Source organism: Tauraco erythrolophus, chromosome 1, assembly GCF_009769465.1.
Source record: "Tauraco erythrolophus isolate bTauEry1 chromosome 1, bTauEry1.pri, whole genome shotgun sequence".
In the NCBI taxonomy this organism is placed as follows: Eukaryota; Metazoa; Chordata; class Aves; order Musophagiformes; family Musophagidae; genus Tauraco; species Tauraco erythrolophus.
Genome location: NC_141465.1, coordinates 13,480,264 through 13,624,442, shown reverse-complemented (window position 1 = coordinate 13,624,442; position 144,179 = coordinate 13,480,264). Strand labels below are relative to the sequence as shown.

The following is a 144,179-nucleotide window of genomic DNA, read 5'->3' as shown; positions in this document are numbered from 1 at the left end:
ACAAGTAATCTTCTTTTGGCATTCAGTACTCAGACATTCGTTTCCAAATTTTTTTTTAAAATTCATCTTCCTACAGCATTGAAGCAAAACATAAGCAGTTCAGAAATACGCTTTCTTCTAATGATATCTATTCAGATAAAGATGAACAATTAAGCTCCAAATATCCAAGCTGCAGCGTCCACGTATCTCCTGAAGCACAGAAGGCACGTAAAGCCTCAGTTCATTTGAATACACTAATTGCCTATGAGATGCACCATTTCCTGAGCTTATGCTCGTATGGCTGCTTTGTACAAAGGTCTCATTGCACGTCATTACAGCCGGTCAGTAAGCATTACTGGATGACATTTGTCCAAGCACAGTGCCCACTGCCAGCATCTTGTGGTTCAGGCCCAGCCAGCAACTAGGCACCACGCAGTCACTCGCTCCTTCCCCCGCAGTGCGATGGGGAGGAGAAAATAAAACAAAAAGCTCATGAGTCAAAACAAGGACAGGGAAGGATCACTCACCAATTATGGTCACAGGCAAACCAGACTTGACTTGGTGAAAAAATCCTCCATTTAATTTGTTAGCAATCACGTCAGAGAGGATAATAAGAAACAGAACCAGATCTTAAAAACACTTTCATCTCACTCCTCTCTTCTTCCCAGGCTCAACTTTGCTCCCGATTCCTCTACTTCCTCACCCTGCAGGGGTATGGGTGACAGGGAACAGGGGTTGTGATCAGTTCGTCACACGCTGTTTCTGCTGCTCCTTCCTCCTCAGGGGGAGGACTCCTCACACTCTCTTCCCCTCCTCCAACGTGGGTCTCTTCTCACGGGAGACAGTTCTCCATGAACTTCTTCAACATGAGTCCTTCCTACAGGCTGCAGCTCTTCACAAACAGCTCCAGCACTGGTCCCTCCCACTGTTCCACAGCACAAGCCTCCCATGGAGTCATGGCCTTCTACAGGCACAGCCACCTGCTCTGATGTGGGGTCCTCCATAGCCATAGGTCTTCACATACTGTTCCACCATTAAACTCCACGGGTGGCAGGGGGACCGCCTGCCATCTCACCACAGGCTGCAGGGGATCCTCAGCTCCAGCACACCTCCCCCTCCTTCTACACTGACCTTGGTGTCTGCGTAGCCATTTCTCTCAGGTCTCAGTCCTCTCTCTGCCACAGCCAAGCCAGGTCCGACAAGCTCTGGCAGCACCAGCGGGACAAGCTCTGCCCCCCAGACACCCCAGGAGCAGGGAGCTTCAGAGTGCTCCAAGCCATCGGCCACCGCCTCCCGCCCCAGGCAAGGGGCAGGGGGACAGCCCAGTCCAGACAGACACCCGCGCCTTTTCCTCTCTCAGCTGCAGGTCCTGCGTGGCACTGGTTTCTTTGTCCCGTCTTAAAATATGTTATTCACAGAGGTGCTGATGGGCTCAGCCCTGGCCAGAGGCAGCTCCAACTTGGAGCCAGAGAAGCTTTTAGCAGCTTCTTACAGGGGCTATCTGTGTAGCCCCTCCTCTGCTACCAAAACCCGCCACATAGCTCAACACACAATGCTGTGGAAATGGAGACACAGCAGCAAAATGTGGGACAGCTGGACTAGACGATCATTGTAGGTCACTTCTAACTGAAAATATTGTCTTCTACTCTAAAAGAGTGACCGTGTCCTCTGACAAGCAGGCAGCCAGCCTGCCCCTAGAAGACAGCCAGGCTGGGCTCCAGGGGGTGCTGCCCACAGCCACCACCACCTCCAGAAACCCCAGCTCTCTGCAAATCCTGGCAGGAGTTCCCCATTTACCACAGCTAGAAAACTAGGGACATGGAGAACAGCGTTTCCTTAGACACATATTCCTCTCATCCAGCATTTAAGCATTAAATTGTCTCATAGATTGCCATTTCTCACCACAGTGACACCAGTCAACAGTGCCAAGCTTACCAAAGAGGTGAGGTGGTTCCCTTCTTCCTTCTGCAGAAATCAGAAACCAACCCTTGACCTCTCACATCAACTCCTTAACAGGCTGTCCCTCTCCACGCTGACATGTCAAGGACAGAAATGTCTGCTTCCCCCTACACGAATACAATCACACTATAAAGCAGTTGGAAAGGATGGCTCCTATGAAGGAGAGCTCCCAAGTCAGGCTAAACCCCCAAGCTTTGGTTGCCAGAAGCCACCTCCAGACGTACTTTACATCCCTCAGCTCGCACAACTGACGCCTGTCCCCTGGATCTGCACATCGTGCCTGGGCAGGAGTCTTCAAACTTGGGATTTATCTCCCTGTCATGGTTGCTTCACTGACAGCCCTCAAAAACCTGGATATCTGGAAGCACTTAGCGACCCTTGAAACATCATAAGCACCTTTGGTTCCTACTCATTACAAATATTTAAAATTTCAAGAATGCTTAATGTCCTAGGGCATGCCCACACCTTTGGAATGGTCAGCTCAGGAAGTTGCAACAGTACACACCACAGCCTAGGTCCATTTACCGACAAGCTCTCTTGGGCATTTCCACCCTAGGCAGAAGCATGTTTATGAGGTATAACTCAGCTCTTGAAAATTATCTTCCTTTCAAACCTGATCTCTGCCCATTGAGAGATGTCGTTATTCAAAACAACAAGCTTCAAGAGGTGGAAGGGGGGGAAATAACACTGAATTGGGAGTATGAAGTTACTGCCACAAATAAAAGGTCATTTCACCAATTATCTCCTGCACATATTTTGCATTAAATGCTGCATTATTCATAGCTTTTCTGGGCTTTCTTCTGATTGCTGTATGGAGAACTGAATATTTATGTAGAGCATAAGGTTAAATTACAAGTCATTGAAAAATTATGATGATGGATTTTGGTTTAATAAGCAGTGACATAAGGGAAAAAATATATGTATGTATACATATAAAATAAATACACTGTGCTTAATTGATTGAAAAAGCCTGCTTTCTTATTCTAAGTGTTCTCCCTGCTATGCAAGAAAAGCAGTGTTAAGGAGGGTTTCGGGTCAGAATAAGCACTATCCTCTTCAGTGATTAGGAATTCCACATTAAAGCAGTTTAAGAGCCTAATTTCCGACTTAATGTTCTGATTGATAAAGTTTTTCTAATTACATCGTGCTGATATTAAACTACCTCCATTTACAAATTTTAATACTGAACAGAAGTCTCTGAAGCCATACATACAGCAGGTTTGGGCTTTTTTGGTCTTTCACTCCCCACTTCTTTTTCAAACAGCAGAGGAGCTGGAGGCAACCAGTCACCCGCTCCCCTACGACTGCTGGTGGCTGAGTGGAGGCCAGGCACGAAGCCCACGGGTTGCTAGCGACAGAGACAGATGCCTCTCGGAAACAAGCGCGTAGCTGTACAGATGGCACCAGCAAGAGATTTTTGGCTTCTTTAACTAGGGGATGTTATCCCACGAAGAAGTGTCTCTGAACAGAGATAAGAAGAGCAGGGTAGGAAGTATCAGCTTGCCCATCAAGTGGGAAAGACTTTAAGCCAGATTGAATAGCGGTGGGTAATAAAATTCTCGTGTTCTAAAAGCAAAGATCTGGCCCAGAGGGCTGAAATCTGGGGAAGTGATAAGAAACTGTAATAGTCTATCAGAAAAAGCAGCAGCGAGACTCTTTGGGAAACTTACTTGTATATCTATATAGAAACCCTGTGAGCATGGAAAAGACAAAGGGAAGAATTAGAAGCTCTAATATTTGAACTAGTACTAGCAGAGACATTCCTGGGCATAGTCTGTATAGCCGGGCATAACTTACTTTGTAGGCAGAAAGCAGGACTTTATGACTTTAAATTTCAAGAGCATATATAAAAATTGAAATGAGGAAAAAAAGAAGGAATTAAAAAAAAACATGTGAGTGATGTCATTATAGAAGTCTTAATGTGGCTAGATCAAAAGCTAGATCAAAAACGTATCAAAAAGAAGCTACTGTTCCCTGATGTGTGGGGTATAGAACTTGAGCTAGGTATGTTGGTAAAGCAGCACTGCATCACATTAACAAATTGGAATTCAATGGGATAACCTTTCAGCCAGATAATCTTTCCCACACACACATCCCCTCCCCAAAAAAATAAAAATGCAGAGGAAGTACTAGAGGGAGCTATTTCAGCTCCAGACCCGACTAACAGGAGAGCACCAATTGAGAATTTGACATATGGGGGCAATAAATAGCACTTTGGATTAAAGCAATCAAAAAAGTATGTGTATATACATGCATAATTGTTTTAAGCAAAACAGCTTGTCTTCTGGTACAGAGGAACAGAATGCATAGCAAGACCATTGAGGCCATGCCAGAAGTTATTTAAGGCACTTGAAAACAGAAAGAAACATAAATCATATGTCAAAAACGAGTATACATGACTGAGGAATACAAAAGAACCAACATTAATCAAAGTGCATTAAAGACGAGACACAAAGCTAACTAGAAAGGGACAAAATGCATCAAGAACAACTTTGTTGGCATACAGTAAGATGAAACAAAGGAAAGCAGAACATTCTTCCTGAAGAGGAGATGATGAAGCATTTACTCCCTTGTGCCACAGATCTCACCAAAAGGGGAAGCATCCTCAGCCTCATGGGGTAACTAATGGGAGAGCAGCCCGAGGGCTGGAGAGGCAAGCTATCAGACATGGACAACATTCCCTTGGAAGATGTCAGAAGCTGCAGGAAGCGATCTCCAAAGCAGGCAGGAGCACCCTTGTAAGCCAACAGGGCACACAGAGAGACCAGAGGGCTGGAGACATGCAAACACAGCACCAGCTTGTGACGAGGAAAGAGCACCCACCACTCATATGGGGACAATCACCCAGCCTAATGCCACTGTGAGAAACACCCTAGCTCCGTCAAACCCTGAGACTCTCAGTACCTGGCCCCTGATGCGATCAAAGAGGGCAGGTTTCCACCGGCAGATCAACCTCTGGTCTGTTCGGGAGGCACGTCACTTTGATAAAACACAGTTGACTCATTTGGCAGGGTCCAACCACTGATAAGCTGGATAGCTTTGCAGAAATTACATTCCTAAATTAATTGCGACAATAGGATAAAAGCATCATTTCCAGTCTCTGCTCCCTCTCTCCTCCTTTTCCTCCTATACAAGACCTTTGAAAGAATAAATAGACAGGTACTCCTCTGCAGTTCTTTAGTGTCTACTTGATCTCCATGGGAAGTTCTCTATTGATACGGCATAATTAGGAAATTTCATGCTGCTTGGACCTGTAAAAGCACACATCTCTTTCTGCAGTGGTTAGGAAGTAGTAGGTCTGCTCGAATAAAACCTAAATTAGGACAGCATTCCCCTATCATTACCTTTGACTTCTCTGGGAAACCAAATCACAGAGAGGAAACATTTAACTGCCATCTCTAATCCAGCTGTGTTTGCACAACTGAAAAGGACCCGATGCAGTCTCCTGGCTGCGCTCGGGACCAGAGCCCAAACCCTACTTGCCTCATAAACACACAGTATACACACATCTGGAAAACGAGGAAGAAAGTTTTAAACAGTGTTGGGAGGTAAACTACAACCAGTAACAGATCTTTAAGAAAATTACATTCATATGGGACACATGAGAGAGCACATTTTGAGACAGTAGAAGCTGCTTTTAATCTTGAATCTCACTGATGCACCATTACGTGTTGTTATGCGCATCCAGTGAGCGTTACAGGAGGATTTCTGAAAACATTCCTTAAATTTTAAACATTAAACTCTTTGGCAAATGAAAATTATGGTGGATTTCCCTATATTTCTTGTTTGAAAACATTAGCTTAAATCAGTTTTCATAGGAAAAATATATTTTCATGATCATAGGCAGAAAACACTGGATTGAGTTTATGCTTTAAGCATGCTTCATAATATTCACCGCATGAGTGATGTCAGGAGTGCCTCAGAACTGCATTTTTAACCATTCACAATTTAACAAATTTTACATTTTAAACTGCTGTTATTGAAACGGTAACTTTAATCTCTTTATACTCATTGTAACTTTCCATTTCTTAGAAAAAATTGTTTCATTAAAGCTGTAGCTCACCAACAGCAGCTCCAAAAGTTTACAACTGCAAAATGGCTTTTTCCATTTTTAGAAAAAATCTAGTCAGTCGTAGTCACACAAGGAGAGGATCTCTCGTCATTATCACCTCAATAGCAGTAGAAGACAAGACCAAAAGATTTTGACACAATGCAAGAAACTGTAGACATGAGCCAGATGATTTCTATGCATTTCTACTATGCTCCAGGGCACGTGGTCTACATATTCAAGGGCAGAGAAGCTCTCTCTTGCATCAAAAGACAGACAAACAGGATGTTAGGAAAGGAACACCATAAAAAACAAGAAGCACCTAAGGATCAGATCAGTCAGACATCCATCAAGGATCATTTCAGTATACTTGATTGCACTCTGGTGGACTAGTTTTTTTATCAGGTTTCCTTCATCTTTGTACCTCTATTAATCTATCTCAAGATCTCTAGAAATCAAGCATGAGATTTCGCGGCTGCAAGCCACAGTTAGGCATGAGAGTGGTGACATATGGGAATTGCTTGTCATTATTTGATCTCAAATGATTTTCAATAATGCTTTGCTGTCGCAATAATTTGCATTCTTATTAAGATGAATTAAGATCATCATGTTGTATCATGACATACCTCATTAATACAAAGCAGCTTTGTACCTTTATCAGTAACACACATTTTCACGAAAAGCCCAACGTCCTTGCACTGAAAAGCTTATAATGTTAAATTACCTATTCTATATTTTCTCTGCATGAGCATGACAAATCCTTTCCATGGCTTCTTTGTGTATTATAAAGTATTGCGTGCACGCAGAGGCAGTATTTTGCTTAACATGGAAGTGGAAGCACAAGTATCACATTAATACCACCCTTGGACTGTTTCCGGCCTTCATACCCAGAGATAACACAGCGCATTAACACGCTTCAGCGGATTTAGGTTAACAGCTGAGTAATGAAAAGATAAGCACTTATACAACTTGATACGATACTGGATCCATTTGGACCAAGACCAGGTATAGATGCCCCATGTGAAAGTAAGCAATGGGGAACAGGAGATGTTCCCTCTACTCCCATCCATTATTTTATTTTGACTTAGGAACTTGATATAATTTGAAATACACTCTCCAAGCAGCATGATGGAGAAATTTCCTCTTTAAAAAGCAGGAAGCTATTTTTCAAATGCTACCTTTTAATTTTGAAAAAGACTTCATTCAAGCTAGAAGATCAGCTACCAATATTTTTTAAGTGATCTGACGCATGACAAGCTTAGCCAGCAATAGAAAACCCATATAATCTATCCTCTATTGTCTGAAGGTTAATATAGTTATACCAAGCCTATTACTTCTGAGTCTCCTAATGAAAAATGTTCTATTTAACAAAGTGAACATCAACATCCTGAAGAGGTTCCTCTGCTATCTGTCTTCTACCTTTAATTTTAATTAAGAAAACAAATGGACAGTAAATTCGAAGCAAAGAATCAACATTAATCTCTACATCAAAAGGATTTATATTGAGATTACAATTAATCACGTGCATGAAATATCTTATTTAATAGGGTGATGCCCTCAGTTACTTTGTTTAATCACTAAAACAATTCAATTTCCAAAATTAGAATTTGGAATCATTCCAAACATATCCCATTAAGATTATCAATCTAGCAAGAACAGTGACACTAAACCTCTGAAAAATAAACTCTCCAAAACTTTTTTATTCCTACACTGAAGAATGTAAAGCGTGCCCAGACAGAGCAACCCTCTATTAAAAATAGGGAGGGATAATGCAACATCTTATCAGGAAGGCAACCCCAGGACATTTGCTCAGAAAATCGTTGGTGACATCACTCAATCCCCGTTCCAATAAAGCCCATTAGGCCAGATTTTAGCCTCGAGTAAGCAGATAAACTCCCCCATATTCCTGGATTTCCCTTCGGTTACACTGGATGTGATTTTGGCTAATTAATGTAGAAAAGATTTTGCCATCCTCCTTAATAAAGAGCAGAGAGGACTTCACGTTAGATTTGCACTCAGAATTACCAACTGTCATGTGGGACATTGCACAGAGATCAGGTCTTGGCCCAGATGCACAGACAGGTGGTCATCACAACGTAGGCTCCTGGGTACACCAGTGACAGCTTCTACAGCTGGGTAAGCCTTTTATTCAGGTTAATTTTAAACTTGTTTCTTCAGCCACCTTATTCAAACAGAGTTAGCATAATCGTTTTCCATGCCCTTCTTTTGTCAAAAAGAGACAGTCAAATATCCCTGGAGAAGAAGCTCCCGTTGTCCTCAAAAAACACATGGAGGCAGGTGGTGGGATTTGAAAAGACAAATCAATGCAATAATCTAACACTTTTTAGCTAGCGCATCAAAACATGGCTAAAACAGCATACCGAAACATGAATTTACACGCACATGTCTTTTACCTCAAGCCAAATGCCATAAGTCTTCAGATATTGCCTCAGCAAGATTAGTGCAACACTGTTCATTACATGATCAATAAGCCTGTCCTCTTACAGGCTCTCTTTCTCTTGCCCCACTTAGCTTCCACTCTGTGGCAGGGTAGATTTATTTAAAAAGCATACACTAGCTGAAGACCATCCAATAATTTCTGTTCTCCTCTGGTACTATAGCACTGTGTCTCCCTCCTTTAAAAAAAAAATGGGGACAGGGTGGGCAGAAATCAAGAAGAAACTGGGTCGTGGTGCTCTGGACACCCCAAATTGTATTTGTAGGATACAAATGCCTGTGTCATATCCTAATACAGAAGAGCAGGCATACTGCTTTCTTACTTAAATGACACTTCTCATCTAAAAAGTAATTTTTCAAGTAGATTTTCTTGCTCCACGTGCTCAGGGCCGCACTGCCAGCAGAGGAGAACAAGCCCTTCTGGCTTCCTGCCTCCTTCCACATGCCAAATCTTCTCTGGTGGAACTCAAGCACCTTCTTTTCCTACTTCACATGGCTCCAGTCACTTACCACTCCACAAACCCACTGGAACATCCAGAAGAGCAAAAAGCACCCACAGTGAGAGGCTCCAAAACCAGACCTGCCACTGAGAGTCTCTCCAGAGGATCCTCACCTTCAAATCTGGCTGCCAAGACCCTCGCTAAGAGACATCAATCCACCTGGGCCAGGGGACTCCCCCAACTACAAAACTCAATAAAATTTAGCAGTACCCCTCAAACCATTGGCCTGTCTCACTACCCAGAACAGGTGAGCAACTTCACTCCTTCCTCTAACCCTCGGGAAAATACAAGTTTACCCATTAGAGCAAGGAGCCCAAAGGTGCTTTGGGACTAGCAGACGAAAGCAGACATCAGGATGCAGGAACACACTCTACGTGTTTTCCTCAAGCACGCACTTAAATGCACAATAAAAATCGACAGAGATGGCTGCTCATGGAGATGTAGTGACAGAATTTAAGTCCAGACCCACCACAAACCATGGCAAGTCAGGCCATCCTCTGCACGCCGGCAGAGGGGTAGGCTGGATTGCACAGGGGAGCTCCCCGCATCCCGCGCTCAGCCACCACAAGTGGAGGCAGGGATTAGAGTGAAAGTACTCCAAGCAGTTTAGCAGCCTCTTTAATACAAGTCCTACGGGGAAAGCTGTAAGTCCTGGTTACCCAGGGCAGGAGCTGAAGGGCTGTGCAAATTCCGAGGCTGAGTTCTCACTGAGTGTGTAGCAGCTGAATGTTCTGCAATTTGCATTTTGTTAACAAACTAGATAAGCTTGCAGGACAATAAGGGACGTAACTACAACCCAGTGAAAAAACCTCACAAAGACATGGGGGGTTGCCATCGTGCTCAATATTTTAGTGATGTATTGTATTATAGGATTTTTAGGAAGCTTCAGTTTGTGCTGCTTCTTCCTAAAAGCTTCTTTAGGTACAAAGTGACTTTTATATCACCTAATTCTCTTTGACAGTTCTTTTTGAAAAAGAAGACACATGCCATATATAAGGGATTAGACTGTTCCCTAAACAGACTTCCTATCTGCTGAGAAATGTTATTTTGTTACCTCTGGGGATACTATAGGCTTGAATTTGCCTGGGTTTCTGATGCATGTGGAGGAAGTACCAACAGTTAATGTAAAACGGAGACTATCTCCTGGAGGGGGCACCATTTAAAAAAAAAAAAAAAATCTTCTCAGCCAGCTCTGCAGCTTTTCTTCTTGACGTGTCAGCTACCATGTTGCCTTCAGGCAAGAAATAAAGAATATTAACCAACAAATCAAGTAAACACATCTTCTTGTGTGCTTGTGGAGTGCATCAAGATAACAGCTTCCTAAATAATTCTTGGTTTTGCTGGTGGAAAACCGAAAACCAGAAGCAGGATATATGCAGAAGCAGCCTATCTTACCTCTTCTGAGCACCCACAGCGATTTAAAGGGAGCCAAGAGCAAAAAGCATCAAGTTTCCTCATTCCATAAAACCTATTGCAATAAATTCGGCAAGAAGATGCAAACACCTGAAACCAAAGGGGGTAACAAGAAAGCAGTCCACTTCATGACCCTGGGCACCTACTCCAGCAGCACCACTCATCCTTGCCACCAAGTCAGCACCCCCCTCAAAGCCATGCCAGCTGTAGGCTCCTCCAGGCAAGGATGAGCTGCTGCTGCAGAGCCCACACCGCTTTACAGCAGCTGTACTCGTCTGGAGGAGACTCAGCCAGCCACTGCCACCCCACACAGCTTCTTCATGCCCATGGAGCTGGAGAGGGTTGATTGATAATATTAATGGAGGAAATGAGACACTTTACATGGGGCAAAATCAATCCTTTCCGGTGGCAGTACAGCCCCTGCCCAGAGTAGCACCAACGCTAAGGAAAGCGGAGTGATTAATGGAGAAGAACCGATCCACCCAGTCCTTGTCAGGCGGCCAACTACCTCCTCAAACAAAGAGGTCTATGTGTAACACTACCAGGCAGTCACTCAAATCATGCCACAGCTTATAATGCCTCCCCATACATTCCTCCACTTAAATCCACCCTTCCTTTTTAGCAGCTACTTATACACTAAACAACCTCCTTTTCTACACGCTTTGAAGACTGACAGTGGAAAAATATCCCCAAGGTACGGCAGCCTTATCCACTCAAATCCCCCCAGGTCACGTCTAGTTTCTCTCAGAAACAGAGCCATAAAATATTTTCAGAAAAATCAAGAGAGTCCAGACCAAAGAAACTCCTCCAAAGAATATAGCAAAATGGAGAGAGCTCTTGTGAAGCTTCCCTGTCTGAGATAAAGTTAGTCAACAGGTAACGAAGAAGCTAGGAGGGAAGAAACGCATAGCTTTCAAGACTGAAGTGTACTGTGCCAAAATCCAGCCTGGACTAGACATGACGAAGAATTATTGTTGTATTTTGGCAGTACACATCACATCTACAATTTTTTTTTTTTTTTAATTTTGATACATTTTCCTGAATTAACAAAAACTCTTCATTTAGCTCCCTGGTGCGGTTGGGCAAGAGAGTTGCATCGATCCCCTCCATGAAGGGCAGAAGCATACCTCTCCTTCAGATTTGACCCTCAAATCTCATTAATTGCAACAGCATCCTTAGGGCCCAATGTTTGCACATGCTGTCCCTGAAAGGGAAAGGGAGGGAGAAGAGAGGAGTGCACCCCTAATGAACAGACGGTTGACTGCTCGATCTGGCTCCCCTCCACCCCCACTGTAAAAGTCTCCAGGGCAGATCTCTGCTAACAAAAAGGGGCTTTGCAAATACCATGCTAGATAAGCACAGTTGCACACGCAGCTTTTGGCATCTGTTTATAGTTAAAGATAGCCTCACCTGAATAGCTGGGGAAACAGCCCACCTGTTTTTAAAAATAGGCTTCATCTCTTTCTCACAGCAATCTGCCTGTGCTGAGTGATGCTTTAAAAATATACCAAGACATAGTGCTAACATTGAAGCATTTCCTTACCAGCCGGGCAGGGATAAGATCTGCATCTCACAAAAGGCCAACATATGGTGCTGATAGCTCCCTGATTATGTCAACATTTATTAGTTAAGTAAAAATCACCAGTCTTCTTTAAAGGAAGGAGCCCAGATGCCTGCAATTAATATTTCTCCACCCCACCAAAGAAACTGTAACGTAATTCCTAATGTCTCTACTTGAAAAGGCTCAAAACTCACAAATTATGTCATTAGAAACAGCAACGGGTAACAAGAGGTTCAGTATAATGTATTTTCATTAGCCGAGGCTAATTGGAGCCAAATGAGTAAAACAATGCTGTAAGGGCGAGCAGCAGAAATCCTCGGGTCTTTAGGAGACGAAATAAATGAGGGTAATCAGCGGCGTATGCAGAATACAGCATGTTCAATTAATATAAATAGGATAGCAGTCAACTGCAGCGCTCCGCCGGGGCGCCGACGAATGCTGGTGGGCAGCAGATGTCTTATTACATTGTGCAAACACAAGCAGTGTGGCAGCCTCGACCAGCGAAAACACTCGGGTTTGAGGGACACCCAAGGAACGGAACCAGGGGGGTTAAGGAAACCCACAAATTGCCACGGGAGGAAATTCTGCCAAGCTGAGGTGTTCGGAGAAGCCAGCACAGACCTGCGGAGGAGATGGAGAAAGGGGAGGAGGCAGCTGCCTGTCACGTTAGAGGAGAGACAGTTGTGGCAGCTCTACCCTTGGCAGCTCTAACACTTGCCACCTGCACACACAGATATTTTGTGGGGGTGGATTATCTGATCCATCCTCCTCCTCCATCTTTTCATCACGTCAATTTAATTGTTACGGTAACGATAGCAAATTGATTTTGCAATTTCAGCTTTCAGACTCTTCTGAAGTGAGAACAACCAACCTTGTCTTTCACTTCAATCTTCTTCTCAATAAGATCAAGGCTGCTGTCCCTCAATTTTTTTCTTCTTTTAGAAGAGAGAATAATGATGAGATCCCTCTTCAGCATTTGCCTCTGATCTAATCTATGGCAGAGCATGATTTTTTTTTTTTGTCCCCATTAGGCAAACCTCCTTTTTTAATATTATGCTTTGGGACTAAAAGCCTTAGAGATTATGTTATTTCACAGCTCAAAAGTCACGAAACACATGTGCTTTTTCAAGTTACTGGCATTTTCATGCAATTCCTGGTATATCTTTTTTGCAATTACAGAATAGGAATTGCCAATAATTCTATTATTGTTCTTCAAGTACAAAGCTCAGAGGTTCACATGCCTGTGCAGCCAACGCTGAAGCCTACTGTACGAAAACTACCGAATATAAGCAAATGATGTGAAAGCTTAGCAAGCCATCACTCACTAAGGATCCAGAGACATCCTGCCTACTTTTCTTATTCTGCAAAACAGTAATAACATTCTGCAACCATTAATAAAATTACAATGTCATGATCAAGACCACACTGACTAATTTTGGCTTTCATCATTTAGCATCACTAGATGATGCTCTGGTGACTTAAGCAGTGTATGATACACATGTTTTTCGGTCAAAGACTGATTTTATCTTTTACCAATTCATTGATTTTTGTTTTATCATTTGATACACACAGCATTTGGCTAGAGGTTTTTTTTTATTTTAATTTTGAGATCTCCCTTCTCTCCTTATTCTCTCCCAGAAGAAAATAGCTTTCAAACTAAAGAAACCTGGGGAAAGAGACGGATGTTAAATACTAGGAAGGTCAAAAAGTCATTTCATTATGAAACAAGGTAAGTTAGCATTTTTCTTTTGTGCTGTATTGCATGGCGGTGTCTAAAGACAGCAAATTACACAGGAGTTATCTATACAGTATGGCCACAAGGAAAAAAAATAGTCAAACATACAAGATGGAGTACCAGGAATGGTTTAGGAAAGAGTCACACATAGGAGCAAAGAGTTGGAAATAAATACCTATAGTAAGTCACCAAAAATTCCTGATGAGCAGCTGAACATTCACATCCATGAGCTGTTAAAATACATTCAAGTTCCTGAAGTTTCCTAGACATTTGTCTCTTAGCTTTATTTGTTGGTCCCAGAAATCTATTTATTTGTATCAAATCTCCAAAAAAAAATTACTAGTACAAAAATCAAAAAGCCCTAATCCTGAAAAAAATTTTGGAAAAGGCTTGGGGCTGTGTCACTCAAACAATGCTTTAAAACCCTAGTAGAGGCCAACACATAGACCGTGCTACTGCTGAATCTAGAATAAGTACATGAAATCCACAGCAAAAAGTTAAGCTGCAGGAATGAATCCAAGTAATCCACCAAATGCTTCACATCAGCAATTGCTGGCATGCTCATTTTCTCTCTCCTGATAGTATTTTATTTATTCTGCACCAGTCAATTTTTGCTGTCCTGTGTGGAGGAAATAGAACGAGTTACAAGGCAGACTACGCAGATCACCTGAAATAAGTGAAAGTGTATGTCTGAGCTGACCAAGGTTGTTGGCAGCACAGACAGACAACACATCAGCTCCTTGGATCACTTACAGATACTACAAAGGAAGCCCAACTTCGGTTTATGTTATTTTTTCATTGAAAAATGCATTCCAGGGCTATTTTCCAGTGAAATATTAGAGGGGAAAAAAACAGCTGATTGATATCCATACACTTTTTTTGGTGCTGAAATTGTTGGATTGGCACTGAAACCAAAATAATTCTTCTCCCTTCTTCCCTCAGTGTCTCACGGCGAGGAGAAAGTTGAAGGAAGAATCCACGTATCCAAGAGGAAATTCAATAGCTTTTTTGAAAGCTAGAGAAGAATCTGTGCGGATAGGAGAAAAACCTCAATGCTTATTTGAGATTAAATCCTGGTCCCAATTAAGACAGTGGTGAAACTCTCAAGAAGTCTATAGATTTACCCCTTCAGCTTTCTTGTACTCCTTCCCCCATTTTTAATTAACTAAGTATAAAAATGGTTAAAAGGAAAAACCTGAAGTATTTCTGTAAAGCAAAACCAAAATGCCACAAAACCCAAAACCACAAATCCACACTCATTTTAATAACATTTTCTAAATAAGTAAATCGATGATTAAAAATGCACGTGTGCACAGGTGGACAAACTCTGGTGACATTTCCACTTTAGAAATTTATCAGGATAAGTATTTCTATTAACAAAAGTATGTTTTAAGATGGAGATGAGAACAATTTTCTGGAAGACAGCAGAAAGAACATAAGTCAAAAGGTGCTACTCCCAAGCACAGTATCCAAACCACCTTCAAAGCCAAATTTACAGATTTTGCTATTATCTCAGTATTTCGCTTTCATATGAAACAGCGGGAAAAGGGATAAGAGGACAGACAGTCAGAGGGAATAAGTTGCACATTTTTCAGCACATCTACCTTTGCAAATACATTATCTTAAAACATCTCAGTTAAGCCTAGGAGAGGCTTGAAGGAGCTGCTCAAGGTCAGAAGTCAGCCAGCCTTCAGCTCCAGGAACTGATACGAGCATCCTGCAAGACCTCAGCACATCCTGCCCTGGGACTCACAGCAATGCCCTGCTTGGCACCAGCCTCCCCGAGCAGAAAGCCCAGCCAGAGCTTTGCAGGGAAGACTGGAGAGAAGACACAGTAAGCAAAGAGAATAAAGCCTTATGGATGGGAACAGAGCACATCTTCCTTAAAAGGATCTTAAATCAATCTGTTTACGGTAACAGCAAACGCAATCTGAACTCTTGCTTTTTGGATTTTAAATTGCTCCTCTAAGACACGCGAGATCTCCTCCCTTCCCCAAAATAATCTTAACAGAACAGAGACACTTCAGGTTTTCCAGATAAACAGAACTTGTTGAAGAATCTGTATTTCCACATTATATATACAAACGTGTATAAACACCTTGTTTTAGCTTTTACTATATAGGTCATATTATGTAGGGCAAGTAACTTGCCAGCCAGATCATGGTGACATCACAGGTACTACCAGGCAGTCTACCTGCAGCAATTCATTTTTCCAACCGCAAGCCCATCCCAAAGGTTTATCTGATAGATTGCTTAGGTTAAATTCCTGTACTCCATCTCACGCTAATGTATGTTTGGGCAGTGCAGAAAGGCTCCCTATTTCCCACCAGCCCTGCCTCCTCCTTGCCCTATATTATCTTTGCTATGGAAGTAAAAAAAATAGTGTTTTTCAAATACAATAATAGTGATTTTCAATTAGTGTGCTCTCTTCTATCTTGGGCTTGGATATCAGTCATAGAAACTACAAGGGCCTATCTAGTGACCTTCATCTGCCTTCCCGTCAATACCAGCTAGGACAGGGATCTTGTAATTTTTTTTCTCCTGGAAAGAAAAAGCTCAAAATACTACTATTAAACTCACAGAGCTTGGTACCACTGTATAATAGAAGAATAGTACAGATACATGGTGTTTGTGTTTTACCATATCATCACTTCAATGGGAGAAAACCATCAGTGAGCGTTTCCACTGCACCACAGCAGAGAAACCCATTGGACACTTGCCAATTATATTTCACAGCTGAAGAAGATGAAGATACTTAGTTCAGCTGATGTTTATTTGACAAACTGACAGCTGAGGGTTCACCTCTGCAGTGCCTAGCTAGGCAAGATTAGCAAGAAACCAGTGAACGTTTCTCTGGAGATGCTCTTTATTTGCTGAGCAGGAACTGCAGCAGGGTGAGGCTTCCTGGCATGACAGGCTACCTCAGGCTCTCAGTTTGACTCCTCACATGCCCTTTTTTGCCAGTGAACACAGAGACTCAAGGATGCTGTGGGAAGAATGCTCTTCCTCAGTGAGGAGGCTTAGGAGGCTCCAAGCGTCCTTGTTTTGGTTGTCATTCAGGAGTCCTACGTCTGATATTTCCAAAGAGGAATATTTCATTCTCTGTCTCCCCTCCCTGGAAGTTCTGTCAATCATCCACCTTTCCCCTCGCAAAGGAAAAACAGCTCTGCCAGTTCCCTTCAGCACTGCAAGTCTGAAAACTGTTATCCACAGTTCATTGCTCTGCTTTGACACATTTAGGATTTTCCCCCAGAGAAGTAAATTTTCTTTAGAGGCAGGGGGAGAACTTTAGTCACCATGATATCCAAAACACGCAGCTTTCCTTTCACAGCTCCTTGGAAACACACAAGGAAGCAGTGCTGCTAGCATCACAGGCATTTACAAGCATGAAGAAAGCCTTAGTAGAAAGTTACGGATAGTAGCAAGGGCGTTTTTTACCTTGCCTTGTTACCACTGAAGTGTTGATGAAGTTGCACGTCATTACCACCTTCATCTATGCTGACTCAGCTACTCTAGTACATCTTCAAACTCGGGTGTCCCAGTTACACTTTTACAACAGAACCTGCATAAACGGCTTTGTTTAAATCTGCATGTGCTACAAACAGAAGACAATTTTCCTACTAGCACTTATACGCCACTCTTGTCCAGAGGAGGGCCACGAAGATGATCCGAGGGCTGGAGCACCTCTGCTATGAGGACAGCCTGAGAGAGTTGGGGCTGTTCAGCCTGGAGAAGAGAAGGCTCCGGGGAGACCTTCTAGCAGCCTTCCAGTACCTAAAGGGGGCCTACAGGAAAGCTGGAGAGGGACTTTTTACAAGGGCGTGTAGTGACAGGACAAGGGGCAATGGCTTTAAACTGAAAGAGGGGAGATTTAGATTAGATATAAGGAAGAAATTTTTTTATATTGAGGGTGGTGAGGCACTGGAACAGGCTGCCCAGAGAAGTTGTGGATGCCCCATCCCTGGCAGTGTTCAAGGCCAGGTTGGATGAGGCTTTGGGCAAACTGGTGTAGTGGAGGATTTCTCTACCCATGGCAGGGGGGTTGGAACTAGATGATCTTGAAGGTCCCTTCCAACCCTAACCATTCTATGATTCTATGATTTCTACCTTACACTAAAATTCACCTTTCCAGGCTACAAACATGATATTGTATCAATAAAAACACCCAGAACCTGGCTAAGATGATAGGCTCCAAAACTCTAACGAGCAACTTCTACTCTGATGAACGTTTTACAACTTTCAGGTGTGAATATGAAGAGCTATATTCCATCTATTGTAAAGACAAGTGCGTTTCAGCTGCCGTTTTCACAGTTTATGCTTTAAACAGAAAAGCAATAGATGAAGGACAGCATGGTTTTTCACTATCTTGTTAGCATGCCAGTTTCAACTCTTGATTTCTTTCACCTTTCTCTTACATCAAGAAGTGATTCTCTGTCCTTTTTCTCTTCAAAAAATAGATAATCTTGAGCAATACCACTTGTAATTAAAGTTGCAAAGAGAACAGACAAATTGAGTGACTGAAGCGGGAGAGAGAAAGAGAGCACTAAGACTTTACGTAGTGACTTAAATCATACATAAGAGGCATTCAGTTTTTTTCAGAAAGGTCAGCAGCTGTGTAAAAGCACTAACACAAACAGAGTCTATATTCATTTTCAAATAAAGCACATAACCAAAAATGCCTCATACTCAGCAATACCATGACAACAGCAGAAAACTCAGCAGCCACTAGGTGACAAACCCAGAACTTTATGGCATTCAAAAGCACCAGAGCAGCCTTTACTCCCAGGCAGGTCTCTCTCCTACAGCATGTGCTCAGATCTCTCAAATTCAGAGCACTCTAAAACACAGTATTTTGTGTTTAGAATGTATCAGAATTAAGACTTCAAGACCAAGTTCTATTTCTGTAATTTCTGAATCATTTCAGAATACCTCAGCTCAGTGCCGCCAGCCACTCTTCAGTACCCTTTTTTCTGCAGAGAGAGGGAGAACAAAAGCTACTGCAGCTACTGATTGCCAGGGCTCTTCTCTTCAAGAAGAGCTTTCACCATGACAATGAAGACCAGGTCAGCAAGGAGTAAGTTCATCTCTCCATCCAGTACAATCACCAGCTTTTTGAGCTACACTTCTAAGTTTTACTCCAATACCTCACCACAAACAAGGTTTAATTAGTCTTTCTTTCTACCTCTAAAAGTAACCAAACAGGCTCCATCTAGTAATAATCTCTTTCCCCAGCCATTATTGCTGCCACCATGTCAATTCTAGTAACCAGACCCACCGGGCACCTCAAAGAACAATGAGAAGGAAGAAGTGCAGGGTGGCCAGCTCACACAGGCTCTGTTGGTGGCTGTATAAGCCACCCAGAAATGTTCTTACCACACACTGCTTTTTGCCCAATCTATGTTCAATTCATAAAAATCATGCGGGATGAGATATTACACCACCTGAAGTGAGACTTGTGCCATGGGACAGGTTTGTTTGAAAGTTCAGACAACGGTTGAGCATTGCTCTCGTATTTTCATCTATGCCATCAGATATTGCTATAAAACGTTACAGAAATAACCCTCACACCCCTCTTCATGAGGGGGGGGGGTCTCACCAACTTTCACTAACCTTCTCTGCACCAGGGCGGGAGGGGCACACCGAGGGACAACCAGGCAGTCCTTCTGCTGAGGGAAGAGCTCGCTCCACTCAAACAGGCATCTTCTAAAAAATTCAGAATAAGCCTGAAGAAAATCCCCTTCTGCTCTGGAAGAGAGAAGGAGCTTGACCTTAATTGCTGCTTAATTTTTGTATTACACTCCCATCATTCATTGCTATTGACAAGTCAGCTGTGATTAATCATACATGATTGCAGAAACCAAGACACTCTGCAAAATAATAATTAGTAGATTAGCATATACGTATAACTTTGCATTCTCAGAAACACTTTACAAACATTAACTAATCAGCGTTTCTTAAACTCCTTTCACCTGTCTCTCACCTGGCTCCCTCCTTTACGATCTCCCCTCCTCTCTTGCTGAGCTCTTGCTTGCTAACAGAGAAGCTCCTTCCTATCCCAGCTGTAAAAAAAATCTGTATTCTGCCCTTTCAAACTACACCACTCACTCCCTTGTCTTCTCTTTTCACCCTCAGGCATCCTTGTTCCAATTAAAAAACCCAGCTGGAGCAGCTGGAAGAGGCCTAAATAACCTAATGAACAGTGAGATGCAGCAAAAGAGATATTTAAGGCTTTACAACAAGGTGAGCAACACAGAGGAAAGGAAATATGAATGACAGAAAATAGGTTAAGGCATGTTTGCCTAAAAGTGAGGCCAGCAGAGAGGTATGGAAAAGAAAGAATTAGAAGAAAAGAAGAAAAGGACTGTTCCCATTAACGTTTGTCTTTTCTTATCAAGAAGGTTTCAGGTGTGGTGAGCTCTCTTGTTGCAAGCTGCACCACATGAGCCTGTAGCAAAGACCAGAAGCTACATTTAAAATGTACACAAATTCAACAGCTCAGGTTTCATTCTCTAAAGTTTCCAGACATCCCCAGAATTGAAATGAGATGTGGATAAAATTCAATTTGCATTGAAGAAGGAAGAAAAAGAAATTGCAATATAAATACCAGAGATTCAAAATAAGTTTGGTGGTTGTTTTTTTAGTTCAGTATGACATTTTTTAAAAAAATACAAGAACAAAAATTTCAAGGAGATATAGAATCATTTAATTTGAAGGCAATACACACACAAAATCAGATTGTTATAGCTTATTTATTAATAAATTTTAAAGTAACCATTTGGAAGTTTATAAGAATTAGAAAAGTGAAGTTCTCAGAAAGCCTGTCAAGCAAGATGATAAGGAACCTCTGCTGCACCAAGTCAAGTTTGATAACTTGATGGAAACAATTGTACAACAAAATAAAGATCCATAGAGAAAGAAAGCTCAGCTGGTGACAACAGACCCCTAGTGTCTCCAATGAGGTTCAGAAGTGGATCATTCTTCACTTCACCCTTGTTCGTGCTTCAATGGTTCCACATATCAGATGCACTGTGGTCATGCACAGAGTCCAGCATGGACTTTATTTCTTCCCTTGATACATAACTTGGCTTTTTCAAGAAAATTTCAAGGTTGCTGTGAGGTGCTGAAGACTGACCGGACACCTACGGAAGGAATTTGCTCATGCTCATACTATGTGCTTTTGATACTCATGCCTGACTGCCAGGTTTGAGCCAAGGAGTCTCCCTGAAGGTGAGACTGAGTGGAGCCGTTTCATTTTTAACTTTCTTCCACAAGATACCATATGATTTGATTTACTAGGATTATGTGGGAATTTGACATAGGAAACCTCCCATTTTCCCAGGGACCTGCGATATTAGTTGATGACATTCCCCTCCCCTGCCCTCATCCTGTGGCAAAAGGCAGCTGTAGCTGTTGGTCCTTCCTATGAGGCTTTGCATGTGTTACAGCACTTTGGAAAACACCTTGAAGCTCGTGGAGAAGACGTTCTGCAGACACAGACAGAATAGGGATTTAAAAAAAAAAAGAGAGAGGCTAATATTTGTAAAGGCAAAAAGGAAACTTTGCAAATTCATTGCTATCCACTCTTCCCAGGCAGCGAGGCCATCTGCTTTGAGCCTCCAGTGTATTCAACTCTACTGACAATCCTACTCACTTCTTGCCTTTTTACACGGCACCCCTGCTGACACTGGGAGTCTCCAGCCCACTACGCTGTTCTTGTCCTCTGCCTTCCCAGGCGACTCCTGCAACAGCGCTTGCAGCAGCTGGCTGGCTCTGCAGGCATCACACATCTCCCATCCAGCTGCCTGGAGCTCCATAGATGAGGTTCAACAAGGAGGCAACCTGCTGCCTCCCAGCATCCAGGCAGCATGTCTGAGACCTTCCTGCTCTTTTGTATGGGTTTTCTGGCTGGAGAAAATCTCCAGAGACACCCACAGTGCAGGCGGGGACTGTACCACAGAGCAGCATCTGCTTTGTTTGCACAGTGTAATGCTGATTAAAAACCAATGCGTGGGATGGTCACGCTAGGAATGACTTCGGTTTTGCTGGTGATGGGAAACAAAAAAAGTATTGTGGTGAAACTGGCTCAATAAATTACACGCGGCGGAGTTAACGCAGGTGTGCTTTCTTGGCTGGGGCTTTACGTGGAACAGGCAAGGGACTCAAGTAGTGACTCTGAGGGAGGGAAATTTGAGATTAGTGGTTCTGCCTTCAGCAGAAAACTGATTATTTGGAATTAATGTTAATAAATCTAGCTTTCTTTTCCTATACTTACCCCTCCTTCTCCCACCCCTTCCACAAAGACTCCCTGCATGTCGCTGGCTGATTACAGTAGTCAGCACAAAACAAACCTCTCTCCTTTTCTTTCTGTCACGTATATCCAATGATACAAAACCTTTGTGTCTCTTGCCATGGCTGACATGCCAGCCAGAGCTAGCAATCTTCACTTGGCAGGAATTTCCATGTGAAAGGAATATTTTGAAGAAAGCTCGTGGGCTGGAGCCAAGGTAAAAGCTCCTCACTCCCTCTAGCAAATGCTGCTTTTCCAGTGTGAAAGCACGAGCCGCTGCCTTCCGAACCGCTGTTCCCATGGATCTGCCCCAGGTTGGAGCCTGTCATCTTCACAGCAGGAGCAGGACGAGGGTTTTACAGTGGGATGGGGATCGCCAACAGCACGAACATTGTTTCTTCATGAAGGAAAACAAACTTTGGTCCAAGGTTTCAGCCAGCAACTTCTCTTTAATGCAAACAGTCCTCAATCACTTTGCTCTACAGTATATAAGGAGCCTTCACGGGGAGGAAATGCCGGGTAGCAAAGGGTGACTCGGCCTAGCAGGGAGAGCTATAATCACAGGCAGCGGCTGGAAGCTAAATCCAGGTGATTTAAAATGAGAAGCAAGGTACACATTTTTAACAGTTACTCATTGAAATGAACTGCCAGGGGGTGAAGCTGGGTGTTTTCTGGTTTGTTTTGCTTCAATTTCTCAGATCAAGACTAGATGCCCTTCCCTGCATCAGAAGTTACTGCACTTGGAAGAAAAGCAGACCGGAGTGAGACTCGCTGAGTTGCAAATATCCTTGCATGGGGCGAGCACTGCAAAAGAATGAAGCTTTGTAGACCGAGGGTTTCAGCAGGAATATTAGAAATGACCGGTATTGGTACTGCTACTCTTTCAACTTGAGCCATTAGTCAGGTTTGGAGTCTTGCCAACAACCTCCCTCAGGAGGGGAAGCGGGTAACGGAGTCAGGAAAGTCTTCACACAGCTTGTCTCCGAGTGCAGGAGGAATTGCACAAGAGCAGGCGGTGACTTTACTGGCAAGCCAAAGCCCTTCCCTGTCACCTCAGCAGCAGAAATCCTCTCCTGGCTTTCATTATGAGTATGCCACAAGCATCACCATCAGCTTTTCTGCCACCTCTTCAGTGCATCATATACCTGTTGCTCAAATAATCACTCAGCTGTACCCCAGGCAACTCTCATCCCTACGTCTGCCTCCAGACTGACGTAAAACTGCCTGTTTTTTTGGTCAATAATTCTTACTGTTACAGCCATCCATTCCTTGAAGGATCGCAGCAGCTTCCTACTTTCACACGGAGTGAGGAAGGGGAAGAGGGAATCACGCTCATCGCATCCCGTAGGCTTCACCCACGGCAGCCGACCCGTGCCCACAGCGCCGACAGACATGCTCGGGCGATGGCGGCCGGCAGTAGATGGACCATGCTAAAGAAGCCCAGCGCATCTGCTGAACTTTATGGGCAGGTGCAAACGCTGCGAGGTGCCACCTCGTCAAACACCTCTCCGCTAACGTCCCCGAGGTGAGCTGTGGGCACGTCCGCATCGTCACACGCAAGATGCCCGTCCTGCAGAGGAGACCCTGTGGCAGGATCCATCCTGGGCAGGGGGACGTCAGCGCGTTACTCTGTGTACTGTTGCCGTCATACCGTGGCACGTGTCGTCTGGGAAACTTGTCCCCTCTCGCCGGCAGCTGCCCTGACACAGGCGGCAAGCTCGGGGGCTGCGGTGGGGGCAGGAGACGCCGCCGCTCCCGCCTTCCAACGCTTTGTGCCGTAACTGGGTCACGCACCGCTGCCAGAAGCGGCTTTAGGAGCAACTGCCCCTACACGGGGATTTAAAACACGCATTACCGTTCCCTGCCCTTCTTCTTTACGGCATAGGAGTCGGTTTAATCAATACGCGTAGGCGGCAGGATGCTGTAACTGCACCGCAGATGAGATTTATTGGTCCGTATGTTAATTGCAATAAAACCCTCTTTTTTGTCCCCCGTCGGACCAGGGGGAGGAAGGTCGCAGCCCCCCGCAAGCGTCGCTCCGCAGCTCCGCCCCCACCTGAAGGCTCGGCTCGGCTCGGCCGGGCCCAGCCTAGCGGGCCGCGGCTGCGGAGGCGCGGGGGGCCGGAGCCCCCGCCCCGCGGCGGGCGGGGAAGCGCCGGGGCCGCCGCTCCGCCCGCCCGGCCGCCGCCACCGCGGGGCAACAGCGCCGCGCCGCGCCCGCCGCCCGCACTGCGCCGGCCGGGGCGGGGAGGGGGGCGCTGGGAACGGCCCTCTCCTCCTCACGCCGCTCCCGGCCAGCCTTTGCGGGGATCGCCGCGGGCGCGGGGAAGGCCGGCTGACAGCGCTGGGCTCGGGGCGGCGAGGCCAGGCGGGAGGAAGGGGAGCGGTGCCCGGGCACGCTCGCTGCGCCTCCTTCGCGGCCGGCACCTGGCTCTGCCTGGAGCCTTCTCGCCGGGCTTTTCTTCCGCGCCTTCTCTGGTTCTCATTTCTGTGCTGGTTGCGGGAACGCCAAAGGTCCGGTTCGTCGAGGGCTCACAGCTCTGGCTGCAGCTTAACGGCCGCAGCCTCTGCTTTTACGGTTAAATTCAGCAAATTGTCAACAGTGATCAGCAAGTGAGGGGGAACTTTCCCTTTTCTAACTCCCTGTCTGCTGAAAATGGGTCTCAGAACTGCCCTTTACTGCAAAGGGGCATTTCTTTTCCCGACTTTAACATCTCCACTGTCATTTTGTAATCCCACTTGGTTTATTGCAAATTACAGCTGAAAGGCTCTTTCCTGGGAAGAGATTCCTTTCTGTAGAGGAAATTTGGTTATTGCAGGCTTTCTGTGGGCAATTACCTGGCCCATGCTCAAAGTGAACTTGTGCTGTGTAGCATGACGTTGTTCTGTGCTGGTGGTCATGAACCATGGATGTTAATTCACTGGCCCTGAAAGAGATTATAGATTACCTTTAATATGTATAATCGCTTGAATCAAGACTTTCATGCTGTCTCCTATCACCTGCACTAAATGACTTTTGCTTGTAGGGTTTTTTCTTACTGACAAACTAGCACAGGTGGAGTATCCCTAGTACATCACACACATTGTGGCTTCTGTCTTCACGAGGTTTGCCAGACAGAAGGGAGTCACAAATACACACACCCCACTCAGGTATAACCCATTACACATACAAAGGCAAATTTCCCCACGGTGACCCCCTAGAAGCCGGTGCCCTTAGCCTGTTTGTGTCAGCATACAGCCCAGCCCAGTACGGTGCCTACTTGCACCCTCCTCCCCCAGATAGCCCATAACCAGAAACTCCTCACCCTTCTAGTTCCTCCCTATTCCCTTCACCCTATCAGCCAAGGTAACCACCATAGGGCTCTTTATCTCTGCGACGATCTCTTGAACTGCCTTTGTCTCCACCGGCTAATCGCCCTGCCCCTCACCTGCTGAAATCACCTGCTTTCGTATTGGGGAAAAGGAATTTAAAAAAATGAACTCTGGGAATCATAAAGAGTTCAGAAAGCTTTCAAGTTCAAAAATAAATAAATAAAGGGAAGGAAGGAGGGTGGATTGCATGCTGCTTTTGATTAATTCCCTTCCTTCCCACCCCCAAAGACCGTGTGGTAAATAAAACGAAGCACAGTCCTGACAGACGCAAACCTTGACTGTCTGTTTATAGACAGCGTGAGTGCCAATATTCCAGCGGGACCGTGCAAAGCGAATCTGTCAGTGAATCAGAGCACATGTTACAGAGTGTGAAGGTACATACTTCACATTAAAAACAAATCCTTCAAATACTCTAAATCTACATCTGCCACACTAGTTATTTCTACTATGTTCTTAAAATTCATCTTCAATTTTATTTTCCACGTCTTGGAAGTGTTAGATCTGCAAAACAGTATTATAACTGCAGCTGTTGTGAAGTTCAGCTCTGAATAAGTATGTAGCTAAATGTTGGCCAGAATTCTGATTTTTACCTCTGAATATTTTTCCAACCATCTTTTGGAAGCTGCCCAGTTTGAGAAAACCATCACTTCTGCCTACCACTACTGTGATCACTGGTACCTACCACATTTCAGGGTGATCAGAAGATGCCATTGTTTCACGCCTGACTCTCCCCAGCTCCATCATCATCTTTTCATACTCCACTCCTTCCAGTCGCTCAGCACCAATCCCCCGTGCTGCTGCTGCTTCTACACCACCACTACTTTGGCCCAAAGAGCAACATTCAATGCCACTAACACCACAGCCATTAGAATGAATTTCAAGGAGCAGAAAGAAGCCTAACGTTGCCAGGCAAATGGCTAAATTATTTTGCTATATCCTTTGTCATCATTACCACCTACTGAAAAAGGAAGAAGACTTAAGGAGTGTTTATGCTGTACAGCAATTTACAATGCAAATTTTGAGTCAAGTCTTTGATTATACCAGAATGCAGTCATCTGCATTACTAGGCAAATACAAGGCAAGAGAAACATGTCCAGTTATGAGATATGGTTTGGTATCAGCTACTAACTCTATTGACTGATTTTTTTCATAATGAGTTACAGCTACGTTATATACAGTCACTTGCACCAGACTGCAGTTCAATTCTCAAAGTGTCATTTTTCAGACGTGAGATTTTTCTAAAAGCTTTCCTCACAACAAAAGCCACACACTTTCTATCATCCTAATAGGATAGTGACACAAGTTAGCATCTACAATCCAACACCAATTAAAGCATTTAAATTCTTTTTTTATCTGCACAAACATGAACGCAGGTCAGAGCACAGCAAAAGCCAAACCCCTTTGCTGTTAAGAGCTAGAGAACAAGCCAGTTTTGCTCTCTCTGATCCCATTTTTACTTGGAGGTGGAGGAGAAGACAACTGAGCAGTTCTTCTCTGCTCCTACACATCAACAGAGCTGGAAGTTATCACCTTCCTCTGGTTAGACCTTGCCAACTGAAATAGAACAAAACATTTCAGCTCAGCACTCCTAACTCACAGCTCTTCCTACAGGACTTTGAAAAAACAGTTCAGCTCTTTCCCACCCTCCAGCTGGAGCTAACAACCAGCCAAAGGCATCAGCACAACTTCACCAGGTTTGAGCTGGTTTTTCTCTGCAATGTTCAAAGTCCTGACATGAAAAAAAGTCTAAAAAAAAAGAAAAAAAGAAGAATTAAAAAAACCCTACCCCCCAACTTGTTGCTGTGGATTCCAAATCTTGGCTCACGTATCAATTAGAGAGTAAAAAAAGCGACATGGAAGGAAGTACTGGAAAATACTCTTTTCCCTGACTTGTCAAAATCAAGGTCTTTAGTGCTTACTGAAGTTTTTCATGTTACTGCATTTTCTCCTCAGGTGCATGTTGCAAGTGGACAGACCTCCCTGGCCCATATCGTTCTCCAGAGCTCAGAGCAGAGGGGACCATCCCCTTGCTGCTCTCAGGCCCTCAGTGGGTTGTGGTCCCCTCACAATTATGCTCCCACTTGGTTTCCTTCAAGACATTTAGAGTGATCAACACCTTGACCAAGCAGCCCACTTCCAGGCAAAGCCTTGGTTTCCTTTATACGCCAACATCACCAGGAAAGCACACACGGACCACTCATATGTGCTTTCTCCTGCTACAGCAGCCGGGCAAGACCAAGACAGACTCCCTGCAGCACCTATTGACAACATTAGCATACTGTTTGCATGTCAAAGCCTGCTTATACTTTTGGGACGGCCATTAGCAGTTCTGTTCTAGATGTGAACACACCATGGACGTGAAGGAAAGCCACCTAGTTCATGCTGAAGAGTTGCTTTCCTGACCTCACCTCCCTGCATTAGGGCATTATCTGCACACACAGTAATAGTGTGAGACGAATATTACAATTAGAGGCATATAAACTTCGCTGTACTGCCCAGGTCACAGAAAGTCAGGTTCACTCTAGCATTTAAACCGGTGTTTTTCAGATCAACAGACATCCTTCACAAAGCAGCTTGACCTGAGTGAGAAAGATCTTGCAGGACCACTGTCAATGCAATGAGAATGTTTCCGGCCCTGGGTGCATATGGAAGACATACCTAACTCACATGCTGCTGAAGGACAGGAACGGAGGGTTTTGTTTGCTCTCAGATCCACTCATCAAGGAAATACAGAGGTAACAGTGCTGTCAGAGGTGTATCACCAACCCCGAGAAAAAGGAGTTGTGTGAATAACTCTTCAGGGGTAGCACAAAATTAGAAAAAGTGACTTGATCAACACAAAATGTTATTTCGATTGAGAAGAAAAAGGGTCTCTTCTGCCTGTACCTTAAATATGAGAACAAATACATTCAGACGCAACATTTGACTTAACAATCAAGACAGCAATCACCAGCGCTACTACAAGAGACAACTTATTTCCCCTTCTACTCACCTCAGGTTTTGCAATACACCTCTGGATTTATAATAAAAAGATGGGAAAAAAAAAATCACAAACAAACTAATGAGCTTGCAATATTCAGTCAGTCACTGTTCCTTGAGGACAATGCCTGATGTGCACTTAGCAGCTGAGATGTTCCACAGAGCACCAAAGCTAGAGCATAGAAGAGTGGGCAATACATGAGAGCAGTCTGCATATGCATCCAAAGAAAAGAATGAATGCAAGAAAATGTGAATTTGAAGTTAAAACATACTAAATATCATACATTCGGGAGCACAAAGTTCATCTGATAACTCCTACCTGCAGAGACCAAACTATGCCACAAAAAAGTAGTTAAAAATAGAAAACCAATCTAGTAGCTCTTCACTTTTGGCCTGGGATCTGAAGCTGTACTTTTCTGACCCAATTTTACTTCTATTCAAAAACTGTAGTACTACAAAAACCATCTCTACAGACAGTAGTACATACAGTACTCACCTTTGTACCCAGCAAGTCTACCTAACCTAGATAGAATTTGCCAGATTAAAAATAGACAGTGAAGATTTGAGGAGTGACAGGTGACTCAAGCAACCACCATCTCCCACACAAAAGAACACTCCTTTTAGGTGATGGAATTTTTTTTCAAATGGATCCAGGACAGATATGCAAGCCATTTTCTTACCAGAGTGAACTAGGTCCATAGTACAACAGAGGATTCTCCATGTTAATGATGCTGCACTAAGCACCCTGTGCAGGGGGGGGGGAGGAACCACAGAACCATCTTCCTTCTTGAAGGAACAGAAAATTAGCTCAGAGAAGCAGGAACTTTCTTCAAACAACAAATGGGAGTGGGAAAAGGGGAATGACCTTCCAGGACTACCATTTCCCTTTTGCACACTGAAAACGTTAGGGATTTGTCAACACGGAGTGTATTACTAGCTTGTGGGGACACTGAGAGCAGAAGGAATCTGTAAGTAAAGCTAAGAGCTTAGGATTTCAAGGTGAAAGGGTTAATCTGTCCTCCTTTTGTAGCTAAATCTTTCTCTTGAGTTGAGAAGAAAAAAAAAAAAACAGTAAGGGAAACAACCTGGAAATGTATGCAGCATGCAAGTTAAAGAGGTGAGAACTAGAAGATAACGTAAGTAAAAATAACTTTCTTTTAAGCCTATTCTCTGCATTTTAATGCTTTAGTAATTGTAAGCAGATAGGAAAATACAAGGCCTCTAATTCTCTCCAGTCTTCCAGAGGGTGCATGAGGCCAAGGGCAGCACACGGTGGGATGTAATACGTACGGAATAACAGATACAAAGCCTGGGTTTAGGGCGCTCTGTGTACAAGTGAATTAGCCACACATAGCTGTCCCAAAACACTGCCTAGGTAACTGCACCACCTCCGAGCAATTGCAACATGGCATAGGTACTAATTAAACTTCCAAATGTATAGATTGCTTCTGCCTTCCAGGACACTAGAAATCACAGCTTATTTCTTTGTGCAGAAGGAACCAGTACGTTACAAGCGAGCTGCAGGACGCTTTTGCTTAGCAACTTTCTACATGTGGGGTCACACATCTCAGAAACACATTTCAGGACAATCAGACGCTCTGACCTCTGCCCAGGGCTGTTGGAGGACAGGGTTGGTGGTCTTTTCAAAGGAGCTGCAGAGCTGTCTCGTGTCATGGGACCACTGAAAGGAGTACAGACCAGTTTTTCCTGGTGGAGCCTTCGATTACTTGGAGCCCGCAGCCAGATATTTTCCATGACAGGGTTTAAAAAAATTATATACATTATGTAGCAGTGTCAGCTGGCTGCCAAAGTTTGTCAGCTATAGCTTGTGAGCATCCAACTTTCTTTCGGCTTGAATCAAAGCCCTCTGTTACGTATGTAAAAGCATTAGAGCAAACATGGTGTTCATGCTCCCAGCACAAAATTCCTTGTGGTTGGTTTTCCCTGATGCAAACACCTCTAACAGTGTTCTAATTAGAATGCTATAACAGAATATTTTTATGATCTAATTGTTTTATTGTCACCTATAAATGAGTGGCACACTGGGCTGAAGCAATCGCTGTCTTGTCAGTCACTTGCTTCTCACTCGTGCTGCAGCGCTCAGCAAGCTCATGAGCTGTGCATCCTGAGCCCCAACTATAAAACCTGACAGATTCATAAGAAAAGCCCAGTTTGGTCAGTTTGGTCCAATAATACAGAAGACCAACTAGGACTGAAATTCAGCTCACCTGGGGAAGAATTTGCCCTTCTGTTCCTCTGGAAGCCCTTGTCCTCGCTATTAGCCCTTCACTGGCATCTCAGTAAATTCCATATTATTCTCCTGTCCCAGCAGAGTCCTTTCCCTTTATGTCTGAGGAAAGTAGTCATTGAAGACAGCTGGAAAAACAGTTTTATTTTATTGATTATTATAGTAGCTGCAAAGTCATATGCCCCATGGTAGCACTCAGATATCTATTGGTTTCTGATGCAGGCTCAGCAGCACCAACACTGGTTTTAATGTAGAAATAGGTCCGCAGGCAGCCCCAGGGGAAGCCATGGCACCCCAGCTCAGATGCATTTCAGAGACAGGCAGCTGCAAGGGGCTGGCAACACCCTGGGAGCCATAGGATACCTGTGGAAGGAGATGTTGTTGGGGACACAGCTGGAGACGTGCTCAGAAGGAGGTGCTCCATGCCAAAGGGGGGCACAGCTAAGGGAACCCCGCTGGGGCAGAGACAACCCTGAGGGACCGCAGTGAGCCCACACTGGGGTAGAGACATCCTCGAGGGACTGTGGCTCGCTGGCCACCCACACCAGGGCAGAGGCACCCCTGAGGGACTGAAGGTAACACACGGCAAAAGCAAAGGAAGCAGAGACCATGAAAGTGTTTGATTGAAGTTCACCCTAAGGAAGGGAGAGGAAAGGAGTTTCCCTAAGTGGGTTTTTCATTTGTTTTCTTTCTTCTCAATCCCCAAATCAGCAATTACAGCTTCATGTTAAGTGGCAGTAAATTCAGTCACATAAAAATTCCTCAAGAGAAGACAATTTTTTTGCTCATGACACACAACCCCAAATTAAATTTAGAATCATAGAATGGTTTGGGTTTGAAGGCACCTTAGAGATCATCTAGTTCCAAATCCCCTGCCATGGGCAGGGACACCTTCCACTTACCTTAGGCGGCTTCCAGCTTATTTTATCTTATTGCTTACGAATCTTTTACAGACGTGCAAATCTAGCACACACAACCAATGACGTCAGGCATCAACAAGGCAGGTGTGTAAAATATTTTGACTTCACATTCCTTTACATTACCTTAGTAGTCAGTGGCTAAGGTGCAACAGGTAAATCCAGTCCTTACAACCCTTATAGCTGAGGCATAAAGGGTGCATACATTTTGTGGTCTTGGCCGAAACTGTAGCTGATGAGGATGCATATACCACTATCTCCCTTTGCAACAGGCCAGTACAGAGAGTTCATAGTTTGGTCACTGTCAGTCTGTCCCAGATGTGATAATGCGTGATGAAATTGAAAATTGAATTGTAAATTGAAAATTTGAGATCCTTTTAGTGCCATAACAAGTATTTTTAATAGCAGAGTTTAAATCATTTGCATCTCATAAACTGAAGTTTCTAATTTCAGAAAAAAAAAAAAAAAGGCTATTCATCCGAGCATTTCAGCTGCACATCAGCTAGCAAGTAATTGAAGACAAAGTGTTTTTCTGTAATAAACCTCTATAATGAAAACACCAGAGTAAAATCCTAAAGTTCAACTCAATACATCACTCTAATCTTCAGAATGGGATTTTCTCACCACTAATCTTGTTAGAGCTAGGGTACTGTGCAAATATATCTAAACCCATAATTACTGAAGAGATATTAAAAGGATCAATTTATTTCAATAAAAAATGCAAACTTTGTGAAGAATTCATTAATACTCGAAATCCAGCCATGCAATAAATAATACTAATGAAGTGAGAAAAAGGAATAGATGAACAAGTACTGACATGATGTCTTACACTTATTGCTGTTAAAGAGGAACTGACAATTTCTCCATTTGAAATGTAATTCTAGTAAGGAAAATGCTAAAAAGCGAGAGAAAGACTTGTTAAAAATATGTATGTATGTATATATACACATTTTAAGAATGTATTATGATGAAAACTAATTTAATTTAGTCCTAAGGAGGCTATAATACCATTTTCAACACCCTTAAGCTGTGTTTACATTAGCAAACAGTGCTGTGCAACAGGAGCATGAAACAGCTGTTGCTGAGATGCTGCCAGCACACAAACTGTATGTATGTTGGGAGGGTTATTGCCAGCTAGCTCCAGGCTGGTCCTGTGGACTGACTGCCTCACAGTGAGCAGGGTACCTTAGGTGTAGGGCTGAAGGATCTCTCTAGTTCGGTTTTGTCTGAAGGGAACTCAGAGTGCATGCTCCAACGGTGCTCTGTGATGTGAATCAAAACACATTGATTGTGTGTGTGGCAGCAAACACGAGTTTTTCTTCAAAAACAGCCTCCTGACTTGCACTAAAATGCTTCCTACAGTGGAAGCACTCAGAATGATGTAGATGTTCACTCTAGGACAAAATCAGCGCTACACAGCAGAAATTTAGTGCAACACTCACCTACATTACCTAGAAGATCCAATGACAATGAAGGATATCTAAAATAGCCTTTTCTGTACCAATGGGCTGCCATAGTCATCGAGACAGAATGTAAAAACGTGTTTTTCTGTATGCTTGTGAGCTTCTGCAATTTGCTAAGAGGAAAAATCAAACACTTGGCTTGGTATTTTTGGAATTATAATATGGCTATTCAAATAGCACAGTTGCTTCAATGGAAACTTGCAGTAATTTTCTATAGGCTTCCAATGCAAACCGAGACAAATTCCACCAATATCTGTATGTTTACGGCTCCTTAATTTCACTGAAGAGAATTCCTGGTGCCTCAGTTGTGATACAAAGAGTAGATTCATGTCATGATGGGATCTGCACTGGCCACATGATGTGCTTCTTCCCAGGAGATTAAAGCTTTGTATATTACAAGACAAGACCTGGTCACATCCTATTATATTTGAAGAGTAACTTGAGAGAGAGAGAAAGGGGCTGGAAATACAAAATGAAAAGCTAGTTGTCATAAACAGGCCAATTATCTATTATTATTTTTACCACAGGAGCTGCTTCCCCCCTGACACCCATTTGTTTGTGTAGTTGAAAGGATGTAGAGCACCTAGGTCTCCTCAAACAAGTCACAATACGTCTGAAGATGGAAAATGCCTGTCCACAGAGCTGAGATCCTGCGACCTGGCTAGATATGAGAGGCAAAGAACACAAGTGGCAAAAGCATAGAAGATGCATTAAAAGAAAAGAAAAAACACAAAGATTGAAAAACTCTTCCCTGATGCTTAACTAAGTGGAAGGAAGCATCTCATTGTTTTCTACCTGCCACCTACAAGTTTTACTCAATTCCCCAATTCTTACAGCGGAGGAGGTGGGGAGTTACTATTCCCTGCTGTCACCTCTCCCAGTGGAGGAGTCCGAGTCTATTCACTCATTCCTTGCCTGAAAGCTGCTCCTGCCCATTATTAGGGACAATAATGACTCTTTTGCTTTCCAGGTTCTCAGACATAAGCCATCAGGCTTGTGGTGGACTTCAGCAGCTCAGGAGGGAGAAAGCTCTGAGATAAAAGATGAGCCTGCCCTTTGTTTTGTTAAATCATGGTCAAGTTATAAAAATTGCCATTTCCTTTCTCTCAATAGTCTCATGTGAGAAAACGCTGGCAAGGCACCAAAACCTCATCTAGATGAGAGGCTTTGTTTTTTACTGGTTTTAAAATGAGTGATTTATGATGGCACATACACCATGATGTTATTCCCCTTGCAAGTATGCTCTCAGAGCGCGGAGAAGAGGCAGGTGTGCACGAATGACATGTCCCTTGCTCCTTCCAGCAGACATTTCGCCTCTTCCAGAGTGGGGGCCAACCAGACCAAAGACGGAATGGAGGAACAGTCAGGCTGCATGGCATTCCCCCTCTTCTTTCTACCTGCATGAACCTGCCTGGCAAGCTGCACAACTACCTATATGAAAAACAACTACAGCTGCTTTAAAGCTAATGAATGTTCGTGGCTTTCCGGATGCTTTTTACTGCAATTTTACAACTGAAGCCAGTAGAGCTTGAACCATTGCCCCTCCACATAAATAAGATTATCACAAAAACCTCTGCTTTGTTCTGATCCATTTCTCTAAAGAGTCCCTGTAAGGACAATTACTACTGGCAAAAAGCCCAAGAAATTTTACTTTTTTGTTCCCTCTACAGGTTTATCAAAGCAAGATAGGAAGTTTCTTACTTCTCATTCTACTCTATGCAAAATGTGATGGGCTAGGCATGTCTAGCTTCTCTGCTCAAACATGATTTCTAACATATTTAATTTGGCTGTTTCAATAACTACTGGAGAACTCAGAGGAAAATAAAAAAAAAAAAGTACATTTTGAGCATAGCACGACACAGAGGGCTACAGACTACCTCTGAATGAGGGCGGTCCTTCTCTCTTTGGGCCTGAGAGGTGATTAAGATTTGCAGTTACACGCAATATTAAAAAACAGCAACTGTGCTGCTTTCAGGATCCCAGCCACTCGAGCTAGGCATTCTGGAAAAAAAAAAAAATAAAAATAAAGGAAGCTGATGCCAAAAGAAAAGCATTTGTTAACAAGCCAGCTGAAATGTTATTGCCAGGAAGCCGCCTTATCACCATAATGTTTCCTTCTACAGCCCTGGAACAACAGGTTTCCTGCATATCACAGCTTGACATCACCTGTGGGCTGGAATCTTTAAAACATCCTTCAGTCCCTTCCAAGGGCTGATGGATTGCCTTCAAGCCTTCCTTTTGCTCAAGGCAAGGCAGCCAGTGGCAGGGTCAGGCCAGCGAGGCTGCCAGGGAGGAAAGGGACAAAGCAGGGACTTCCACCTGGTCTGCAGAGCAAAGCTCCACGGCCGGTGCTGCGTCCGGGCGCGGTTTAATGAAGCGTGAGACTCCGGGCAAGCAATGCATCTGCCACCAGATGTCACCGAAAGGCCACTGTGCCTGCTGAGACTAAGCCAAGCCTCCGGACTCCTGTAGACAGGGCAGGGACGAATATAGCACTCTGATTACCCCTACAGTTACACGAGGTCGTTCCTTTCTACTACTAACAGCTGAAAATGATTTTTTTTTAAAAAAAAGATCCCTTGCAACCGACTGGCATCACTGCGCATTCCCGGTTTACTTACGTGGCGTCCAGGCTAATTAACCTTTCCAGAGAGAGGCTTAACTTCACAGTCACAAACTGAAACTCAGAATCTCAGAGTAAGGATTTTAACACCGCTGGAAATGTTGTCAGTATACATGAAATTCTGCTCTTCAGTGTCTTCCCCTCCTCGATTAACGAGGCACTCTGACAAGTGCTGCTGTGGTCACAGCAGCTTGTCCTCCAACCCTCCTGCGCATGGGCCCACATGAATCGCCTTCCTTACCCATCTTTTATCAGTTGACTAAATGAGTTTCTCTTTTCCCTGTCTCTGGCTACTGTATGTCCCTACTAGTACTAGTGTTTCAATTGCCAACTGCACAGTAAGCTTGTCATCAGTGTACAGAAGGTAGGAGAGCCCTGTGCCCTGCCTTGGTGAGCACATCGGACTGGAAACCAGAGCCTGATGGTTCAGAGTGAAATACATCTGGAAAAATAGTTGTTGATAGCAGCTTCTGTTAATTCCAAACTGTGGAAGAAACACTACATTTAACTTAAGATTTCTACTTTGTTTCCTGAAAACAAAGAAACTTTCAATCTGCAGTAAGTCTTCAAAAACAAAATCCTTTGAACACTAAAGTACATTGCATGAGCTAAAGGCCAAATCCTAAGATTTTTGCTCTCTTTACTGAAGGCCTGTATTTCTCCTTTTACAGAACTTGATCATCTTGCAGAATTTACCCTTCTGAAACACTTAGGGGGAAAAGAACAAGCTGTCAAGATGGATAAGGGATTGCAAGAAACAGCAAGCAATGCAAAAAAGAAGCAGAACTGTCTCATGACATGGGAACATGGAAGATGTCCTGCCATTATGAAGACATTTAGAACAGGAAAAAAAATAAAGCAAAACCATAAAGAAATGCTAAAGTTCATCACCCGGAATGCCTTATTAAGCTGGTTATGTCATTCAGGGTCTTCAAAATGCCTCAACACCGAAATTCAAGTATGAGCATGCATTAGAGGAAACTCCTAACGAGAATGAGGCACTACTTATCCATCTTTAGACACCACCCTAATAAATATCAGTGACTCTTTAAAACCAATTTGTCAAAAGTATGTGACACTTGTCCAAAATAAGTGGGAATTAGAGAAAACTCAGTATTTCAAGCAAACACTATTCTCCTCCAGTTCTTCATACACAACAGTTAAACCTGTCGAGTTCTCTCAGTTTAGTTTGAAGAGATCAAGAAATCAGTCATGAGATAAAAAAAATATTGCAGCAGGTGATGCTTGAAGACTGACACAAGAAAACACTGCAGTTCCCAGTAATGTCATGCTGGCAAAGTAGCTGCATTTGCACATCTTATGTGAAGATCTAATATTACATTTAATAAAATACAGAGAGGGTAAAGACAGTATTCTGCAATGATACAGTCTTGCTGCTGCAATCATCTTTCACATTTTCTAACACCAGGATTTCTTCTGCCACCAGTTACTGCATGGCATGACTCTGTAGGATGAACTTACTCTACACATTCCATCACCATCTTTAGATCTGTTGCTGTCTTTAAAGAATTATATAATTCATACTAAGTCAGTTTTCAGCTACAGGCCGCACGAAGCATTTGACTTCTGCAAATTATTTCAACTGCCAAAAAAAGTTAGTAAAGATTTTACAAATAAAGTCAAATCATACTATTTGAAAGCATGAAACCCATGCCTAAACAGTGTACTGCATTAGGACAGTTTCCTGCAGCCTCTTCTGAAAAAAAACCAAAGCACAATCATCTGTACAAACAATGGAGCAGAAGATGGGTTAGCACAGCTGAACCTCCTGCAGTCATCTGCCTGCCCCCACCTCCTACAGCAGGCTTTACTTCTGACCTGCAAAGCCAGTATGACCCGTAGCTCAAAGAAGCATCCTTACCAGCATTTAGTGTCCCACATACTGTTAGCTTCCCATTTCAAAATAACAGCTACCAATTAGGAGACCTATATGCTTCTGAAGGCATTCCAGACTCCCTACAGAATTAAGAGCATGCACTTTCATAGAGTGCTTCACAGAGAAACTTTGTCATTTCTATCCTGCCTGATTTCTATTAAGATACACGACGAGGATAAGATATATAAGATACACGAAGAGGACTGCAGGTACTCTGCAGCCAGTGCGAGACACACTACTGCTTGCAAACATTTCAGGTGAGAAAACTATCACAACTGCGAACAAATTGTTTTCCTCAATTCAATAGTTTCTTCTGCAGCCACCACCGGAGTATATTACAATAAATTTGTGAACTAATAAACGAGAGCTAATATCAGATGAGAAGTAGTCTTTCCAGCAGCAATGAAGAATCTACACCTTTTGAAACAGTACCTGAAATAAGCACTGAACTTTTTAAGTTCAGGGAACTGGATGCAGGAAATACAGTCAAACTGACAGCTTGCTTAATGATACATGCATTATGAAACATTAAGAGAGACACTGAAGTCTGCAAAGGCCATATTCATCTACCTTTGCAATTTGTGAGGGGAAAAAAAATACAATCTAGTAAGTATTTTGATAAAATAAAGTCATCAGCCTTAAGATTTCCTCCTCAGATTATTAAGCAAGCAGGACATACATAAAGAATATTAGACACCTTTTACAGATTCCTAAATACGCTTAAAAAATTAATTTCATAGAGGAAGTGAGCATCCAAAGAAAACACATTTCTTCTGTTGCTATTAGAAGCTTGATAAAATAACATGCCATTGAGCACTGCTGGATATTTAGACCACAGACATAGAATCATAGAATGGAGAGACATAGATCTGTTGGAGCGTGTTCAGAGGAGGGCCACAAAGATGATCCAGGGGCTGGAGCACCTCTGCTACAAGGACAGGTTGCGGGAGCTGGGATTGTTCAGCCTTGAAAACAGAAGACTTCAGGGGGACCTAATAGCTGCCTTCCAATACCTGAAGAGAACCTACAGGAAGGCTGGGGAGGGACTTTTTACACAAGCGTCCACTGATAGGACAAGGGGAAATGGGTTTAAGTTGAAGGAGAACAGATTTAGATTAGATCTTAGGAAGAAATTCTTTAGTACAAGGGTGGTAAGACTTTGGAATAAATTGCCCAGAGAGGTTGTGGATGCCCCCTCCCTGGAGGTGTTCAAGGCCAAGTTGGACAGAGCCTTGAGTAGCCTGATCTAGTTGAGAGGCGTCTCTGCCCATGACAGGGAGGGTGGATTAGATGATCTCTAGGGTCCCTTGCCAGAACTCGTTTAATGCTCTGTGTAAGGTCTCCTTGTGATTACTTTTCTTCTCTGCATAAGGAAAGCAAGACCAGCCAAAGCAACACAGCCTCACCTATAGTAAGGTAGCTGGCCTGGATGATCACAGAGGTTCTGCTCATATATTGCTTTAAGATATTCAAGCTTCCTACTTCAGAGACAAAAAAATCAATGTCTGGTTTGGCTGATTAGAACAGAGGGTCACGATTTCCACTGTTTAACATTTATACAATTCAGCAGGTTCCTCCAGCTTTGTTGCAAGTCAGCATTTTGCTTACTATCAAATTACTTTCCAGAGACAGATCTAGAAAACATAAATTTAGCATTTCAGCATAAGTAGTAGTGATATACATAAGAAATTATTAGTCAAAACTCAAGACAAACATTTTCAGTAAGTAGTGGTACAAAGTTTCAATTTTTCTGAATCTCCTAAATACAACTAAGATGGCCATTGTTTCCAAAAGGAAACCAACTAGAAATTACTCCAGCTCTGAACAGCAGCATCTAGAGGGAGTGATGAGATCACTTCCATACATATTTCAAGTAAAGGTTTTTGGCTGTATTCCGTTTAAACAAGTCCTAACTTCTTCCTTAAAGACAAGATTAAACTAAAAGTACCTTTTTAAATTTACCCTGCAGTTAGTGTTTCTCTACTTTCCAACAAAAATATTTCCGAATGCAACAATGATTCAAAAATTGAATTCTGAACTCCCAGTAAGGATACACATTATGAATAATAATCAGAACACCAGAAAAATACCTGTGACATCCTGTGGTGTAGTACTGCAAATACGACCTCACAACTCCAACGTGGCACAAAGCAAGCACACTTCTACCAACGTGAAATGTCAAAGAGCAGAAGCATCACCACCTCTCTGCCTCTCCTACAATCGACTGCAAACAGGCAGCAGCTTTCGAAGCACAGCTCTGCCTCCTTGCAGGATGAAGAGCCTGAAGAACCATCACAAAACTGGAATCCTTTTCTTTCCAAGTGGAAACAAAATGCATTTAGAAGGGATGAGTATGCTTTTGAAAGAGGGAATGCCTGCCCGGGAGAAAAAGAGGAAGGTGTATCACAGGATAAAAAGTCATACCAGTTAACTGCAAAACCACTGTAACTCAGCATCAGCTGACTGTCAGTGCCTACCAAATATTCAGGTGGTGAGATTGTATAAGAGCAGATACCACATTGTTTCCTGCATTTTGCAGGATGGTGACGGCTCATCAGCAGCCATTAGCTGCTCATCAACTGCTGATACCAGCTGCTCCTTGGTAACTACAATTTGAGGTAACCCATAAGCACACACCAAAATGAGCTGCTGCAAAAATCAGTTACCATTCAGCAGCTAAGGAGCACAGGCTAATGTATGCAGATTCTTAACAGCCCGATCGACAATGCAAGAGCAGCAACTGCACCAACAGGTCATCAGTAAATCATACAGCACCTACTCCACTCTGAAACGGAACAGGCATCTATGCAGAGATCACAAAGCTGTCACCATTTAACATTCTCTTGCACGCTTTGAGTAGGAGAGCTGAAGGAGTAAGAACAAGTTCATTAGGTACCTGCCTTAGTAAAAAGCTGATTTAGCACAACACTCCTTGCACTCCGTATTTTGAAGTTACCAAGCATAAACAGTTGGAATGTTAGCATTAACAAAGACTGCCACTTGATCACTTGCTTAATCCCACAGATATTCAGGCTGTGACCAAAAAAGCAAATCCTCACCTCTGTCCCTCAAGCTGACACTAGCACTTGTGTGGGCAGCCTCCTTACGGAGCTCATCGGCCTGAAAGCTCCCGACAACGAGCTAGTTTTACCTGGGATCGGTCCCCACTCTCTCCTGTTCAGAGTTAGCACAAGCATTAACTGCTGACCCAAGACGGAAACACGGACAGGTACCCGAGTGGAGGAAGGGGACCACCCGTGCCACATCACCCTAAAGCAGAAATGGAAACTACACCCTGAGCCATGTTCGGATGTAACACACTGACTTAAGTTAATAGCTACGCTGCCAGCTTCAAAGCACAGTTCTGCAAACGACAAAATACTTGGCTGAATTACAGACCATCATACTGAGAGTTGAAAAGGCACCCTTTTAGGCCTTGAGGTAGGCTTTTGTCCTCACCTGAAGACCAATGCCATTCTCAACATACACAAGGAAACTAAACGGCTTCTTCTGATTTTTAAATTTGGGTTTATTTTTCTTTTTATACATCAGTAGCTGAAGAACCCACAACTCAACTGTTTATTGGGAAAGAACATTCCAACACAGTATTTGAACTTTTGCTTAGAAAATAAATTATTTTAGAAACTTCTAAAGAGAACTCGAGATCCAGTCTGTCCATAAAAATCAGTTCTGTGCATACCTGAATATTCTTGTTTCCCCTCACCCATAATTTTACCATTTGTCATCTTTGACAAACATATCAAAACCAAAATAACCATTCCCATGTTAGGAGGAATGTTTCCGTTTTCACAGCTTGTATTGGTGAAGCTATAAAATAAAACCAAAACTCACACACAATCCAAGCAAGCTCTGGAAAAAGAAGTTTTCATCTTATTCCACCTCTAATCCCTTATAAGTTAAAAAAAAAGTAAAAAAATTCAACTTCTGCAATGACAATAACTTCAGTTATTAAGTAGTAATTGGATAATTTATTTAATATCAGCTGTCATTGTTACGGCCCAGTGTTAACAAATTGACTTCTAGTCAATGTAACAAAGCAGCTCAGAGTAGATAAAATTTTTGAGAAAATATACAAAAATCACATCTTATCTATTAAAAACTCCATTGTAGGTATATACAAAATAATTATCAAAGCATTTGGTTCATAAAGTGCTGCTGTAAGTCATGAAATCAACTACTTGATTCAAGACAGTGCTAGAAATGGATGCCTGGGCAACCATCTCAAATTCGTCTGGCTGGGGACACAGACAAAACAACAAAGAGTTTGTCTGTTTTCATTACAAAGTCGGAACCGTAAGGTAAAACGGAAGGAAGCAACTAACCCAAAGAGAAAAAGACTTGAACTATGTTAAGTACCCTGCATTGTCCCATTAAGCTACTGGTATTGTTCAGTGACAGAACCACATTTAGAACATAAATGGCAGCATCTCAAAGTGGCAGATGGTTTTCTTGGGTCTTAGATGCCAATTTGGATACTCCCCAATCCCAATTTCGAAAAGCCAGAAGCAATGACTTCCTGTTACAAACGAGATAAGAGTTTAAACTCACCTGAAGAGAAGCAACCTGCAGTTCAGGAACCCCTTGTCATCTAGTTCATCACATACTGCTGCCGACCCATATTTAAGTGTAATCACGTTTTGTAACCAAGAACAACTAAGCTAACTCCATTCCTAACTACAGTACAAAATCTAAAGTAATACTCTGAAATATTTGTTAGCTCTGGAAAGGTGCCCAACAGCATCACCCGTACTAACACTTTAGACTCTGTATCTCAGTTTGTCACCCAGCAAATTTGACTCAAAAAAGAGACATCGCATGGCTGCAACCATTTCAATATTTGACTATGCACTACAAGTGCTGTATACTTCCCCCTCACCCAGTCACTGAGTTGTGAAAGAATTGCTTAGAATTTCTGAGGTTCTACCATAATCAGTTCTTTCCCATCATACAACTCTTGCAGGTGGTTTGACTCATATCTTATGGAGGGTTTTTCAGTTTGCATCCCATGCTCCAGAGCATTCTGTCCAACTATTTTCAGATTCACAGCTTTTATTTTCCAGGTATTCTCCCTAACAGGACAGCTAATGAGTCCAAAAACTAGTTCAAAGATGCCCAAACAAGCGTTGTCTCTATGCACCGTGCCAGCCACTGCTACCAGTACTAACCCATGTGGAGACCTGGCACATTTCAGTCCATTGGCATGTAAATTAGGGTTGAATAGAAGATACTCTTCTTTAACCAAGGAGAGCAGACGAAGGCTCACCATTTCAGCACCAACATATTCTTCCATGCTTTTTTCTAATGTGTTGTAACAGAACTTCATTCTGGCATCCTCCCAAAAATGCTGTGGTCCCCATCTTTCTTCAGATTTTACTCCCAAGGGATGTTGAGAATTCAGGAGTTCAAAGAACCATTGACAGAATTCTGATCCTAGATCACGAATGTCATCTTGTGGTGGCTTTTGTCTCTCTCCATGACTCTGCAATCAAGCACATTTTTGTCTTAGAACTATTTAGCCTTAACATGCGATATTACCACTTAGGACAACACAAAATCATGTAAATACTTATTTTAAACATTCTAAGTCTCCTTCAAGGGTTCTGAGACAGAGTGCCTGAAGAAAAACAAAGTAAAATCTCATTTATTTTTAAGATCATTATTATCTTATCTTTGGAATCAGGGTAGGTTCTTTGAATTACAGTTAGAATAGTCCTTCAGCTTTGTCTTGGTCTACAATTTATAAACAAAGAAGAAAATCCTGGTTCTGCTGAAAAAGGACAGGGGAAGGACTTCTGAACTACTTCTATGAGACCAGGATTCTCACACTGAGAGACAAAATTTCTGCTGAGTAAAATAGTGCCTGGGTTAGTAACTTTTCACTGGCCTTTACATTTCCAAAAGCAGGTTACAGAAAAACAAGAAGACCCAATCTGAAAAGTTAATCTCATACTAAGGCGTATCAATATCAACTAAGGAGTGCTTCTAAATAAGCAATTACATTGACATGTTTTTCCTGTTTCACGTTGCCTCCAGTCTCTTCTTTTTGGTAACTTTTGGTTTGGTGAATGGTGTTGATCTGTGCATCCTCATATAGCTGATAAGTACAAATAGTACGTATCAGGAAGTCACCTTTTGAATATGCACATCCTAATACCTGAAGCTGACAGAATACTTCTGATTTATGGAGGTATTTTACCTATGTCAGTGGAATATACACTAACAAAATGCACAACTAATCCAGGAAGAATTGACACACGTTCCAGAACGTTTTCTCCACCAGATCACGTGCCTGAATTTAGCCCTGTTTGGCAGTAAGACTGCCAAAAATAATCCGAGAGATGCGTGGTCACTTCCATGAGTGATGTTTGTAGTCTTCATCCTATTTCTAATAGGAAAAGATCTCAAATAAAAGAAAACATAACTTATTTTACCTTTGCTCCTCCAAACAAACAAGAGTCTTGAGGAATCTCAGTTACTTTTCTAATCGTACAACTGATCGCTTAAAACAGACCGAGACAATATGACATTGGGATAGGAGGGCTGCAGGGATTTTTACAAAGCAGCATAAGCTTACTTGTGGAATAAAGGCAACTCCATTCATCCTGTCATAAAATCCTTTGTTCAACATTGAATCTGCTGAGAAAGTATTTTTAAGTAGTGAGACAAAGTAAACATTGCTAGCAGACAGCCAAACCTTCAAAGAATAATTTGAAAAGGCTCAGTCAAAGATTCTTCTCTTGTCTAGAAGCCTTAGAGAAGAATGGGTCAGAGAAAGAAAGCATGAAACTATGTAAAACACATCTTCCATTAGTTCCCCATAAGTTATGGACAAGCCACTTGTGCCCTTTTTTCTTTGTTCTACAGAACATGACAAACACATATGCCTAAAATACATCCAAGATGTTAGGGGGGTAAGAAATACTTCAAAATAATATTTACATTTAATGATGGGTTGCTGAGACTGACAGCAGAGTGGTGGGTATAAAGTTTTGAAGCCAAATTCAAGTAAGTAGCAAAAGCAAGTATCAGTGAGGAACCAACGGTCATATTATTAAAATTGAAACAGAAGAGGGTGACAAACCACTCCAAGCGTTGTATCACTAAACATGTGCTGCAACAAAGCAAGCACTAAGATTTTTTAGATATGACTATGGGTCAAACTAGGAAAAAAATCTATTCCTTGCTGTTGAATTCTTGGTATGTCTGCAACTATGTGTAGAAGAATAGCAAAATTGAAACACAAACATTTAGGAAACAAGCTGCTTAGCAACCAGATATTTAAGATAGGTTTTTGTGTTGATTATAAAACTACATTTGATTTAGAGGACACCTCTCTCTAAAGGAAGCATCACTGTAAAAGGCAACAATCAAATGTTCAAGTAACAGTCCTGTGAGCCTATTTAATTTGTATATACGTAGTTTATTTATCCTCTGCTTTCTCTTACAATAGGTAAGATTTTTTACTTTAAAAAAAATCATCCAAACTTTCCAATGTAAAGATACATGATCTCTGACTGTAAGGTGACACCTTTTTTGAACAAGAATTAAAAGTACAGTTATTTTGTAGGGCTTCTTAGTATTTGCAACTTGACAGCAAGACATTCAGAAGTACATCAAATGACAAGTTTGTTAACATTGAAGTCTAGTAAGTATTAAATTAAGTATGTTTTAAGTAAATATTAAGTGATTAAGTATGAAAAGTTTAGAGACTTCCATATAGAAATGCTGTGTTTGTTTCACACTAAACTGTAATTCATTTCTAATTGTTATGTAGGTTCATGTTACCTGTTTCTTCAAAGTGGCGAGGGCCACAAGAATTGAGAGAAAACAAAGGCAAAGAAAGATGTATGTGATAAACCAGTTGAACTTCTCATTCTTTGTGAAAGTGTTTCAAGTGCTGTGGAGAATTTAATTTACTTACCTTCGATCATACAACTTGGCAAAGGGTTCTTGCAAAAGGAACATTTTTTTTCCCAACGCAGGCACAAAAATATTTGTTTTGAAAACCATTTTCAGCTATATCATAACTCCTGTCAATTAATCCCTGAGAGAAAGCTCAGTGCAATAGATTATCGACAGCTACAGAGCTCTAACAGCCCAGCTGGTGGGGCTGTTGCCCATTAGGTCTCAGAAGTACAACACTTGAAAGAGCAAGGTGGCTACTTAGAACTACATGGTAAAGATCCAAGACTAACGAACAGTGAAAGTTCATTACATCACAAGGATTTGCTAAATGTCAAAATTTTGACCTTCAAAATAACCTGTAATTGCCAAAATACATGTAGTTACACTGTATTGGGTGTTACTTATACCAAGGGAAAAACCGGTACAGACTTGGCACTGCTACAACCTTTACATTTCAATTATATAAAAATTTGCTAAAATCCATTCTGCACTCTAACTGCAAGATGTAAAAAGGAAAACAGCTCACAGACAGTGTTACTTTGATTGCACTATCTCTAGAAGCAGACCAAGGCCACTTACAAAAAGGCAGTTTTCTCTCCGTTCGCTCCCTCTCGCCCCCGTAACGTTTTAGACCACAGTCCCACAGACGCTTTTGCCCTCTGATCTACAGGCAACAGCATCTTTTTGCTCTGCTCTGGGATGTGCCCTACCAAGTGGAATCACTAGTGCCTGGTGTGGCTGGAGGATGACTGGAAATCACAGATCTATACCAAAAGTTTAAGAAGATCCACCATATTAAAAAATGACAAGGGGCAATACAGGGTTTCTGTAACATTAACGCTGTTTTCAGTTATCCTTGAATCCACAGAATTATTTGTGAATACCCTCTAATTTAGCTTACAGTACAACTAAAAAATTAAAAGCATGGAGAACATCCCACATGTTATGGTTCAAATGCACAAATACACTTTGCAAGATAGAGCAGAAGACTGCGCTCTGCAAGTGACACATTGGCATAGACTTTAAATGATGTAATTTAAAAAAAAACCAAACAAACAAACAACAACAAACGTTAAAGAGATCCAGCACCTTCCTAAATACAGGTGAAGAGCCACACTTTGGATGTGCATTAGAACGTTTACACTGGTTATCCTGCAAAAGCAGTTCTAAGCACCCTCAGGTCTTCCAGAAAGCAGTGCTCACCTCTGCGTGTGGTTTTCTCTCCCCTGACTCTGAGGCAGGTGTTGTGAGCTGCCCACTCCAGTACTGCTTTACACGATCGATGAGTAGATGTTTCTCAGAGGAAGGAGGTACTGGAATTTCTTGTGCTGCCAAATACTTAAAAATTATTTCTCGATAGACTTTTCTGCGTTTCAAAAGTTCTTCTACACTTTGGCTGTAAACCAAAATGGCATGAATGGCTTCTGCAAAGAAAGAAATTTAAGTTAGCAGTTGTTTCTCTCACAATTACAACCCTAACCTACGCCATTTCTTTACAGTTCTTCTGAATATGAAATATGAGTCTTAATTTCTGCATCAAATGGGTAGTTCACATGATTTGGTCAGAGAATACATCGTTGCTTTGAAGAATATGCAAGTTTTCAAATGTTTCCCATGAACAGAAAATTGACAGAAATGCAGACAGAGAAGATAACTAAGGTAATCTCTGATTCCTCCTATGCTGAACAAGAATTCTAGTACTAGAAGTTTGCAGTTTTTCAGACAACACCCAGTAGCTTGTGAAAGTGAGGTTCCATCTAGGATCCTGAAGACTGACAAAATTAAATCTTTTATTTCCAAGCTAATACAGTTACTAATCCTAGGTTCGTAAGAAAGCACTATGCATTGTAGCACAATGACAGTGCATTGAAATGTAACATTAAAAAAAAAAAAAATCAGCTACAAGGCTCTGTGGCAAAATTAGGAACCATGACAAACTGAAATTCACTTTTAAAGTGGTTGTGGTAGCCAGTTCTCACCCGAACTGCAGCTGGGTACTTAACATGTTACCTATAAAAACTGTAAGTTTAAACAAGAAGAGATTAACAGCTGAAGTTAAAAAAAAAAAAGAATATATTTTAATTTAACCTACAACCACTGCAAAAAGTAGACTGAAAAAGCAAGAAGAAAAACTACAGGCATAAGAAACGCGTTTGGCAAATCTTACAGGTCTGAGTACCTGACCACACGAAGCACATTCAAGGTTTTTGGACGACTATATTTTCAGGGCAATATACTGAGTGGCCTCACGTAACTCTCATACAAAATTACATTATACGGAACAAATCTCATCATCTGCAAAGCGATGGGGGATGGACATACAGATCAGTATCTGACTTGTGGTTTACCTTTTCAAAACCTGAAAGCGAACGTCCTTGATGCTTAAGTAGCACCCTTCCCTTCCGTCCCTTTCCTTGATGCAAACAGCAAGAGACATTTGGGTTTTAAACACGTTTCTAAACCCTGGCAGGGCATAGCAGGGACACGGCAGTGCACGAAGCTCACCAGGAGAGTGGAATAAGAGAGAAGTGCTGGAGACCTGAAAATCTGCGACAAGCCCCCAGCAGCGGCTCGGCAAGTTCCCCGGCCGCAAGAAACCCCGCACTCCGAGCAGGCAAACCCCGGCGCTGCCCGCCGGAGGAGCAGGCTCCCGGCACTACACCCGCACGAAACGCCCCGCACCGGGCAGGGCGCGGCGAACCCCCAGCCCAAACCCCGCTCGGTGAGCCGAGCCGAGCCGGCCCGGCCCCGGGGGCACGGGGACGGGCTCCGGCACACCCGCCCCGCGGCCGGGAGGGCGGTCGGGCCGGGAAGGCGGCCGCAGGAGCCGGCGCTCCCGCCGCGGGCTGCGCGCACCTTGGCGGCTCTCGGGGTGCACCAAGCGGTTGGTGACGGTGTCCGTCAGCGCCATCAGCTCCTCCGTCTCCAGAAACTCCAGGAGCGCGCGGCATCCCGCCTGCTCCCGCTCGCTCAGCCCCAGCGATGCCATCGCCCGGCCCGATCCGATCCGGCCCGCCGGGGCCAGGGGCGCCGCCGCTTTCCGGACCGAACTCCTCAGCAGCGGCAGCTTCCTGCCCGGCGCTCCGAGCAGCACCGGCGCCGCGGCCGATAGGCGCCGGCGGGAAACAGCGGCGGGCTCTGAGGTTCCGCCCGGGAGCCGGCACCGCCGGCGGGAGGAGCGGCGAAGCCGGGCCGCCCCAGCCTCCTCCCGGCAGCGAGGGAAACCTCTCCCGGGTTGCGTGCCCCGGCCCTGGGAGCTGCCTGTGGAGCACAAGGGCCAGGCAGGGCAGGACTGGATGGCTGCAGCCCGGCCCGCGGCTGGAGGACAGCCACAGGGAAGTGAACTTAAATGTATACATCGTATACATGAAGAGTTCACGATTAAGTAGCACTCTTCCCTTCCATCACATCGGGAAGCTGTCATGCAGATTTTCTTCCCCTGCCCCTTAAGCCAGCACGGCGCTGCTACAAAGTGCCCTGCCCCCGCCTGCCCCGCACCGCTGGCCCCAGGGGTGCGGTGACTTCCCCTCCTGGGCATCCGCAAGCCCAGCGGACCACGCAAAGGAGAACGGAAAGTGAATCTCACACAACTGTTTGCTTTGATGATGGTTTTTCGTCGTTGACACAGAGCCAATGCATCCAGTCTCAGTATTTCCAAGCAGCTCTCCGCGGTCACAGCCTGCCCAGCAAGGGAGGCCTTACACAAACCAGGCTCCCAGCAGGATACGGCTGTGCACAGTGGCACCATCACATCCTTGGGAATGGCTCTGCACTCCTGCTGAGGTCAGGCAGATGTACTTGATGCTCATAGAATCATAGAATGGTTTGGGTTGGAAGCAACCTTAAAGATCATCTAGTGCCAACCCCCCTGCCATGGGCAGGGAAATCCTCCACTACACCAGGTTGCCCAAAGCCTCATCCAACCTGGCCTTGAACACTTCCAGGGATGGGGCATCTACAACTTCTCTGGGCAACCTGTTCCAGTGCCTCACCACTCTCAATATAAAAAATTTCTTCCTTATATCTAATCGAAATCTCCCCTCTTTCAGCTTAAATCCATTGCCCCTTGTCCTATCACTACACACCCTTGTAAAAAGTCCCTCTCCAGCTTTCCTGTAGGCCCCCTTTAAGTACTGGAAGGCTGCTATAAGATCACCCCGGAGCCTTCTCTTCTCCAGGCTGAACAGCCCCAACTTTCTCAGCCTGTCTTCATAGCAGAGGTGCTCCAGGCCTCGGATCATCTTCGTGGCCCTCCTCTAGACCCGCTCCAACAGGTTCATGTCCTTCTTGTGTTGGAGACCCTGTAGCTGAATGCAGTACTCCAGGTGGGGTCTCATGAGAGCAGAATAGAAGCTCCCTGGACCTGCTGGCCACGCTTCTTTGGATGCAGGCCAGAATATGGTCGGCTTTGTGGGCTGCAAGCGCACATTGCCGGCTCATGCTGAGCTTTTCATCCACCAGCACCCTCAAGTCCTTCTCCTCAGGGCTGCTCTCAATTCATTCTCCGCCCAGCCTGTACTTGTGCATGGGATTGCCCCGACTCATGTGCGGGACCTTGCACTTGACCTTGTTGAACTTCATGAGGTTCTCACAGGCCCATCTCTCCAGCCTGTCAAGGTCCCTCTGGATGGCATCCCTTCCCTCCAGCGTGTCCACAGCACCACACAGCTTGGTGTCATCAGCAAACTCGCTGAGGGTGCAGTCGATTCCACTGTCCATGTTGCCGACAAAGATGCTAAACAACACTGGCCCCAGTACTGACCCCTGAGGAACACCACTTGTCACTGGTCTCCACTTGGACATTGAGCCATTGATCGCAACGCTTTGAGTGCGACCATCCAGCCAACTCCTTATCCACTGAATAGTTCATCCATCACATCCACATCTCGCCAATTTAGAGACAAGGATGTCATGTTGGACAGTGTCAAACGCTTTGGATAAGTCCAGGTAGGTGATGTCAGTTGCTTTTCCCCTATCCACTAATGCTGTAACCCTATTGTAGAAGGCCACCAGATTAGTCAGGCAGGATTCGCCCTTAGTGAAGCCATGTTGGCTGTCACCAATCACCTCCTTATATTCCATGTGCCTTAGCATAGTTTCCAGGAGGATCTGCTCCACAATCTTGCCAGGCACAGAGGTGAGACTGATTGGCCTGTAGTTCCCAGGTCTTCTTTTTTTTCCCTTTTTAAAACAGGGGGCTGTGTTTCTCCTTTTCCAGTTGGTGGGAACTCCACTGGACTGCCATGAAGGAGGAAGAAGTAAGAGAGAAGGAATATTAAGAGCCTTTGGAAGTTTACTGATAGGCCTCAAGCTGTGGTAACATCTACAGTAGTCACTTCAGCTGGACTGACTGATCTTTGAGTATCTGAGATGCAAGCACTGTGGTGTTGAGTAAGCCTTTCACTTGTGACTGCAGGAGCTGTTGGGCACCTTCAGCAATAACACCAAGCAAGTTACACGTCTGCAAGAGTAGGAAATCTGACAGCACAGCACCTGCTGTCCTGGTTTTAGCTGGGACAGAGTTAGCTCTTCTTTTTAGCAGCTAGAAGAGCTCCGTGTTTCGGTTTTACTCAGAGGCTCGCTCTGAGAAGAATGTTGATAGCAAGGTGATGTTTATAGTTGGCACTGAGGTCTCAAGGACTTTTCAGCTTGCTGTGTTCTTGCCAGTGTGCAGGAGCACAACAGGATAAGGGGGGAGCATAGCCAGGACAAGGGGTCCATGACTCTCCTTACGATTTGTACTTGGACTTAAGATTGAGGGCCAAACTGGCCAATTAGTATTCCATATCATGCAGCGTCATGCCCAGCATAAAAGTGAGGGGCAGCCAGAAAGAAGGGCTTTTGCGCTTTGGCCCTTTCACTGCTCCGCTCTTCTGCGCTTTTGCTCTATTGCCTTTTTTTTCTCTCTCTCCCAGCACTCCCACTCTCGGAGTACTCTCTCTCTCTCTGCCCTTCTCTATTTCGGGGCCTCGCGTTCCTCCGGGATTGCAGCTTCGGGACGAGACGGGCTGCGGATAAGAGGGGGCGGTGAGCATCTACACTGTGTATTAAATCATCTGTATTAAATTGTTCTTATCTCAACCCATGGGTATCCCATTTATCCTTTAATTCTCTCCCTCATCCCTGGGGCTGGGGGAGGGTGAGTGAACGACTGTGGGGGGGGCAGTTTGGTTGCCGGAGCGGCCTAACCCACGACACCTGCCTAAGGAAAGAAAGTTCTATCAGCCAAAGCTGCTTTTCTGCTACATGCGAGGCTTGAACCTTGTGCTACTTCTCCACTTGGCAGCCTTTTCTCAGTCACAGGCAGAAAAAACAATGATGGTAACTTTATGGGTGTCCTGGTTTCAGCTGGGGTAGAATTAGTTTCTCTTTTTAGCAGCTAGAAGAGCTCTGTGATTTGATTTTAGACTGAGATGTGTTATGAGAAGAATGTTGACAGCGCACTGATGTCTGTAGTTGGAACTGAGTTTTCCAAGACTTTTCAGCTTCCCATGTTCTTGCCAGTGTGCTGGAGCACAACAGGCTGGGGGGGAGCATGGCCAGGACGGAGGGTCCACACCTGCCCTTATGATTTTAATTTAAACTTAGGATTGAGGGTCAAATTGGCCAATGAAGTATTTGACATCATGCAGCGTCATGCCCAGTATCTAGATGAGGGCTGACTGTTAACGAAGGGCTTTTGCTCTTCTGGGGCTCTCTCTCTGAGTGCTCTCTCTTTTCCGGCCTCTCACTTGTCTGGGATTGCACTGTCGAGATTTATCTGTTTTGAGATCATTAGTCCAGGATGGGACGGGCCTTGGTCACAAGGTGGTGAACAATTACACTGTGCATCACTTGTTTGTATATATTATCATTATACATATTTATAGTCATATATTATTATCAGTAGTAGTATGAAATTGTTCTTATTTCAACCCACAGGTCTCCTTCTCTTTTCCTTTTTAATTCTCTTATCCCCAGGGGATGGAGGATGGTGAACAAGTGGCTGTGTGGCCTTTCCAGCCTAAACTACAGCAATGGGTTAGGGAGAGAAAAGGAGGAAAGATGAACAAAAAAGGAAAAACCCAAGAGCAGAAGCATCAGTTGAGCTAAAGACCATACGCTACATGAGGGCTGGTGCTGAGAAAAATGCAGGTGCAATGTAAAGCAAGTAAAAGCAGGCACTCCAAACTCATGTTTTAATACAGGTAGCATAAGGAATCCACCTTCGGTGCTAAAGCTGCCTGTGGTTTCAGAAACAGAAAGACCTAGATTCTGCAAGGATACGCAGACAGTTGCTCAGGTGATGTTTTTGTGCCAAGAGGTGACAAAATAACTGAACAGTTCTTTATGGTAGGCTCTGCTCAGATCTGTAGTAATGAATGCCTGCCCTCAAGATCCTGTAAGCCTAAGACAAAACACTTACATGAACACAGAACACATCCCTACTCCCCATGTTACATAGATTTGTTTCAGATGATTTCTTCTTTGAGGTCTAAAAAAATTTCCATGCAGATCTCCCAGGTTCATCAGAAGGAAAACCAATACATATTCAGCTAGAGTAACAGCTGTTCTCTTGAGCTAGAGCAATGAATGCAAAATAAACAGCTGAACCAATTTTGCTCATGAATTTTAAGCCTTTCAGTCCTATAGCATCTGGAAGGATTCAACACAATAATGCTTACTGTCTGCCATGCCAAATACCCTCCTCATGTCTACACTGATTTAATGCTCTTTACGCAGCTAGAGCAGCATGTAACAGCTTCTGTTGACAAGATCAGCCTCACCTATAGCACACATGCCCCTGCCATACAGCTCTTACACATTCTGTAAGACCAGTCCTTCATGTAAAAGCACGATCTTCCACCACAATATGCCGTGCAGAATTCTGCATATACCTATTAGTTTACACAGCAAGATTGGTTCATGAAAAATGAGACCACCTACATGACACCCAGGTAATTTTGCTGCTGAAATCTTGAATTTCTTGAAATTAACCCTGCAAGCTTAAAATGAGAAAATGCAGCCAAGAAATATAAATGACCTTTCATTTTGTTTTATGTTTCAGTAAACCTGTTTAGATTAGCAGCCTTTGGGGGAATAACAGCTAACAATATTCTAGAACTCAGGAAGAAAAAAATAAAGATACCATTTAAAAAATTATATTATTTTGAGATGTTTGCTGTGTTTTCAATGATTTTTTTTTTCTCAAGATGCTGTGGAATGGTTATATACCCATTAATTCTGAAAGAAAAGTTCGTTGTCATCAGAGAGATTGGAGAGCCTCTTCAATGTTCATAACTGATTTCTTCCTCTCCCTCCCCTTTCTTATTTCAAACGAAAGCCAGGATTTTCTGTAGGTTTATTCCTATACCTTTTAAGTGCTTCCCCTTTGGAGCTGGTGGGGGGAAAAGAAGAAAATATTAGAAATAGGTTTTATTTTTTTTTTGTCTTTCCCATACCTCAGAATTCCCTAGAGTTTTTATTCAAATTTTCAAAATTGACTTTGATCATTGACAAGGAAGACAAACTGGAATTCCTAAAGGGGAAGAAAGAGGAAAATTATTACCCTATATAAACAAAAGATAAATAGAACTCTTGTAACATTAAACTGCAGTCGTAATTTAAGGAGTCACTACAAGTGATCCTCTCCCTTTGTCCTTTCCTCCCTGCCCTATTCATAATTTTATTTACTGCAAATTATATCCCTAAAAAGTCAACCATCCTTTTATTTCCAGGAGCACAGTGCAGAAGTCAGGCACTGAGACAGAAAGTACTGGATTTAATTATATTGATACATAGGAATATACCTTCAGGCAGTGTTAGGTACTGCTCTAAGTCCCATAGGCACTGCTCTGCCACCAGCAAGACAGCACAAAATATATCCAAGGTTATTTGGATTGGCAGGAACTGACCTTAACTGAAATATCAGTTACACTTTTTTTCCCTTCCTTCAAAAGCTAAGCAAAATAAATGAGAAATTACTGACAACAACAAAAGCAAACATGTAAATTTTACAGTCATCTGTAGAAGTAGCTGTTTTATAGGTGGGCACAGTCATAAGCTGTAACAACTTAAGGACATTTACATACTTAAATGACACTGGCCGTTGCATTAACTCATTTTACCACTGCTATCCTACACTAAATTTTCCAACAAGTTAGCTTATATAGGGTTGATTATGCTGGTAGACAAAGATGACATGTACAGCCTGAAAGAATGTATTACGAAAACTGACAACAGTAGCAAGCTACCATATGAAGTATATTCAGTTTAACTGTACCTCCCATTCAATTTGATTTCATAACCTTGAACTGGTATTTTATACCTCCTACCTGCCATCATTTTTTGTTAAATGTTTTTCCTTACATATTTTTTTCCCCTGGTTTTCCTGTTAAATTTTTTCCTTACCTAATTCTAAAAATCAGAAAAAAATTGTTCCCAGTATGATTTTTTTCAGCTTTCAGCATAAAAAATTCAAGTATTAAAAATCCTCTATATACCAAACAACCTCAAAGTTGGCATTTGTCTTAAAATTATGTGGACCCCTTTGGTCTATCAAGTCACTTCTGACTCTTGGGTGCTTCATTCATCCAGGCACCCCAGCCTCCCTTTGGCCTCAAAGCTAAGTAGCTGGTCTGCACAACCCAGCTATTTATCACTGGACACCAAACTTTTCCTGTGCCATTTACCAGCCACACTAACCTGTTGTGAAGGAGGCCACTGATGAGAAAACTTACAACGCTGCATTCGGCTACAGTTCTACTGAGAAATTGTTATTTCTGCCTGAAACGTTAACATGTCAAAGGAATTAAAACAATATCTAGGGCATAAAAGTTTACATTTGGTATGTTAATGTACTTTACAATGAATTTATGTATACATTGCCATTTTGATAAATATTTTGCCTGCAAAGTGCATATGCCATGGTACCAGAGATTTAAGAACCCTTAGCCTTGTGTCCAAACTTAGTAACTTTCTCATGCAAGGACCTTATCGAAATTATACAAAGTAGAAAATAAAGGCAAGTTTGAAGTCAAAAGTTAGACAAAAAAAAATCCACCATTCAAAATTTGGCAGAAGACAGTCAAAATCTGCGATCAAAGAACTATAAGAATTTACAGGGCTCTGAATAATAAATCTAAATAATCCAGCATTTTCAGATGATAGTATTGAACTTTTTGAAGCAAAAGAAAACGCAATGACACTGTCTTTATCTCTGGACTACAGCATTCAATCAAGGGGACTAAACAAAACAATGGAAGCAAGTGTATCACACTAGAGGTTACTATCTCCATTAGCAGCATGATCAGAAACAAACACGAAGCTCAAAGTGCAACAACTGAGGCTCAGCTCTATATACTCGTGCCAACCAATCTTCTTAAGAGGTTTAGGGCAGCGTTTAGTACTTGAAACGCAGGGTCGCTGGAGAACTCTCACAATTTTATGCTGGAGAAAGACAAACACAACTAGAAGCAGAACTTCCTTAAAACTGCTGCATCCAGACCTATTTGTGGCAACTAGTTCCACTTTCAAGCCCTACACAATAGCTTTAGATCGGTTAACATTCACCGTGTTTTGAAGTCATTGTCCCCCAGGGGTCAACAACATACAAACCATTAAAGAAATCTCCAGACCCATGTTCATTTTAAACACCATGTTCGGCCTTCCCTTGCAAGCTGTAATATATTCCTTCTGACCACCACTGCCTCCATCTCTGCCCTTCCAGCCTTACGCCCTTCTCTGTACGCGTGTTAAAAAACACTACACGAGCCCTCTGTTACCAGGTCAGAAACTTCACAGGCCTGTCCTGCCCCGAGATCTGGGCTGGCCACTGAGCAGATTCCTATTTCCCCTCGCGTTCCGACGGATTCCCTTTATCAAGGAGTGTATCATAATCTGAACAATACATGGTGCTTGTAAGTTACAGGTATATATGCACTAATTACAGAGTTCCCAGTGCACGTGGCTATTTGAACATATGATCTTCAATCTGCCAGCGTTTTGAAGATGTTTAGAGCCACTCAAACCTGGGGAGTGGACTGCTGGGTGTCTAAGGTCCCAACACTGATTGAAGCTTTTTCTGCAGTAGTTGTGTTCTTCACCCATCTCAGACTGACGACCAAAAAAGCTATTCCTCTCCCTCACACATAGGCATGCTTCTCTCTTCAGCAGTTATCTATTTGTACAGAATCTGTAATAACACTATGGCTTTTTGAAGACTTATTTAGCTAACAGATCCCAAATATACAAAAGCAGGTAGATAATTAGCTGGAAGGAAGAAAAAGGGGAAGGGGAAAAAAAAAAGACAGGATTTCTGTTTTAATCTCCTTGGTAATCCTGGGTATTCTTGGATACACTTAAATAGATTTCATCTATTCAAATCCAAATATCCACAGAACTGGAACATCAAGACCCGGCAGCTTTACACAGGTGCTGTGCCACAATCATATACCAAACACAACACAGTAACTATAAACATTACTACAGTGTTTTCAGAGTGATTCCCCAAAAGACAAGATCAATTTCTATCAACAACAAAGACAATGTTTTATTGAACAAATCTATGTACAGTACAAAAAAGTTTTTAAAATGAAACACTACTGTTGATTTATTGCAGTTTGATGGCTCAGTTTTAATTTGTACTCTTATATAAAATGCAAAGTAAAATAATTTAACATTCAACAAGGAAGCACAAATTTTCTTTCTTGCTGAACCTGTAACAACTTTTACAAATTAACAGAGTCCCAAAATGCATACACTGCATTTAATCAGAAAGGTGTTATACAGTACCAAATAAATTAAGAAAATAGTAACACTACCACCTCCTTTGAGCATTTTGTCCATACCACTGGTGTTAAACAATAAAAAGAAATGAGTACAGCTGAACCCTCAATGTGATATTAAAATCACAAAGTTTAATGTTATAAATTACCCAAACTATACAATTTATATAGTTTTAATGAATATGGCTAATTAACCAAAGTACCAGTGACCCTTCCCCACAGATATGACCACTTTCAACCTACTTTCAGTACTTCTGTTTTTGTTAAAGGTGCCCAGCAAGCGGCAACTCTTGGAAAATCAGAACTTACATGACCTTTACAGTGAACTGTGATTGGGTTAGAGCAGACAGTCTTCAAAGGAAAACCTAAACTCAAGATACAGCCACCTAGAGGAACGTTATTAGAATACAATTATCAGCCATGAAATGCACAAACTTTGATCCAACAAAGCTCGTAAGTTCATGTATAACTTCAGGCAGCTTTAAGACATTCCCATGCTTACATTACACATGGACTTCAGTATTTATTGAATCAAAGTGATACATCGTGAACAAGTATTTCCAATTATATCACACAATGCTTAATGACTGGGAAAAAAACCTTTCAGTTCTAGATTTGGAATCCTTTTCAGCCCTAGAAGTCGCAGGCTTAGTACAGGGTAATACTCAGCATACTAAAGAATCCTTAAAAAGCATGTAGAATTAACCCTCACACGTTACATGTATCTTTTTGCTCCTAATTAAAGTTGCTTAATACTGCAACTACCTGAGAATACCAACAGGTATCAGAGAGTAGTTTAAAGAAAATGCAATATCTTTTCAAATAAAAATCGTTAAACCAAAAATGTTACCACCCACTCGGAAATTTAAGTCAAATTGGTACATTTCTCATAGGTGCTGGGTGATGCTAATATTCACCTACGTAAGAATTCAGTTTTCCATTTCTCCAAAGTGTATATGCTGAACACATGGTATAAACAAATGGTCGTGTCCAAGAAAAGAATCTTTGAACAAAAATAAGTTTAATGCAGGTACAAAAAATTATGGTCACAGTTTATGCATGTACATAGATGCATTTATCTACACACTTAAACCAAAGAAAATAGAAGTCTCGATGTTTTTAAAGCATCTTCAAACACATGAAGCTTCAGGAAAAGGCAAAAAAGCACCAAAGATTAAAGGTACATTTAAAAGACTTCACATAAACATTTTTTGTCATATTTATTGATAGATTTTTCTGATTTTTAAAACTGTAATACTTTAAAATTAACTTTTTTTTTTTTTCCAAATATATTTAAGCAAATTTAACTAGATTAACAATGTTAAGCAAAGAAAGGGGAGCCTGGAACATTCAAGATAACTGGGTCCTTAAAAATTAGTCAGTAACTTGAAAGCAAAAAACGTGAAAGTGCATTTGGCTGACAAGGTCCCCATTAATTTTAGGTTTAAAAACTTTTAATGTATTTATATATGTGTGTATATACATAGTGTGTATATATAATGAATGATGCATTTAAAACAGCTCTTTTGCAACTGCAAAAAAAATTCTTTGGTGCCTCAAATATCATACAAAGCTCTGAAAGTGGGCTAGTCATCACTATTAATGTAATGCACACATACCTGTGATCATAATTTTATAACCTCTTACATTAATCCAACTCAAAGTTAAGGCAAAATTTTTCTAGCATTCAAAGGAGTATGACTTTGAAGTTGTGTTGGTTTTACCTCCCATCAGGGAAAAAGTAAGCAGAATTAATGCAAATATCTGTTTAATTTCACAGAGGATTATTAGCAGAGGCATTACTGAACTATTAAGTTCCAGAACTACTTAACAGCCTCTTTTACAAGGAAACCCTTTGGTCTAAAAGCGTGAGTCACTGCTACAACGAACAGATTTTTTTTATGTACCTCTTGATTTTTTTACTCCTTAGTTTTTACATATCTGTTGATTTAAGCAAGTTGATCATCTTATTATGCCATACATGCATTGTGATGAACTATTCAGTAAGCAAACTAGCTGAGCAGGAACAGTTGGTCTTTGCCGTCCTACATTTCCGTGATGACTCCATCTGTACGCACCAGTTTTCACCACTACACCTTCCGTGCCCACAATCCCAAAATTTTCAGCTACCCGCTCAGAACAGGATCTGAAATAAAACATTTTCAGGTGGCAAGACATTGTAAGATAAACCAGAGGATAAATGAGCACAGTAATTAGACAATGTGCATGTTTGCCACACCTCTGTTTGGGGTGGGAAGACCAAAAACCACAACAGCATTGTTTTGGTTTCCAAATGTCCTGTATTTCAATGTTACATATAGAGCTGAATTACTCAAATTTCCTGTCTTCACATTCTAATTGTGTCTGTCAACAGTGAATTTTGGATAAAGTGCTTAACATTTAAGTCCAACTCCTTCACTAACTTCTGGGGAAGGTTATCTTTTCAAGAGACGCTGCTAGATAGGGTCGTAATGTGTCTTCAGATTGAGTCGATACTAAACATGGAGTTACAGTACTGAGTTGTGACCTACCACCATTAAGCAATATCCCATACGTGAAACAGGCTCTTCCTCATCTTCTTTTTCCAATTTGACATGTGCTCTGCTTTTGTGTGCCTTTTCTTCTTTTTAAAAAACCCCAACTTTTTCTTTTTTAAACGGGAAGTCATCTCAAGTTCTTTTCAGTCATACCAACAGCTGAAGGACCTCTGTATTTCCGTAAAATTAGTTTAACTCTGTCCTGTAATGCAAGCTTAACCCCTTTCACATTGTGTTTGTTTCAGTCTGCCTCTTACCCACACAATCTGTGCATGCTCTGCTCGTGTTAGTCTTCCCACACCTACAACAGATGTTTCACAGGACACTCCTAACATACGTTTACCATAGCCTTGAAAAGGGCTTCCCTTGCACACATCTGATGTCTGCTGGGCATGACTTTCACACCTCATATCAAATCCACTCACTTTTTCCTGCACGCTTTGTACTTCAAGTTTCTGGCTATTCAAGTATTCCATCCATCTTAGATTTCTTTCTACATTCCTCTTTTTGGATTCTGAGTATAAGTTTATTAAATGAGCTACATGCTTTTGAGCAGATAATGGAATCGCATACTCAGACTGTGAAAAAAGAATGCATGGTTCCTCTATGCATTTCTTATCCATGTTATAATAATGTAACACTTTCTTGAATGATTCCTTCCCAGCTGTATGGATCAATAGCCTTTAACCACACATTTTCCAACTAAAGCAGCTTTCAGAATTGGCTGTTTTTATTTCTGTAAGGCAATTAACACCTCTGCTTTCTCTGCCTGCTCAACTGTACGCCTTGTTTTCCTTAAAACTTCATGCTAGAAAGACTGTGCCGCTAAGCTTCAATCACACATTCAGAATGAATGTGGCTTTTTGGATAACTGGTACTTTGGGCATTTTTTTTTTTTTTTAGCAACCTTCCTGGACTCAAGACCTGAAGAGCTCCTACTATTCCTCTGTGAGTTTTGTCTAGAAAATGTGCTTTGTCTTTATCAAGGTCATGTTTTTCTTTAGTAATTTGAGACTGCTTTATGATTAAGGCCAACTGGGAAACGAACTGATGCTTCTTCATGTAGTGTTTTCTTACACCACTCCTCGTTTGATACATTTTCCTACAACATTGAATCAGGCACCTGTAAAAAAAATAGAATCAGCATTAAGACTAACCAATGTAAATAAATCTTTAATCTAGAACACTACTTACGTTTTTCAACATGTTTAGTTTCACACGTGCAAGGAATGACAGATTGAATTACCCCCCCCCTCTGTTTTACAAGAAGTCTTTTCTGTTAGAGTTGCCTACCAATTCTCACCACCTCTTTCTTATTCTACACAGCATGTCCAATTTGAACTTCCAACTTCAGCACGGTATTGTGATTTATTGTCTAAGTTCTAGCATACTACAATTGCTCAGAAGTTGCGTCTGTCTTATCTATTCCATCAGGTTGCCTGTTTTCAAAGACCGTTTTCTGGTTGGTATTTACCTCCAAACAAACCAACACAGAGGGACTGTAAGACTTACTTTCATCATCTGAATCGAATCCAAAGAGCGTCTGACACTTCTTTTGTGCAAGGTGAGCCTCAAGTGCTTCTGAATTACAGTAGATGGTCAAGCATTTGCCACATCTAAATCTTTCTGTTGATTTGCTACAAAATTGATCTTGTTCAGAATTAGCATCTACTTCATCAGTCAAAATTTTTCTACGTTTTGGCATGCTAATGTATCGTTCATCAAGATAACTTGGAGGCAATGGTCTAACATACGGTTTTGTTAAGATGACACCATATGAAGTGTTCTCTGTTGTCTGATTTGGTTTAGAAGGTAATTGCAAGGCAGGAGCATTGTTTTGCGATACATCATGACAATTCTGTAAAACTGGTAACACTGACCCATTTTCTGTCCTTGTTTCATCTGCCACTCTGTCCAAAGGTATTTCTGATGACTTTGATGTCTGATCTAGGTCACTGTGCCCATTGACTAGTTGGTCACTAACAACATTACAGTTTTCAGAATTTGGCTGTAACACAGGTGTCTTTTGGTCTATCACACTTAAAACTGTTACACTACTCTCAGATGAACTTTCATTTCCATTATGAATTAAGTTATTTGCTTTCTTCTCAACACTTTGAATATATGTCTTTGGTTCTGTAGAATCCCTCCTTGACTTCCAAGTTGGAATTGGTAAATCTACAGTTTCTTTTTCAGTAATAGATTCATCATCATCTTGGTAACTACAAAGTTCTGAAGGATCATCTGAAGAATCCTTTTCACTTGCATCTTCTGAACATTCTGGTGTTTTATTTAAATAATGCTGAGCCTCATGTTCATACAGCAAAGGGAGCTCCTCAAATAGCTCACAGCACTCTGCAAAATTGCATTGAGCTTTAAAAGCGCTATGACTTTTTGTATGTTCTGCAAGCTCAGTTGACAGCTTAAATCTCTGATTACAATTAAAGTGTAAACAAAAGTAAACGTTTGGATACACATGTCTCTTCAGGTGGTCTATAAAATGTTGGGAATCAGCAAATTTTCTCTGGCAGAATCGACATTTTCCTTTATTCCATTTCATTATATGCTGCTGCACCTTCAAATCAGTTGGATGAGCTTTTCTTGCGTGTTTATTGAGGAATCTTATCTTTTTAAACACTCTAGCACAACCATTAGCAGGACACTTAAAGGTTCCTTCCTCGTCCATACCATCAATGTCTTTTTGAGGGCAAAAAGCTCCATTCACTTTATGCAGAATAGGTGACTCTTTATTGGAGCTGTCGTCATCTTCTGGCAAACTTTCTGTACTTAAAGCATCAGGAACATTATTAAAACAGCTGTCACTACTATTTTCAGTAGCATCATCCTGGTCACTTAGATGGTTCTCCACCGCATCAAATACCTGTTCTGCACTCTCCTTCTCCACTTGGACCACTTGGTCAGCACTTGGAGCTATTGCAGTCTCTGGTTCATTATCTTTGGAACCATCAGAATTCCCGTTTTCAAGAGATGCAGAAACATCAGAACATTCTAGTTCATTAAGAGCAGGAGCCTGCTGACCAGCCTCAAGAACTGCAGCAAGATGTTGCCTTTCTATCTTCCTGACATGATTCCTTAAGTGCTTCAGCATAAGTCCTTTTTGCCTGAACTTTCTGGTGCAAAGTACACAGGAAAAACTGCCCTTTTTTTGATGAGCTTGTGCATGTTTCACGATGTGACCACCAAGAAATTCCTTGTTGCATATCACGCAGCGGTGCCTTGGTACAGTTTGATCCAACATTTCTGATGCCTCAAGAGCTTCATGGTTCTGTTTGGCATTACCTTTGGACTGGGCTTCAGAGAGGTCTTCACGGTCAAGCTCCCCATTGCTTACATCTGTTAAACAGACACGTTCCTCACTCACAGCCCTATACTCGGTTATCTTCTCTGTATTTGCAGTAGAGTTTTCCAGTGTACTTTCGCTTGAGCCAATGAAGGCTTTATCCCCCAATAATGCTAAACAATTCTGCTTGATCATCAAGAAATTCCAAAACTCAGGATCAAAAAACAAACCTTTTTTCAAAATTGGAAGCAATTCAAAACGTACACGGTTTTGAACAGAACTAGTGCACTCATTGTATTCTTCATCTGCACATTTGTATAAATGTTCAACAGTGTAGTAAGATTCCAAGGTGCGCTCAAGAAAAAAGACTGAAAGAGCACAAATTCTGAGGATCTCTAAGTCATTTGGCAGAAAATGAGCAATTGCTTTATAAATAAGACTTTTCATATTGGGATCTTCATGGAGGTCCAACTGTAGGGCACATCCACATATCTCGACACATATCTGAAGACCATCTTCACCAACCTGCAAAAAGGAAATTAAAGTGTACATAATTATAGAGTATGCATAATGGTATGTTCCTTACGGGCTGACAGAAGTCTGCAGCTTGAAAGTAAAATAAAAAAAACCCCAGACCTAGAAAAAAAAAAACAAACCACAACTAGCATAAACAAGGCCCAAACATCAACATCTCAGGTATTTATATTCATCTACTTGCAAAATATTTAGGAGTTCAGAAAGCATCCTGTTAGTAAGCTTCACCTAAAGGTATGTACATTTTAAAATAATGCTCAAACAAGACTATGAAAGACAGGTAGAAAAAATGCTCAAAAATAACATTTGGTTTGCACTGAAAGCTACAAAGCTACTGTCAACAAAGCTTTCTGAAGCTATTTTTGCCGTGTGCGTTTCTATAGTTCAAGACAATTAATTATTTGGGGACATAAAACAACACTGCAGCAAACCATATCTGATCTAACAATCTAACAGTATCTTGTGTCTGCATCTTTCTTACTTAGGCTGTTTCATACTATAATTGGAAAGTTACTCTATTTTGTCCCTGTTCTAACTCATTTAACTTGCATTGCATACAACTACAAGTTATAAAATATTGCCCTCAATATTGGACAATGACCACAAGGGAAACAATAACAACCATAACAAGCATTCCAAAAGGCCTGACTTTTCAGAAATGACAAATTATCCTCCCAATGAGCAGAATTCCTATTTCACACTTTAGGATGGGGGCCCTGCCATGAACATGCAATTCAGAGGGATGATAAGAACATACAGCCCAACATGTAGCAGATTAACGTAAAAAGAGTTTTAGGAAGTTTAGAAGTAATTAATACCTACCTATACTTAAATGGGTGTTAATAAATACATACAGTGCTCCATATGTAGTGGGTTATTAAAAAATAAGATCATTCAGATGCAAAACCAAATAAAAGTTTTTCTTGTCATCACAAGTATTTTAGAGCACATACTGAGATTAAAATCTTGCACAGCAGCAAATCATTGCATTTAGAACTGTACAGCAGCACCCATGACAAAATAATTTATAATTTATTTAGGGCATAGAATATGAAGGAGCTCTGTTCAGTCAAGTTAATTATAAAAACCAAAATTTGTTTGGAAACAATTCACACGCCTGTGTGTGAAGCGCTGCATATCACATCTTTTGCAGATGTTTGTATGGGACAGTGTAAGACTAACATCTGAAACACAGCGCACTTTTCTGAAGCAGAATTATCTCTTCTAACCTAGTCTAGCTCTTCCTTTATGTTACATGAAGCACTTCAGATCTGATTAGAACCAGTGAAAGGTTTCAGAATTCAACCAGGGTTAAAGGGAGATACAATGGTATTACACAAGTCCCATTTCCTTAAGGAGACAGGCTAAAAAAAATCCCAACAATCCGATGCATCTTTCGATTACTCCATGCATTTATAATTAATTTCTCTATTTAATTATAGAGAATGACATTCCTCAAACTCACTGCAGACAGAAAAAAAAACCCTCAGAACTATGCCAAAAAAAAAAATCTTAAAAACACACAACAGATCAAGGGCAATCAAATATTTAAGCACATTCTGGCACTTGACAAAATTTAAAAGTTAATAGTGTGTCCTTCCCTACCCTGTCTTTCAACGAAAAGTAACCACTACACAATATAAACATAATTTCTTTTTTACTATAACTAGTTACAAAAAGAATGGGGGTGGGATAAAACAAACAAACAAAACTTACTTCATCCTTAATGACTTTCATGAAAGGGAAAATTACTCTGACATTTGTAGCAATTCTTAAAAGCTGGTAGCAATGGTCGACAAATACTTGTTTTGATGGGTTAGATTTAAGCTGCAGTTTACTCCAAATGAAGATCAGGTCCCTGTAAGAACAGAACAATATATTTCACTTAGATCAAGGTTCAGAACTCTATCATTAAGCATGATGCATTACTAAGAACAACTATTTTCATATCCTGTAACTAAAATGATATTTGAGAGCGTAACACCAATCTAATTAACACCACAACTGTACACAATATGCACAATGGAAAATGCAACTTAATTACTTTGTTAAAGCATTCAAGGTATCTCCTATGACTGACCTAATTAAATATTTAACTAAATATTAATGTATTCAGTTTAGTATCAGAGAACTGCCTAAGACAATCAGACACTGCATCATCCAGCCCTTAACACTACAGGCAATAAATGTCAGGCTGAACAGCAAGCTCTGTGTTCTCCTGGGATTGTTACTTTCAGAAGTCCTTCAAGAAAAGAAGTGTTTGCACGTAGAAAACGGAAGCGTTGTAGAAAGCTAGCTTCTGATATGGTCCATTGTCAGGAAATATTGATGTTTTCCAGTTATGCATACTACAACACAACTTTTTTTTTTTTTACTGCTGTCGTTACTGGTCTTTCTAGCCAATAGCAGTTAAATGAAAGTATCAGGCTCTACAGCTATTCATACATCTCTATCATCTTCCATCAAATAATGTCTGACTGATAGAAAAAACACAAGAATATATTGCCAGACTCTGCAGCAGAGCTTCTACTCAGGTAATGTGTTTCATCTATAAAATGTAGCTAATTGAAATCTACAGCCTGTAAATTCTATGCACTTTAATTCGGAGACTCTGAGAGGTAACTGGACTTTAATTTGTCAGAAAATTTGCCATCACAAAGATTTTACACAGGAGTAGATATAGTTACAACTAGGCAGAAATTGCATCACAACATTACAGTGAAATTAGGAGACCAATCCACTTTCAATTTCTAAAGGAAGACACTTTTTTAATCCACCAGCCTCCTCCCTCAGCAAACACAAACCTAGTTATTAACTAAACATTTAGTTGATCTTCCAGAGCCTCCAGTCTGTGCCAGATACAAATCGGACAAACCTTTTGAGATTAAGCTTGTCTAGTGGTCAGTGTGTGCATGAAGGGAAGTGACAGAACTGCCTATGACAAAACACCAATTTCACTTTTAAATTTAGGATAGCTCTACAATTCTGCTTGACATCTTAAGAGCTAGTCAAGAGAGCTTGATTGTTCTCTTTCATTCAGAACTCAAGAAAACTGGAGTCAGAAGAAACATCAAGCTTACATGGGGGAAACTGTGAAAAGGGAGTTCTATAAGCAGCTCTACCCACAAAAAAATTAGTCTTAAAGGTTTTGTAAAGATACAAGCTGTTCACCTCTGTCTTTACCAAACTGGAAATCTACATTCTTGAAGTCTCTGCAAACTTCAGGTACAAGCGTGAAACTAGTCTATGTGCACCAAACCATTCATAAAAATTCAGTAAAAGTCTCAACCTGAAGTACGAAAGAAAGAACTGAACATTTTTGCTGTTATATGTTACAGCAGTTAAATAATACAACTTATTCACTGCTTTCATAGAATCATAGAATGGTTCGGGTTGGAAGGGACCTCAAAGATCATCCAGTTCCAACCCGCCTGCCATGGGCAGGGAAACCTTCCACTACACCAGGTTGCCCAAAGCCTCATCCAACCTGGCCTTGAACACTTCCAGGGATGGGGCATCCACAACTTCTCCGGGCAACCTGTTCCAGTGCCTCACCACTCTCAATATAAAAAATTTCTTCCTTATATCTAATCTAAGTTTCCCCTCTTTCAGTTTAAAGCCATTGCCCCTTGTCCTATCGCTACATGCCCTTGGAAAAAGTCCCTCTCCAGCTTTCCTGTAGGCCCCCTTTAGGTACTGGAAGGCTACAATAAGATCACCCCGGAGCCTTCTCTTCTCCAGGCTGAACAGCCCCAACTCTCTCAGCCTGTCCTCATAGCAGAGGTGCTCCAGCCCTTGGATCATCTTCGTGGCCCTCCTCTAGACCCGCTCCAACAGTTCCATGTCCTTCTTGTGCTGGGGACTCCAGAGCTGAACACGGTATTCCAGATGGGGTCTCACGAGAGCAGAGTAGAGGGGCAGAATCACTTCCCTCGACCTGCTGGCCACGCTTCTTTTGATGCAGCCCAGGTTACAGTTGGCTTTCTGGGCTGCCAGCGCACATTGCCGGCTCATGTTGAGCTTCTCATCCACCAGCACTCCCAAGTCCTTTTCCTCAGGGCTGCTCTCAATCCATTCTCTGCCCAGCCTGTACTTGTGCTTGGGATTGCCCCGACCCATGTGCAAGACCTTACACTTGGCCTTGTCTCATAATATTTCAGAGCAAGGCATTTCAACACTAATCCCAGAGAACCTGAGCAAAATCAAATTATTTTTCTGAGATTAGTTGTTAAAGTGGCTTGCCATGTATTCAGACAAGTGTGATGGCTGGCACAAGGAAAGAGCTCAAAAGGAATGGAGAGGAACAGCTCCATGGGTGAAGAGCAAGCTGTTAAATCAGTTTGACCACCATTTGACTAGACCCTGATGTGAAATGTTATTTCAGCTTTATTCTTCCATGTAGACACGGAGGCTTCTCCTTCTCAAGCACATTTCTGACTGATGATCATTAAGGATTAAAGCATTCTTGAAGAGATGATTGAACTCTATTTCAACCACTTAAACGCTTCGGATACCAACTTTAAAGCTGAAGTCAGCAGCACTATTTCTGTGTCTCTGATCAAAACACAGATGATAAACTTGAGATATCATAGGCAGGGGTAGTTTTCTATTTGCTTGATTATCATGGTATAGTAGTATAGTACTTAATGACACTTACATCTTGGATAGTATAACTTACTTAGTTCGCACTTGAGGCCTGTGCTTAAACTATTATGGACATGTGTTGGGGCAATTTAAATTGTTATCATGAGTCAGAACTCAGTACCTCTTTACCAGAGGCAACCAGGTATTCCAGCTTGTTAACACCCTGCAAAATACCAAAACCATTGCGTGCCTCCATCAGCAACATAAGAGAATGGTTAAACCCGGCCAACCTTAGCTAGATCTAAAACGTTTGCTATTGCTGGTAAGTAGGAAGTCTAAGTCTGTCTTTCCTCAGGTACAGATAGCACACTTCACTAAAATGTTATCCAATTCACAAAAATTACCTAAAGGCCAAAGACTGATCTAACACGTGGGAAAAATTCCTCAACTTACTGAATTCACTACATAGGAATCACCTGGAAGCAGCCAAAATAGCATTCAAAAATTGCCTGGCAGAAAAAGCAAGCCATTCTGCTACGCCTGTTCCATCAAAATTCCGGCCGTCTTCCTTAAGAGACATCACTTTTTGATATTAGAAAGTCATTAATCACATTATTATGGACTGATCTCTTACCAACACCTTGTACACAAGTATTTTTAGTAAGACCAAGCACAGCTTGCTTTGTGATTAATTTTTAAGTGGGTTTTCACTTCAGAAAAATAATTCAGATCATTTGAATCTAGAATTTATTCTTAATGTCAAGGAAAGCAGTTAAGTTTTGTGACAGAGCTGCTTAAAGTTCATCTTCCACTGAGATAACGAGAGCTAATAGTTTCAGCTTCAAGATTTCATATAGGTTGCTTCGCATAAAGCAGTAGCAAACATCTGCTATTTACAGCTTTCTAATCTATTTTCGTATCTTTGCTAGTAGTGTTTGCTGCTAGATCCCTGCTAGATCTGCAAGGTCCTCGATTCCAAACAAGGCAAGATGATTTATGTTGCACTGAAGACGTGAAAATCTTCTCTAGGGAAAAAGAGTGGGTTAATCTAACCTGGCTCCTACTTCTTCAAAAACCTGACTTACAGTATAGTCATGCCTTCACAAGCTTTATTCTCGTTTACATTATCTATTAAGCATTATGCAGATTTCTCTTGTTGGGCACGCAATTGTTAAGGCTCAGCACCTGTAAAGAATGAAACAGCTATTCTGGATGCACACACATAACTGCTCTGAACTCTTTCAAAATCCTTAAGTTCTATATTCTGAACAGAAGATTACAATGCTAAGAGATGTCAAAATGGTTTCCTTGGTAAACAGGTATCAATAGTCCCTTCTGGAATTCCATTTTTGACGTCCACTTTGCCAGAACATTTGGACAGATATCTTATTGGGAATAGCAATTTTCAAAATGGATGATGCAAAACTTTGTAATAAACAGGCTAAAAGCAAGGTTAACATGTTACTACAGAAAAAGGTTTAATGTCAGTATTTAAAATGCATTTCTTAAAAGATTGAATCCCTGAAACAGAAAACACTAACCATGTAACTAATAGGTGTGGGTCACACCTGCAAACTTCCTGATATGTAAGACATCAGGATATAGAGCATTTGGGCAGGAATGAATACAATAAAGTTGGATTTCATTCCAAGGCTGGTCACTGGGCTCACGCAAACTATATATCTTTTTGCTTAACTTCATCTGTCCTGTGGGGACAGTCATGTCCAGCTTTTTGTGGACAGGCTGAATGAAAAATGCCACTAGGTATTGCCAATACATTGTATTACAAATATATATCATAATCATAATTCCAAAGGTTTTGATTCAACACAATCAATTACTCACCCAATAGTTCAGCAAAAATTTTACTAAAAAACTAAGCATTATAATGTCTGACCTTCACTACTTCCTCAAGAAAAAAAGACATCTCACATTTCAATTCCCTGAAACCTGCAAACAGGGAAATCCTATAAAGATACTAAACTCCATATTAAAATTAATTATACAGATTAATAATTTGATCTCTATTGATTGGACAAACAAAAAAAAATATTTGCTGACCAAGTCTTTTTGCTTCAACTACATAATCAAACAAATTAAGCATCTTTATCAAGGAATGCAGATGTTACTTTAGGTACAGAAATTATACAGACTAAACAGAAGGATTACCTTCCTTAGCCATCTTTCAGTCCTCAGAACAACGAAATTTGTTTTGACAACTCTTCAGAAAATGCTTCTTGGTCATAAAAAGGTCCAGCTATCAAGCTGATTCAGTCTGCACAAAGACATTCTTACTTAAGTGTTTTCTAGAGGACCATCATTTCTGTTATGGTTCTGTTTATGAAGCAAAAGTTTGCACAACTCGTAGCATGCTTTCAGAACCATATAGTGTCTTTTTAGACACGTTAGTGTCTACAGTTTGGTTATTATAAGCAGTGTCATTTTAACTAGCCGGACAGTAAAATATCTGCATTGCCAGAGAGTCTACAGATTGCATATTTTTACACACTGTTAATAATAAATGTCATATTTATAGATGTTTACAGCCTAACGTATGTAAAGGGTCATCCTTCTGTTACTTTGAAACCGTTAAGTGTTATGTACTATGTAGGCTACCACTGTACAATATGGTGCATAAAAAGGCAACAGGCATAAGAGATGCACTAGGAACGTTTAAAAGTCATGTTAGAATGTTTTTATCTGGTAATTTAAACTTGAGCTACATCTCAAAGTTAGATGAGTTTCATTTTGGCAATAAGCATTTATTATCTGCTAAGCTGCTTCACCAGAAATAAAGTATTTACCATATACAATACATGTCCCCATTTTGAAGCTGTGGGACTAGGAACGATTCACACAGCTGTAAGGCTAATGTAGTCTTCCCTTCTTTTTCAGTGTTGCAGATGATCTCAATTCCACTCTTGCAATCAGTCCTCAACAAGTGCTATACAATTAAAATAAAATCAATTTAGATAAATTTGCTAGCAAGAAATAAAAACCTATCAGAACTTGCTACATTAAAGAAGCTACTGCAAACTTCAGGAATTGCTGTTAACATAGGATTTCTTTGGAACAGCTTTTGTGTAGGTCTGTAAATAGAGATTTTGGGAGATATTTAGGATTTAGGGGTCTTTCATATTTCTTAGAGTAATGACAATAAGAACAATTGCCTAAGACATTAAAAAACTACACAAAAGCACTTTTTTGCATAACAGTAGCTTGCTCTTAAAACAAAGTTAAGAAAAGTATTGTTATTTAGTAACGCCTATCAGTGGTAAAAATAGGGCCACGTTCAGCTAGAGTGTCATTTTTACATATGGAGGCATCATTAAAATCTTTTAGGCTAACAAAACTATATAACATACAAAACACTGGACTGACATCAATTAGGATTAAGTGCTTTTGCTAAAATAATAGTCAATAGTAAAACAGTTGATACACTGAAGTTACAAAATATTAATGACTCAAGTTATTCAGGGAATACATCTACAAGTAAACTTGACCAAAAAAATTGCATTTAGGTCAAAAAGATTTGTAGGCACTTAACATTTAACTTTTCAAAGCTTAAGCCAGCACTAAGTTAAGCAACACTGGTGTAGTTGCCTGATTTTATGACATTTGGTTCTACAAAAACAGAGTTCCATATGCTCCTCTTGACAACTTGTATACAGCAAGTATAATGTATCACTTCATTAAAAGAATGTATACTGACAAACAATACCTCCTGGAATAGCTGATCCTCTAATGGTGACATATAAAGACAGGTGAAAAGAGCTTGATGGAAATACAGATCTTTACTGATATCTGGATGATTTATGCAAGATTTGATAAGAGCCATTGCCTCAGGGATGCGTTCACAGGCAATAAGGTATCTGGCACGTAGTTCAAAGAACAGTGGATTTTCAGAGCTTAAATATTTGTTAACTGTACAGAAAAGAAAGATTTAAAGGCAATTAGAATACGAAGTCCAAACAACAAATATATTTAAATGTAATGTTGTTTTCAATAGTGCAATGTCAACAAATAATATAAAAAAAGGCTCTGCTAAAGAAGCAATCAAATACAAAATTAAATACCATCAAGAATCTGTCCTTCTGCTTGGAAACAGAAATTGTTATTTTTCTTACACCACTAGCCTAATTCAGCGTTTTCTTTCTAACAGATTAACACAAGGTGCTGCAAAGGATTAGTAGAATATACACTACATAGAAGCAGATACGAACATTCTCTAGAAAGAAAAATTCCTCCTTTCTCAGCACTGAGATCTGGGTGATTGTCAGAAGTATAGGATCAACATCACTTCCAACACTGCAATTGTTAACATTTAAAACAACTGAGGATACTCATTACCCGTTCAAATGGAAGAGCTCAGAGTGGTGAAAAAGTTAACTACAATTCACATGCTGCTGCTCTAAGAAGCTTTGAACACCTTGATTTTGCTTGGAGAAGTGGAAAATACACTTTTTCTTCCTCTAAAAGTACTACTGGGCACAATTCTTACATCTATATCCCTAAATAACTTTAAATTCTAACCCTGGATTTCTGAAAATCTGTTTTTCAGATCTAAAAGCTAATGTTAAAGCTAACGTTTCAGTGGAATCATTTGAACGGAGATACTCAAAATACCTAACATTTAAGTAATTGGGAGATTATTAAATACACAGAAGACATGCTTTAGATCTGTATTATAAAAGATCATACAGATTCTAGTATCTCTTAGGATTAAAAGTTAAATTATCACTCAAAGCTACAAAATACAATAATGGTCCTTTTATTTTGAGAATTGTTTGCATCTGGTCAAATAATACACGCTCTGAGGTGTTAATAGTGTGTTAACATTTATGTAAATATTGGACAACATCACCTGATCTTCCTCTTATATTCTCAACAGTTATCTTAAAAGAAATAGTTAAAACTCCACAATTTCTAGTGCATACCCTGTAGTAATGTACAATGTTTCACATTTAAAAAAAAAAGAAAAAAGATTGTCAATTTCAAGTCAATGAAGGGTAGAAGTCAGCACAGGAAGTTTATACCTTAGAATAAACCTGTACTAAGACAGTTAAAAACAACTTAAAGTGACACCTAAAAGGATTAAAAAAGTAGAAGTGGTTACTGAAAACCACAATATGAATAGCCAAGAGAAATTTTTTTTCCCAAAAACAAAAAATTACTTGTACAACAAGCTTCCACTTAAACTTTTTTTTTTAAAGGACACCTGGTTTGAAAGACATTCCTTATGTTCAGAAACAGGATTTCTCTAGCATCTTTATTTTTTACATAAGCTAATGGTATTATATGCTAATGAATACTTAAGGAATATTATTCAAGGTGAGATAAGGTTTTAGATTAGATTTGTTAATATGATGGACCTATGGTGGACATCTAAGAGAAGATCTCATTCTCACTATCCATTAGCATTTCTGAGTAAAGACAAGGACTGAAAGAAAAAACAGTATCTAACAGTGGTCATTAACTGCAAGAAAAAGTGATCATACAGAACAATCCTTAAAGTCAAGTAAAGGCCTCTCTCTTTTTTTGCATTAACATACTTAGGGTAATAAACTCTGTCATCAGCTTCATACACAAACATTACCCCACAGATTACCCAATACTCACATTGGCAAATTAGGCCAGAAATACTTTGTTACATGCTAACATTAAGAAAATGCTGCACATCTAACAACTGGCTGTAACATCCATTTCCCTCAAACGAGGGAAGATTGCAGACCACAGTACACGTTAACTTGTTCTATCACTCCCACTTTCTGTATGGGGAACTCCTAGGTCAGTATGCTCCTCCGCTCCACAAATGAGAATCCCACTTCTGACAGCACGAGCTCCCAGGGTCAGGGGTCTCCTACACCCTCCAACACTGTTTTTAAACTAACTGCGAGTTCCAGCTACATACACCCTTCTTTTCCCGAGGCAGTATTTACAGCTCTTCTAACCCCCTGAGCAAAAGACAACTGCTCACTATAGCAGCATTTAGTTAGGTCTGTGACACATGAAAAATAGCTTGGGAAAAAACATCTACTCTTGTCCAGGCAGCACGTGCAGTGCTTTGTTTTAGAGCGATAGATGCCAACCATCAGCTCAGAAACTAATTAACAGCTTACATCCAAATGTAGCTCTGTCTACAGGATTCTCTTCTAGATGTCCACAGTAGGCCACCTCATTCTCCCTCATCTATTAGAAGTTTATTGCTCCTATGTTTTGACTCTATTTTTCTTTAAACCTGAAGACTGCCTTCCTTTCCAGCCATCTGAAAACAGACTGCAACATCTCAAAGTATACAATTCAGGTGAAGACAGACACAGTCAGGTTTGTCTTGGCCTAAGCTTCTCCATGTAATTAATGAATCCAAGACAGGATTATGTAGTTCACACAGTATATATTTATCAAACTGACTTTTGCAAGTAATGGTTGGTGATTCTGCAATAATAGGCAGTTTTCCTCATTTAAAACAGTGATCCCTGAGGGAACTATATGGCCAAGTTTCAAAATACACACCAAATACTGCTAGGCTATAAAGGAGCACAGAATGCTTGCTTTGTGCAAGACTTCACAAGAAATCAGATTTTAGAGGAAGTAGGAAAAGAAGGAAAAAAGCTCCCAAAAGATATTATCTAAAATAAAACGTTTATCATCACAAATGAGCTATGTCAGGGGTGTGTGTGGGGATATCAGAAGATAAAAGGAGGAAGAATACCTCAGCAGAGGGGAAGGAGATGTGGCCTGCAACAAAAGGAAACAAAATGATCATCTAGTGACAACAAGCAGTCCTCATTCCTACTCTGTCAGGTTAAAACTAAGTAAAAATCCCCAAAGTGTTACTTATCATCTAGAGGCTTCATGATGATCAAGGGAATCATTAAGGCAAAAGACTTAACTAATGCTTTGCTGGAGAAATGGAGACTGAGACCTACTTCAGATCATAACCACCAAAACTTCTAGAGTTCGTCATGCGATGCAGAACAAAACAAGGACAATCTTTCGCTTTCATTTTGTTTCTGAAGGTACTTCACTAGAAGTTTATCAGATATATAATCAAAATAATGGGTGAATTATGTTGCTCAAGTGCTTGCTTCACGAGAGAGACAAAACAACAAAGACTATCCACTTAATTTGCTATCAAAGTACTTTCTCTGGTTTAGGAGGCAGCTCACTGAGCTGTTCTGACTTTATACTCCTCTTCCTCTCTCTACAGAACAAACACATTGTCATAAACACAGCAACGACTTTGAATCATGCATTACACCATATTAACTAGAGAAGAACTAGTATTTTCTATCACTGTGAGATAGAAACAACTTTTAAGAGGTCCCCTGTGAACACTGATAGCAAATACGACACACAAGATGTTACTAAAGACTCCACTGTAGACTGGGTATTTTCCCCTTACAAACTTTCATTAACATTCTGGTAACGTTTGTTTCCACGCACTGTTAAAAATGCTGTTTTACACTGCAGCCTGAACAGAAATCTTTCTCCTACTCCCAGCTCTAGGAATTACATATATATAAACAGAAGGCAGCTATCAGGTGTAGTCATAGGTGTCATTCTAAATAGAGCCAAGAAAAGCCAAAAGCCCAAGTATTTACAATTTAAAAGAAAAATTAAATGAGTCCGAGTACCATGAGATAGAAATATACATCAGGTCCTCCCTGATCATGCTACCTCAGTAGCCTAACCGAAGTCAAGTCACTCTCCATGCTCTTTCAGGTGCTGAACACCTTGATTTGGTAAATCCATTTTGTAAGTAACTGCTCTGTAGCCTCTTGTATCTGAATAATCTGATCTCTACACTATGAAAGTAGACTTAAACTACTAGCAGAGAAATTGAGTTTTCTTTCAAGTAAACGAGACCGGTACATGTTACTATGGAAAAATAGTTAAACTGTGTGCAATGCCAGCTAACAACACCTGATCCTAGTATCAAAAACGCATAATTTAACACATTTTTCAGTACTCTAAAAAATTAAAATGGTAAATGAAGTACCTAATTCCTGTGATACAGGCTTTGCTTTAAGAATTGCCTGTAATACTGGATCCTCCCATGGTCCACCATCTCGGATGATGCGAGTCACTAGTTCCAGGTTCATATTTCTGTATCTATTTAGAAGGTTCTGACATTCCTACATGTAAAAAGAAAAACAATTAGAAAGAAAAAAAAAAGTTGTCTAAAAATAACGTTAGGTCATTCAAAAGATACAAATGAAAAAAAAAACACCCATGTTTAAATATTCCCTCAGTCAACAATTCAAGCTAAAAATTCTTTTATTGACCAAGCCTACACAAAGCCCTAAAGCAACAACTTATATGTTCTAAAACCAGTAATTTGTAACTGTGGAAGCCAGAACACTCATGTCTTCTATAGGCATGCAGCAAGAGCTGTCATTTGCATAACAATGCAAAAATGCCTCTCCTTGAATTAGAGATATTACTGGCATATGCTGTGGCAGAAGTCTTCACCTCACGCTAGTCTGCACAGATTTAGACATGTTGACACTGGATTTGTGGTCCAGTGACAGTGTCTGAATTCTATGAGGGAAAAACTGAACTAAGCCATGTGAGTCACCAGCCCTCAAGCAACCATTTTTCTCCAAATCTCTACACAACAGAAATTATGCTTGCCTAAAATATTCTGGAATGTTTTAGCCACCCGTGATTTTCTTATATGCTAAGTTACCCCTCACCCTCTTTATTTGCTGGTAAAAGCGTCAACATTAACCTTAATCAACAGTAGAATTTTAATCACAATAAAAAGGTATCCAACTTAAAAAAGTACAGCTGAAGTAGGGCTTCTATGCCCATACAGTTTACGTCTTCACATACACTTTTTTCTGTAAATTCTTTTATTTTCAACTTTTTTTCTTTTATATTCAGATGAATATGCTCAATGGTAAAAAATTGTTAAGTAACTGAAACATTAATAGTTTTCACTAACAGTTTGATTACACAACTGATTCAGAAATTCTTTATCTAGAAAATTAGTTAAAGATATATTTTAATACACTCATTGTTTAAAAGTCAAGGCAATTAAGAACTGTAATACAAAAGCACAGACAAGAAAGTATCATACATCACACTTTTTCCAAAATTTTCTTGTTCATAGACTGTTTTTGAAAAGCACTTATTGCAAGATTGACAAAATGTCCCATTACTCTCATATAAGAGACTCCACCCATTCCTGAGGCTGCTAAGCCACTCCTTGACCCCATTCTTCCACCAATTCTTATCAAGCATGTAATTGCTGCTGCTTCAATACTTAAGGTGTAGTGCTGACATATTAATTTGTAGCAGCAGTAACAAACAGGTATCAACATAAAACTAACAGATATTTCTCAAACTGCAGTTCCATGATCAGTATTAACAGAAGAAACAACCCTGGGTTTCATCCTTACTTTCCCTACAACAAAGTTTCCTCTCATGGTAGCCCAAGTGCTTGTGTTCCCATGCAGTGAACTCAACTCTCAAAACCAGTTCAGGTCAAAAAGACTTATCTGGCAAAAAAAGGGCCAGTTTTTAAATGCAGGATCATTTATCTTATGCAGTTGTATATACCTATACAAAACCTTGCCTCAGTCTAGCCAAGTGTACAACAGTTTTAAACAATGCAAGTTTATGCTGACCTGAAGAGTTCATAGAGATAGTGCCTCAATTTCAAATTCACTCTTTAAAACTGCAGGGGGAAACTTGAGGTTTCATGTCATGAACTGGTACGCAACACTAGATGACATTAAGTTCTAATTTGATATAAAAAAGCAAAGCTTCTCTCTTCTATATGGGAAACACACAAAATATGTCTTTAACTAGACTGGTATTACAAAGAGAAGTACATTTTACTTAGTCCAAGTAGATTCAAATAGCAATACTGATGATAAATGTAAGAATAAACGGCTTTCCCTTCAAATAGCGCTTTTTTTTCCCCCCTTTGGGTAGAAATGTAAGTAAACCAGCTACCTTCTTTCACTATAATGGCATGTTTCCTCCAGGTTATATATATCCACAAAAACTGTCTTTACATGTACTAAAATAATATTAAAGGTTTATATGAAAGTACGCAACACTACCTGGATTGAACCTAAAATATCTTTCAAAGGATCTTCATAGAACTCATCCTTTCCAAAGAACAGCAGCAATTCAAAAAAACTCCTAAAAAACAGAAGTAACGACAAGTCAACGAAACTAAAAATGTTCATTCAAAAAATGAAACTACTGTAAGTCTATTACTTTTCACAGCACTAAAATTAGCACTAAAAAATTAGGATGTTTTTAAGTTCTAGACCCATGTCCATGCCAGAGTCACTCTAAAAAGTTTGGCTAATACCCACACTCTCTAAACGCAACTCATTTCAAAAACTTTATGTTGGTCTGATATTTTGTGCTGGATTTTTGCAGTTAGACTTCCCCACACACACCTCAAAGCCGTTTTTCATCAGGCATGAAGTTGCAAATACAAAATAGCTATAGATAAGCTAACAAGACCAAATCAGCAATAAAAGAGATTATACTTAAAATCCCTAAAATCCCTTCTACCGCACCTTTTTCATAAGTTCAGGACATTTAGACTCCCAATATCTGCCTGATCTTCTTCCTCAAGAATTCTTATGTCCTCCATACTGCTGCTCCTCATTCACCATTACAAAAGTGAACCTTCCTCAAAGCCAATACGTTTGTCAGGTATGCAGCAATTTTGAGGAAGAAGGAGGGCAACTGTAAAATTACTATAGTATACACAATGTGTAAGAAGTTATATTCAAGGAACAGTAACTTCACGTGAATGTAGATTCCCAACAATTCATATTTTGAAGTATGATAAGCACTTTCTACTAGCACATTTTATTCCATTTCAGTCCATCTTGCCATAACGCCCACTAAAGCCTCTCTATGAAGATGCAGGTTTAAAGGTGTTACTAATTTCGTATTTCCAAATAAAAGCCTTTTGGTTTAAGTTTTTAAGAAATCAGGTCTATGTACACAAACATGAATTCACAGGGGTTGCCTCAAAAGAGGTGCCAGATAAGGAAGAAGGCAGGAATAATCCTTTCAACACCAGCCTACATTCAAACTGACCTGTGACCTCCATGTTTTCCATCCTCTTAAAACACTTGTCTAGCATTTTATTTATTTTTAATACAGTGACTGAGACAAACAATCCTGACAGCAGAATCAGGGAGGCCAGTCAAAAATAGCTTTCCAGAGCTCAAGACAATTTAGGTCTTCACTTACAGAAGTGTACTTCCAGATAATACTTGCAACTCAGTCAATTCAAGCAAAAACTAGGTAGTTGGATTTCATGGATCTGCAGACAGCTCCAGTCCACCTGCTATTGCTCTGCCTTAGGATTCTGAGAAACTTAATTTCTATTTGGAAAAGGAAACTACCAAGTACTGCACTAACATAACCTGGAATTGCTGGTTGAGAAAGTCATGAGCAGCAGGCAATAACTGAGAGACTCTGAGGGAGACAGTACTGAAAGCAAATCTGGGCATTTAGGCTGGTTTAGAAATAGGACTGAATAGCAAAGGCTTTGGTCTCATAATAGAAGAAAATATGAATAATCTTCTTTAAGATTATTCTAGACGTTTTTTCCAAATGAACACGGAGAATAAGGAGGCAGAGAAGGAGAAGGTGGAAGATGACTCCTGAAAGCCGTTCCAGCACTCTTCCAACTCACAGGTTTTTGACTCAAGATCTTGCTGATGGCAGTTTCTTTCCTGACTACAACATTCAGCATTTTGTTGTGACAGCTCTTAAAACAAAAGGTAGATTTTCACGAAGAGCTGGAGAAGGAGCTCTTTCGCAGAATTAAATTCACTGCAGTTATCCCCAAATTTAAAGTCAATCTTCAATGCTTTTGAAGTTAACACCCAAAGTATTCCTACAGAACATTTCATTTTTAATAAAGATAATTCAAAAGAATCTGAAGAGCAGACTTAAGCCAATTTTTCCTCTCAAAAACATTTTCAGAAATACTGTGCATTAAAAGATCTTGATATTCACATGAACAAAATGAAGTTTTGTATGGGAATAATGCAAGAGTATCATAAAATTAAGTATTCTTTAGATCATGCTGCAGCAATTTTTTTCCTAACCAGTGATAAGCTATGCCAGAAACAGACCTAGAAAATTTAAGATACACATTTGTTACGTTCAATGACACAATTTTTCTCCAGATTAGGTCCTTGAATCTCAACTCAAATATGGAATGAAAAACAACCAGTACCCAAGTAAGTACTTCATTTTGAAAAACATTATCTCATTTCATGTTGATAAACAAAATTTTGCAGCATACTTGACTCTCAGGAAAGGTCAGGCATGAGTCATGTCATGATCTGGAAAGCAGCCAATCTGGAACTTACTTAATAAGACAAAACTAGTTATAACAAATCATGCATGCATCTGCTTTTATCTGCTTTGACTGACTTAAAGCGAACAGGATCTTGAAAAAAAAAATTAATAGTGGTAATTAATAGTGAACAAGTGTAAACTACAGTTTTCTTCCCTATTAATGCACCTGCTCCACACTCTTATCAGACTAATAAAGGTAGCTATCAAAATACTTGTTTCCTCATCACCAGCCTCCATTTATTTAAAATTACTATAGTCAATTCCAGGTTGGCCCTGTTATCTTAAAACAGTCTGCAGCAATGCACATCCACATTCACATCCATCTGTTTATAATAACGGTGCTTCTAGATTCATCATATCATTGCTTAGACATTACTGGCATCAGAGGATTGCCTAAGAACACTGGTATGCTGGCACCATTATTAAAACTCCCTGATATTAATGGTAGTACCGATGCTACTCCATTTGTGAGGAATAGCAAGGCTAGTAAGTACAGGAAATGCAACAGTCAGTACTGTTAATAGTTTACTGTCTGGTTACCAAGGAAATCTTACTCAAGTGTGACAATACAGTCAGGCAGATTTCTGCTTTCCAAGAACTAAGACTTAATATACACCCAATTTTCAAAAAAAGAGATTCCAGTAAGTTTTCCCAGGTAACTGCAACTACTAAGTCCCAGGATCCCTTTATGATATCATATGCAAAACGATGCCAGTCAAGCAGCATCAGAAGGAAAAATAAGTCGGCAATCTAGAATGGAAGAAAGTACAGTGAGTAAACCCAGCTCCAAATACCAAGATAGACAAGGGTGACAGGAACTCGGCAAGTGATTCAATTCTAGATTATCAGGAAGTAATGACCTTGCATACAAAAAACCACCTGAATGTTTACCTTTTTTCCTCCCAAGATTTGATATTTAAAAGCATAGGAAAGTGTGGTTTGAACTTTATGAGTTTTTTTTCTAAAAACAGTGCGGGGCAGGGGGGTAGACGTCACCATGTTTTGATGTAACTGCTAGTCATTGTCTGATACCAGAGCATTCCAGTTTTAGAAATCACTATGTTCTGATGCCATGAACAGTCTCATATCAAATAGCTTCACACACAAACCAGCAAATCTCTCTGGTGAAGTTTCACCAAGACTTAAAGACAACAGATACTGTGTGCAGAATAAAGCCTTGACGCCTATGTTATTAGTACTAGTAGGTCAAGAACAGTAGTAAGGATAAGCAACTCAGTCCTTCTGGACAAGTAAACTAAGAGAAGAAGACTAGCAGACCATTCACTTCAGGTGACTAGATGGAGTGGGAACGAGACACTTCCACACAAAATTCTCAGCCGAGAAGTCAAGCTGAATTTGAAAGCACCACTCAACAAGAAAGCAGTTTAACCAGCTGGAAAAATAAATCAGATTTATTCAAATCAAATGTGCAGTAAAGCCAGCTTTTAGGTTTTTGTATCACCTCTGCTGAGAGAAGATCAAGTTCATTATATCTTGGCTAAGTATATTTGACTCACTTAAAGATTTTTTTTTTTTCTTCCATTCAACACTGACATTTTGAAACCTGAGAAGTAGGTTTTTAGAACAAGAAAAAAATGGGCCTTTTACTTATCTACTGATCATTACTCTGACACTTTCAGCCTTTATGTGGGAAAACCATACCAAGAAAATAAAAATTATAGTAAGATTTATGACCTAACTTTTTGCAGTTCTTTGTTAAGTTGAATATAACTTTCAGTCAGTTAACTGTATAACACGTCATTCCCATAAGCACTTTGATGACTCAATCATGAAAATCCATTTTAAAATGAACTCATCTATTAAACACTACAGGAAATTTATCTTAACAAATACTTAGCTTATTATTACACCACTAGAGGTGGAACAGTAAAGACTTTAGATAACTTTTATTTACAATTATATGCTGTCAAAGGTCCAGCTTCAAACACTCCAAAATAAGATCTTCCAAAAAGAAGTCTGTCTGGTGATCACTTATTGCTTTAGATTATTCATTTTGCCAAAAAAACCCTATGACACAACACTGTAATACTTGACTTGAATAATCAAGAAGGACATAAAAAGACAAAACTAAATTCTAATTTTTGTATCCTCAGTTAGCAATTCTTGGTTCCACATAGCTAAGTCACATGGTAAACCACTCTTAAAAGCTCTGAGGATCTCAGACTCTGTTGGTATTATGAAAGTAACACAGACAGTCTATATTGTAAAGGAAGTAATAAAAAAAAGTAAGATTACTTACAAAGCTAGGCTACTCAATACATATTGTACGTGCTCACATTCAGCTGGGAATGATACACAGGCAGACGTGAAACAACAGAGTGCCGTCTGAAGCACCTGAAGCTGAGGCAAGGGAACCTGCCATCTTCCAGCATAGTCTTCAACAACCTAACAACAAAAACATTGAAATACATATTACAGTGAAAAACACTCTTTAATCAGAAATAAGTATTTAATACTGTACCTGCTTTATCTCCCCTCCTTCTCCCTCAGAATTAAGGTCTGTAACCAAAAAATCTGATAATCGTGTTATCAAATAAAAAAAATAATAGAAACTTTGTAACATATCACAAAGGACCTTCAACTATTCTTTTCAGAGGGTAAAGCAGGAAATACTTCCTTCTTACATAGTATCACAGAAGATACCACACTCTGCATTTAAACACAAGTTTTCATTTTGCAAGAGGATACAAATTAGAGAGTCTATAACAATAACGAGACATTCCATCCTAAAACTTTCAAAGAGGGGAATGACTAGCCTGTTGCTCCTCCAGCCTTTATGTCAGCAGAGAAAGACACAAACGGTAGTCACCTTTTCTTATCTGATCAGATAAGCAAATCTGGCCTTTTTTATCTGTATGATGGAATTAAGGCTAGTTATGCCCTAATCTACAGCCACAGAACTGCATCACTATTTCTAGTGAAACATGAAGGTGAAAAATACATATTTTACTGGAGAAAATGGAGAAAAAAATCCTTGCCTGGTCATCTAGCCAATCTTGTTTGTATTAGTAAATGCAATTTTCTGCCATTGCTTTTCCCCACACCAGGAGCCTCAATAACCCAGCACCATCTGATGTTTTTACACAGGTATCCATACACTGTATTCCTCTGAACGGGCCAGTCCATTTAGAGCACTCCATGTGTAAAAAACACAGCACTGAGTTCAGCACGAAGCACAGCAATAAAACAGATGTCTGTAAAGGCACCCACCAACTCTGTGACAGACTAGTCATTATGCTGCAGTCCCCCGGCAAGCAAAAGGCCAAGGGCTTTGGGTCATCTCCCCTCCTTTAATCAACAGCTAAGACATGACTCATAGGCAGCACTCTAAGCAGAGACTGGAAACCATTTTTCTTCCATGCTCTGGCACATAGCTTATTGCACTACAGTCAGGCTCCCTTTGCTCACTTACTGTTGCCTTTTTTTTCCATCACAATGGCACAGCTTCAATATAAGCAGAAGAGCGGACTAGCTGCACTTCAGGGACTAGGGCACTCTTCTCCAGCTGAGGAAACCTAACTGAGATCATCTACATCCTGAGAAAGTGAGAAACAGGTGGGGAAACACAATGCCATCAGCCATGCGGTAAAGAGAAAGGCAAAGCACTCCACAGCATACAGAAGCAGCAAGTAACTGGCTTCAAGAAAGCTATGAAGTGCCAATCCCAGTTACACCTGGCCACCTACCTCAAGAGCCCAACTGGCCAACAAAACATAGACTAAACCAAAAATCAGCTGTATCCCTCTTCGAGACTTCTTTTTAACTTAAAAGTCTGTGAATCCTACTTACATTTGTCTGATTCCCCTTGAACTAAATAAAGGACTTATAAGTCAGGTCAAGTGGCCCACATTTTTAGTTCCAAAGCTGTCCGCCTAAATTTGTTTATGGCTCTGCAACATGAACAAGCCAGTGTCCCATTTCTGCCAGGTTGGTTATAGCTGCTCCAAAGCAAAACAGTTACTGATAATGGGACCAGTAACCTTCTCCTCATCAAAACCAGCTGAGTCTCATTTATATTTTGTTAATTAGATTTTTACTTTCCACCAATTCTTTTTTTAATAATTCCCGTTTGAAAATCTGTTAGCTTAATGCAGCAAATATCTAGGTCAACGGGAAGAGAACTAGCAGAGTTGTAGATAAATACTCTTCCTCTTACAAGGAAGAATGAACAGTTTACACAATAGTACTGCCTCACACACCTATTGTGAGTTCTCCGAAATACTTTTAAGAAGGTCCCTTGTATAGGAAAGCACAAAAGCCTAGGAGAAACAAAGCAGACAGAGAGAACAAATGTCCTTTAGTGGTTTTAGCCTCCAATCAGTCAAACAAAGGTAGAAATAAAACATCAGTTCCCACCATGGTGTTTCACAACACTTTGACCTGAGAGGCACAGTACAGATACGTTCATAAACGATTTCAAGCAATGAGACAACATTTTGTGATGACACTTTTTTTTTTTCTTGGTAGTATAAAGTGTTATCTGTAAAGAACTGTAGAAAGGATTCATGACAATGACTGATGAAATTCAGCATAGACAAGTGTGCAGTGGTATGTGGGGAACAAAACAATCCAAACGTAATATGACAGCCTTCGAACTGACAATTACCACCCGAGAGCAAGACTTTATTAAAACATCTACCATAATAACACCATGTTGCATCAATACTCATCACAGTGGCCAAGAAAGCAAATTAAATATTAGGAGAGTAATAAAATAAAACAAATCAGAATATTAACTGCTCAAAACCATAGCACATCCCCACATCTATAAAACTGTATGCTGGTTGCTACCTACCCATTCCTATCTCAAAAGAGAATACAGAGGGCCTAAAAAAAGCTTCAAAGGAAGGCAAGAACTGCTAAGCAGCAAAATAAATTTCACATCAGGATCAATGCAGCTAACTAGGACACTTTAGGTGGTAAAGAAATGACAAGCGCAGGGGGGGACACCACACAAGGTTGGCAAGCAGGATCAAAATAAGTTACAGGAGGTAGCTCTTCACAGTGTGCAATTAACTAAAGGGATGCTGTAGGGCTATATGAGTTGAAAAGAGGCTGCATGAGCTGAAAAAGACATCAGCCTAAAGTTTTTAAGTAATGCCATGGGGTATCTTTTTCTATAATAGAAACTAAAACTTTTTTTTTTAATACTCAAACGTGCCATGCTTTGAAACAGAACTGTAAACCAGAACATAGGTAAAGGTTTATACCAAAAAGAACCCCCCAAAACAAACAAACAAAAAAACCACCAAAACCCAACTTTACACTTCTGACATTTTGTAAGGGAAACAAGTTGAAGAGACATGCATATGTTCACCCTTATGTTGTGAACCCTTAAGTTGTGTCATCAGAGCACTTCACAAAATCAGATAGATTATGCTTCTTGAGTCCTAAATGCTTTAAATAAAGTTTACGTTTATCAGCACATTTTTAACAAGTACACTGATTTCAGTATAATGAATTCAAACAAGAAGCACACAACATTGTCAAAACAAAGTGGCCCGTTCCTTGTCCAATACACAGTGCAGAAAATCAGAAGGGAGGTGACATTTTTCTGTGACTTTTTGCAATGATTCAAGAATTCTGTTAGAGTGTAATTTTTGTATACTCAAAGACTCCCCATGCATCATTCCCCAGTCCGTCTTAACGTTTTAGCTTACTACCATGGAGAGACTGTGGGGCCTTTTGTCTTCCCTTTCTCATTTAGTGCAGATCAGATACTGAGAGGGAGGCAGAAGCATCTTTCTGACACAACCCCCAATTCGACTCCACCTTTCTCCCACATCAATACACTACTTTCCCTTCTTTAATGTGTTTGAGTAACTCAGAGAAAAACCCATGATTCAGATGCGTCTAATTAAGTGCAAAATCAAGACCAGACTGATCAGTCACCTATAACAAGTTTCTAAGTACACAGCTAAAGCAGCTCATCTCAAAAATAACAAGACAGTAATAAAAGATCTGAACCAATGTAAAAAATATTTTTTCCTGGAATATAATGTTTTAACTGATTAAATATTCATATATATTTAAAGTGATTAAATACATACATTTGACTATATTCCAAACACTTCAGAGAAGTAACACTGCAAATAACTAGATTTGCAGATACACAAGACAAGAAAAATGTTTCATGCACTGCTAGGCCTGAAGTTGCTACAGCTTTTCCTGTCCCTCCCCACAACAAAAAAAGAAACTAATAAGAAAGAAATCCCACGGATTTTAAAGTTTTGTCATGACTAGGTTTTTAAATGAACTCACTCACATAACTTTTTGCGAGATTAACAGCAAAGGAAGTTACCACAACATTAAAACCACAACAGTTCTGTGAGTAGTTCTGTTTATACTTTTCAGAAGAAAGCAAGCTAGTTGGCAAATATAGTGGTTGTTTTTTGTTATAATAAGCAAATATAGTGGTTGTCACAGAACAGAGCAAACCAAAAAGGATTTAAAATGCCAGGCAAAAAAGGCATGTTAAAAAAATAAATTAGCTTCCTGAAAATTAAAAACCATAAAGCAACACCTTCCATGGTTGCCTGTTCAGAAGTACCAGAGCAGCTTGCACACCAAAGTTCAGTTCTAGAAGAGAACTTAGGTAACGCTAAATCTACTCTACCTGGAAACACCAGAAGAAAATCACCCCTTTTGTACTGTCTTTTTAACCTGTTTAGTGGATAACGATCGTTTTGTTTCTGAATACAGACAAGCTAACTGTGATCTTACAAAAAAGGATTCTATTATCAAAACCAAGAGCAGAAAAGCTGTTAAGATTTTAAGACAACAGAAAACATTACTCAACAGATACATGTTTAAAATGATTTTATATGGTGTAACTAAAAAAAAAAAGAACAGAGCAAATGGCTTTAGTGCAATTCACATGTGAACATTGCATCAGGAGTAACCAACATAATCATACTTCTGGCAAAGGAAAAAACATCACCCAGCAACAGCATGACACATCCTATGAGGCAAGTTTCTGCCAAAGCTCTACCCTTAAAACTAAACGCTTCCCCTCGCCCTTAATCATGGAAATCTCATCCATTTGCTCAGCCTGCTTGAGGTAAGAACAGCATCTAAGACTGGGTTCCACACACCCGTTACATTTAGCTACCCAAAGAGATAATTTCCATACATGTTTAGAGTCTGTCACTTCCACAACAACGAAACCTACATATTAATACTAGAAAAGCAGTTTTGGCTACTTGTAGCACTGTAGTAAGTGTGTCGGTGTCAGATTTTTTGACTGAAAGATAAATATTTATACTGGAAAGAAGTAACATTCCTCCTCACCTTTTTATTAGCCCCTCCTGGAGTGAAAGTCAACTAATTTAAAGAATTGTTTTGGATATATATATGAAAGAAAGAACTGACAATCTTGTGAACATACACGCGAATGCTTGTGTCCAGATCATCAGTGCTATTAGTAAAACAACTTAAGAAGCATTTCAGGTAAAAAGTACAATTACTTCTTTCCCTCATCTGAATAATTGCTACCCAAAGGGCTTAACTTTTTGATCTTTGCATCACCTACTGCAATAAGGGTGCCTTTTCGAACCTGAAAAGCCCGCGCAGCAAGGCAATCAGACAGACAATGCAACAGAAGCATCATTCAATGGAGATCCTTCTTTTTAGGCATAAAACCCTGCAACTCCTTTTTAAGTTACAATCTTGATATATTTTTCCTAGCAAAACTCAAAAGCTTATTTTCACAGAAAAGCTAAACTTTGAGGCAAGGCGTTAAAAACTGGAGAAGTAGCAATACCAAGAAGTCTGAGAGTGTGAAACAGAAAAGTTCCAAAGAAGCGGGAGGCGAAAAACGTTACAAAAGGTAAAGCTAAAGGGAGAGCAGGCACAAAAGCTGAGAAGCCACTAGGAAGAGAGAAGTGAATATGTGAATAAGAAAAGACTTTATAATGTTAATGGTAAACCGGAGCACTGAAGAGGGATTCCTTCAGCCTACCCATCTGCAAATTTAAAGAGGTTGCAAAGCACCCACTACCATGAATTCTCCCAAGCAGCTGACTGAAAACAGACAAGTGTGTGCTACACATACCACAACCTAGTCTTGCATGATAGTGGCTTATCAGGTTTCTCATCAAGAGTCAAAGGAAAGTGACGCCACCAAAGCCAGGACGCCCTTCTTTGCAGACAGGTAATCCTCCACAGAACTGAACAGCTCATACTTGGCGTTCAGCTTGGGGGTAAACGAGACCTGGGGCTTGCCACAGCGATTTCGTAAGGATTTCCTTTTAAACCTGAACTTCCCTTCCAATCCAAACCATTCTACGATTCATTTGAATCTCAAGCAGCACAATACTAACCTGCTAACTAGCAAATTGAACATGCTCGTTTTCACCAGCCAAGCATGGCAAAAAGACCCAGTAAATAGAGAACACAAGAACGAGTTAATTTTTAAATTTAAACTGCTTCAAGTAGTTATGGTATATTTTGATACAGATAGATTTAGTTACTGCCAGGTATGATTTGCCCTTTAAAAGGTTTCACGTAACTAGCAATGTCACACATCTAAAAACCTGAAAAATGTCCGTCAAATAAGTCAAATGTGACTTTCAATAGTGCTCTCAAAATCTGAGTACAAGTACCAAGCATATTTATTCATGAAGCTATAAAACCCCACAACCCTAGAACACCACAAATCATTACAAGACAAAATAGGGGTTTAAAAATTATGAATTATCCCTTCTCGAAGAAATAAGCTTCAAACAAAGCGAAGAGATGACTTTCCACCACTGGTACTCATGCAAGTAAGATTTCTGTAGCTAAACTTTTAAAAGGTGTATGGAGATCAAATATGGAATCCAAATGTCAAAAAAAAACCCACCAAAAACAAAAAAACACCCACTAAAATAAGAGTTTGGCATTGCCTAAAGAGTTTTTTAGTTTTCGGTATAAAATGTAAAAGCAACTTAACAACTATTGACTTGAAGTTCAAAGTAAGAGTCAAAAGCAAGTGCTTTTAAATTTATGCACATCACAAAAGGTGTGAAAACGTATTAACCCCAAAATCAGAACAAACATTCAAAGGCATGTATATTTTTCTACCTTCATCCCCACAAAGCAAGACAGACAACAGTCGAGTCATATACCTCTGTATTTTTTTGTCTACTAAAATAAATCCAGGAAGCACTATCTTCTTGAGTGTGTTACTAAATTTTACTTCTTAGCTTTTGAGTTTATAAACCCAAGAAACGTTTTTCTAGCAGCGACTCAGGATACCATCAATTAATGTAAGCAAACCAGGTTATCCTTATTTCAGGAAGTCAGATGGCACTGGAAGGCCATAAGCTGATGCCACAGTAAGAGTGGATCAAGTGGTGTTCAGCCCTCACAGTAGCATCTTGTTTCTTTAGCTCGGATGCACCTTGTGTTTACTTCAGTCACAATGAAAAAAAAATCTAGTACAGTTACACAGCCACGTGGACAACTAAGAAATGCTGGGAGTAACTTGTAATATTTTGATGGTACTTAGTGTTACGAGAAAGGATTCTGAAGAGAAAACGCCATTTCAAGCTAGTTCATAAAACTATATCCACTTCAAGTGCAACAAAGTAAGCTATACCGATTTTCCAGCTCGCTGTTAAGGTCTGTTTTCAAATCACGTAAATTTGGAAACTCATTCTTCTAATTTTAAAACTACTCCCTCCATCCTCATCCCAAAAAGCAACCACTTACACTATTTTCTCGGTCCTTCATCATTTGTATTTCACTCACACAGGAACTTCTCAATGGCTCTGGTCCCTGAGAAATCTCATGAAATAACTTTAAACTCTGCATATAACATAAGTTGAAATTCACTAAGCTCTTCCAAATATTTAGACTGAAGGGGTTTCTGCTAGCTACCACCTTTCAAATTTATTTAAACCCACAAATCTATTTACGCCTTTCAGAAGCCTTGTTTTTTTGCTTGTCAAAGTTGGGAATGGTAGACTTGTTTTTCCCAACATCTAAGTGGTTTCACCACACGGCAGGAAGAAATGCCAGATCAGCAATTTTTAGAAAGTAACACAGAAACAGCTGGTGAGAAGCACAAGCTGGGCACTTATCTCATCTTCCAACAGGCTCTTTTCATTCCCAACCACAGAAATCTTGATTTGTTTTCCCCACGTCATCAATCTCAAATTACAAACTAAGAAAACATTTTATCCACTTTGCCTTGGAAGATTCAGGCTGCAAGGACTCTGTATGACCACAGACACCTACAATACACATACCAGAAACTACACATGGGTTTAGAGACTCCACGTTCTGACTTCATCTCATATCATTCAATTGCAATTACACACATACCTAAGGAAAACGCTCTGATAATCCAGTCATCTTTTGCCATTGTTACTTAATCTACTATTCAAAAGTCAAATTCAGCTGCAACACTCCAGGTCTCAAGAGTACTGAACCTGGCTACTTCCAGCCATGTTTTTACCTTTCTAACATATTTCAAGGATGGAAGACGTGTACACCAATGCTTTTCAGGTTTAAGCCACTCTCTTACTCTTTAAGAGCAGCCAAGAGGTCTTTGCTTCTGTGTACAGAAAACGGCTCTACAGACCAAAAAGGCTTTACACCTTGCTCCATTTTTCCTGTAGTTCTGAGAGACGTGGATACTTCACACAGCAGCATAACTATAAGCAATCTAAACAATACACTTTTCAGCTGACACCAAGCTTCATTGCTATGATCTAAGCACAGTCATGTATTTTAATAGGTTGATATCCCAAAAATAAAAATGTTTCTTTTGGGTAGTTCAAACTCATGGTATTATTGCTAAGCAACTATTTCTACAACTGCTCTTCCAACTTTCGACACAAAACCAGGAACATAGTAAGCAAACTAGGACGTTTAGAAGTGCCAAACAGCCATTAAGACAAGAAAAATTGTTTTATCAGCACAGAGTGGAACAAGGTGGAGAGGCTTAATTTGTAAAACAGCCAAACATGACCTTCAAAAGATCTGGATGAAAAGTACAAAGCAACAGGCTCTGACAAAAACTAGAGCAAAAGGGAAAAACTGCACTGAAAAAAGACATATCGGGAGGGCTAACCCTAATGCAGTAACACAGCATTTGAGAAGTTTTGTTTTACAACAAATGTTATGAGAAAGAGAGAACCTAAACTTCATGATACCTTCTGAAGAAGAAATATAAGTATGCTTCATTACTTATTAAATAGTCTGAGGGCCTATCAGCCCTCTGTACATACAGGTATTTATAAACCAGTATAATTACACCCCTGCCAATCTCATGAGCATAAATGAGCTCATGTGGAGCATGCACAACTTCATTTGTTATCAAACCACAACTGTCACACAGCTACCGGCTTTTCATACCAGTACACTACACCAGTAAAGATCTTGCATTTATATAGTTAAATCAGTAGAAGGATCCATTACTAAAAAACATGCTTAAACAAAACATGGAAGATTATATTTTGAGTGAGCACATGACTGCTGATCACACCAGACCAAATTTAAAAAAAAAAAAAAAAAAAAATCGCTGGAGACAAAGTGTTAATATATTAACTCACTTTCATCAGAATTAGTTAAACTACATATTGTTAAAAAGAAAATTTAAGAGAAAAGAAACAGAGCCCTTTATATACTCAGAACATTGGCTGTCCATGGGGAGAGTTCATAAACTCAAAGCAAAACAAAGTAGGGGAGAGGGCTTGGCAATCTTTCCACACAAAAGAAACTGCAGAAGAAGTCAAGGTCAAATGACTTGGACACTTTACCATTAATAACTGTGATACAACTATTTTATATGAAAATTCCTTCCCTGGTCTTGTCCTCTTCTTTTCCCCACTAATTCCTAGCTTTGTCTGGGAAAGGAGATTAGCATTAGTAAATGAAGCTCTCATCCTCCTTGCCCTTCCTCCTTAACACAATAAATTCAACACACAGTAAGCGCAGTTAAATGAAATTTACGATAAAACTCTTCAGCGTTCAACAGAAGCAAATGTCTTTCCAACCTGCCAACTTCATCAAATATGGTTGTGATTTCTTACAACTGTAGTTTACACTGTATTTTCAAAAACATCCACTTCTCCTTTTACTGGCTTCACAAATTGTTTTCACACATACTAAGTTTAGGGAAATCACTAAACAGAAGAAAATACAAAAGGATCGATCAAACCAAAAAGCAATCGGTGGACTTACTGAGCAGGATGCTACCCGTGATGATTTTAAACACATCTTACAGTGAATAATAGTTCAAATAGATGTTTTATTGAACGTTAAAACAGGAAGACCAAAATAAAAACACAGAAACGCATTTATTTAAATGGAAGAAAACAACGACAGCAGCGAGGTATGCAGCCAAGAAGCTGATGAAGTGAAGTAACCCCACACAGAAAACCTCTAGACTGTGTTTCTGAAAGCAGCAGGTACTGCGGCTGAAATATGCCCGGTATAACCAATGTTTCGTCAACACCTGCTGACGAAAGCGACTCGGAAAAGCAACCTGTTGTCGCACGTCACTTTGTAAGGCACGCATAAAGAGGTCGTAAAGAGCACAACAACTCCGGGCGCTCGAGAAGAAACCCTGCTTTTCAAAAAACAGAATAAAAAACCCGAACAAAACCACAAAAAGAACCCTGGTCTAACTGAGCCACCCTTACGGGAACCGTCTCCGAGGTCCTTCTTCCCTTCCTCCCTCCACCGCCCGCCCAACTCCCCAGCCCAGGTAAAGCCACCCGGAATTGTTTTGCCCGCAGCACCACCGCGACCGCACGTGTCCCGCTTCGCCGGGCCCAGCACCGGCAGCGACTCCCGCCCCCAGCGCCCCCGGCTCCTTCTCGCCGCTGCTGCCCCCGCGCCGGGAGGCGCCGTCCTTCCCCTTCCCCTCCCCCACGCGAACCTCCCGGCCGGCCCCAGCCCGGGCCAGGAGCACTCTGCGCCGGCACCCTGGCCGCCTCCCGCGGAAGGACGGGCATCGCCTCCGCTCGCCCTCTCCGCCTCGAGACCCGGGAGCGGCGCGGGCCGGGCCCTCCTCCCCGCTCACCCGCCAGCCCTACCCCGGCACTGACCCCAGGCCACCGGAGCGCGGCCCAGCGCCCGCCCCACGGAAGGCCGGAGGAGCAGCGGCCTCGGGCCCGCGGCGTCCCCCTTCTCCGCCGCCCCGAGGGGCCGGGGGGAGCCCCGGCGCCACGCCGCGCCCCACCTCCGCCCGCGGGGGGAGGGGCGAGGAGCGGGCCGGGGGGGCGGAGCGGCACCCACCTGGCAGAAGCGGCGGCAGTAGTACTGGCTGTGGAGGAGGGCCGGCAGGCCGGCGGGGAGGCCCGGCGTCACCAGCGCCTCCAGCTCCTCGCTGAGCCGCTCCGACTCCTGATCGCTCTCGTCTTCCGCCATGCTGCTCCGGCCGCCCTGCGCGTACCGAGCACCCCCCTGCCCCCGCCCCGTCCCGCCGGAAGGGGCACCGCCTCCCCGCGCCTCACGTCCGGCCACGCCCACCCGCTGCGCTCCTATTGGGCCAGCCGCCGTGCCAATCAGCGGCCAACGACGAGGGAACTCGCAGATGACCTCTGACCTCCGGCTCCTCCCTTCCACCCAGCCTCGCCGAAGGGTCCTGCGATTGGAGCAAAAGTCCCTCCGTTACTTTGTCTCCCCCTCACCATTGGCTGCTCATCCTGTCTGTTACACCTCCCTCCGCCGTCTCCGGCCGACGACTGGCCAAAGCCCCCGTCTGCCAGACGCCACCGTCGCCCTCGCGCACTCTGACTGGCCTGATCACACCTCCATCACGGCGCTTACACCCGCCCCCCACTTCTAATTCGGCAAAAGCGCCATCCATCTCCGAGCGCCCAGGCCTCAGAGAACCAATCAGTGAGGGATCTCCCCGCCTCGGCCGCTCTGTGGCGGCGAGCAAGCGGCGGGCGGCAGGCGGGCGCGGCGGTTGCTAGGCGGGTTGCTAGGTCCCGCCTACCGCGGCCGCCAGGGTGGGTCGGTCCGTCTGGCTGCGGCGCGGCGCTGGCTGCGCGGCGGCCCTCAGCGGAGGGGCGCATCCGGCCCGTGGCGCGGAGGAGCGGCGGCGGCGGCAGCCCTGCGGCGGCGCGGCGCCCGCCGGCGGGACGCGGGGAGGCCGCGCGGCCAGAGTGGGTAACGGCGCCCGGCAGGGGGCGGGCGGGGCGCGGCGCGGCGGGCGGTGCTGCCGCCTCGGCGGGGGCCGCGCTGCGCCGCCCGTGGGGTCCCGGGGCCGGTCGGCGAGGGAGGGGGAGGGGAGGGGAGGGGAGGGGAGGGGGCGGCGGGGCCGCCAGCGCCCGCGGAAGCGGCGGCGCCTCCCGGCTCTGCCATGGAAACACCCACCGTGCCGGGCGGGGGAAGGAGCGGGGCGGGGCGGCGGGGCAGGGGCCGCACCTGTCTGCCGCCGCCGCCGCGGAGGACGAGGGGGAAGGTGGGCGAGGCCGGGCTTGGGGTGCGTTCGCCACCGGCGCCGGGGGCCACGTCGGGCCGTTCCCTTGGCCTCCTCCGTGGCAGGAGGGCGGGAGGGGGGTGGGGAAGAGAGAGAGGCGGCCCGGCGGGGCGCGGACCCCGCCGCTCCTCAGAGGCCCTCACGGTTTAAATGGCGCCGTCGATCCGGCGGCCAAACCTCAGGGAATAAAATGCTTCTAGTTTTGGCTCCCGATCACAGCGTGCTTCCCCCGGCGAGGGGAGCAGCGAAACCTGTCTGGCGGTTGGAAATCCGGGCTTGTTTTTCCGCCTCAGCCGAAACAGCCCTTGGGCTCACCAGGAGGTCCCGTTCGCCCGTAGTGCTTCTGTCTCCGGTGACACTTTTTAGCCAGGGCGTCCTGTGCTCCTCTGCCTTCCCCGGGCTCCCGGCGCTTCGGAAGAGCTTACCTCCTTTGGAATCGTGACAGAGGGTGGATGGGGTGTCTCTCCCGCGTGCCTGAATTGCACGCACACCTTCCCCCGCAGCTGGGAACCCAAAAGTAGTTCAGGCGTTAGTAGGCATCCAAGAATCCATGTCAAAACTTGAGACAAAAAAACCCCAAAACAAACACCTGCCAAAAATCCTGTGTCTCACTAGTTACACAGCTCGCAGAATTCCTATGGATTTTGTTACAGCCTAAGTGCAAACACCTTGTTTGGTAGGAGATTTGTTTTGACATTTCAGAAGCCTGAGCAACCATATGATAGGTTAAGACTTGTTTTCCATTTGATTTCAGGAAACAGTTACTTAGGAAACTCATGGGGATAAATTGCACAAAGCAACAAAAAGAATGAAAAAGATCCATTGAAGCTGAAAAAAGATTGTTTATCTGGATCTGTAGTGTTGTGCAGTATCAGTCAAGACTTACAGTTCTAGAAGGTAGCAAATAGTGTAAAAAATTAATTAGGAAAGTAGCTAATAGCAAGATCTTGGTCTCGTTTTCCCCAGAAGGTTATCCTCTCTTAGTGTAGCAGTGGTTTAATAAAAAATATGATTTTGAAGACTGAATACTCTCTTCCTTTACTCTATTTCCAGAGCAAGTGAAAGGCATTCCGTTCCATCCTTAGAGCTGGACAAGCTCAACTTATAGTTAATATGAAAACTGTAGCCTTTTAATGGCAGATCTTTTAAAATGTTGCAACAGCAAACTCTGCATGTAACAAAATAAGTACAGACAATAATACATCTAGACGCATTCTAATCTCTCCTCTGCCTTGTAAGCATAGGCGATACAAAATTTTTCAAAGTCATTCATACCTATAAGTAAATGCCCAGGCAGGCCATTATATTTCCTCGAAGTATTTGCCAAAATATATTGCCCTACTTTTTTGATAAGGAAGTGGGTAGTTAATGTAATGACCCTTCAATTCTTGCTCAGAAAACCTCAAACCTGAGCAGAGCTGTTTATTGACTTCAACTTTACTTAAAAAAATATTTAAATTATCTTGGCTGAGATAATTTGGTTGAAGTCAATGGCTGAGACTTACACCAGCTACTCTCTTTCTCACCAACAAAAAACCAGAAATAGGTCCTGTTTGATTTTAGTACACTGGACTAGGTTATTACCTGCTTTGGTAACGTAGTGTAATTTAGAGTGATGTTAAAAGTCTCCAACTCTCTTAGTTATCAGTTACCTTCCTCAGCGAAATTGTTATCTTTGAAAATACAGGTCCTTATTTTGACTTGAAATGTGTGCAGTTTTCTCTTCAGGTGAGGCCGTTTCACCGGTCTCTAGTTACAATGACAAAATGATTTGCTTTTGACTCCGAGTTAAGTTTCAGTCTAATAGTTGTGGTTTGAAGTGGGGCAAAAGTGAGGGGTGTTCCCAAATGAGTGCTGACAAAGCTTAGGTTTGTTTTTTTTTTCTTTACTGGCTTTTCTAAGTGGCAGTGGTGGCCTTCTTGCCTGATATTTGAACAACTAAGTGAAATAATACATTTTCAGGAAGTAAACAGAAAAATACTGACTCAACATAAGTGAAATCTGTCATCAAGAAAAGGCAAAAAAAACCCTTTCTATTTGACTTTCAGTGATGAACTGATTGAGTTTTGAAGGTTCTGTTGAGCTTTGTCGTTGTAGGAACTAAAAAGTATTTCACTCTGACCCATGAGGAACTTGGTGTCCTAAGTTCTTTGGACTTCAAGATGAAGAACCTTTCAAAACCAGTTTCACACGTGTCTTACATGTAATAATCTTTTAGATGTCAATAAGCACAATATTGAATATAGACTATTGAATACAGACTGCATCCAGAACTATTTGGTGGAAATTACCAGCACACTCTAATTATTTTTTTTTTTCAGCTTTCAAGTAAAGCTTATCGAAGGCAACAATGGAACGATTTGGAGTGAAGTCCGCTCCGTCACGTAACCGCTCGAAGACTGCTTTGTACGTAACTCCTCAGGATCGTGTAACCGAGTTTGGCAGCGAGCTGCACGAAGACGGAGGAAAACTCTTCTGTACGTCCTGCAACGTGGTTCTGAATCACGTTCGCAAGTCCGCCATCAATGACCACCTCAAGTCTAAAACACACACGAAGCGGAAGGCGGAGTTTGAAGAACAGAACGTCAGGAAGAAGCAAAGGACTCTGACTGCCTCCCTTCAATGCAACAGTACTGCCCAGACAGAGAAAACCAGCGTCATCCAGGACTTTGTGAAAATGTGCCTGGAAGCTAATATTCCCCTGGAGAAGGCTGACCATCCGTCTGTGCGAGCCTTCCTGTCCCGCTACGTCAAGAACGGCAGTTCGATACCCAAGTCAGACCAGCTAAGGAAAGCGTACCTGCCTGATGGGTACGACAATGAGAACCAACTCATCAATACTGAAGACCGCTGAGAAGAAAACTGTTTTCATCATCGTCGTGACGTTTTACATATTGATGGTGTGGTTTATTTTTATATTCATGCATATATACAGTGTTACCTATCGGTTTTACAAGCTATTTTGTATTATTGTAGAAATGACAATCCATTTGTGACCTTAGTGGTATGCCACGGACTGTCGCTAACCCTGCTGTAGACTTCAGAGCTACGTTGATGTAGAACTCATGATGAATGTGGGGAACTTACCTGGCGTACACCTTACCTGTGTTCAGTCCAGCTGTTACTGACGCTAAGAAAAAGGCACTTGGATGGAAGACCTCACTTACCTAAACTGTGCATCTAAATATACGAGGAAGATGATGCCATAGGGATTGTTATTCATGTCATTGGATTGCTTTGTCCAGTGTCCTGTCCGTGAGTGACCAAGAGGAAGTGCTGCACGTTTGAAATGCAAGAAGCTGTAGAATGGTTAGTTAAAATACAACTGTTCTGTTGGGGGAGGATTGTTGCAAATCCGTGTTCAAGTTTGGTTTACGTTCTAAAACGGAAAATGTTTTTCTTCTAGAATACCCTCTTATCCTATTTGGTGCAACTGTGGATGTATCCATTACCTAGCTTAAATAGCCATCTCCTGTATTGACCTCTGAACTCCACTGTTCTCCTAAAGCTAGGAGTTCTGCAGGTTTACCATGCCCACTTTTTTAAAGTCACCGTTTCATTGTCTCGGTTTAGCGTGTCCCCTTCAGTTTCAGTGCCAATCTTTGAAAGTTGAGCAGACAAACCAGTAACTGAGTGTGGATTGCAGTGCAGCTGCTGGCAAGTGAAACTTTTACTGGGCCAAGATCCTCTTTAATGCCTTTTTCTTACTAGCAGGACAAAGTATGCTAAATCTAAATTGGGGGTGGGGAAGGCACTAAATTGTGGAGTTGAGAAAGCTTTTTCACAGTGCACAGGAGAAGAGGCTCCTCCATCTTTCCCTGAAGGTCCTCTATGTCTCTGGCCTTGTCCGCAGCCTTTTAGTCCAAGGAGGTAGAGTGATGTAGTTTCCAGAACAGCGAAGGCTGTTCACTACCTGTGAGTGCAAACAGGAAAGCATGTACACTTTGAAGCTATACTGGAATTACAGACCTGAGTTGTATTTCTTACTCTGTGCCAGTGCCACATCTATTTGATAGGCAGGAAGTAAAATGGGAAATTGAAGAATTTTAATCATGTTGCCCTCTCCAAAATCTACTAAGCTATTTCTAAGCTATTCCAAATTATTATGCCAAATAGTCCACTCAATGTAAGTTCTCTATAAAGTTTTTGAACGGAACGAGGGAGCATTATGCAAATCTCTGGAATACAACCAACTTTTGTCTGCTCTAGATTTCCTTGAGGTGCTCTGGGTTCAGGAAGGTGCCAAGCATCTTCTGGCAGAACAGAAGTCCTCCGCTGGGTGGATACCATGATGTAAGCATGCTTTAACTCCCTCAGGTGGAGCCAGTTGTTCTGTTCAGCTTCCTTGCCCCAGTACAGTTTCACGATATGTCGGTATTTCTTTTATTCCGGATATTTACAGCAATATTAAGTAGTTGCTGAAAAGAAACAAAATAACCTGCTTGTTTTGTTTCTGTAGCTAGCTATTTCTAGAGCGGTCTCTTTTGCTGGATTGAGAGAGACTTACACACTTAGTAACAACTGGTTTTTACGCAATTAGCTTCTACAGAAATGCACTTGTGTTACATTATAACCATGTCTTGTAGGCTTCTGCTACGAGACCTGTTTGGATAAACGGACAAAACTAAAAAGCAGGAGCTTGCCTATCCATGTGTACCAGTATACAGGTACTCAGTACACTGCTGCACCTTTGGTCCCTATTGAGGCTGGTGGGACTCCACGCAGTCATAGCAATCCTGTCAATGATTTTGGTTGCTGGTTTAGAACTTCAGACAGAAATAACAGTAGTAATTTTTTCTTCTCTAATCCTAGATGTCAAAATATGCCTTCCAAAATATTGTTTGCTATTGCACAAGCTTGGGTTTAGCTGAAGATCATGAACTGCCTTGGGCTAGAACTGTTTTATAAATCTTAAGCCAAGTGAAAGGTACACTGCCAATAGCCTTTGCTGTGCTGACAATAATTGAAAGTGTTCTTTTACAGCTGCAGTTTCACTAGGGTGAAACAACATCCTTGCTGTAACTTTTTAATTTTTTTTTTAACCTTAAGAGTGCTATCTTAGAATTGAAGCAAATAGAAAACAGCAGAATATCAAGTGCTTCCATCAAACAAAAGCATCTGGAGAAGATGGTATGATTAAAAGGTATGGATTTGGGCTGGTTAGCTCGGTTCTTGCTAACAGGGGATTTCACAGGCTGCACACCACAACCATTCTATATAGGATTCAATGCTGTGTGTTTTTCCCTTGACTGGCAAACTGACATACATTTTGAAAAGCTTAACAGTAACATTAAATAGGCTCTTGCGAAACTGAAAAAAAAAATCGAGTTACTTTCAGTTATAAGGTTTTACATAAAAATGAAAGCAACATCAGCAGCTTTTGTTAAAAAAAGAAAACCAGTAATTTTCAGTAAGGCAAAGCAATATTAGAACATTTAGTTTCTCAAAAGCTTACTCTGCTTATAAAGCAGTCTGTGTACAGAGCCTCAATTTACAGAATTAATATAATTCTGTATGTATTTCCAGTAATTATTCTAGTACCAATTTATTTCTTTATGCAGAATTACTGCAGAGGGTACAAGCCTGGTGAGGCACCTTATCAGTGTAGCGATAAGCTATGAACTTGTAACAATTTGGAAGCAAAAATTGGTCATCAGGATTTTGAATGGAACTGACTTAAACCCAATGCACAGCAACTTGTAGGACACTGGTATCTTAATAATAGGATATTTTTGTTAAAAAAAAAAAGGTTACAACATTTTTCAAGCTTTTTGAAAATCAAGATACTGATCCATTGCAACAAACATTCGTAATGGAGTAAAATGATGAAAAATAAAGCACTTCCAGATAATCTAGAAAGAATAATGAATAAGTAAGTTTATATTCGTGGACACAGTCCAGGCCATCAACAAGACAGTTACACTTATTTTCTTTAAAAGGAAAAATGGTTCCACTCAGTCTTGGAAAAGAGTACTGCAAACACTCAAGTTCAGAGCTTGATTTTGCCAGTGTGGCTGTAGCTGGATAAAGCATAACCTTGGTTTAATTGCTATTGATCTTAGGCAAGATTTACAGCAGAAGTTTTCTGGTATATCTAAACCTAAGTAATAACTAATTCCTGGAACAGAGGCTGTGGTTAAGTTGTTTAACAGTCTCCATGGGGTTTTCCTTTTTTCTGCAAGAATGCTGCATTATTTTTCCATATATTTCCTATAAAGAGTACTCTCAGAAGTAAAGGGAGGATGGTAGCAATGTCTGCTTTTTATTTTACATATGTATGTAGGGACAAGCTATAAGGGATACTTTTTACCAGGTTGTTTTATTAATATATTTGAAGTTCTAAATGTAATATAAAAAAAAAAAAGAAGAGGAAAAAGAAGAAATATTTTTTTTCTCTGGCCATGTACTTATATTAGTTTAGCCAACTCACAGCTAAAATTACTTCAAAGTGCTTTTCTTGGAACAACACTTTCAGGGAGTAAAATACAAACAGGAACACTCTCTGCTTTGTGACTGCTCACATGTATGCACAATGTTAGTTTAGCTTGCCTGTTCTTAAAAAATCGTGAGCAAGTTCTAATATTTGTAAGCATTTTGAAGCCTGTAATTTGTCTGGTCCCTAGAGGAGGTGAAACATTCGACATAGTGAAAGGGAAAGCTGTTTTTCAATTGAGAGAGAAACTTGGTTCTGCAAAGTATGGGATATTCTCATGATAGGAGGACTATTTTTAGCCAGAGCCCCTTTTAGTAATTCCGTTGAACTGAACAGTGAAACGCACCCTGCTAGGTTTTGCAGCATAATGAGCTGGTTTTCATGGAGGAGGTTTAAAAAAAAAAAAAAGCTAGAAGTTTGGCAAGGATAACCTCTATTTATATTTACGTATAAAGAGAGGCAAGACTCACTGTTGTGTTCACATTGTACTCACTGCTGACTCTGTGTAATCTGAGTGCTTGTTGTCTTTGTACAATTTTAAGGTTGTGTCTAACTTTCAAAATAAATTTTTTTAACAAAGCTTCTCATTGTAATAATGCTACTAGAGTTTAGTCTCTTTTGGGCTGGTGAAGATGCTTCATTTTTTGGTTTGGTGGTAAGGATGTTTTACTGATGGTAAGTGGCCACAGAAATGGTTTTATTTAAACAAGTGAGGAACTTATGATTAGATACTAGAGTGAGGCTGGAAATACCCAAGTCCTGCAGTGCCACAAGACTTCCTGTGAGAACAGTAAGACCAGAGTAAGCGATTTGAGTTTTTATATTAAAATATTTGAAGAGAAATACTTTACTTTTTGTAAAGTTTTCACTTGGTAGTGGAAAAATGGTCCTTTTTTAAAAAAAAAAAATAAAGGAGTTCCTTTTTCATAGAATTTATGCATGATCTCTTATTTTGCCAAGAAAGTGGATAAAGAACATGTGGTGGCTCACATACAATGGCAATGTAAGATAGTAGAAATGGGTGGTGACAGGAAAAATTAAAGAATGTACATGCTGTTGTTCTAGCTAAAGGTAATATCAAGCTATACGTTGTCGAAGCACTTTGTTGACGTGTCTGTACAATGACTGTTTCAGGACTGGTTGTACAGAGCCCCTGTTTCCTGTCAAGTTTGCAGCTTTCTTCGTGGTGACAGGAATTCACTAATTATGCCTTCTGTTGCAAGTGAACATCAAGTGAAATATTTGTTACGCGTTTTTGACATTGCAGAAAACGATTTGTAGGAACAGGATCTTGCAGCTGCCTAATGCTTCAGGTCTTTTCAGGAAAGGCTTTTGCAGTGTGGAAGAATCAGGTCTTTTCAAACTGTCTGCAAAAAGGTCAGTTTGATCTCTGTCACCCTTAGGGATTTTGTGAACATTGAGCAAACAATGTCAGCCCATCAAAATTATCAAGTGTAAGTTTGATTATTTACACATTCATTTTCCTTAATTCTTATCTGGCTTGACATCTAATGGTGGATCAGTGATAAACTTGTGCAACTTCTTGACTCTTGAGTTTATTAATCATTACTTTCTCATTTCCAGTCATTTCCAGCTCACAGCACATTAAGATCAAGTTGCTTTTTGTTGCCTTTATACCAAATGGAAAAGCAGAATAGAAATAAACCTACCCTTTTTTAAAGTTTTCTTGTGTGGGCAATTCTTTGAAAGAGCATTTGTATACTTGCAAAATCAACATATCAGTAAGGATTTGCGTGGAAGCTGATGCAGAATCAGGTGAAGTACATATTTGATGTTCAGTAGTTAGGCCATGCTGAATTCTTGCAATGCCATTTTACTTTCTCAATTGAATCATGCTGTTTAACCCATGTCCAGGATGCAGCAGGATGAAGAATACATAACTGCATTTAGGCCACGTTTATACTGATAATTAGGTTTAACATTTGTCATTTACATAGGCTGGACAGCAGAGACTGGAGGATAGACAATCTGGGGCTGTTCTGCTTAAAGTCAGGTAAGGATTACTTTTTTGCCCATCCCACCACTATTCTCTTTTTACAAGAAGTTTGGAATTTGTGGGTCTTCTGATGGTAGAGGCCACTTCTTTCATATTCAAAAGCAGATGGCACATCTCACAAGTAAAAGCATAAGGTTCAGGCTCTGAGACAGAACACAGAGAGCCACTGCATCTGTCACTCAGGCTTGACAGAGAGCAGCCTCAAGACCAGCGTCACCCCTGAAGCTAAATGTTATATATTAAGTATGCTTCAAAAAGTTCTGTTCTGTAAAATAGAAAATTAAGTATAAAATAGAAATTATAAACAATTGCTGAATAGCTATATCAGTCCCTTTAAGTTTAGCTTTTGAGTGTCCCAACTCCATGCTCATTTTAGTTTTCAGAAGCCAGAAACATACAAAAATTTAGTCTTGCAAAAAACCATCTGTTTTGCCAGAGTATTTCTGCTAGACCTGGAGGAGGACACAAGAAAGATTATTGGTTTCAGTTGGTATGCAAAGCTCGTGTTCAGCTGAGCCTAACGAGCACAAGCAATTTAAACTGATTTAAACTGGATTTAAACTGAAAGAGGGCAGATTTAGGTTAGATATAAGAAAGAAATTTTTCACTCAGAGTGGTGAGGCAGTGGAACAGGTTGCCCAGAGAAGTTGTGGATACCACATCCCTGGAAGTGTTCAAGGCCGGGTTGGATGAGGCTTTGGGCAACCTGGTGTAGTGGAGGGTTTCCCTGCCCATGGCAGGGGAGTTGGAACTAGATGATCTTTAAGGTCCCTTCCAACCCTAACCATTCTATGATTCTATGAATTTAAATTTCTGCATGTTTTATGTGTATCTAAGATGTACTTAGCTCCCTCTGTGTGTCTTCTCCTGTCTAGTAGTGCATAGGAAGGGGAAGTAAAAGGGAAGGACTGCTGAAGTGCAGTGAAGTGACCAGTGCTCTCATACATGCTCCATGAACACTAAAATACGAGCACGCATTCACTAGGAAGTTTCTACTCTCTTTCAGTAGAGATACTTTTACTTTGTCCTCCTATCTGATCCTTCTGTTCAATAAGAACAATTGTGTTCTTCAATTTTTTTTTTTTTTCTTCAATCTTCAATTTTCTCCTAACCAACAGTGCCTTACAGCAATGCAGTGGAGAGACAGTATCATTCAGCAGTTCTGTTCAAAGCAGGAGGAAAATAATTATGAGGTTTAGAGGTTCTTAGGGGGTTTTCATATATTGGTTTGCCTCAAGTGTTTTTTTTTTTTTAATCTGTCCTTCAATGTACAGAATAGCTCCCAAATTCACTGCAGTAGACGAGAACTCCTTACCTTAATTCTTTTGAAATTAGCTTTAAATTGCCTCCTGTTACTTCTGAAGCCTGTCATTACCGTTAAGAAAATCCAATAAATAGAATGCTCATTCTTACACTTAGTGAAGTGTTTTATGTATAGTGGATATATATATATAGTAGATTCTTAACCAACTCTGTACTTAATGAACTGACACCCCTTGTCACAGCGTCCAGGCGCATGCACCAGGTTCTTAAGTCCAGACTGAGCAAGATGTTTGTTGATTTAACAAAGCTTGGCTCATCCTATTAAACTGAAATTGCTAGGGAAAAAGCAGGGAGATGCAGAGAATCTCCTATTGTGGAAAAAGAAAAGAACTTGGATAGAAATGAAGTAGCTGATCCCTCCTTTAACAGGGAGCTACGGTAGTAAGACACGAGAACAGGCTGCAGGGGACAGCCATAGCTCATGTGGCAGCGCATACTACTGCAAGCTGCATGGTCACTAGTGACAGGCAAGGAGCTGGATGGGAGCATGAATTGTTGTTGTTCCTTGAAGATACTAAAGCTTCTTCAGGTGGTGTAACAAAAGTCATTTTCAGCAGACTTCCTGGAGCCCACTGTCTAAATGCCATATCTCTCTATATGGTCAGAGGCCAATGCCTAACCACCTGCAAGCAGGGAAAATGCAGCCCCCAAACACGACCTTGTCTTGTCAGAAGAAAAGCTGAGGTGGAACAGAAGGAGCATTACATAGTTGTTTGTTGTTTTGTTTTGTTTTTCCATTTGCATTCAGTAAAGAAGCAGCAGACGTGACAAAGTGGACTGAATAAAGTGAAGAAAGTTTCTATTAATAGCAATCTTCAGGTGTTTAAGACTATCCAAATTTTACTCCATATTTTGCAAGCTTCTTCCAGAAAATACTGTCCAATACACAGAGAACTGTGCTAATTGTTGTGTTTGAATTGCATTGAATTACCCGAGTTCTTTAAATACTTGGTATCTGTTAGGATTCAACAGAGGTCTGATTTGCATGTTGCGAAGTTACTGAGTTACTGAAGGTAGTGGAAATCAGTGCCATCTAGTGACATCTTTTTCTGCCATCTTCAAATGATATCTCGTCTTGAATTAAATGCATATGCTCCTCCCTCTCCTAGTTATGCAGGGTTTTAGATTAGGACTCCTTCTTTTGTTTGGTAAATAGTTATTGTGTATTTACTCAGTATTTACTATCCTTTGAAACGTGCTTTTAAAGCAAAACTAGAATATTTTAGTGTCTCAAATTCAGGGACTAATTTTCTAAAAAAATTAGAGTATAAGTTTGAAGATTTAAAACATCTCACTTGTAACTTAATGATATCACGAAAATAAAAAAGCTCCCAAGAATGTCTCAAAGAGGTAATAAAACCTTAACAAGAAAACATGAAAAACTCAGGTTCTTTGGTGTCTTCCAGCAGATCCTCAAAAAAAAAACCCTTACCACAAAACCCCACAACCCTGCTCTGAAGCAGAAAAGAGATAAAGGAAATGCTGAAATGTCAGTAGTGATAGTAGAAGTCACATTTGCCAAAACTTTAACAAAAAAGCTCCAAAAACATAGATGTGTGTCCAAGATATTTACTATTAAAAATACAAAGTAAAGAATCCTCATAAGCCACATAGTGTGTGGCACAAGGAATATGTGCTCCTTCCTGCCACTCTGACCCACTCCACCTCTCCTGAAAGGCTAATGTAAGGCAATACCTGTCTTACAGTTCAGCATATTTCCACAAAGTTGCCAACAAGGAATTGTCCACCTTGAACCTCAATCTCAAAACACTGTAGACAACAAGCAAAACCTTGTCTTATTAAAAACCCTCAGTCAGTAGCAAAGGATTCAGCCCAAAACAATTCCTCTAATAAGAATACAGAGATTAAGTACCAACTACTAATATTACATTCTTAGCATAAACTTTGGATAACTCAACATTAACACAAGCAGAAATTACACTGCCAGGAAACACATCCCTCAATGACCAAATCTACTATCTAAGCTAGCTATGGATTCGGCCACTAGATGTCTTCACTATATAGAAATACAATCTGTGGTACCAGTATTTTGTCTCAAGTGGAAGCATACTATATGTGCAGTTATTGTCTTTCATAAATATTTTCCATTTATATTGGATTGTAATTTTTGTAAGGCTATTTCAGTTTCTCACAACGATCAGTATGATTGTTCTGATCATCATGTATTTAGCCAGACACTTCCAGCCATGAAATTATAGAACCATAGAATGGTTTGAGTTGGAAGGGACCTTAAAGATCATCAAGTTCCAACTCCTCTGCCATGGACAGGGACTCCTTCCCCTAGATCAGGTTGCTCAAAGCCTCATCCAACCTGGCCTTGAACAGTTCCAGGGGTGGGTGTCTTGGTTTCAGCCAGGACAAAGTTAGTTTTTCTTTTTAGCAGCTTTTTAGAGCTCTGTGTTTTGGTTTTAGTCTAGGACTCACTGTGAGAAGAATGTTGACAGCACACTGATGTTTATTGCCAGTGCTGAGACAGTGAGGACTTTCCAGCTTCCCGTGTTTTTGCCAGAGAGCAGGAGTACAACAGGCTGGGGGGAGAGCATAGCCGGGACAGAGGGTCCACAACAATCACATCTGTATGATTTGAACTTAGACTTAGGATTGAGGGCTGAGTTGGCCAATGAAATATTCCATATCATGCAACATCACACCCAGTATATAGATGAAGGTTGACCATAAAGAAGGGCTTTTGCTCTCTGGGGACTGTTGCTCTCAGAGTGCTCTCTCTCTTGTTCTCTTTTCCGGCCTCTCGCTTATCCAGAACTGTGGTGTCAGGACTTATCTGTTTGGGGATCATTTGCCAGGACAGGACAGATGTTGCTCACCACCTGGTGACCAATTACACTATGCATCACTTGTTTTTATGTATTGTTATTATTACACATATTTAGTCATATATTATAATTATTACTTTTAATTTTATATTATTGTTATTATTAAATTGTATTTATCTCAACCCACAAGTCTCCTTCTCTATTCCCCTTCAATTCTCATCCCCATCCCCTGGGGGTGGACGAGGGTGAGCGAGCAGCTGTGTGGTGTTTAGTTGCCAGCCAGCCTAAACCACCAAACCACCATAACAGGGCATCCACAACTTCTCTGGGCAACCTGTTCCAGTGTTTCACCACCCTCAGAGTGAAGAATTTCTTCCTTACTAATCTAAACCTACCCTCCTTCAGTCTAAAGCCATTTCCCCTTCTCCTATCACTACATGCCCTTGCAAAAAGTCCCCCTCTAGCTCTCTTGTAGGCCCCCTTTAAGTACTGGCAGGCTGCTATAAGGTCTCCCTGGAGCCTTGCTCCAGGCTGAACAAGCCCAACTCTCTCAGCCTGTCTTCATAGCAGAGGTGCTCCAGGCCTTGGGTCATCTTTGTGGCCCTTCTCTGGACCCGCTCCAACAGCTCCATGTCCTTCTTATGTTGCGGACCCCAGAGCTGAACGCAGTACTCCCAGTGGAGTTTCATAAGAACAGAGTAGAGGGAGGGTATCGCCTCCCTCTACCACGGTCCAGATTCTTCCAAGTTTTTCCAAATTTTGGAAAGCTTTTCAATTATTTTCTTGAAAATATTAGTTTGAAAAAATCCTGATAATTTAGATTTTTGTTAGAGCATGATAAGCATATATTTTGTCTAGAGAGCTTGAAACGTTTAGAATAGAATAGTTCAGTTGGAAGGCACCTAGAATGATCCAACTGCCTGACCACAAGTTAGAGCATGTTAGTAAGGGCATTGTAAAATGCCTCTTTGAAGCTAACAGGCTTGGGGCATCGATCACCTCTCTAGAAAGCCTGTTCCAGTGTTTGACTACTCTCTTAGTAAAGAAATATTTCCTAATGTCAAGTCTAAATCTCCCCATTTTAACACAGGATTTCGTAACTGTGTTATTTTCTTACCCGGTTTATATTTGTGGTTCTTGTATTTGCATTAGAAGCAGAAGTGATAATTGCTGTCTGAAAAGTTCCTGTTCAGCCTTAGTTTAGCTCTAACTTTATGAAGAAACTCTGCATTGACAGAATTTTGTGAGAAGGTTCAGCTAAATGGCTCAGCGTTTTAGAAATATTTAGGGGGGAAAGATGTTGAGGACATGCTGAAAAAGAACCCACAAAATCCAAACCCAAATTACTTGGCCGTATGTTATGAGGATACAAAGACTTAGTAGTAGAAGCAATCATCTCTTATAGTGCAGATCATTGTAAATTAATCTACAGCAATTTAAGACTATTCAGACATGTGTTTCTGACATCTACCAGGTTGTGAACAGTGAATTTGTTCAGCTTCTTAATTTGTTAATGTTGAATTAAAGTAATACACAAGGACTTAACAAGTTTAAAATACTGTTGTGCATCCCTTCTCCCAGCTATATCACTGCTTGTAAAATCAAAACCTCAATTGCAGAAGCATTTTTCAAAAAAAACCCACCAAAACTGCAGCTATGTTTGTGACACTGTAAGGGGAACCAGAGAAGGGTGAAAGATGTCTCGCCTTGACTTGCCGAGGAGTTCTGAGATGACGTGAAATGATCAAGCAGTTCATGTTTCAACCATACAAAAGACAACTGCGTCACCCGTCAGATATTTGCAGATAGATTGCTTCCCCGCCCCTTTCTGCACTCTTGGCAGAAGAACTAGAGAAGAGAATCAGCTCAGACATATGCCCCGGGTAAACCTAACAGGATGCAAGAGGCCATCTGAACTGCGCTTGTTAAACCCACGGGAACCTCTTCTCTCTACCATGCCCAGAGAATGAAGGCTCCTCCAGTCATGCTGATAAAAAGGGTCCTACTGTACATCCTTCTAGAAATGCTGGCTCAGAGCAACTACCAAGTTTACGGTAAGGTGTGGTCTTATAATTTAACCTGTCTGTAGTTATTGCAGAGGGAGAACAGAAACCAAAGCGGTTCTTAGCGTACCTTGGACATAACGCGTCTTATTTTGTTACCATATCAGAGACTTCTAATTTGATTAAAGACAATGATGATGACAATATTTGAGAAATATTAGGTAACAGTCTAGACCAGAACTCTAGCATTTGGGGACAAAATACATTTTGCTTTGTGGCCAAAGACTCTGCCTTCAAGGGGTTTGACAACATTCAAGCCTCTGCTTGAAATCCAGGAGTCCTACTAGCTCTGAACTGGATGCAGCAAATTGTCTTTACCAGAGAAGTAAGTGTACCTTCAGTTATTTAGCTTAGTTCCATCTAATTTTCATCCTGCTTTCAACCTTGAATCTCCACAGTTTTTAACTAGAGAGGTTCCCCTAATTTGAACTGATGTGAGAACTGTACTGTGCCCAGTGTACTCCTCGTATTTTTACTAGAGATTATTTCATTTCAAGTTCTTCCCCGCTAATATCATTTAGGAGACATAAATTTTGATATTGAAGGGAAGACAGTCATATGGAAAAGATAACAACTACTGTAATGGAAGCGCTCAGCTGCTGTTGGTATATTTCAGATGTATCAACCGATAAACTGATGAAAAGAAAACCATTTGTTATAAGGCAGTGCTAAAATTACACAAAAATTGGCTATGTGAAGCTTAGTTGACATGAATGACTAACTCTGCAAATCTATAGCATCTTTTGACACTTCTTGTTTTTATAAATCAACCACATTATTAATAACTAATAGAAAAGGTTAAAAAAGCATTCGGAGCATCTGCCTGGGAAAGGAAACCCAAATTTTTGGCTTAAAAGACATGAATTACCAGGTCAGTTAGATGCAGCTGTATCTTAATCAGGGTGCGATCTGAGCTCGGGGAGGCTACTGAACCGCTTTACTTTTGATTTTCGATTGAATAAACAAATATGCTTCCGAAGGGGGTGTACCTAGAGCTGGTAACCTCCTTTGTACCCTCGATGGAAATATCTTCTTTTCTTGTAAGAGTTAACTACTATTTCTGTTCACTTCATTAAGTCTGCCTGTGTTATTAGTGCCTCACACAATCGCTTCCTTTCTGCATCGTCCTGTAGAGTTCATTAATACATGGAAAAACCCTCCATCCTCTCCTGCCAGGTTTCTAGATACTGTTTTTAAAATAGAATGCAATTTCTGTTATGCTGCTTATAGCATGTATTTTGTTTACACATAATTTATTTTACTATGGTTTATTTTCTGATCTACATTGAGGTCCTCTAAGAACAATATTATTTCCTTCTATACACCTTCCATATTACCACAAATCTCAGACTCATGTTTATAGGAGCATTTCAGAGAGAAAAGTTTTGCAAGCCAGTCTCTACAGAACCTTGACGTAAATGTGGTTTTCTAATATATTTACATTTTAGCTATAAGTTTTCCAAGCTTGTTTGGTTTTTTTTTTTGTTTTGAAGTAAACTGAAAATTGAAGCCAATTTATTTAAGCTTTGTATGTTGCAAATCTGTCCAAATTTTCCCTTACTCCTAACAGAAACAAAGTTGACTGCTCAGATTTCATAATCAAAGCAATAACAAGCAAATCTTTTCTAAATTAAGGATGGAGAAGTAACCTTGTTTCTGATCAGTCACAAGCAGGAGGACCTTCTCCTCCCTCGCCCCAGTAATTTTAGTCCAGTTGGAGCCTGTCTCCTTTGTAACACCAAGGAACAGGTTGTTCCCATCCAGTCTCAAGAAGCAGTTGTTGCTGTCTGGACAGCATACACAAAGTAAACGAAGCATCTCATCCCAAAGAAAATAAAACCCAGCAAACCTCCCCTCACTCCAAGAAGCCCCAGCCAGTACCTAAGTACGTACACACATGCCCACTAATAGTGGGCATGGTTCTTGGCTCAACTAGCACCTTGCTTTTAGTCCTTCTTGTGGGATAGCCTGCGTGTATTAACATTTGGCCAAACAGAAATTCTCCATCTTAAAGTTTCAGACATCAAAATATAAAGGCATGTTTTCCACACTTACACTGCTTTCGTCAAGGAATAGTTAAAAAATGATGCAACCCCCCATCAGCTACCTCAGCAAGCAGGTCAGCCTTACAAATACTACCATTGCCAGTAGAAAAGCCAGAAAAAACAACAAGAAACCTAGAAAATCCTTCATTGTACACCAAGTAAACAGAAAAGTATATTACTGTATCTTTAAGACAATATGGGAAAAATTAAGTGAAAAGGACAAAAGCTTAAGTTTCTATTAGCAAAGTAACGTTCTTAAAAAAAATCCAAATTGGGATACAAATATTTAAAATTACTGAAATGAAATTTTACACCATTCTTTGAAAAGTCTTCTCTGAAGCCGAGAGAAGTCTGAAAAAGGTCTATCCAGGTATCACTTCATATGTCTTCTGAAGTGATTCTCTCTCTAAGCATACTTAAGAATGGAAGTAATTAAGTATCTTCTTAATTCAAGAAGGGAGCATATTTTTCCATGAGTTCTTCTCACAGCCCATTTCCTTTTTGGTTGTTAACACTAATAAAGTCATAAAGATGTCAGTGTTAAATGTGGAACCCCAACAAATTTATGCACTTTCACATGTAGTTTTTGTGCCATGGCCCTAATCAGAAACTTCCCAGAACTGAGTTACAACGATTACTAGTGCTTCGACATGTTCACAGACAGACCCAAACACAGGATTCAAAACTAACTGTAGGCATATATTTTTCATAATTGACATTTTAGACCTTCAGCCATTATCTGCCTCAGAGAATGATATATATGACACATATTTTATCTCATCCCATGTTCCTTTTTCTTTTTTTTTTTTTAAAGAGAGGAGAGAGGGAAAAACAAAGTAAAAATAAATCCTTTTGAAAACAAATGCCTCAGAAACGTCAATTAATAAGTCCTAGTTTACTGAAGTTGTTCTTAGATGACCAGGTGTGAATGACACCATTTATAATTTGAAGATTAGAAGGCTCAACTTTTACCTATTATTTTTCTACTAATGGATTGAGCTAGCTAAATGGAAAAATCATCTCCATTAAACCTTTTTTGTTTGCTTAATGAGTCACTATGTTTTCTAGAATGTAAGAATGAGAAAAAAAACTCAAAATTGTTTTTTATAAAACATTGTAATGAGTATTTCCCTATTGTACAAGTTGTGGAATACACTCTTTCGTTTGAAATCCTTATCCTGGCTGTACATTGTACAGAAGTACGGAAGATTTCCTTACCTGTGCAAATCAGTTCTTGGTGCAATAGAGCCTAGTTCACTGCAGCCTGTTCAGGAACACACTCAGGTGATCTAAAAGAAAATGCACGTTTAGTCAATCTGAATCTTACTGAGGAGTGTAAGTTTGAAGCTGATACATAAAGCTCCCTTATGTTACAGATTCTTTTACCCTCTTGAAAACTGCACATTCAGATATTTGTCATGACCACCCATATATGTGACACTAAAAACTTAAGACTCAAAATAGGACCTTGTAACTGGTTTCAGGTCTCGACTCGTAACAGCATTAAAGAAAGGATAATGAAATTTGTCTTGGAAAGCCGTTGCATATATAGAATATAACTGGTAGGCAGTGTCTCTACCATTGGCTTCTCATAAGCCTCAAGAGGCAGCAATCAGAAAAAGTTGAGATACACTGTGATGGGAAAAGTATGCCAAGCCACATTTGTACTCATTCATTAATTGAAGTTCAATTCACGTTTGTCTTTCTAATGACAACCAATGAAAATAAAAGTTTCTCTCTCATTATCAGGTGTGTTTTCTTCCTTGTTAAAAAAACCACATCCCTCATTCTTTAGAATATTATGGTTTATGTTGTTGTTATTCCCTAATCTTCACTGACACCTATTCTTGCCAAATAGCCCTTACAGGAAATCTGTAAGAGATATTTTAAAAGTTTGCCTTAAATATTTTGTTCTGTATAAAAGAGGTCCCAAATGTTTTTCTTTTTAAAAGGATTTTCTCCACTGCTTTTTATCCACTTAAATTTTCTTGCCAAGTAAGGTGTAATTTAGGAGAGAGGAAAGGTTAATTAGAGATTTCAGGGCCTGTTCATTATGAATTCCCACACTTATTTGCTAGAGAAAAAAAAAAAAAGACTGGATTATAGAAAAAAGCTTTCTCTAGCTCAGATTTTTAGTTATTAAAGTTCAAATAATTCAAGCTATGAATTTCCCAAAGCCTGAGAAAAACATTTAACTCTTTTTCACTCTCTTCTGATGGTATTGTCCTAGAAGGTCCCCACATTGATGACTAACAACATTTACCAAGGACTAGGTTTCTTCCTACCAAAACGTTGAAAGCCTAAAGCCCAAGTCATTCAGCCATCAGTCATTAACAAGTCACAGAAACATACAAAAGCAATTGTGATTATTTTTCATGGTCCAAGCATCGTCTTGTAGCAATTAAAAAAAAAACAAAAACCAACATTAAAGGCAGCCTAAAGTCCAATTACTTTAAGCATCTGAAAAGAAGGCCCTTTTGCAGGCTCTGAAGACAGTCTACAAATTCTCATACACACTGAAAAGCAAACAGTAGCTTGTATAGCTCCTGGTTAGGAAGTTCAAGAGATTGCTCTATTTGACTGGCAGAAAAAAGAGGAAAAAAAAAAAAAGGGTAAAAAAATAAAAATCACTGAATACAATAATGGTGTTTACCTAGCACCCACAGGCTTCTTCCAAGGGATCCACAAATGCTAAACAAGAAAAATCAATTTTCAGTAAACTAAATTTCTTCTACCAAGTCTATAGCTACACTGGAAAAAAAGAAAGAAAAAAGTGCACTACAAACTAGAAGAAGTTGAAAAGCAAGTGAAACCTAGTAGCCTCAACTCCCACTTTTTTTTTTAAGGGAGAAAAGGAAGAGGATTTATATCTAGAGTTAATTGACAGCAGGCTGCCAAACAGTTTCACCTGAATCAGCAGCCAGAAATGAAAGCTGAGAGCCAGCAGGTGTGTGCAGACCAGTGTTACGCAAACTTTTATCTGAAAGTGCCTCTGAGGGTCTGTGGGACAGGTGGGGTCAGGCAGTGACACCATTGGGCTGGGCAGCAGCTGCAGTACAGGTTTTCTCACGTGCAGTTCCCATAGCTCAGTGGCATATGCCATAAGTAACCTTGTGGAGAAAGTAAGGGCATTGGAGTCAGGTCCACTTGGTGGCAGGGGATTTTGCTCTGGAAACATGATTTGACCAAATGTGATTATATTGGAGTTATACTAGTAAGTGAATGACCATCACCAAAAGTGAATGATGACCACCACCAAAAATGAATGATGATCATCACCAGAAGATGAAGAAGCAAAACTGTGGCGTGTGTTGGCATGAGCACTTGGGAAAAGAGGAGAAACACTATTCAAGTTCACCTGCCTGGGAGACGTACTAGCGCATTTTATTTGAACTCACTTAAAAATACGCTATATGAGAAAAGTAATACAAGTAATATCAATGTCAGTGGAATCCTTTTTCAAAAATCAAATTGTAACCAAATAAATCCTTTTCTAGCAGTGGAACAGCTCCTTACGACTTAATTGGTAGTAAGGTAGAAAGTTGTATAGGGGAATGTTTCTCCTTGTGATATCAGTGTAAGCATATAACTCTTGAACTGCTTATATCTTTCACCTACAGACAAAGACTGCACTAAAACCAATCTAGAAGTATATCCAGACCTCATTAAGGCTTCTGCCCAGGAAATTTCTGTATTCCTGCTCAGGGTGTGGCTGCAGATTAATTCAAAATCTTCTGCGTACCCAGTATCACCCCTGTTCCCACTCTCTGGGAGGTTCTGCCACCGCGTGTTACTCTAGGTTACACTGACCAGTGCGAGACAATAATTTCTTTGGAGCAATATTTAACATTGATAAGACATTTTCCTTTCCAACTACCTACAGAACTAATGTTCATCTGGATTCATGAGGATTAGTAACCCTGTCCCAAGTGAATGCTGTTGGATGCTTAGAATTTGCTCAATGTTGATCAGGTGATTTTTCCAAAAGTGGCAGTGGGCAGTGATGTATGCTGTGTTGTAAAAGCACCAGATGATTTGAAATCAAAGAAAACATGACATTCCTGCACCGTAAAAAGATCAGACTGAAAGAGATAGAATTCCTGTCCCGTTCCCTGGTTAACAATGACGCTGAATGAGAGAGTGTCACTGAAATCTGTTTTAAAACTTTGAGAGAAATTGCACTTTTGGACCTTCTAAAAAAGTTTCGGTTTTGTTTTGGGTGTGGTTTTTTGGTGTTTATTTGTTGTTTGTCTGCTTTTTTTTTCCAAAAGAGAATTTTGTAAAAGAAAACTGTATGATAAAATAATTAGATGAAGGACATTAGAAAACATCTGTTCTGCAGAGACCTGCATATTGTTCTGGAAATAGCTGTTACATAGGATTAGATCAGAAAGAAGGCTGCTATCAGGGCACAATCCTATTTATAGAAACTTCCTGAAGCGTTATCTTCCGTGGCAATCATTGCTCAAATAATCGAAACCTCTACTTTCTAATTTGAGCTCTTAGTTTCCATTTTCAGACTATTGATAATCATGTGTTGCTCCTGCGGTATGACCAAAGTAGATAGGGCCTGCTTGCGTGAAACCAAATAATGCTTTCTTTTAATCAGAGATGGAAGAATCTAAGTGAAGGGTAAATGACCCTGCTCCATAACTAAAATATGCCTTTCAGAATGATTGTCCTATTCAGGGGAGCAGAAGAGGGACTGGATTACTGCGCAGGACATGCTGACCTAACAACTCAATGCTACCTCGTGAACATGACCAGGTTCTAAATGTTCGAGCTGTTGCTATTGCAATATATTTGTCACATCATATACATTGCAATAAAAAAATACCTAGTGTATATTTAATATATTAAATACTATATTTATTTTGATCACATTAAATATCATACAATATGTTAAATGTTATATTAAATATATTAAATATCTTGCTGTTGCTACCACATCCAGATGGATGGTCCCTGCAGAATTTCTCTTCCTGTACACTACATGTTTATTTATAATCAGGAGCTACTATCGAGGCAATGCTGTGGCAGAAAGCGGACCATGAGCATATCTTGCCTAACAGTGGAGGCCATATAAGAAATGTCTAACCCCAGTGCTCTGTCTCTGCCAGCAGCAAGAAAGGATGTTCAGGGAGAGCACATGAGCAGGGCTACTTTCTGGGGTCCGTTCCCCTCCTGTCTCACCAGCAATGGAAGAGTTGCACTGGGGACATCAGCATGTACCTCTTTCCCAAGGCCTTTCAGTATCCATTTATGGACCTGATGTCCATGAACTTGTCTACATGATTACACGTACTGACAGGTTAGAAGGTAAATTCAGCTATATTATCCTGACGTATGCCAGTATAGGCTAGCTCTCAGGGCCCCCAGTGATTCAAACTCTACAGGCTTCAACAGAAACCAGTTCCAGTATTACTGTTTTCAGTCAGGAAGTTTTTCAAACTATATAATCAACCTTCCTTACTTCACTTTTAGCCCATTATTTCTCCCCATGCCTAACAGAAACATGAAAAAACAGATCATTTCATTCTTCTTTTATGTCTTTGCATGATTTTATTGTGTCATTTCCTCTAATTGCTTTTCTTTAAGTGAAACCACCCCAAGAATTTCAAGGTTTCCTTTATGGCTGCTTTATCACAGAACACAAAGATTATCACGTCCCCTGTGTATCTTCTTGAACTGAGCCTGTCTTTTTACAAATAATTTCTCTAATTTATCTGGCAAATCTAATTTACTGCTGGTAATCTATTGACAGCTTTCTCTCTCCACTAACTAGTGAATTAATATTTTCTGTTTTACAATCAATATATTTATACTTGATGTGTTTTCCTAAGTGCGTCTCATTCTCTACCATGACTTTTCCAATGTCGCTCAGTTCCTTTATGCCTCTCCTTAATAGCCTGACCTTCTTTATGCTTTTAGAAGCTTCCTTCTTGTCTCAGTGAAAAGCTTGCTCATGATTTAGCCCAGATACTCTTTTACTGCACTGCTGTACTGTAGATGCTTAGTGCTTGTACTCTCATTTATCGGATGGACCACCAGATCTGTTTATGTCCTTTTCCTTTGTCTTTAGGTCTAATTAGTTCTTACATCTAATTAGTTCTTTACGTCTAATTGGTTCTCCCAGGTGTCTAAGCTTACTAAAGCTTTCTTTGCCAAACCCAACTACTGTTATTGAGCTGCTCTCCTTCCTTCTCTTCTTAGGGATACTGAATGAATTAAGGTTTCTAGTTCACCTTGGTTTTTATCCAGACTTTTTTTCATTAGTAAAAAGACATTGTTTGTACCTAGACCTGTTGTCCTCCTTGTTCATTTTCTCATCTCCATCCAAATTATCTAAATGTCCTCTACTTGCCCCTTCCACAAGGATCAATTTTAAAGACCTTGGACAAGTAGCTTACCTGTGTGCTTCTGTCACTCTACTCACTCCACTTCAATCCTCCTTTAAAGCCATCCTAACTAAGGGAAAGTTGCTAATCAAGGATGATTTCATATTTGGACCCCTCAAAGCGGAAACTTCCCAGGATGCCAAGTTCTGTGAGTAGATAAGTTTCTCTATTGTACATGGCAGAGACATATCAGAGACCACAGTTTCTTGCGGTGGCTACAAATAACAGCCTTACAGTGAGTAGGCTCTTCATTAGCAAGAAAGATCAAGCACATTTTATAGGGCAAAATGAGAAAAACATTACAGATTTAGGTTTTGAGGCAAACAAGTGCCACTGAATTTTTAGACACCTGTTCCCAAATTCACCTTAAAGAGAGTAAATCAAAAAATCAACATCAGCTCTGCCATAATGAAGGCTATGAACCCACTGATGCTCAAAACTCAGTGTTGCCGAGTGCTCTACAATCTGTTCATGGCATGGAGTAGTCTTGAGATTAGTAAGAAGTCATAAATGAAAACTGTTAATCTGGCTGTCCCAAGCTCTATATAATCCAGGTGTGCTCTACATAATCCAGGTGTGCACAAGGATTGCTGTGTCAGATGCATACGAAATCCTGGCTGATGGTGTAGGTGAGGTGTTTGGTGTTGCAGTTATGTGCACTGGCTGCCCAGGGCCCAGGGGTCCCTTGAAATGGGACTGGCTGATGATGGACAGACCCCTCTGCTCCCCACACTGCTCTTTCCTCCTCTACACATTTCTCTTCCCTACAAAACTTGCCTTCAATATACTTTACCATTTTTTCTACTCCCTTCTATTAATCAGGAGATACAGATATATTTAAGATTTCTTTCTCTGGACTTGTGAGCAATCAATCTCTTCAGTGCACAAGCACTGTACTGTAAGACAGAGCAGGGAAGTAGGAAGCATATGGGTATCACATAGTCTTTTCTTACTTTGACTTAGTCAGAGAAGTAAAGCACCACAAGAAACATGAATCTTTAATAAAAGGCTGGTACATTCAATACCAAGATTCAAAGTTAAGATGACTTATTGTAGCTTGAACACTGAATTTAACAAAATGTAACAAAAACAAAAAAAAAGACATAAAGTATATTTGCATTAAATACATTAAATATAATTCTTTTCAATATTACAATTATAATAAACTCTACCAAATAAAAGCCTTTATTTCTGCAAGTTAACAAGAATTGTGAAGTAAACGATGATCTGAAGTAAATCTAAAAGTAACAGAAAGGTCTGTGAGAAGGATGACACAGGAAAACTTGCTACGTGCATTTTATGTTGCAGTGCCCTACTGTGGACGGCCCAGAGTCATGAACATACACCAATATGGTTAAAAGATCATGCTCCGTTTATTACAAACAACACACAGGTTATATAGCGGAATGTGGCGTGACACGACTACATACTACAATTGGCTTGCTTAGCATAAACACACTCTCGTGGGCTATAGTGATAGGGCAGCGCTAGCAGAACACAGGTAATAAGCTCATCCCTTCAGTCTCCTCATTGCGGTCATCGGAGAGGCATCCAGGAGGCGTGCATCTTGGCAGGCTATCAGTCTACGTTTCCTTTTAAGGCCATTGAGATAACTTGAAGGACAAAAGTAATCTAGTTGGTAACCTTGTGCTCTGGGGCCCAAACAGGGATTGTCCATACCCGAGAGAATATTATGGCCAGTCTCGGAAAGGAATTCCTCCACACTTCCCCCTTTCTGTTTTTGGACAATCCATAGTCCTGGCATTGCTTTAAGGAGGACCCGAGAGGCGCACTTCAGGACACACCCTGCTAAGAGAATCATAAACAGCAATGCAACTAATATCGTTATGCCTTGTATGATTAATCCTTTTATCCAACCTGGTATGTTCCAACTACCAAACCAGTTTGAGAACCGGTCATCTCGTGTCGTGATATGATGCATGTTACTTTGAAGATTTGCAAGTTGCTTATGAATGCTTTGAGAGTGGTCAGGTAGGTCCATACAGCACATGCCTTCAAAGTCAGTACAACCATGGCCTTGAGCTAACAATAAAAAATCAATAGCAGTGCAATTTTGCAATACAGCATGCTGGATATCATCTACATCAAGCAATAGAGAGGTGAGAATATCAGAGGTAAGATTAAATTGTTTCAATGCCCAACAAGCAAGCTTAGCCAACTGACTATTAGCATTGCCGTCAGAGGCTCCTAGAAGGAAGACAGATAGTGCTGCTATTTCAGCTGGATTCAGCAGCTGCACGTTGTCATTACAAGTGCCGTCAAATTCTTTTAGGCTCCTCTTACCCCGACTTGTTCGGGTTGTTCGTTCAGCTTGAAAATCATGAATGCTAGGGGCAAAGAGAGTTAGGCGACCCAAACAGCAAGGACCACCGATAGGTCCTTGTGGAATTCCGGGCCAGGCACGATCTTCACAGATCAGAAAAATTCCGGGGGGCAGGAGCGTATCATGTGTAAATACTTTCCCAATGAGCGCTCCAGTTTTTACATTTCCCCACATTGATGTGCCGGACACATTGAAACGCGGTTTACCTTGGAAGAAGAAACTGCGTCCTAATTTAGTCTAATAGGCTTGCTTCAGCGTTTGGAACCAAACCACTCCAGAGCCATTTAGAAGTTGGATAGGAGGGCGAATGATGTTACATTTCGCGCTGTGACTCATAGACTGGTTCCATAAACCAGAAACATTTTTCCATGTCCCTGGTAACAAGCTACCTAAAAGATCAAGTTCCTGCAGTCCTGCAGGGATGGTCACATTGAGTGATCTAATCAAGGCAGCTTGGACTTCCGATCCTACATCAAAAGGCCAATCCCATCCACTACAGGCTCGTCTTACGCCACTGGGTTGTTGGTATGAGAGGGCAGAGGCATTGACGAATCTTTGAAACTCTGTAATGTTAGTGCTATTATTTGGCCAAAAGTATTGGCACACCAATAAGGCACGTGCGAAATGGGTCAGAGGCACTTTGCATAGATAAACAGAATTGCGAGACGTTGGTTTTGTTAGCCCAAGTGACCCAACTTATTCAGTGTAGTTAACGTCTGTGCCACTTCAACTCCTGGTGCAAATATTGAAGCTGCAATGATTTTAGCTGGTTTCCCAAATTCTGCTCTGGAATTGCACTAGCTATCATAAGCGTGCGTGCTTTGCCTATTCCAGGTGTGTCTATGACTTAGGATCATGGTGGTGTTAGGTAAATACATTCCTAAGGTTCCTATAGTGCATAGATCTCCCCTTATATGCGAAGGAATACCGTAAGCTCTACTATAGCCCTACAGAAGCAGTTACTAGCGTTTTGTTTCCCTTTCTGGGAGTCTTACCATCTCGACTATGCCCAAGATTCCGCTGAGCAGGAGGGTAACAATCAGCAGGGTCATCGCAGAGAAGAGAGGCAGGCACAGCACCTTCAGGGCGTCCCCTGTTTATCCACACAGTGTGCTCTGCAGCCTCCCTCAGCTCCGCTCTGAGCCATCCCTTTTACACCCTCAGCAGAGTCTATGACAAAGGCACTGACACGGCGTTGCCGCACGCGTGGCCAGTGCGCGCAACAAGGCTGCCCAGTATGTGCTCTGCTGGCTAACAGCGTTTTTTGCAAATCACAACATGTTGTTCAATAACAATCCTCCTAGCTTCTCTTTTCAAAGTTACGTGCTCACAATTAGGTCCAGTCAGTAATTCTTTGTCATTAATTTGGTACCAGTTAATTCTTTTCCTTCCAGTAGCTACGGGTGGAATCCATACACCTTCCGATCGGAGAAAACACACAAAGCATATATACAAGCAACTTTCACACACATACTATACCTAACAATGAGAAACATAAGAACAGTTGATATATTAACATGAAATCTTCTATTACGAGTCTGTCCATTTGAACCATTCTCCTCATTCGGTGTTTCTGTGATCTCTGCTTGCTCTGCTAATTCTTGGATCTTCCTTTCTCTATTTGTAGTTTCAAAAGTCCTGGCTGGCTTTACGTTTCTTGCTGGCAACCAGTACGGACCTGTGGGAAAGAGAACACGAGCATACCCTCTTCCCCATGCAAGCAGAGACACAGGGCCATCCCATGAGTTGAGCCCAGTTTCTTATAACATGCTGTTGATTTTTCTGCAAAAATGGCGCTGGGTTTAAAATTGTGATCCACAGCCGTAGTATGTTGCCTAGAAGCAGACAAATGAAGAAAATTTAAAACATATGTGGCTTTGTCCAAGGATTCTTGCTGGGAAATATACGGAAGACTGCCCCCTTTTTTTTTTTTTTATCAAGCATTTGTTTTAACGTTAAATGAGTTTGTTCAATAACAGCTTGTCCCATAGGTGAATGAGGGATACTGGTAGTGTGAGTCACTCCCTGATCCTGTAAAAAGGCACCATACTGGATCACTGTCTGTCCCAATTTTCTTTGGTACTCCCATGGTTTTCTCCAGTGTGAGCAGTAGCAACAACAAAGGCAGAAAATATATCAACAGGTATATGTACATATTTAGATCGAAGAAACGATTGAATATAAGTAATATCAGTTTGCCATAATTCATTGACACATAAACCTTTTGGATTTACTCCTGCTGGATTATTTGAAGGCACAATACGCTGACGGTCAGGGCAGGCGTGTACAATCTGCTGAGCTTGATCTGCTGTTGGACCTGATGGGAAGTATCATCAACCACGAATTGACAAACTGTAGGACTAATCATCATTCCTTGAGGCAGTACAATCCAATGATAGTGTTGGGTGGGTTGTTCATCGTTAAGTACTGGAACTGAAAAGGCAAATCTAGGACAATCGTTAGGGTGTAAATAAATAAAAAAGTAAAAAGGTAGAAAAACCCAGTCTTTTAAATCAATCACCATCAAATGCTAACATTCTGGAATCATAGTAGGATTTGATACACCCGGTTGTAATGCACCCATTGGTGAAATGATTGCATTAATAACTCTTAAAACTTTTGACGTAAATCTCCATTTTCCTGATTTCTTTGGGTTAGCAAATATTGGAGTAATCCATAGGGTAGTGGAGGGAATTATATGTCCTAATTTGAGCTGTTCATCGCCTAATTTTTGAGCCCACATTCTGACACCCTTTATTAAATCTGCAATTGTTTTTGCCCGATTTCTGATAGGATCAGGAGCTTGCCTGTGCAAAAAGTATTCATTTGATTCATGTCAATATGGGACAATGGATGTGCAAATAGATTGCGAGGAGTAGGGTGTGCTATTCAAGATAAGTGATTGTCTTAGTTTAAGATCTCTGTGAAATGCAAAAACGTAAACCTGCGAAATGCCTCATGATGCTGCCAACCACCAGTGATACACAGAATGCTCTGTCACTACAGAGCAGAGAACTCTGGTGACAGTTCATCATGATGCAAAACGAAATAAAACGAAATTGTAAAAAGGTAGAAAAGGATGGAGAGCATAGATGCTGGAAAGCACTCTTTAGATGGTCACCTTCCGCTTCAGGATTTTTCAGCCATTTAAAACATCCTGTTATAACACTGCCAATAGCTACAGCTGCCCCAATATTGTCACCAACACTGCTGTATACATGGGCTTGGCACGTGCTTAAGAGGATATCTTCAATTACTAACTGGAATAGCAAGACATCTGCAGCAGCTGGATTTTCTGTTTGTCTCTGAACTGCTGCTTGCAGCCGATCAAGGAAATGTTCATAAGGTTCCTGTGCTCCCTGCCGAATGGAAGCAAAGGAAGCCTCCCCTGTCCCAAAAAATCAGGGACACGTCTTAATGCTCTCATAGCCAATTCAGTCAGTTGTTGGAAAGCCACTTGCTGTAACCCTGCCTGTGCCTGATTTTGACATGTGACATTTTATTCATCCCAAAATGTTTAGCTCTCGATTTAAGAAATTTAACACCTATAACACTTTAGCTATTGTTTCATTGGGAGATTTCCCTGTCATTCCCCCTTTTTGTTTTAAAGGCATATTCTCCAAAGTACCATGTGCATGTTCTATGATTGGTTGCTCAGTAGGATTGTATGGAATACCAGTAACATGCTCAATACCTCATGATGACAAAAATACATACGTCTGATAAGAAGTGTATGCCAAAGTTCCTGCAAGCGTAAACCACGAGGATTAACACCATTCACTGGTGGCATGATCATATTTTAACAGCTAGTACACAATTGTACGATTGAGCGGGCTTGTTGTCGTGTTAAACCAAATTGTCACCTAATAGCATTAGCCTTCTGATGGTAGCAGTCATGCAAGATTTTGCCTGCATTAACAAGTTCGGTACCAGAGCTGCACTCGTGAGAGGCTCAGCTCGCCTGTTCCCTTCTGCTATAGGCCTTGGAAGCGTGGTGTGCGCTCGCAGATGTACCATGGAATATGCATGTTTACGGTTTTGCAATACTGATATTAGCTGTTCAAATTGCTGGAACAAAGGAGGATTAGTTATTTCCCGCGATGTCGATCGAGACGATCTAAGTTAAAATGTGCTGTCTCGTCGTAAAACTCGGGCCACGGGCAGCGGCGAGGCGGCCGCTCTCCAGGCTCGGCCTGCGGCGGGGGGGGGGGGGGGGGGGGGGGGGGGGGGGGGGGGGGGGGGGAAGCGGCGGCGGCGGGGTCCAGCCCTGCCTCGCCTCAGCCGGGCGGGGGAGCGGGGGAGCGGGGTGGGGACGACGACCCAGCCGCCCTGTGCCGGCCGCCCCGCTTGTTGTAGCTGTTGCTGTCGTTGTTGTCGTTGTCGCGGCTCCGGCCGCTTGCGCTCCGTAACTGCTGCCGACCCCTCCCGCCGAGGACCATCAGCTGCAAAAGAACTGGCACGCCAGAGGAGGGCAAAGCAGGGTTAAGTTTTGGGTGGCAGGACGCTCTTCCTTGGCCCGACGACAGCGATGACAAAGCCGTACAGTCACCACCCCCCGAGTTCCCTTGGGCTGGCACTTCCGCTTTGTGCCCAGTTGGCGCTGGAGGGGCGGCGGGCACTTCCTCTGCTGTCCCTGAGCAGGCTGGGGGCCCCTTAGGCTCTTTAGACTCAGTTTTTTGTTCTGACACAGTTTCTCCCAGCCCCTCGGCTTGTTTCCACACCTCAGTGATAGTAGAACAGGTGGGAGCTCGCATGCCTTTTGTTGGGTGTAAATGTCCGACCCCAAAGAACTGCGCAATACGGGAGGGTGGCGGCGGCTCGTGCAGCTCGCCAGAGGTGTTATCCGGCTGCAGGGCTTCTATGGCCGCAGCAGCAACTTTTCGCTCAGCTTTGATCTCCCGTAAGGTGTTAATTACGACACGCCACGTCTGTCCCACTTCTTTTGCTGTTTTTTCCTCTTTTCCTCCCGCTAAGGTGGTCTCCCAGAGATGTTCCCCCACTTCACGCCATTCGTCAACATTAAAGAGTAGCGGACAGGTTTTACAATGTCCATTTGCTTTCGCCCACTTAATGAGGCTTTCTATTTCCTTAGGGTTAACCGTTTCTCCTCTCTTAGAGAGTATACTGGTTAACAGCTTGATTGCCGCCTCCGTTTCCATCGCGGTCTTACCTTGCAGGGGTTCGCTCGGCCGCTGCGAAACTTTCCAGGCTCCGGCGATTCTCTTCGTCCCGTGCCCTTCCCTGCTGCACGTCCACAGGCTCCCAATACCGTATTCACGAAGCTACGGAGACTTCCGCATTTAAGCAATTTTTCCGCATTTAAGCGACTTTTTCCGCATTTAAGCGATTCCAGGGTCCCTGCTCATGCGCCACTTGTTGCAGTGCCCTACTGTGGACGGCCCAGAGTCATGAACATACACCAATATGGTTAAAAGATCATGCTCCGTTTATTACAAACAACACACAGGTTATATAGCGGAATGTGGCGTGACACGACTACATACTACAATTGGCTTGCTTAGCATAAACACACTCTCGTGGGCTATAGTGATAGGGCAGCGCTAGCAGAACACAGGTAATAAGCTCATCCCTTCAGTCTCCTCATTGCGGTCATCGGAGAGGCATCCAGGAGGCGTGCATCTTGGCAGGCTATCAGTCTACGTTTCCTTTTAAGGCCATTGAGATAACTTGAAGGACAAAAGTAATCTAGTTGGTAACCTTGTGCTCTGGGGCCCAAACAGGGATTGTCCATACCCGAGAGAATATTATGGCCAGTCTCGGAAAGGAATTCCTCCACACATTTTATATATTCTTTCTAAACTATTACATTTCTAACTTGACTGAGACATAGAAAAAAAGGAAAAAAAATCATATCAGAGGTAGAAAGTGCATTTTAAAAATCTTCCTAAAAATGGGAGAACCAATAGACTTGATGTTATCTGCTATCACTGTCCCATATAAAGATCAGATCTGCTGCAAGTTGGCAAAGGAAGTCTTGAGCAATGAGAGAGAAAAGAAACTGTGATTAGTGTTATGGGGACTAGATAGCAGACCTCCACCAACATGATTTTTGTTATGTTTTTCTTCTCTTCCAGGATTTGATGCCACTGACTGTCCAGTTGAAATTCAAGTTAGAAGACACTCCCAGTACAAAATTAATGTCGGGAACTCTTTGATTATAGACTGTCCAGTTCTCTACTGCAAGAAAAAGCCAGACATGCAATGGTGCAAGATAGAGGTGACTACATGTGTGCAACTGAAGGAGGGCAAAGCAGAATGGAAGTCCAACGTGTTTACTCTGGAGGTTTTCTCAGTTCATCTGAATGATAGTGGACTTTATCGTTGTCGAGCAATAATGGACTCCTTTTTCAGTGAGAGCCATACAATAAATGTTACTGTTGAAGGTGAGGCCCCTATAATATGAAAGAGCCCTTTTGAACAAAAGAATGCCACATATAGAAAAGCTCATGCATGCTGGACGATGGCTCCTCCCAATATGTTTAACTGGTAGCACAGCTGTGCTGGTACTTATCACCTTCTTCATGCTTCTATCCTGCCTCTTAGTAGGATAGAAACAAAAGGAAAGAACAAAATAAAGAAATAACAGGAGGATCTGGAAGAGAAAAAGCAAAGCTGTCAACACCAAACAGCCATTAGTGGACTACTCAACACTAAAAAATATCAATTGGAACAAAAAAAGATTGTGAGAGGATAGCCTGGTTATACATCACACGGACTAGATTGGATGCAAATGGTCCTGTATAGCAGTCAATGAGGCCACACAACAGTAAAAAAGACAAAGCAATTCAAGCATCTGGTTGAGAATGATGTCTCTTGCAACAAACAGAGAGAAAGTATAATTTTGTATAGCACGAAGTTCAAGAGCAGGAAAGATTGCAATAGCTTTAAATGATCTTAAGGGCAAGTGAGGCCTTCACATTAACTTAGCCAGGTAGGATGCCAAGTCTAGATTATGACGAGCCACCTCTACCCTCCTCAATGTTGCTCTGCAGCTAGAAAGTGATCTGTGTGGTCATAGTGTCCTACTGACCCCAGGCAGCTGAGTTGCAAGATTGTTCTGTTGCCAGTTCCTCTCCTGGTAAGTCAATGAACTTCAAAAGCTTATTTATTGCCACACAAAACGCTGCAACAGAGGGAGCAATATCAAAATGTATGGCTGTAATGTGCTAGCAGACACAGTATCTGCCCAGCTCATGATGCGAGTTTCCTTTGAAATATATTCTGCTGACACATTTATTTGAATGCCAAAGAGGTCTAAAAGATAGAATTACTCTATTGGCAGTGGAAGACCAACACGTTATTCCCTCTCCCCTCGAAACACCCTTCCCTTTGCTTGTTGCATTTTGTTCCCTCTTCCTTCAGCAGATTGAAGGGGAGTCTTGGGAAGACTTCAGTACGTGGTGCAGAGAGCACAACTGCAGTGCAAAATGTCAGGTTGCTGTTTCATTTCCTTGTCTTGTTTTTCTCTTTCAGAAAAGTCTGCAAACATTATCACGATTTCACCAGAAAGTAAGTTCTGATTCTTATTCCCTCTTTAAGAGAAAGGAACTAATCTGTATTGCTATGGATTTCTGGTTAAAGGGTTTTGTGCAGTCAAGACAAATTTAAACTCATTGCTAAACTGCAGTTGCTTTCTTCCTACTTGAACGAAATACAGTCTGTCAAGGGTCGCAGTTTTCAAGGCTTGGACTGTCCAGCATTCAGCATAAAAGGGACAAAGCCAATCAAATTACCTCCTGGTAGTATACTCTACACTTCTGACATGCTCTTCAGTATCTCAGTGATATATGGTTTATACTTACAAAGAGTTAGGAATCGTGCTACGTCATCACTGTAACATAGCCTGAAGTATGGTTTTTACTCACAGTTGGTTATTGTTCATGATCACAATCGCAAAAATGTATTGGAAGTTCAGAGCAGCACTCTAATTCTGACCCTTTCTTTGCTTCTGCCAGCCTTCTGCCACGCATCATTCATCAATTACACTGTCTCATGCACTTTTCCTTCCAGTATCATCATACTCTGTAGGGTGGTCATAGAGATAAGGTTATCTCATGAAATGCTGTACCAAAAGTACATTAAGAAACCAGTTGCATCAGAAAGACCTAATACTTCAAAAAAAAGAAAAGAAAAAAGAAATGCCAGTCAAATGTTTCTCTACGCTAATACATGATAATGCAATTTTAGATACCACTAGCATGTCAGAAGAGTCCCAAGAATCTGGAAACTACAAGATATTGCACATTATTTATGCTTCAGTATCCGTGGGTCTATGCTGTCCATTCATCATTGTATGCATGTTTTGGTGTCTAAGGAGGTACCACGGTAAGTAATTTTACCATCTAACCTTTGCCTCATATGCTTTGATTCCACTCCTTTTCACAGCTTCACAGAAGTTGCATTCAAAGCTCTATGAAAATCCCCTAATAATTACCCCACCTGATTGCTGAGATGCCCTTTTTGAGTGTGCCAGGAGGATACTGAATCTTTAAAAGTTTAATTTGCCCGATGTATTGCTCCCTTCCAGAGACAGACGTATGGAAGTAAAGTAAGAACAAATAAAAATCTCAGACTTTATAAGAGTTAGAAATTTTTCTTCTGTTTTGCAAATAATCAAGTTAGAAATAAATTGGAATTTTAGCCATGCAAATGCAGTCAAGCTCTATCCAGTTACATTTTATAATTCCTAGTTATCCAATAGTAACAGTTTTAATCTCTCCTGCTTTACAGGAACTCTCACACAGGTCCCATGTCCTAAGTCAAGAATGGAACTTGGAGTCCCCCTTACCTTAATTTAAATGATCTCACATTTGCCTATTATAATTTCATGGATTTTTTTTTTTTAGTGAAATGAAATTATTTCATCTTCCAAAAAAATTTAACATGCTTGCTTGGCCTTAGGATTTTCAATGCCTTTTTCTCCCCACACTGTTCACTGAACACAGACAAAACTGGCCACAAGCACACTAGGAATTTTTCTGCTCCTACTCAGAGGAGCTCTGTGGAACACAGAAACTCATTCTATAAATATACATTCTGTGTTGATCAGCTTTTGTCAGAATAGCTATTCTCATATTCAGTTTGGAAAAAGATTTTTATTCTTTGAGGTCCACTCAACAAGGCAAGGACTCCTGTAGCAATTAACACTCTTTCCATAAGCAGAAAGGCACCTTCTCAATGCTGATTTATTGACTTTTTTTTTTTTTTTTACTCTCTCTCCCAGCAAAGCAGAAGAGAACTCCATTAACCCAACAGACACAAGAGAGCCTGGTATGTTTAAATTTTTCCATCATCAAAACCTGACCACGTCCTGCATAACCATGTACCGAGAACAAATCTTTGTGTAGTACAAAATGTGGCATAGGATCAGATTTAGTGACCCTCTTGCTGCCCGTGTCCAGTGTGAGATATTACCACGGCTGAGCTGAGGGAAGGAACCACAAAGGTACTTTAGGCACCTAAATCCCTTTCAAAACATACTAAGTTGCACCTAAAGCACCTGTGTTGATGTGGTTCAGACTGTCTGCTTGAGTCAAAAAAATGACACACAGAGAGAGGAAAACGATTAAAAATGACTTTCATATGTGGCTAGCATGGATTCACACACAGGCCTTGCAATCAGTTCCAGAGAAATTAGATGGGCAGAAGGCTGAACGGAAAAGATGCGACTGGAGCTGACAGCTGTCAATCACGGGGGCAGTGTTAGTAGGGATCAAAGGGCATCAGAGGTTGCAGAGCTCCCAAAGGGCCAGCTGGAGGAAGGAAAATTAAAAGCCATATATTCTAAGTGGCTAGCAAAATGAATGTCAAAAGAGGACTTCATTAGAGAGAGATGAATTTATAGAGGAATTTGCGTATTTTGGAGAAGGAGGAAGATTTATTCAGAAAATAATGAGACAGAGGATAAGAAGCAAGAGATCAGGAAATGGGAGAACAGGGGCAATGAGGAAAAGGTGGTCTGCAGTTTGGAAGTGAAAATAAGAAAGATTGGCATCTTGCAAGAAAAGACATGAGAGTTTAGGAAGGGAAATGGAGAAAGGCAGGAGATACAAGCATGACTTCTAACTTTATTTCAAAGATCCGTATACAATCCAGTGACCAGGTGAATCCAATTCACCTATGCTCAAAAGCAGTTTAAAGGGGATAAAGCAACTTGAACAAAATCTTACACGCCTCTTATTTAGCAGGAGCACAGGCAACAACCAGATATGCACAGAGCCATACCTTGTTTTGTTTTCTGCAGGTCAGAAGTCCAGCAGCTGCTCCATCCCACACTGCTGGGACAACTCAAGCTTCAGAAGAAAGCTCCTCACTTTACTATTGCTCCATGGCAAGCCCACTGCAGGCCTTGCATGGCAACGCAATTTATGACAACGATGTCCCTCCCCGTAATGCTCAGAGGACAGCACCTAATGCACCTTGCAATGATCCTGTTATTCCTTCCATCCCTGTTTTACTTGAAAGCTCAGATGTCCTCACATATGCTACACTAAATCACTCTGCTTCTGCAGAAAGATGCCCGAGAAGGGAACTAACTGTAGAAAATGAACTTACAGAATATGCCTCCATTAATGTAAATAAATAAATGTGGCAAGGACTTCTCCAGACAACCATTTTGCATGCAGTCCCAGTCCTAGCTTCCCTCCAGGATGTTGTTCCTTTCTCTTTCGGGAAAAATTCCTTTTTGTTAAGAACTACCTATGGACGTTCCCCTGTAATGTCAGAATTCAAAACACAGCCCGTGTTGATGGGTGGGTATTTGCACTGTGTGTGTCTCTTAAATGGGGGAATAAAAACAGTCAGCTTTCTCCTTTTTTCCTTTTTTCAGGATTCTGCTTCTAGTCTGACTTTGATTTATGGTTTGCATATAGACAAAAGGAAGAAGGGGAAGGTTTCTCTAGGATAGAAACATGTCAAATGAATCTGTGAGGAAGATGATATTGAGTCAGGTCAACTTCTCCCAAGTAAAAGATAAAAATGTATGTGGGATAATTTTTCACTGAGTTTCTAAGAACATTATTCGAAGAATTCAGTTTTTCATTCCAGTTTACTCTGTCTCCTTGCAAAGTTCTCTGAGCACCATGAATGTCTAAAGCTATTATTAACCAAAATCAAGTGAATACTTGTATATGTGTGTGTTTGTTTTTTGTGGAAGACAGGGAAGGAGGAGAGAGTTGTTTTCCATTTACAAAGAATTCTCACAAATAATGAGTGAGAAAATACTGAAATATAGTGCACTCTGTATTTCTCCTGGTGGGATAATTGGTTAGCTAAGTTGTTGCATATTGCTTTCATCCATGATGAATCAATGGAAATAACAAATGATGAGCAGTGACTGACCCCAGTCAAAATCAAAACTTTTTGTTCACAAATAACTGTATAACTGTGTCATTCTAAGTTTTCTTCTGAACACTGGCACAAAAAAAGTGATTATGCTTCATGCTCAGGTTTGCGGGAAAGAAGATAAAAAGGAGGTAAAGACCAAGGTGCCATTTGAAGTTTGAAAAGAATGCTCACACCCTTCTGCACCACTTATTCAGCTCTAGCTTGGATACCATGCATCTGCTCTAGCTAAGTAATGCTCTTAAAAATTACTCCTAGAGATATTTACACCGGAAGGTTACAGCAGCAACCAAAGAGTCTTTAACTTGGTTAAAAATTTGCACTACAGTTGAAAAGGAAGGATGTACTAGGTGTCAGGCTGCACCTAGCACACCGGATGATTTGCACTCAGGTTAATGGAAGAAAGTAAGGCTCTTTATCTTCATATTTCATCTTGGTATCATTCCAGCTGACACCAAAGCTGTTAAGCACACACGAATTCACCCTGCTATTTTGGTAAGCTAGATGGTTTGCTATGCTTATGGTACACTTGTGCTCCAGCTCCCCCCACCTTTGAACTCAGCCACAGTATCTGTGTGGATAAAAATCCACGGTAATTGTTTCTGCACTAAGTTGTTAACTCAGGTCATTAGATATGTTGATATTGTGGTGTGGCGTTTGGATTTTTTTTTTTTTTAAGTTGTCAATCCAGTAAATCATTGATAATCCTCATTAAAAAAAGTTGCAGAAAACTGTCTTCTAGAAAAATTCAGCTTGCTCTTTTTGTTTTAGTGGGCCAATTCTTGTATGGCTAGAGACTAATTATTTTAGGTGAAGGACTAAGAAACTGGGAGAAAGTTAGATATGAATACGCCCAGAAATAGACCTTTAATTGCATTTATTGCTCAGCTGATAAAGGTACAATTATTTTCATGGACTACAAGTAGCTTTCAGAATAAGAAAAAAAATGTTTCTATGAAATAGATTCTTCCTCAGTGGTCTTAAACCGAAAAATAAGGACAGTCATTCAATGGAGAGCCTAAATGGATTTGAACGAAAGTCATGAAACTTCTCTAATTGCTTTCCATGACCTGGATACAGGCCTTGCAGGCAGAAGGGAAAGAGTAAAAAGGCCATCCTTCCAGAGAACAAGTACACGTGAAATGATATGATTCTCGAAGATGCTTTGCAATACTCTGTGCATACCATAGTACACATAGGGAGGAGTCCAGAGACCCTCAGGAAGGCGAGAAGGGGTGCTGGGGACAGGCAGGTTACACATTTGAGTTTCCAGCCAGCTCTGTGGTGCATTCATTGGGGCATGTACAGCTTTCCTTCTTTCAATCCAGTGAGCTGAAGGCACCAGCAGGTCCGTTCAGAGCAGCCCCAGAACCCCAACTGGCGTCTAGAATGAGACAAAACACGCGCGGAAGAAGTATTACACCATCAAGAGATGCAAAGGCTAGTGAAATCTTAACACAGTTTGTTTCACCCCTATGGCGAGGCTGAACATTGGCTTAATGAGGTCCCCAGAGGGCCAGGTTTGATTTGGAAGATGAGATTTTTGTAGATAAACAGGAAGTGCCTCACCGCCTTACCATCAAACACGCTAGCGTAGAAAAGCGAAGCACAGGAGCCTGCAGTAGGTTCGTTTTTTTAAGCAAACAAATTGAAAGACTGTGCCTTTTGAAACAGGGAAACAAAAGGCTCTGACTGAAACCATCTGCCTCTTAAGGTGCAGACAATCCATCCAGATAAAGTACAGCATCACTCAGTTTTCACAGCCTTTTGAAAGAAAAGAAAAAAGTTGTTATTTCCAATATTCACTGTCTGTAAAGCTGGCAAGTGAACAGAAGGACTGTACTATGTCACTTCGGGTGCTGCACATTCATCTCCATCACCCAGTGCACCTCCCAATAACACGATGTCACATTTGAGGCACCACACCCAGTGATGGTTATGTTAAGGTTCAGTGGATAATCTCCAGATTTTACAGAGTAGCATCGTACTGGAGGGGCTGGACACCAGTGGGAGCGCAGCAGTCTCATGCATCACTGTACTCAGCGCGTGATGGGTTAAACCATGCAGTGAAACAACACCATCATGAGAGTGCACTGAAGGAAACAAACAGGCTCGGGACTCATTCTGTGGGACAAGTACAGCACCTGTGTAGCCTCCCTTAGACATGGTCCGAGGGCCTCCAATTTATATTACATAATTTTTTACTTCTTGTCTTTCCCTTGCTGTTTTTGCACCAAATGCGCTGTACAGGAAGCCTGAAGAACAGAAACAAAACTGTACAGCTCTCAGTTACACCCACAAACCCACATGGAAGGAAAATAGCGAAGCCTGTGGAGCTAAAGGTCTGTTAATGCCAGCAAAGCACGTTTCTGCTCTTCATTGCCATCTCTCCTTGCAAGGGAGAGATGTGTAACTGGTTACTCCCTGCTGAGCCACCTGCACAGCACACAAGCCTCTTACAAGATCAGATGAGGTGAGTGGTCTCTTAGACAGAAAAACACATCAACTATCCTAGTTTCACTTTATCCAGTTATTTCCCCCTCCCAAATTGCGCTTCCTCATAAAGACATACAAAAATTAGAATAGCATGAGGTTTATTCATCTGCCGGCTCTCGGGCCCCAAATGTCTATCAGACAGGGGACTGTTTCTGGCAAACCACAAACTTTTTCATATTGCTAGATCAAGCAACAGCTTGCCGAGCCTTGCTTCTCCACCTACCTGTTTTGCAATACTTTCCCCCACTTCCCCACAATAGCCTGAGCCCCATTTTAGCTCCTAACGCTCATGGGCAGTGACGAGAGCGCAGAAGGGAGTGCTACAGCTAGAAGTATGTGAGAAGCGGAGCTCCTACCTCCAAGAAAAAGTCATCACCTTACATTGCTAAGTTTCCTGCTGCTTTCTCCCTAAGAGAGCGGCCAAGGCTCTAAATTGTAGGAGTGCCTGAAAACGCAAAGAAATAGAGTGTACAGACAATATTTGTTCCTCAGTTTGCCTGAGCTGCCCCAGAAACTGTTCTCTACCTGCAGTACCAGCGCCATTAAGGCAGTGGACTCAGGAGGAAAAAGAGGCAGCACAGACAGGGGGAAACATGGGATGGTTCGGGACTCAGCAGCCAGCTCAGATCTTTCCAAACTCCAGGCAAGTGGTACCATTTAGTGGGTCTCCTACATCCCATATCCTCACTGGGAGACAGAGGACACAAGCCCGGAGCTGAGACTTGAGACCAGACAACTGCACCAGCCCGAGTGCACAGGCAGGTTTAGGGAAGAGGCAAACATCTCTTTCCTTGACTGGGCTGTTCCCTGTCCCGCTCCTTGCACAAGGTTCCTCATTCTGCAGGCTCCACATCTCTGCTTCGCTACCCCATTTTGTGCCAACAAATGTCAGCCCAGGCAAATGGGAACCAGAGACAGGAACAGACACACGGAGGTGGCCAGGAAAGAGAGAGAAGCAGGTTTCAGAGGGAGACGGAGACCAAGTGAGGGAGATCTGAACAGGCACCCAGAAAAGGATCCCCAAGGAAGACCACCAGAGCCTAGAGGACAATAAAGTTAGCTATGAAGCTTGAGGTGAAAACAACCCCACGTCCCTCAATACAAAGTGAAGAAATCTCATTTTTCTCTGAATGTTAAGCAGCAGCTACTATTTTCTATTAAAAAAGCCTGCACTGGGCCAGGCCTGTTCATGTGCAATTTCTGCTCACCTGATGAAAAGGAAAATGCTTAAGAACCTTGTAAGCCCACATTTCCATCCACCCAGGTCAGCGGCATACGTCAGCCGCATGAATCAACTGCACTCCTGCTCCCTCAGTTTCACACAGGTGATGTCACCATGCCCTTTAGATCCCTAACCACCGTCATTACATATCTAGCCTGAACTCAAATTTCAAACCCCTATTCCCGCTTCTGCCTTCTCATACGTACATGCACACCTCCGGGGACCCGTGGATGGAACTCTACTGCCATAGTTACTGCAATATAACTAAAGCAACAGGGGATGATCAGTATTGGAAACACTGTTAAGAGGCTGAGTTTCTTAATATTATGAATCTTGACCTGTGAGGCAGTGGAGTTCATGTTATAATGGACTTGTATAATTAGTTATGTGTCTTGTATAATTGATTTTAGTCAGGAGGCATGCTCAATCAACTGAAGTTTGGAGTAAAGAATATGCTTGGCATGAGATATAACCAGATTTAACATGGGCACGATCATTTTGCACAACTGAAGAGTAAAACATTACTGGCTTTAAGCTAGTGATGTGACAGTGAGTTTTCATCCAAGTAGCATTTTTTCTCAGGTAAACGGACTCAAATTCTCTTTTCAGATGAGATTTTTTAGAGGAGCTAGTGCATATGCATTACCTTCTAGTTATCGCACGTCTGCACGTGGCATTGCCAAGACTCCACTCAACAGCAGTGCTGTGGTGTTTGCTGCAGCTCAGCCACCTCTGCTGCTGAGACACAAACCTGTCACCTGGCAGTGAATCACACACACACTCACTTTTCACACTGCAGCTTCAGAAAGAGGAAAAGCATTCAGAGGCAGGCATATTTGACAAGTACACTACTGGTGTACAAAAAAGGAACTTTGCTGCTGTGGTTAGAAACCAACAATAACTAACAGACAATCCCTCCAGTCCATCCCAGCAATACACATGCACTGGGATGCTATACTTCCTAAAATCAAGCTGCCTTGGCTAGTAAGGATCTCTTAAACTTGTTAATAACCATCTATCTGTGTTTTTCCATCTGAAATTGTGGCTAATGATATTTTCTGTGGACAACTTGCCCCTCATTTGGGGCAGTATCTAGAAAAAGGCATACCTTCTGCACATGCAGCATTTCTGCATGTAGCCAGATGCACCTACATGTGTCTCTTGACCGAGACCTGGAACTGAGACCTCGCCTCTTCAGGTCTCGGCACTATTTGCTTTGTGGTCACAAAGAGCTGACTTTTCACCTAACACAAAGGGATTCAGCATCATCAAAACTTATGGAGCTACTTCACCTCACTCCAGCTGGTGTGTAGGCGTTTAGGTTTTATAGAAAAAAGTTCTTCAAACAAAGCTGAAGGTAATCCATAAAGTCACTGTTCACAGTTTTCTGGCTACAGTCTCAGAGGCTACATTTATTTTCTCTTGTGTAATGTGTTCTACAACAATGTTTGCCTCAGTAAAAGAGATGAGATTGTTGACTTTTAGTGTGCACTAAGAAACTTATCTACTTTCTCGCGTTTCTGAATTATGGGAAAGATGGTGAAGCAGCGTGGCTTCTGCTGAATTTCTTTCTTCCTTTTTTAAGTTGTTAGTACCCAGAAGTCTACTACCTCAACTTTCTACCAGGGATTTAGCCTCATTTTGCTGCATTTTCACAAATTCTGCAGAGAACTAGAACCTCTGACAAATGCCATTTCAATCGCATTTAATAAAAGAAATTAATTAAATAACTTGCAGCTCCCTTTGTCCATGCCTTTGTCATTGACAGCCGTGGTTTTCTGGAAAAAAATAGTAGCTTCAGTAGATCCTCCATTTTCTCAAGAAAGTCATATTTAAAAGCTTAACTACACTGGCAACCTCTGTCATGCTAGAAAAGCAAGACACAAAAACTCACCTTATGCAATTTGTGGTTATAGTATCACTACCAGCACCCCAGCTGGGGACCGCACAGATGCACACCATGGTCGACTACCTCGCTCAGTCTGAAAACCCCTGTGATCTATCAGCTTCCTCTTCTCTGCAGTCTGGGAACACACTTTACTAGTAAACAGTAGTCTCACATTATAAGCAAGTGATGGGAAGTAATAAGCGTGCTTTGATTTTGGACACCGACTTGTCACAGTGAAACAAAGGTCAAGTGGAAACGGCTTTCGATATCCACACAAGGCTCTCATCTTCCAGTGTGGTTTCTTTTCTTTCTTGGGGGGCTGCAGAGCTCTGAGCCAACAAAAGAGAAATGAAAAACAAACCAGAGACAAATGAGAAGTGTTAAAGTACTCTGGCTGACCTGAAATTACAGGACTGTGTGCCAGGAAGCAAGCTGAAGAGTATAAATGAACAAAACCAGAGCAAAAACTCCCCCTGGGATCCTGAAGAACCTCACATTTCTTTGCAGCAGTCCTCCAGGGATGCAGCCCTTGCCGAAGTGCCAATTTCCACTGAGATGTACAAGCTGACAAGTACTCAGAGAGCGATTTTAACTGGGTCAGGTGGATGTGCAAGGTTTCCTTTTCTCATCTTCTGAAGGTTTGCAGCACCTGACTGTTGGCAAGAGGATATCTGGTATCAGAATTAGCACTGCAGCATCTGTCACCAGCGCAGAAGGCCCTGGGAACTTTTTTCCCTAGTGAAAAAGAGAAGAAATGTAAGTCATTCCTGGAGTAGACTTTGTAACACATTTCTCAACACATTTTTTCAAAAACGCACCCATTTCATGTCTAGGAAATGTGAGTGTTAACTGCTTGGAAATCAGACAATTTCTGGCTATCAGTTCCGATAATGAAAAGGAACTGCCTTCCTGAAAGCCATATGCACAAATTTTTGGCTAAATATGATTCATCTGCTCTTGTTAAAACCACTTAGGTCTATGCTGAAGACCACAGAAGATCTTACTTGGATGGGACACTCTGTCCAGCCTGCACTTTAACAAGGGTCAGCTTTGAAGTACACTAGGTTGCTCAGGGCTGGGTGCTTTTCAACACTCCACCTTTCCTATCAATCAATGAAATGTCTTGCTGCTGTTATCTCTGCTCTTTCAGGTTGGTTGACATCTTCCTTGAAGCACGATGCCTAAAAAAAAAAAAAAATCAGACTCACTACCTTCTAAGGTCCTATTTCTCTGAATCAGCAAATAAGGTTTTCAAATAATTGCTTAGTTGCTTTACATGGGGGAAGAAAATCAAGCAGTTCCCTGTGCTAGGTAAAAGATTGTCAATTCATAGATCTGGAAACACCATTCTTTTTCCAGAAAACAGACAGGTACCATGTAATAAGCTTTCACCCTAATATTATAAAAACAATCTGAAGGCCATAATGTCAAGGGAAGCATGGATTTATACAGCTAAAAATGAATTTTCAAATTATATGCATTTATTTTGCCAGGAGTCGTAACAATCCTGAGCCTAGACACACCTGCCAATACCTACAGCAAAGACTGTGGAAAGACGAGCTAGGAACATAACTTATTCCTTCCTTCTCCTGCAGAGATGACATAATATTGTTTTATCTTAGAAACCAGAGAAATGCATACCGAGTAGGCCAAATATATAACCGAGCTCATTCAGTGATGAGTTTGCACGCAAATACCTCAGCTCATTGCTCTGTGGTTGAGGACCACAAGAATTCCTTGCACACCCCATCCCGACCAAAGGTGACCGGTTCATGTTCTTTGACATCTCAGTTACATGGAGTGGGGCCTGAAGACCAGAAAGAGAAGTTAGCTAAAACCTGTAAAAGGTATCTAGCAAACGTGCTGCTAGATATACAGGGTGAGCACCCTCACTGCATAGAGAGGGTCGCACATGCTGGGGAGGCTGCACTGCCTGGCTGGACACTGCAGCAGCCACAGCCACCACGGACACTTGGTAGGTGAGAGGGAGATGGCTCCTGTGCCCTTGGTCCAAAACAACCACCATCAGCAGAAAGAGCACCTCTCTGCAAGAAAGGAGTTAGGAGCACAGCATCTAATCCATCGAGACCACCCACTGCTGGGACCACAGCCAAGAAGCCCTCATTCTGCCCACAATAACGTGTGTCCTTTCCGTCTCCTGGATGGTGTGCCAATCACCTGTGGCTCGAACAGTTAGATAGCGGACTCCACTTGAGGGCAGATGTTCTATCTGCGTATCCAGAGAGGTGCCTGATGCCTAGTGCTGGGGCTGCCCCCGGTGCCTCTTGGCTGCCCAGCTCCTTGATTTGGGGTGAGACACATCCTGCCTACCAGAAGCTGCTCTGCTGCTCCAGGGAGCCCCTGGCCCTGCTGTGCCCTGACACAGGCAAGGAAATCACCTGCCGTCTCACTCTGCTGCTGTTAGATACACTCCGATTTCTCTGGGGTCAGGGTGAGAAAGGATATAAATAAAAGAGACAAAGCAATCTCCTGTTTTTACTTTATCTCATTACTGCGAACAGCAAGGTGGAAAGTACCAGACTTGTAAAGCACAATATTGTCTTTTATTTTCTACATGCGTGGAAATTTTGGACGAATGTGTCAAAGCATCCTACTTCCTCTAGGAACTGTTTTTACTAAAACCTCTGATAGTCTGAACCTGCTTGCAAAAACAATACCCCGAAGGTTAGGATTACTTTCTGTATATAAAGTGCCTAGTGAGTCACAATTGTAGGGCCACTGCCTGTGTGAAAAGCTCAATGCAACTCAAAGTCCTTCCAGAGGAAAAACAATTCACTTGAAATCTATTCAACATACCAAAAGTATACACAGAGAACAACTTTTATAGCTTTCTGAGAGTGGGTAAATAGGAGTGACTGAGTTGTCAGAACAACCCACTCACCTACATTTGCAAGTCACATTTCCTCTGTAAGAGCCATCAGTATCCAAGTTCACCATCTTAATCCAACGGTTATTCCCAAGTAGTTAAGTGAGGGTAAAGTCTCACAAAAAGAGTGGATGCTACTGAGGTAATCCATGTTGAATATCAAGGAAGGCCACAATAAGTTTTTCCTACACCAGGGAATTTTTTTTCCAGTGTTTGCCAGTACTTTACCTGTCCGTTGTTATGAGGGAATTGCTCTGGGGGGCAGCAATGCCGGGAGCACACCCTTGGCCAGGCTCATCACATCAGGGTGTTCAAGCCTGCAGGATCCTGCTTCATCCAGCCCAGTAACACCAAGGACCAAAAAAGACCTGTGCTGTGATACCACTGTCCTCCACTTCAGTGCTGGCAAACCCTGGTTCAGTTATTCTGCAACCACCAAAGGTAAAACTCTGAAGCCCTTTCCAGCCTAGACAAGGCCAGAACAAGTGACCAAATCCCCAGACACGTGGCCATCTTTTGAAGAGAAGAAAGAGGAAAGGACAGAGGGGAGCGAATGGGGGGATGCAGAAGCACTTGGCTGTGCAGTGGAGAATCCTTACCACCTCTCGCTGTTCTCTTCCCTGAGCACTTAGCATCCTCACTCTCTCCTGATCACATTTTTAATGCCACTAAAATATTGGGCAGAGACCCCACTTGGAGTACTGTGTTGAGCTCTAGGGTCCCCAACATAAGAAGGACATGGAGCTGTTGGAGTGGGTCTAGAGGAGGGCCACAAAAATGATCCGAGGGCTGGAGCACCTTGCCTGTGGAGACAGGCTGAGAGAGTTGGGGCTGTTCAGCCTGGAGAAGAGAAGGCTCCAGGGAGACTTTCTAGCAGCCTTCCAGTACTTAAAGGGGGCCTACAGGAAAGCCGGAGAGGGACTTTTTGCAAGGGCATGTAGTGACAGGACAAGGGGCAATGGCTTTAAACTGAAAGAGGGGAGATTTAGATTAGATATAAGGAAGAAATTTTTTACGATGAGGGTGGTGAAACACTGGCACAGGTTGCCCAGAGGAATTGTGGATGCCCCATCCCTGGAAGCGTTCAAGGCCAGGTTGGATGAGGCTCTGAGCAACCTGATCTAGTGGAAGGTGTCCCTGCCCATGACAGGGGAGTTGGAAATAGATGATCTTTAAGGTCTCTTCCAACCCAAGCCATTCTGTGACTACTGTTTTGGTACACCACTAGATGGCATGAAACGGCAGGAATTGACCACTGGCTGCGTCTTCTTCCCCTGCGAGAAGGGCGCCTTATTTCCCCCTCCCCTCCTTCCAGCCCCCAGCTGAGAGCCAAACCTGCAGACCCGCCCTCCTAAACTCAGTGAGTGCATCAGAGCACAGACACAACCCCTCTACACCCAGCAAACCTCAAATTAATTTCTTCTTTTTTTTTTTTTTTTTTTTTTTTTTTTTTTTTGAGGAGAGTTGCTGTTTTGGAGGTTCTTGGTTTTGTTGTGCCCTCTTACAGTGATGAAGGAAGACATGGCACCTGTTTTGAGAGGCCACTGGACTGTGGCATGGTGGCAGTGCATGAGCAGAGACTGTTAGTTTTAGGCAGGAGCAGGTGCTTTTCTGCAGTTCTTTGGAAGACAGAATGACATGCCACCAGCCAAAAATGTTTTGCACTGATTAAGAACAAACCAAACCGCTTACACCTTAAATAATATCCTTAATTGTTCACCCTTTTGCTCCTTCTCCTCACGTGTTATGTATCCAGAGAGAAAATCACACAGAACTGTTGAAATTTCAGGGCTAAACAGGTTTACTCTGAGCTGTTTTCAGCACTGCCAGCTGGGGACGATTTTTATTTGCATTTTTGGCCAGGACAACTCTTATTTGTTTAACTAAGAATATCAAACCCATTTTACAATATTTATTCAATTTCAAGTCTTTTCTCTAAGTTTATGCTTTTTAATTACTCTAGTGTCAGTGAAAGACCCTACCATCCAAAAAGTTATATTCCAAAAAGTTATATTCCAAACAGAAACAGAGTAAGATTCCTTCTTAACAATACCTCTGCTGCCTCCTGTCTTTCTTGACCTAGAGCAATCCCCTACAAGGATGGGAGTTGCCCCCTGTCTCATTGCTGCCCTGAGTCCCTGCTGTGCCCGGCCACATGAAGCCAAGGCAAGGAGCTGAACGTCTTCCATTTCAGTGACTCTCTGATTGCCACAGGTCCCAACCTCCACCCCCAACCTGCTAACAGGCTGCCTCATCCGCAGGGCTTGACTCTACTTGGCTGTCCCATATTAACTGCTAAAATAATTGACTTTCTTTAAATTTTCGTAAAAGAATATGTTTCTTTTGAACTGAATTGCTCTACATTTTCTACTCCCATCCAGGGCTGTTTCTGACAAATACAATATTTCAAAACTTGCTCATCTTTTCTCGGAGTTTCTTTCTCCTTCAGAAAGTAACTAATCCAAATGGAAAATAACACCTCATTTGCCACATGGGATATAATCAAGCATCCCAAAACTGACATTGGCATCTTTCCCTTGGACCTCAACTCTGCTGTGGGATTCATCCCACCCACTGCAGTAAGCTAGAGGGGAACACTGTATTTGAGATCACCACCATCAGGCTTCCTCAAGACTCATGTGAGAAAAATTCATCATATCTTACCATTTGTCCACATTATAGTTAAGTGGGCATTGGATGAATCACACCATAAAAAGGCTGATTCACTCCTTGATTGTGAAGAAAACCTTCCCATTCACAGAGTAGGGACCCTGTGACTTTGTTATGAGCTTCACCAAGGAGAACACAACTTCCTTTGGTCTGCTGTCATACGCTTATTTTCCATCATCCACAAGTCTCCTTTTTAACTGCAGTAAAGTACATCCACTTAGATCAACTAAGGCAAGTCTAAGAATGAGATCTGCTCACCTGATCTGTATGCTGGGCCTGAGTTTGATCCATCAGGTCTAGATCCATGACCAAAGATCCTCAATCCATGTTAATTCATGGACGCCCTGCTACAACAACAGACAAAAACCAAGCAGGAAGCAAAGCTACCATGAACCATGGCAAAAAGTACTTGTCTCAGCCCCTCAGACACAAAGAAGTGGAAGCAACCGAAGCTACAGGGTTGTTCCCGGGAGCCGGGAGCAGTGAGCTTGATGGACTACATGAGGAAGGTCCCAGACTGAGAGCTGGAGTGCACCCCTCCTCAATGCAGGGGGACAGAGTTGCCTTCTTACCCCTAATATGAAGGTGACAGCAAAGGGAAGTCAAAGCTTTGTATGAGTAAAAAACTTCAGACCAGCCCATAGGTTTCCTCTGATCCCCGTAGCTTCTCAAGAGAGATTACAGATTTTTAGGTAAACGAGGAAAAGTAGGGTAAGTCTGATGTTACAGTTTTAATATCAGATACAGTGACTACAAAGTTTAGTGGTGGCGAGAGACTGAATCCCAGCTTTCTCTCCTGTCACACAGAAGAACAATTTCGTTACAGCTTGTGCCCACCGTATTCTGAGATAAACACCTTCTGAGGCCTCTTGGTAGATGAACCAGAAGGAAGAAAATGAATAATAAAAGAAAAGAGTATTTTAATAGCTTCATGTTTGTCTCAGCAGTGAACGTCCGAGGGGAGCAGACATACCACGCAAGCTGTTGCAGCTACAGTTAACCTCTTTCCATCACAGAAGAGGACAACTCCTTTATGACATGCAAGGGCAGGGATGTGAAATTCCCTGGTGTGATTTACTGTTAGAGCAGCTCTGCTAAAATATTTGAAAGACAATCGCTAGAAACACTCATCAAGCATCACTGTAGAAAGTAAAGGAAAACCAAAGACTAAATCCTGAACTACCGCTTCTCCCCTTCTTCCTTAACCAAAGACAGGGTTCCTGGAAAAATCATCAGAAAGTGATGTCCATGAATTTAGCAGAACATCGGGTCAGCCATTTAGCATAATCCTTCTTTTATGAGCTACAGAAAGGCGGGGGGGGGGGGGGGGGGGGGGGGGGGAGGTGGAG

At 41.4% G+C, this 144,179-nt stretch overlaps 5 protein-coding genes across 7 annotated transcripts; 2 read left to right on the top strand and 3 right to left on the bottom strand.

The window, feature by feature from the left end:
- Positions 1–41,079: 41,079 nt before the first annotated feature.
- C1H3orf38 (chromosome 1 C3orf38 homolog) lies at positions 41,080–48,353 on the bottom strand. Its single transcript, XM_086617382.1, has 3 exons — positions 48,221–48,353; positions 46,568–46,788; positions 41,080–42,938 (listed from the first exon to the last, which is right to left on the bottom strand). Exons 1-3 carry the CDS (start codon positions 48,351–48,353, stop codon positions 42,363–42,365), a joined length of 930 nt encoding a protein of 309 aa, XP_086473508.1. The 3' UTR covers positions 41,080–42,362.
- A 9,371-nt stretch (positions 48,354–57,724) lies between these two features.
- Positions 57,725–94,111, bottom strand: ZNF654 (zinc finger protein 654). 3 transcript variants are annotated; one of them, XM_086617364.1, is made up of 9 exons: positions 94,089–94,111; positions 82,703–82,848; positions 78,162–78,243; positions 76,088–76,223; positions 71,807–72,009; positions 70,890–71,029; positions 65,218–65,359; positions 61,179–63,492; positions 57,725–60,789 (listed from the first exon to the last, which is right to left on the bottom strand). In XM_086617364.1, exons 1-9 carry the CDS (start codon positions 94,089–94,091, stop codon positions 60,782–60,784), a joined length of 3,174 nt encoding a protein of 1,057 aa, XP_086473490.1. In that variant the 5' UTR covers positions 94,092–94,111; the 3' UTR covers positions 57,725–60,781. The 3 variants fall into 3 exon arrangements, with proteins under 3 accessions (XP_086473490.1, XP_086473483.1, XP_086473497.1); XM_086617357.1 differs by lacking the exon at positions 94,089–94,111 and adding an exon at positions 93,694–93,825; XM_086617371.1 differs by lacking the exons at positions 78,162–78,243; positions 94,089–94,111 and having other exon boundaries at positions 82,703–82,721.
- Positions 94,112–97,212: 3,101 nt separating this feature from the next.
- Positions 97,213–100,627, top strand: CGGBP1 (CGG triplet repeat binding protein 1). Its single transcript, XM_086628481.1, has one exon. It carries the CDS (start codon positions 97,236–97,238, stop codon positions 97,737–97,739), a length of 504 nt encoding a protein of 167 aa, XP_086484607.1. The 5' UTR covers positions 97,213–97,235; the 3' UTR covers positions 97,740–100,627.
- Positions 100,628–103,309: 2,682 nt separating this feature from the next.
- BTLA (B and T lymphocyte associated) lies at positions 103,310–130,934 on the top strand. Its single transcript, XM_009981564.2, has 7 exons — positions 103,310–103,332; positions 109,417–109,507; positions 126,399–126,707; positions 127,798–127,833; positions 128,512–128,649; positions 129,548–129,594; positions 130,568–130,934. Exons 2-7 carry the CDS (start codon positions 109,420–109,422, stop codon positions 130,907–130,909), a joined length of 960 nt encoding a protein of 319 aa, XP_009979866.2. The 5' UTR covers positions 103,310–103,332; positions 109,417–109,419; the 3' UTR covers positions 130,910–130,934.
- LOC147529369 (uncharacterized) lies at positions 114,282–120,477 on the bottom strand. The gene is made up of 2 exons (XM_086616460.1): positions 119,765–120,477; positions 114,282–114,312 (listed from the first exon to the last, which is right to left on the bottom strand). Exons 1-2 carry the CDS (start codon positions 120,475–120,477, stop codon positions 114,282–114,284), a joined length of 744 nt encoding a protein of 247 aa, XP_086472586.1.
- Positions 130,935–144,179: the final 13,245 nt, after the last annotated feature.

Excerpts from the sequence above, each read along its gene's own strand:
- C1H3orf38 (XM_086617382.1), bottom strand. The coding sequence starts at position 48,353 with ATGGCATCGCTGGGGCTGAGCGAGCGGGAGCAGGCGGGATGCCGCGCG. Across the intron at positions 46,789-48,220 it reads GCACCCCGAGAGCCGCCAAG|AAGCCATTCATGCCATTTTG; the intron begins GTGCGCGCAGCC and ends CTTTCTTTGCAG. Across the intron at positions 42,939-46,567 it reads AGAGAAAACCACACGCAGAG|AGTCATGGAGAGAGACAAAA; the intron begins GTGAGCACTGCT and ends GCTTGATTGCAG.
- ZNF654 (XM_086617357.1), bottom strand. The coding sequence starts at position 93,825 with ATGGCGGAAGACGAGAGCGATCAGGAGTCGGAGCGGCTCAGCGAGGAG. Across the intron at positions 76,224-78,161 it reads ATATTTTAGGTTCAATCCAG|GAATGTCAGAACCTTCTAAA; the intron begins GTAGTGTTGCGT and ends TTTTACATGTAG. Across the intron at positions 63,493-65,217 it reads TGAAAGTCATTAAGGATGAA|GTTGGTGAAGATGGTCTTCA; the intron begins GTAAGTTTTGTT and ends TCCTTTTTGCAG.
- CGGBP1 (XM_086628481.1), top strand. The coding sequence starts at position 97,236 with ATGGAACGATTTGGAGTGAAGTCCGCTCCGTCACGTAACCGCTCGAAG.
- BTLA (XM_009981564.2), top strand. The coding sequence starts at position 109,420 with ATGAAGGCTCCTCCAGTCATGCTGATAAAAAGGGTCCTACTGTACATC. Across the intron at positions 109,508-126,398 it reads GAGCAACTACCAAGTTTACG|GATTTGATGCCACTGACTGT; the intron begins GTAAGGTGTGGT and ends CTTCTCTTCCAG. Across the intron at positions 126,708-127,797 it reads AATAAATGTTACTGTTGAAG|AAAAGTCTGCAAACATTATC; the intron begins GTGAGGCCCCTA and ends TTTCTCTTTCAG.
- LOC147529369 (XM_086616460.1), bottom strand. The coding sequence starts at position 120,477 with ATGTGGGGAAATGTAAAAACTGGAGCGCTCATTGGGAAAGTATTTACA. Across the intron at positions 114,313-119,764 it reads TTTATGATTCTCTTAGCAGG|TGTAGCTATAGACTTGGTAG; the intron begins GTGTGTCCTGAA and ends CTTTTTTTCCAG.